Source organism: Salvelinus fontinalis, chromosome 35, assembly GCF_029448725.1.
Source record: "Salvelinus fontinalis isolate EN_2023a chromosome 35, ASM2944872v1, whole genome shotgun sequence".
Classification (NCBI taxonomy): Eukaryota; Metazoa; Chordata; class Actinopteri; order Salmoniformes; family Salmonidae; genus Salvelinus; species Salvelinus fontinalis.
Window position 1 is genome coordinate 20,285,246 of NC_074699.1, and position 144,179 is coordinate 20,429,424.

Genomic DNA, 144,179 nt, shown 5'->3' on the forward strand with positions numbered 1-144,179 from the left:
TGGGTAACCAGTTTCAACAGAACCTCAACTAGCTGTACTGTTCTGCTTCTCGTTACAGGAGGATCTCACAGGATTGAGAGCCATCTCGTGTTTCTGTATTAAATTCTCAAAGATATAAAAGAACAGACATTGTGGAGAGAGACCCCCATGCAGTGAGGCGCCAATCAGTCACGAACCACTCACTGGTCATGGGCTATCGATTCTACATGCGGCTCTCTTCCCATTATCCTCCCATAGTGACATCACCTACTAGGATTAGGGAAGGTACTGTAGTAGCGCTGAGTCACCTCAGTGAGTAGTATAGAGATTCAGACATGGGGGTGAAGCTTACATCACATCCTGGGCCTAGTTAAGGGCTTTCAGTAGGATGGGGTACTGCACATGGGTGAGTATGTGGGTGGGTGGTAGTGGGGAAGTTACTGTTGTGTGACTGTTGTCTTCAGTGCTGTCCTGGGGGATTTGAGACCATCATGTCAATGAGTCGTGAAAGAGACAGAGCCTTAACCCAAGAGGACGGGTGCGGAGGTCCCTGTGTGGAGTGATGCAGAACCACAAGCCCTGGAATAGAATGGAATGCAGAAGGGATAAATGTGTATCATAATGGACAGTGGGAGAGAACTATAGCTGAGCAAGCAGAGAAGCAAGGAGAAGTAAAGTAGAGGCCAGTAAATGCAGTACAGTTCAATGCAGTCACAGTGGGTCTATACTACGTGGGTGGGTGGTTGAGAGGGAGGGGAGCTACAGGTGGAATCAGATCTAACTCACTGACAGGTCTGTGATGGCCCCAGCGTGGGGAATGAAACAGGACTCCTGATGCTTCAGCAGTTGGTGATTTACTATCTGGAGCTGATGATGGCATGAGAATGTTTTTATGGGATGAGAATGTTCACCAGGCTGGGGGTATGACAGAACAACTAACCTTAGCTATACTTCCATGGTAGGGATGGTGTTAGGTGTGTTCTGCTGGGGAGATGAGAACATAACCATTGAATTAGATGATGGCAAGGTGATGGACACTTACTCCCTGCAGAGGGCACACCTTCCCCACTTTCTATGCTCATTCAACAGTACGCTTTTACTCTCAGGATATCTGCCATTTAAGATAACAGAGAAACACATTGGAACACAGACTCATTGTCCATTAGGCTACTGTAATTACCTGGTAATAGAGTTAATTCAACAAAATGTGTGTTCTGCTCAAGTAGGTTATATGTATCCCTGTGTTACATAGTTATTTCCCTAATGAAAGATGGGCCTACATTTCCTCATAAATCATGAGAAGATGCAACCTGTATAAGTTGTGTCTCACATTACCCTGCTTGTCACCTTCCCACAATGCCCACTGCCCAGTGGAGCTTGCATCAATCCATCCAAACTTCCTGCTAAATTAATTTTTCTCTCCAGTTTAGAAATTCTACATCTGAGAGGCTTTCATGAGGGAGGAAATTTGCCATGTGCCTTCCAAAAAAAGGAAAAGAGTTTGAAAAAAAAAATACATGCCTACGCAATGGTTATTTTGTCAAATGTGGTCAACAGGTCTTCTAGTCCCATAACCTGATTGGTTCTCGAAGAGTAAACCCTATATTCCATAAAGTTTTGCTTTGGCATCTTGTCTGACATGTGAAGGAATTAATAGCATTTCTCACAAATACCACTGAGGTGCTTATAAGCGCATTTTACACACTGGAAATTCACTGTACCCGGAAGATACCCAACCCAGCACGCTTCGGGACTGAGTGTATTCGCAGTACAGGATTAACTGAAAATGATTTGCATGCACGCTGTCATTGTGTTCCTGTGTCTTTGTCCAATCCACGCTGCATTTGGGCAGGTGAGTGTTTCCTGAGCTTGTCAGTGTCATGAGGGCACCCTGGGCACTATTAAGAGACAACATATGGTGTTTCTTGGATTTATTTTGCACAGCTGCTTGGTCCAATCAAAAATGTAACTGATTTAAAAGCACGTATCACACCACATATCACAGAGTAATACATAAAATCAAAGTAAATTACTGTATTTGATATGATCATGGGTTACCATTATAATCTCTATGAGTGTGTTACGATTTAATGTAGGCTATTGTGGTTTCTGACGTGTTTAGGTTGTCCATTAACTTAATAAACTCAGAAAACATTTCCAGACCAATTAACTATCACATATAGCCTCAGGTCATAGTTAAAATTCTTGCCATTATCTGTAATGACATGAAAAGACAGTGGATAAATATCACACAAGATTTACAACTGAGAAAATAGACCTGAGAGAAAGGTTGTCTAAATGCCCTTTTCGTGGACAGGCTTTAGTTCAACATCTAACACTGAGGGATGCAGCATTGATGTCTGGGTGTTGTTGAAGGTTCAAACGCATCAAGCTGAAGTGTCAATCTTTTGTCAAAGTCAGGAGCCTGCAAGTCCAGCTATAAGATCATTATCCATGCATCATGACATGGACAGATACCCATTGATAGAACTGGTGTTTGGTCGACCTCATTTCCCAGGCAAGCTGCACAAACAATTACTAAGGCCCCTTGCATGCATGTCCAGACACCGAGAGGCCCATCACTATGAATAGACCCAACACCTCTGACGTGTTTCAACACAAAACTGCGAAACCTCTCTACCTTGTCAAAGGGCAAGGGTCTATATTACAGCAGGCTGGTGTGTGTGTGTGTGTGTGTGTGTGTGTGTGTGTGTGTGTGTGTGTGTGTGTGTGTGTGTGTGTGTGTGTGTGTGTGTGTGTGTGTGTGTGTGTGTGTGTGTGTGTGTGTGTGTGTGTGTGTGTGTGTGTGTGTGTGTGTGTGTGTGTGTGTGTGTGTGTGTGTGTGCGTGTGTGTATATGCTGTACTCTTTCTGTTGTTCAGTTAGAAATTAATGTGGAATGTCAAATTGGGACTCCATTTAGTTTTGTCCACGTTTGGTTAAGATCATGACGTACTGTGTGGTAATGAGCTGTGTGTATGAGGAGTCTGTTCAGGTCTCATTAGTGATCTTCGGCTTGTTCTTGTCATGGCACAACTCACACTGCAGAACTGAAGCCATGCAGGGATTACATAATTGAACAATGTCAGCCAGAGTATTATTAGCTACAGGACACTTTTCATTTTATGCAAAAGCTTTCTGCATCACAGAATTCACTTAGAACAATCTAGAATCCTTGGATTAGATCACCATGCTACTTTGGCCTTCATCATTGCACTGCACACCTCTCGATTCAAAGAGCAGCTCAGAACTTACTGAAGGAGACTATAGGTATGTTACCTAGGCACACCAAGATAATGTTACAGACACATGAAATGCAAACACATGAAATGTTTTGCAGCGGAGGCAGAAAAAGGACATTATCGCTGGGGCACACAAACAGCAGCCTTTCCCTCCCTCCTTCCCTCCCTCCCTCCCTCCGTCCTGACTGATGTCGCTCCAGCAGCCCAGCTCCCTGCTCCAGTTTCAATCAGCCAGGTGTTTTCACAGGATGACCAAATATTTACTTTTCTTACATAACTTCTGCCAGATGAAAACACTAATTGGCTTTCTGAAAACATCCATGAGCGGACAGAGAGGAGGAGGGAGAGAGGTGAAGTTCAGGGAAAATATACTACTAACACTCCCTGATTTTCTCAGCCAATGGGAGGAAAGGCTGTGCCTCATACACAGGTGATGTTTACCCTCTGGGTGTTTATGCCACACCATCTGACCCCAAACAGCCTCTCCAACCTACAGTACACCCACCCCTGCATCAAACAATGAACGCTATGAGCAACCAACAATTTTTTCTGCCTCCAAGGAGATCATTCCACTGACTGTCAGAACTTCCACACACTTCTGGGCTGAAGAGATAGAACAGCAGAGATAGGCTGGGATATGAGAGAAGACAGACTGGGAGGGGCTTTAGTGTGATGGGAATCTGTTGTGAGAATGAGTCCAGATAGGATTGGAGCCACTCTTTCTCTCATGGAGTGTGTCTTCAGTGTTTCACAGCAACCCTCTTAGACCATACAGGAGGCCTACAGGACTTCTCTCTGGCACCATCAAGTAACCCCACCAGGGGCATAAGCACACAACCTCCAGAACATAAAACTACTACCACTAGAGAACAACTCACTTTGCACAAAGGCAAAAGCCTACCAACACTACAGCCACCTCTGACTTCAAGTTCCCCAGCTGGTGGTAGGGGTTGTTGAGATGCCCATGCGTGCCCAGAACTCTTGGTTCACGTGTAGGGCAGACAACCAGGGGGATGATGTCACCGCTCAATTAATTCATTCACCATTAACCATATTGACTAGGCTGCCTACTGTGTACAGTGAGATTAAAAACATGGCCCTCTGAGTGCTGAGGTAGTGTTGAAGCAGGTATGTCTACTCTGATGTCTCTCCTCTGGTCTCCCTAGAAACCCAGACCAGTGACCATATGCCTTTTTAGAAACTTTATGTACTGTACACTACATTCTTTACCTTTCAGTGCTATCTTAGGAAAACCCCTCAAATACTTTCTAAATGCAGTAACAAATCACTTCATGTGGCTCACCAGCTGCTAGTTTATCATTCATAACTCAAGCCAATGTACAGTAGCTGCTGTACTTCTGTCCTGTTATTCCAACATTAACTTGTTGGTGAGGTAATTTCTCTGTTCTGTCCAGTGATTAAGTTGCGAGGACATTTTCCTTGGCAGTGTATGTGTAATGAACACGATGGAAGACAAAGAGCTGGTTTCAAGCGCAGGGCGCAGCAGGTGTTTATTTGTAAAGGACCACAGGGGGAGGCAGGTAGCTGGGTCCAGGGGCAGGCAGGTGGTCATACATAGGGGGTCCAAAAGGCAACAGTACAGGCAGGGAAAAGGCTAGTAACGTCGTCCGGGAGATCAGGCAATATGTTGATAACAGGAAATCCGAGGCTAAAGTACAGGCAGGGAATAGGCGTCCTTAGTGAGGCAGGCAAAAACTATCATACACGGGACAATTACATTTCGGGAAAACCAGAGCTCCGAATAGAAGTGTGTCACAAAAAAAACAAATACCTCACAATGATGGGGTGCAAAGAACTAAATAGTGTGTGATAATGACATACAGGTGTGTGAACAGGTGATCAGAATTTAGGTGATTGGCATCTGGAGCATGAGCTGCATTCAGGGGATCTACGTGTTTGAGAGTGTGAGCTGGAAAGTGAGCTGCGTTCAGGGGATCTATGTGTTTGAGAGTGTGAGCTGGAAAGTGAGCTGCGTTCAGGGGATCTACGTGTTTGAGAGTAGGAGTTGGAAGCAGACGTTACAGAATGTGGTCTGTATAACTGAGTGATGTCAAATTCTAGGAAGCTAATGTAAGCGTTAGTTCTGCCTCCATCCTCTGACCAAGTCACCTGTGTCTCACGGTTCCTGACTTGAGTTTAAATTAGGCAGTCGTCTATCAACTGGAACTGCATTTCATTAGGCTACACAGAGCACATTCATTGCCTATGTCAGTATAGGAAAAATAAGCTTGCATGCTCCTCAATGTTTTAATGGATCTTACAAACCCATGTTTGTAACCTGCCCCTTTGCTAAAATGCAGTTAAGATCTTCCTGTATTATGGCTTTTTAAAATACAGTAACTCTGCAAAAGAATTGCCTTTTGGGATGACTCTCTTGTCAAGTTATCCCTGTATAGAACTTTTTAACTGTTCGACTGCCACTGGCTTCCCCTGTTTTTGTTGGACAAAAAAGTGTTCACCTGCTTACCATGCCCTGTCCCTGTAGGACTGTCCCAGCAGGCAGGACATGCAGAGCTCCCTAAAGTAGGTCCAGAAGCTGCTGTCGACCCACGAGGCTGCATATCTTCAGAGCCTCCGCACCCTGAGGAAGAAACTCAACTTGCTACAGAACACAGCCACCAAACAGACTGGCAAAGTAAACAATGGTAAGTCTGCACACAGCCCAAACATTGGTCAAAGAAGCAACATGCAGCAACATGCAGCCTACCATTTTAGCCATAAGCTTAAATTAGATTTCTTCATGTTCTTTTTAAGTACACTGAAATGCCTAAAATGGCTTTTAGTAGGCCTGCTGCTTTTTATTTTAGAATACAAAAAACATCCGTTGCAAGAATGTGATGGAGGTTTGTATTACTAATGTTTTTGCTATGGTTGTCTAGCTCATGAACGAGAACCAATCGTGATTCAGTAAGTTGTGTAGGCCTACACACAGCATAGCCGGACCGAGTAGTTGCGGTAAAAATGCTATTAGCAGCGTCACACTGCGTTCTAAAAATGTTAACTCTGGTGGATTGTTATTCCTTTGCTACTACTGGTATGTAATTTGGTGGTTAGCGGTAGGTAGAAATGTTAAATTGAACTCCTATGGAGCTATGGCTGGAGAGTTAAGTCTTGGATTATGGCCCCTACCAACCACCCCCCACCGCTTTACAGATACCTGTCTAAAGCTGGACACGCCTGCCAACAGCAGGAAGTTGGGAAAGGCGCAGAACCCAGGTCACGAGGTTCACTTCCTGTGTGATGCGGGTTATGAGTTGGTGGGAGCAGAGAGCAGGATGTGTCAGGAGAGCCTCACCTGGAGCGGCCAGCAGCCCACCTGCCGCAGTGAGTGACCCTACCATCTGCTACAGATCACCCTACCCCTAATCCAAACCTTAACCATTAGGGAGACACACATCTGATGTGAAATCACTATCTTTTGTCAACTGCCACCTACTTCTCTTTTTCTGGCTCCTGTCAGGTGTCTCTCCCCCTTTATCTTCTCCTTTCCTCTTCTCTGTCCCGTCACTCATCTCTTTATCTGCTCTACCATCTCTCTCTCATGTCCTTGTCACCATCCTCTTTGTGCCCATCTTTTTATCTGCTCTAGCATCTCTCTCATGTCCTTGTCACCATCCTCTTTGTGCCCCACTCTTTTCTGTATCTCTCTTTCCCCCATTTTAAACTTCATGCATATTACTAACATTTATCTAGATAAGATGGCTTGCATCCATATGCGTTTCATTATCAAATTTCCTTTTTATGTATTTTCATGGCCATCCAAAATGGGTTATTGAATCCAGTGACTGTGACACATAGTGATAGCAGCCCTCTGTCTTGACAGCTCGCTAACATTTAGATAACACTTCAAAGATGTTCTGTGAGACTAAAAGTCAGGCCATCCCTTTCGCTCCAGTTAGGTTGAGTACTCACACACATGGATGCACACGCACATTCATGCTCATGCACACACACACACACATAGAGAGAGGAGGAGCTTTTCTCTTTTGGTTCGTGCATCAGAGCTATAAGGTTCCACCTGTGCTTGTCAGTGAGTTAGCGAGCCAACATTTACATCAGGGCTAATATTACTTCATTCTCCTCTCTTGACTAATCCCTTACTCCTCCTGTCTTTCCTCAGACATAAATGAGTGTGCCTTGTCTCCCTGTTTGAACGGGGGGACGTGTGTGGACGAGATGAACCAATTCTCCTGCACGTGTACCAAAGGCTGGGCCGGAGCCACCTGCCAGAGCCCTGTGCCAACATGTAGGTAGAGATGCTTAAGCAATAAAGCCCAAAGGGGTGTGGTATATTGGCCAGTATACCATGGTTAAGGGCTGTTCTTATGCACAATGCAAAGTGAAGTGCCTGGACTCAGCCCTTAGCAGTGGTATATTGGCCATATACAACAAAACCCTTGAGGTACCTTATTGCTATTATAAACTGGAACCAGAATTTACAGTCCTATATATCTCTATGCTATGGCTAACTAGTAACAACAACACACAAGGGCCAGACACCGAGGCAGACCCAGGTCCACTCCCTCTCGCTGGTTCTGGGTGGCTGGGCTATCATACACACTCAGGGCTCTAGGCGGAGCCAGCGCCTCAATACGGCCCAATTTGGTTTTGTTTCTGTCTGTTTGTTTCATTTCTCCCCCATGTGTACAGTACACTGCTGTAGGTGAGAGCCACATACAGACTAATGGGGATTTGGATGGACTTTGACCATGACTAACACTGCTTGCACTGTGTGGGAGCCTTCTATAAGTCTATCATCCCACTCACACACAGCCCACTGATAGAGGGCTGCATGGTGCAATGGATGTGAACACTGAGGTCAGGAAATGTTGGGAAACTACAGTGTTGCATGAAGGTTTGATTTAATTTTTTAAACGTTTAAACCAGTGTTGTAGTACTCGAGACCGTCCGCCCACCTCACAGCTTTCATGCCACACAGCCAGGTCAATCAAGGTGTAGATAGAGGATCACCAGATCAAGACCCTGTCATGGCCAGGGCCAATCTCCAGACCTGAACCCCATTGATAACCTCTGAAATGTGATCAAAAGGATGGATGGTCACAAGCCATCAAACAAAGCCGAGCTGCTTGAATTCTTACGCCAGGAATGGCATAAAGTCACCCAACATCAATGTGAAAGACTGGTGGAGAGCATGCCAAGCCGCATGAAAGCTGTGATTTGAAAATCAGGGTTATTCCAAATATATATATATATATATGAAATATTGATTTCTGAACTCTTCCTAAGTTAACACATTAGTATTATGTTGTTTAAAAATGAATATGAACTTACATTCTTTGCATTATTCGAGGTCTGACAACACCACATCTTTTTTGTTATTTTGACCAGTTGTCATTTTCTGCAAATAAACGCTCTAAATGACTATTTTTATTTGGAATTTGGGAGAAATGTTGTAAGTTTATAGAATAAAACAAATGTTACTTTTACACAAACACATACCTATAAATAGTAAAACCAGAGAAACTGATCATTTTGCAGTGGTCTCTTAATTTTTTCCAGAGCTGTATATTCACATGCGCCGCACACACAGCCTAGTTTCAACGGAATGTCATCTGCAGGCAGCAAGAGCGTACAGCTCTCAACTGTTTTTTTTGGCATAGAGCAGCTCACAGAAAAATGACATTGGTAGCCTGTAGGGTAGGTTGGAAATACTTTTCAATGTATGATATCTACCAGTAAATGCTAACTAAGGCAACAATGGGTATGCAAACAAGGTATTGAAAAGGTTTGGTCCAAAGTCATTAAGGAATTCAGTCATCATACCCTGTTTGCATCAGTGGCGTAGGCATAGGTGGGCCTGGGTGGACACAGGCCTACCCACTGGGGAGCCAGAACCACCCAATCAGATTGAGCAAAAACAGAAAAATAATACATTATTATTATTATTATTATTATTACAAAAATACTCTTCTATATTATTTATTTTCAGACCCCTAAAAGGGTCTCCTGGTGTGGTTTAAGCATTGTTGTGGACTTAGAATGTCACCTTTTTGTTTTTCTACTTTAAAAAAAAAAGGTGTGATTTTAGAGTGCAAATCTAAAAAACAGAAAAACATAAGATTTACCTTTGCTGGGCAGACCATTTGAGAATTTTTGGGCAAAATGTGAGTATACCCACTTCTCCAGGCTCAACTGCACCACTGCATAGGGCCAATGGAAAGACAGCAGTCACACACAGCATGATGTTAAAGAATAAGCAATCCAATCACTCTGAGATAGTAAGCCAGTGGGTTCCAATCATAAGAATACTAAAACACAACCATTAGGCTAAGTATTTCTTAATCGAAAATGTACTAATCGAAATGTACTATTACTTTCCATTGATAAAAACATTTCACGTTTAGCACACAAAGTAACCGGTGACCTAAAGTTTAAATGCAACAATGTTTCACACACAAGTTATTTTCAAAGAGATGACTAACAACTGCAAGCGAGCTGAAATAAAATAAACACAGTTCAACTCAATAGATGAGGATAACTTTAAACTTATTCAAGAAGTTATTCTTGAAAAGGGAGAAGATAACAAATTAGCAACAACATCCTCTTCTATAACACCTGCTGCAGCCGCTACAAACTAGATAAAAACAAAAGATAGCTAGCTACACAATAGTAGTTTTCCTGTCTAGCTTCTGATGGCCGAGCCAATGGCTGACTTTGCTAGCTAGATTTATCTCCCCAGAGACCAACAAAGAAAAATCCTGATTGGCTCTTTTTTTCTCTTCAGTATTAACCCTTTCCTTTCCAACAAAAACTGAAGTGATTTAAATCAGAACGCCATTGAAAATAATGTAATTTTAATTATTATTGTTATAATAGTTATTTTTAAATCCATTAGCCCTTCTCTGAAGCTGTATAAGGTCCATTCTTCCCACTGTGTTTGGGTTAGTAATTGTTTGTAGAGTGACTTTGTTTTCCCTCAGCATGCATTTTTTTCACCATTCTGAATGTCTAAAGAATCCATATGTTGTTCTGAAATATGAACACAGAAATACTGGACATTTTGAACTGTTATTATGGTGGCAATTGACAAAATTACAATCAGGGTCTTGAATTGGAATCACATTTTTCTGGACTCGGTCTCGTACCCCTTGTCATAGTGTTTTATAAAGAAATAAGCTGCACTGTACTGATTTGAAGATGGAGATGTTTAGATGGCCATGCCCTCAGACTGCAGTCAGAAACCTCCATATCAATGAGAATCATCCTTAGTATCACTCTTCTCCTCATTCCTCTTTCTTTTTCTCCCTCTTTCTTTTTTCTCCAGTCTTTGTCACCATGACGAACACCTCGTCTGCCACCTCCTCTGCGGCTGCTGCCATCTCTCCCCCGGCTGTGACTGTTGGTCCGTTTTTCCGTTCATCTCACTGTACGCATGTCCAGGGCACCACCCACTGCACCTGTGACGCAGGATACACCATCTCTGGGCGTGACAGCACCACTTGCAAAGGTATACTGCAAACAGCTACCATTGCTATGGTAACATCAAAAGACACATAGTCTGACCGCATAATGTTATATACTGTAACTGACATCAATGGCAATTTTAACTGTGTGTCTTTCAGACATTGATGAGTGTGAGTTGTTCCACATGGGTCAGGCTGGCCGGCTGTGTTTACATGCCTGTGTTAACACCCCTGGAGGCTACCGCTGTACCTGTCCTGCTGGATACAATGTCACCCGTGATGGACGCAACTGCAAAGGTGAAAGGAGACCACACACACTGTACCAAAGTCTCAAATGCTCCCGCAGCGCTGAACACACACACTCACACACACCATCAAATCATCTGGCTCAAAACATGCCAGTTATGCCAGATGAATACTAAACATTTGAATAGTCTACCACAAAGAGAAAGAAGATCATTTGGCTGAAGGATAATGAATGTTTCCTATTATTTCCTATCCGTTGTATCTGTAATTCCATGCAATTCTGTTATCCACTGGCTGAATAATTAAACAAACCATACATCTGGTCTGAATAAATGTTTGTTTTTGTAGGCAATTGCAATAAATCAGTTATTTCTCTGTCTCTTTATCTGTCCCTCCCTCACTTTTACACACATTATTCTCCCTCTCTCTCCCCGGCCTGTAGACATAGATGAGTGTTCCACCAGACTGAATAACTGCACCCGGGACCAGATGTGTATAAACACCTACGGAGGGTTCCAGTGTGTACGTGTGGACTGCCCCCGCATACGAAATGCCACCTACAGCAAAACCTCACCCCTGTGAGTACCTCCTCTTATAGTTAATCAAGAAAAGATTTGATAACTCTTTTTATCAGTCTCTTGCAATAATCCCTCTTAATGCCTATATCCTTCCCCGTTCCCCAGGCGTTGTGAGCGTAACCCCTGCTCTGTGGACAACAAGGTGTGCTCTCAGGCCCCTAACTCCATCTCCCACCACTACCTGTCTGTCGTATCCAACCTGTCGGCACCACGCACCATGTTCCGTGTGTCGGCCCTCCGCCTCATCGGCGACACGCTGCGTTTCTCCCTGCTGGGCCGCGGGCAGGCCCGACGGCACTTCACGGTGCAGCGGTCAGACCGCCAGACAGGCCAGCTGGTGCTGGGGAGCCCGGTGCAAGGACCTGCTACACTGGAGGCAGAGGTGGAGATGACCGAGCTGGAGAAAGGGGTCCAGCTGGGGCGGTACATCACCAAGATCACCATGTTCATCTCCCAGTACGAGTTCTAGAGAGGGAGAGAGGAAAGTAGGGATGTAGAGGGAGGAAAGAAGAGGGAGGCCAGCTGGAGTTGGATGGAGAATGGAGGGGTTGGCAGAGGGTTGCGTGGTAAGAGTTTGAGTGGCTAGGGGTGGCTAGGGGGCTAGGAGGGCGGTAGAGAGGGGCGAGGCACTAAGTCCTAAGGATCAAAGAGGGACTAAAAGGAGGGGAAGAGGGAGTCTAAGTTGAGTCGAGACATACAGGTATGGCAGGAACGGATGCATTTGGTAGAGTTGTATCAATTCTAGTGACAGAAAGGGAAGGGTTAAGGTTTAGGGGCGTGAGAAATTAGGGATGGGAAAAAGGGGTCAAAGACATGAAAATGAGAAAATGTCCACTTGTGGAGGAGATTGAATGTTTCCTCACTGTAGCAGAGAGAGTAAGAGAAAGCTGGGCATGTAAATACAAGCTGAAGTCCTTGACTGGTTTTATTGTTTTACATCCAACATATGACAAAGTGACAATCAATATCTCTAAGATGAGAAGACATGAAGCTACACATTGACAATCCTTTATTTCCTGGTCTTGTGTTAAACTTATTTTGATACACAGTTGAAGTCAGAAGTTTACATACACTTAGGTAGGAGTCATTAAAACTCATTTTTCAACCACTCCACAAATTTCTTGTAAACAAACTATAGTTTTGTCAAGTCGGTTAGGACATCTACTTTGTGCATGACACAAGTAATTTTTCCAACAATTGTTTACAGACAGATTAATTCACTGTATCACAATTCCAGTGGGTCAGAAGTTTACTAAGTTGACTGTGCCATTAAACAGCTTGGAAAATTCCAGAAAATAATGTCATGGCTTTAGAAGCTTCTGATAGGCTAATTGACATCATTTGAGTCAATTAGAGGTGTACCTGTGGATGTATTTCAAGGCCTACCTTCAAACTCAGTGCCTCTTTGCTTGACATCATGGGAAAATTAAAAGAAATCAGCCAAGACCTCCACAAGTCTGGTTCATCCTTGGGAACAATTTCCAAACGCCTGAAGGTACCACCTTCATCTGTACAAACATCATGGGACCACGCAGCCGTTTTACGAATAAGGAAGGAGACGCGTTCTGTCTCCTAGAGAGGAGCGTACTTTGGTGCGAAAAGTGCAAATCAATCCCAGAACAATAGCAAAGGACCTTGAGAAGATGCTGGAGGAAACGGGTACAAAAGTATCTATATCCACAGTAAAACGAGTCCTATATTGACAAGACCTGAAAGGCCGCTCAGCAAGGAAGAAGCCACTGCTCCAAAACAGCCATAAAAAAGACAGGCTACGGTTTGCAACTGCACATGGGGACAAAGATCATTCTTTTTGGAGAAATATCCTCTGGTCTGATGAAACAAAAAATAGAGCTGTTTGGCCATAATGACCATCGTTATGTTTGGAGGAAGAAGGGGGAAGCTTGCAATCCGAAGAACACCATCCCAACCATGAAGGACGGGGGTGGCAGCATCATGTTTTGGGGGGTGCTTTGCTGCAGGAGGGACTGGTGCACTTCACAAAATAGATGGTATCATGAGGCAGGAAAGGTATGTGGATATATTGAAGCAACATCTCAAGACATCAGTCAGGAAGTTAAAGCTTGGTCACAAATGGGTCTTCCAAATGGACAATGACACCAAGCATACTTCCAAAGTTGTGGCAGAATGGTTTAAGGACAACAAAGTAAATGTATTGGAGAAGCCATCACAAAGCCCTGACCTCAATCCTATAGAAAATTTGTCAGCAGAACTGAAAAAGCGTGTGTGAGCAAGGAGGCCTACAAACCTGACTCAGTTACACCATCTCTGTCAGGAAGAATGGGCCAAAATCCACCCAACTTATTGTGGGAAGCTTGTGGAAGGCTACCTAAAACGTTTGACCCAAGTTAAACCATTTAAATGCAATGCTACCAAATACTAATTGTAAACTTCTGACCCACTGGGAATGTGATGAAAGAAATGAAAGCTGAAATAAATCATTCTCTCTACTATTATTCTGACATTTCACATTCTTAAAATAAGCTGGTGATCCTAACTGACCTAAGACAGGGAATTTTTACTGGGATTAAATGTCAGGAATTGTGAAAAACTGAGTTTAAATGTATTTGGCTGAGGTGTATGTTAACTTCCGACTTCAACTGTATTTATTTTGAAGGTGTTGTAAACCCTTTGTGATCTGCTTTTTATTTATCTGAGAAAGCACTATTAAACATTTAATCAAAACACTACTGTATGATTTCTAGAGTTTAATTATTTACTTTCCTATATATGTATATCTCTGCACAGGACTGAATAAGGGGCTTGCCTTGAACTGTGACCTGTAGATGATCTGTCCGTCATAAAGGATTAAACAGGAGTATGATGTACAGTATGAGTAGTGCAGGTCTGGGGAAGACATCAGGCACGGCAGTACAGAGCTACACTGTCCAGCAGACAGACAGCCAAAGACACTCTGCTCAAAGAGCTACTAGATCCTTACAGATATGAATGAGCTAAACCACACACACTGTGTATATTGTTTCATAATGAGATATGACAAATTGAAATGCACTTTTCCACCTTTTTAGCACTGGGTGTTTGGGGGCTTAGGAGTACATGCCTGTGTGTTTGTGTGTGTGTGATTGTGATTGTGAGATGTAGTGTAGATTCGGCTGGTGTTGTTGTGGTTTGGGTTGTAGAGGAGGCTGATGAAATGTTTCACCCCTGTGCCAGGCTGCCCACAAACCTTCCCCACTCTGCACTCTATCATCTGGACGTACGTGAAACCCCTGGTTAACACCACACCACACATAGGGCCAATGCCACGGACACACAAGAACAAGATCCAAGTGAGCAGTGGTGTGAGAACGCATACACACAAACTCTTACACAATAAATGACCAGTAGTGTATAAGATATCTCACATCACAGCTCCCTCAACATGGAGCACCCTGCAACGACCTCAGCACAGTGAGTGTACTCTATATCAAATCAAAGTTTATTTGTCACATGCGCTGAATACAACAGGTGTAGGCCTTACAGTGAAATGCTTACTTACAGGCTCTAACCAATAGTGCAAAAAAATGTATTAAGTGAACAATAGGTAGGTAAAGAAATAAAACAGTAAAAAGACAGGCTATATACAGTAGCGAGGCTATAAAAGTAGCAAGGCTACATACAGACACCGTTTAGTCAGGCTGATTGAGGTAGTATGTACATGTGGTGGGTGGGACACAATGCAGATAGCCCGGTTAGCCACTGTGCGGGAGCACTGGTTGGTCGGCCCAATTGAGGTAGTATGTACATGAATGTATAGTTAAAGTGACTATGCATATCTGATAAACAGAGTGTAGCAGCAGCGTAAAAAGAGGGTTTGGGGGGGGGCACAATGCAAATAGTCCGAGTAGCCATTTGATTACCTGTTCAGGAGTCGTATGGCTTGGGGGTAAAAGCCTTTTTGTCCTAGACTTGGCACTCCGGTACCGCTTGTCATGCGGTAGTAGAGAGAACAGTCTATGACTGGGGTGGCTGGGGTCTTTGACAATTTTTAGGCCCTTCCTCTGACACCGCCTGGTGTAGTGGTCCTGGATGGCAGGCAGCTTAGCCCCAGTGATGTACTGGGCCGTACACATTACCCTCTGTAGTGCCTTGCAATCAGAGGCCGATCAGTTGCCGTACCAGGCAGTGATGCAACCAGTCAGGATGCTCTCGATGTTGTAGCTGTAGAACCTTTTGAGGATCTCAGGACCCATGCCAAATCTTTTTAGTTTCCTGAGGGGGAATAGGCTTTGTCGTGCTCTCTTCACAACTGTCTTGGTGTGTTTGGACCATTCTAGTTTGTTGTTGATGTGGACACCAAGGAACTTGAAGCTCTCAACCTGCTCCACTACAGCCCCGTCGATGAGAATGGGGGTGTGCTCGGTCCTCCTTTTCCTGTAGTCCACAATAATCTCCTCAGTCTTGATTACGTTGAGGGATAGGTTGTTATTCCGGCACCACCCGGCCAGGTCTCTGATTTCCTCCCAATAGGCTGTCTCGTCGTTGTCGGTGATCAGGCCTACCACTGTTGTGTCGTCTGCAAACTTAATGATGGTGTTGGAGTCGTGCCTGGCCATGCAGTCTTGGGTGAACAGGGAGTACAGGAGGGGACTGAGCACGCACCCCTGGGGAGCTCTAGTGTTGAGGATCAGCGTGGCAGATGTGTTGCTACCTACCCTCAACACCTGGGGGCGAGGCGCGTCAGGAAGTCCAGGATCCAGTTGCAGAGGGAGGTGTTCAGTCCCAGGATCCTTAGCTTAGTGATGAGCTTTGAGGGTACTATGGTGTTGAACGCTGAGCTGTAGTCAATGAACAGCATTCTCACGTAAGTGTTCCTTTTGTCCAGGTGGGAAAGGGCAGTGTGGAGTGCAATAGAGATTGCATCATCTGTGGATCTGTTTGGGCGGTATGCAAATTGGAGCGGGTCTAGAGTTTCTGGGATAATGGTGTTGATGTGAGCCACCAACCTTTCAAAGCACTTCATGGCTACAGATGTGGGTGCTACGGGTCTGTAGTCATTTAAGCAGGTTGCCTTTGTGTTCTTGGGCACCGGGACTATGGTGGTCTGCTTGAAACATGTTGGTATTACAGAATTAAATCAAGGACATGTCAAAAATGTCAGTGAAGACTACTGCCAGTTGGTCAGCACATGCCCGGAGCACACGTCCTGGTAATCCGTCTGGCCCCGCAGCCTTGTGTATGTTGACCTGTTTAAAGGTCTTACTTAAGTCGGCTACGGAGAGCGTGATCACACAGTCGCATATATAGACACTGATGTAGGTGTAGAGTGTGAGGGGTTAACCAGCCCAGTGCAGCCACACAGAGCCAGGCAGTGTGCATCAGTGGAGACAAACAGGCACTAACACGCTGAACCCAGCCCCACCTCGGAGTCACCCTGTTGGGCTGAGAGAGAGACGAGGAGGGGCTCCCCTGGCCTAGCTGAGACCAACTAGGGGACCACAAGGGGGGTGAGGATCCCAAAATAAGATTGCACACTGAGGGACGGGGGGAAATGATAAAGAGAGACAGAGGGAGAGAGTGATGGCTGAATAGAGTGGTCTGAATAGCAAACAAATCAAAGCAGATAGTCAGTCATCGGCTGAAGGCTGTTGTGAATTAAGAGACCAGTGTCTCTCTTTCTGCTCTGAAAGAGACAACTCGTTGTTCTTCACTCTGTCTGTATCTCTCTCCCTTTCTGTCTTGATGAAAGTAAGGGACAGAAAGAGAAAGGAAGAAAGGAGATGTATAGTTGAATGGCATCCTGTCCCAATGCTGTCTGTCCCCAGGGGAGGAACAAAGCTGATGTGGTGAAGAGATTTCCATTCAAATGGGCAAAAATTCGAAACTATTTCTCAAGCTAGAATTTAATTAGTCTATTAACCAATTTACCGCATGGTGATGTCACCATGGAAAGCCAAAACTCCCGCGAATACAAACCTGTGTGGAAAACTGTATTTTAATCCAGCAACATTTTTTTAAATGTAACTAGGCAAGTCAGTTAAGAACAAATGACAGCCTACCAGGGAACAGTGGGTTAATTAACTGCCTTGTTCAGGGACAGAACAACAGATTTTTACCTTGTCAGCTCAGGGATTCGATCCAGCAACCTTTCGGTTACTAGTCCAACACTCTAACCACTAGGCTACTTGCAGCCCCAAGAGAGATAATACTGATAAATGTTTTTCACACTTTTACAGTGTTAGTTTCTTCAGCTGCACTGATTAAAACACAAGCATGGACTCACATGCATGAGCACCCAGGCGCATGCACACACACACACACAAACACACCCTGGGTGAAAACAGAATTGGAAACAGTAGCGAGCGTTCCAGTACTCTTTATCTATTAGTAACCTTAGACCACCATTCCATTCCAACAACATCAAAGAGATCCAAGCTCTCTTCCTCTGTATCCCCCTACACACACACACACACACACACACACACACACACACACACACACACACACACACACACACACACACACACACACACACACACACACACACACAGTACAGCCAATAGGGTGCTCTGATGATTTCATCTATCACGGCCTGTCTGTGGGTGCCCATGTGTCAGGTCTAGAGTGTCTCTCCTTCCCTCCATCTCTCTTTGCCTATCTCTCTCTCTCCTCTCTTTCCCTAGATCTTCCATCATTATCTCTCTCTCTCTGTCTGATGTGGTGGATGAGTCACCCTCTGAGCAGATTAACCTCTGAGTGCCAGCGGTGCCAACTCTCTGAAATCAATATCCTCATTCCAGTCCGGCCTCCCCACACAATAAGAGCTTATTCTCCTATAAGCCTTTACCTAGTTCTCATTGAAGCCCCTCTCAGTCAGACATCAGGATTGTATGTGAAAGGGGACACTCCGTCCCTGTCGTGGGTTTAAGGGAAGGAAGGAGAGTTGGGGCCCAGACCCTTGTCTGTTGATTGGGGTTGGTATGCATGGTAGCAGTGCCCAGCTGTTACAATGGGAGGTCTGTGAGAAGTACGGCCAGGGCCAACAAAGCCCTGACTGTGCCCACGTCAGTCCCCCAGTCCTAGTGCCAGGAGCAGGTAACACATGCAGCCATGTATGGCAAACAGGATGTGGGGGTGTAAGGAAGGTGGTTGTGGAGTGGGGGAAGGGGAAGGGGAGGAACTGTTCCGGAAGTTGTCTGATCTGACCTCTAACTGTCCGTTATTCTTCTCCCCGGGACTCTGTTCTGATACTGTGTCATTCTCTATTCCTCTATTTCTCCCTGTCCCACACTCTCTCTCCCCCTTCCTATTTTCTCTATGGAAGGTGTTATGGAGGTGTTATGAATTCCCTGCTGGTGACTGTTATCAGCACCTCACAGCCCTTCCAAGCTGCTCACTCCACTCCCAATCCCCCACGACCGGAGCCTGAGGGTGTAGGGGCACCTTAGACCGTCCTCTCAAACTCTCCCTGAACTGTGTGACCTGGCCCTGATTGATGGTTGCTAAGGGGCACGTTGTTAGGGGCCCGGACACCCGGCAGCACTCCAGACTGTGCAGGCCACTATCTCCTCACTTGTCTGAGTGGACTTGTGGATTGGAGTGCAGAAAACCACATCCTTCCCACAACTATTCCCTGTCTGTTGTATATGTGTACGGCATTAAAGTTCCCTTGTGTGTAACTCTGAGGCTGCCTCATTCAGCAGTGGAGGTGCTACCAGGTTACAGGTCAGCCCAAACGGAGAGTCGCTCTCTTTCAGGCTACAGTACCACTTTAGTCTTTGATGGAAATTCATTCCTCGCTCTGATTAGTAGCATAGATTCCAAAGTATGTGTGTGGTTACTGTGGGGCATTTGGGGAACACTGCAGTTGTGTGTAACAACAACTACAGAGGGTAGTGTGTACGGCCTAGTACATCACTGGGGCCAAACTTCCTGCCATCCAGGATCTCTGTACCAGGCGGTGTCAGAGGAAGCCCCTAACAATTGTCAAAGACTCCAGCCAACCTAGTCATAGACTGTTCTCTCTGTTACCGCACAGCAAGCGGTACCGGAGCCTCAAGTCTAGGTCCAAGAGGCTTCTAAACAGCTTCTACCCCCAAGCCATAAGACTCCTGAACATCTAGTCAAATGGCTACCCAGACTATTTGCATCGCTATTGTTATTTTACTGCTGTTCTTTAACTATTTGTTACTTTTATTTCTTATGTTTTTCAATATTTTCTTAAAACTTTATTGTTGGTTAAGGGCTTGTAAGTAAGCATTTCACTGCATGGTCTACACTGGTTGTATTCGGTGCATGTGACAAATACAATTTGATTTGATTTGATTTGAAGATCGGTTTACCAGTCCGTCACATGGAGCTGCACTGCTCCCTAGTGTCAATAACAAGGCACTTTACCAGCCTCATCATCTTAATGGAACAGCACGATACCGCTCACCAAACATGCCTCCCCTATACCCCCCCCCCCCCCCCCCCACTTTGTTTAATTGATATCAAATGATTAATTACAGGGTGTGTCAGATTGGTCAATAATGGTGTTATACCACAAGGTGGCAGCAGCTAACATTGATTCACTATTATGGTAAAAGGGGAACTGAGCTGCCACTACTTCTCCACAGCTCCTGTTTCCCTTGCTGTCAATTCAATATCACTTTTAAAAGGACTCACATCTCACAATCATCTCATCAAATGAATCAATAAAGTACTCGTAACACAAAATTCTCTCCTGTTATTGATCCTAAATGTTGATATCAGGTTAGTCAATGGTTTCAGAGAGGTTGATGTTGTTTCCTGTGACTGCAGCATTAGAGACTCAGGTTGTTTCCATCTATTAGCTGTTGTTCATCAGCAAATAGAGCTTGCAGTATGTTTCAACTTCTAGTTTGTTATTCTTCCTCATCCCTCTCGTACTACCTCCATCACTTATTAGACAGTCAAGCTCACAAACAGGTGGTCGTTCATATCTTTCTACCTTTACTGTGTGGGAGAGAGCATGTCTGTGTGATTACTGTGGCTCAGTGACAGAAATAACACAAGCTTTCCCAATTACAGGTCCAGAGTGAGGCCACCTGTTTCTTCCTCAACATCATGCTCAGGGTAACTGTACCTGCAGGTATGGTGGCTTTAAATACCTTAACCCATTTGTTCCCACATTTTTCACAGACATGACACTATGCAAATATTTTGCAATTAGTAAGCCTAACATGTAAGCCATATTGACTTTTTTATACATATTAAAAAGTATATACACTACCGTTCAAAAGTTTGGGGTTACTTAGAAATGTCCTTGTTTTTGAAAGAAAAGCAAATTTTTGGTCCATAAAAATAACATAAAATTTATCAGAAATACAGTGTAGACATTGTTAATGTTGTAAATGACTAATGTAGCTGGAAACGGCAGATTTTTTATGGAATATCTACATAGGCGTACAGAAGCCCATTATCAGCAACCATCACTCCTGTGTTCCAATGGCACGTTGTGTTAGCTAATCCAAGTTTATAATTTTAAAAGGCTAACTGATCATTAGAAAACCCTTTTGCAATTATGTTAGCACAGCTGAAAACTGTTGTGCTGATTAAAAACACCAGTCTCAATGTCAACAGTGAAGAGGTGACTCCGGGATGCTGGCCTTCTAGGTGGAGTTCCTCTGTCAAGTGTCTGTGTTCTTTTGCCCATCTTAATCTTTTCTTTTTATTGGCCAATCTGAGATATGGCTTTTTCTTTGCAACTCTGCCTAGAAGGCCAGCATTCCGGAGTCCCCTCTTCAATGTTGATGTTGAGACTGATGTTTTGCGGGTACTATTTAATGAAGCTGCCAGTTTAGGACTTGTGAGGCGTCTGGTTCTCAAACTAGACACTCTAATGTACTTGTCCTCTTGCTCAGTTGTGCCCCGGGGCCTCCCACTCCTCTTTATATTCTGGTTAGAGCCAGTTTGCTCTGTTCTGTGAAGGGAGTAGTACACAGCGTTGTACGAGATCTTCAGTTTCTTGGCAATTTCTCGCATGGAATAGCCTTCATTTCTCAGAACAAGAAGACTGATAGAAGACTTCATAGACTGACGAGTTTCAAAAGAAAGGTCTTTGTTTCTGGCCATTTTGAGCCTGTAATCGAACCCACAAATGCTGAAGTTCCAGATACTCAACTAGTCTAAAGAAGGCCAGTTTTGTTGCTTGTTTAATCAGTACAACAGTTTTCAGCTGTGCTAACATAATTCCAAAATGTTTTTCTAATGATCAATTAGCCTTTTAAAATGATAAACTTGGATTAGCTAACACAATGTGCCATTGGAACACAGGAGTGATGGTTGCTGATAATGGGCCTCTGTACGTCTATGTAGATATTCCATAAAAAAAATCTGACGTTTCCAGTTACAATAGTCATTTACAACATTAACAATGTCTACCCTGTATTTCTGATCAATTTTATGTTATTTTAATGGACAAAAAAACAGCTTTTCTTTCAAAAACAAGTGACCCCAAACTTTTGAATGGTAGTGTATGTATATATTTTTCTTTTTTTATGTTTCATTCTCGATCACAATCTTGACCAATGGGAACATACAGTGCTCTGCCTATAATAAGATGAACAGACATTTACCCATATTCCTCATCCCCAATATCTATATTCCTCAGCCCACTTACCCACACACCTAAACCTAATTATCCACACACCCCAGCCCATGTCCTAACCTTAACACCCACATGTCAATACCCTAATTGTGATACAATCAAGTACCGATACACCCATTTCCTAGCCCTAAATTCCCTATTTGTTACTCAAAGACCCAGTTCCTTTGCCAATACACATACTCCCTGTTACCCACTTTCCTTTGGCCTGTATTACCCAAGTCTCCAACAGTAACCTACTAGCCTTGTGTATCCCTACACCCCATTACTTATATAAACCAGGTCAAGCCATGGGCATACTTATATAAACCAGGTCAACCCATGGGCATACTCATATAAACCAGGTCAACCCATGGGCATACTCATATAAACCAGGTCAACCCATGGGCATACTCATATAAACCAGGTCAACCCATGGGCATACTCATATAAACTAGGCAAATCCATGGGAATACTCATATAGAACAGGTAAATCCATGGGCATACTCATTTAAACCAGGTAAATCCATGTGCATACTCACATAAAACACGTCTACCCCAGTGACCAAGCCTCAACATTCATATTAACCTGGTCTGCACTCATACTTCAGCCCTAATATTCTTGCAGACCAGGTGTACACCTACATGTCTAACCCAGTACTGATTTAAAAAATAAATAAACAGGTCTACTGCTTCATCTTTTCCCCAATTGTCATAATAATAAGTGTACTTCTGCATTTCAGCCCCAATACTCATACAAACCAGGTCTACACCTGTACTTTAGCTCCAATTTACATACCTACAAAGTCTGCACCTGTGCTTGAACCCAATTAGTCAACTAAGCCAGGTCTAAATATGCCGAAGCCTGAATACTCATAAACTGCAAACCCGGTCTACACCTTTGACTTAGTTCCAATACTAATATAAACCGTATCTACATACGAACCAGGTTTACACCTGTGGCTATGTCCCAATACTCTGATAAAGCAGGTTTACCCTTGTAACTATTCAGCAGGTTTTCCAATGCATCACAAAACAGGGCACCTATTGGTAGATTTAAAAAAATGTAAGACATTGAATATCCCGTTGTGCATGGTTATTAATTACATTTTGGAATGTGTATCAATACACCCAATCATGAGAAAGATACTGGCGTCCTTCCTAACTCAGTCGCCAGACAGGAAGGAAATCACTCAGGAATTTCACCATGAGGCCAATGGTGACTTTAAAACGGTTACAGAGTTTAATTGCTGTGGTAAGATAAAAAACTGAAAATGGATCAACAACATTCTAGTTACTCCACAATACTAACCTTAATGACAGAGTGGAAAGAAGGAAGCCTGTACAGAATGAACATATTCCAAAACATGCATCCTCTTTGCAACAAGGCACTAAAGTAATACTGCAAAAACTGTGGCAAAGCAATTAACTATTTGTCCTGAATACAGAGTGGGGTAAATCAAATACAACACATTACATAGTACCACTCTTCATATTTCCAATCATTGTGTTCGCTCAAATCAAATCAAATGTTATTGGTCACATACACATGGTTAGCAGATGTTAATGCGAGTGTAGCGAAATACTTGTGCTTCTAGTTCCAACAGTGCAGTAATATATAACAAGTAATCTAACAATTTCCCAACAACTACCTAATACACACAAATCTAAAGGGGTGAATGAGAATATGTACATATAAGTATATGGATGAGCGATGGCCGAGCGGCATAGGCAAGGTGCAAGAGATGGAATAAAATACAGTATATACATGTGATGTAAGATATGTAAACATTATTAAAGTGGCATTATTTAAAGTGGAATTGTTTAAAGTGACTAGTGATCCATTTATTAAAGTGGCCAGTGATTGGGTCTCAATGTAGGCAGCAGCCTCTCTGAGTTAATGATTGCTCTTTAGCAGTCTGATGGCCTTGAGATAGAAGCTGTTTTTCAGTCTTTCGGTCCCAGATTTGATGCACTTGTACTGATCTCACCTTCTGGATGGTAGCGGTGTGAACAGGCCGTGGCTCGGGTGGTTGTTGCCCTTGATGATCTTTTTGGCCTTCCTGTGACATCGGGTGCTGTAGGTGTCCTGGAGGGCAGGTAGTTTGCCCCCGGTGATGCGTTGTGCAGACCGCACCACCCTCTGGAGAGCCTTGCGGTTGAGGGTGGTGCAGTTGCCGTACCAGCCTGTGATACAGTCCGACAGAATGCTCTCGATTGTGCATCTGTAAAAGTTTGTCAGGGTTTTGGGTGACAAGCCAAATGTCTTCAGCCTCCTGAGGTTGAAGAGGCACTGTTGCACCTTCTTCACCACCCTCTGGGTGGGTTGACCATTTCAGTTTGTCTGTGATGTGTACGCCGAGGAACTTAAAACTGCATTATGTTATGGGTATGCTTGTACTCGTTAAGGACTTGGAAGTATTTCAGGATAAAAAAGAACAGCACAGGCAAAATCCTAGAGGAAAACCTGGTCCAGTCTGCTTTCCACCAGACACTGGGAGATGAATTCAACTTTCAACCAGAGGAGGCTGGTGGGAGTAACTTTAGGAGAACAGGCTCATTTGTAATGGCTGGAATGGAATGATGGAACGGAGTCAAACATGTGGTATCCATATGTTTGATGTGTTTGATACTGTTCCATTAACTCCATTCCAGGCATTACAATGAGCCCATCCTCCTATAGCTCCTCCTACCAGCCCACTGCTTTCAACAGGACAATATCCTAAAACACAAGGCCAAATCTACACTGGAGTTGTGTGGGTGTGTCTTCATTGTACTGGACCATTAGGATGCTGTTGTTGATATGTTGTTTGGACTGTGAATGCTAATTGGAAAACGTATAATCCAGTCAATGATAAGAACTTAAACTCTGCATTCTCAGTGGCCTGCGGCTAACTCCCCCCTGCTCCCCTTCCCTGTACGCATGCTCCCACGGACGGACACACACACACAGACATAGACACACACACCATCCACAAACAGCCAGCTCTGCTGTGGTCTGGTCGGAATGCTTCCCTGGAGCAGAGCAGAGATGAAGACACACTGAGCATGTGATGAGGCAGTGAATGGCTGCGAGCGGCGGGAGCTCTGAGGGCTAGGGGGAGAGGTATGGGGGCTCAGAGGAGCACTGGAGCAGTATGGGGGACTGAAATGAGCTTTATAGGGGGCTGTGGGGGACTGTGAGGAGTGGTGTGGTGGGCTGTGGGGGGACTGTGAGGAGCGGTGTGGTGGGCTGTGGGGGAACTGTGAGGAGCGGTTTGGTGGGCTGTGGGGGACTGTGAGGAGTGGTGTGGTGGGCTGTGGGGGGACTGTGAGGAGCGGTGTGGTGGGCTGTGGGGGAACTGTGAGGAGCGGTGTGGTGGGCTGTGGGGGGACTATGGAGCAGTGTGGTGGGGTGTGGGGGGACTGTGAGGAGCGGTGTGGTGGGCTCTGGGACGACTGTGAGGAGCGGTGTGGTGGGCTGTGGGGGGACTGTGAGGAGCGGTGTGGTGGGCTGTGGGGGGACTGTGAGGAGCGGTGTGGTGGGCTGTGGGGGAACTGTGAGGAGCGGTGTGGTGGGCTGTGGGACGACTGTGAGGAGCGGTGTGGTGGGCTGTGGGGGAACTGTGAGGAGCGGTGTGGTGGGCTGTGGGGGAACTGTGAGGAGCGGTGTGGTGGGCTCTGGGACGACTGTGAGGAGCGGTGTGGTGGGCTGTGGGGGGACTATGGAGCAGTGTGGTGGGGTGTGGGGGGACTGTGAGGAGCGGTGTGGTGGGCTCTGGGACGACTGTGAGGAGCGGTGTGGTGGGCTGTGGGGGACTGTGAGGAGCGGTGTGGTGGGCTGTGAGACGACTGTGAGGAGCGGTGTGGTGGGCTGTGGGACGACTGTGAGGAGCGGTGTGGTGGGCTGTGGGGGAACTGTGAGGAGCGGTGTGGTGGGCTGTGGGGGGACTATGGAGCAGTGTGGTGGGGTGTGGGGGGACTGTGAGGAGCGGTGTGGTGGGCTCTGGGACGACTGTGAGGAGCGGTGTGGTGGGCTGTGGGGGAACTGTGAGGAGCGGTGTGGTGGGCTGTGGGACGACTGTGAGGAGCGGTGTGGTGGGCTGTGGGACGACTGTGAGGAGCGGTGTGGTGGGCTGTGGGACGACTGTGAGGAGTGGTGTGGTGGGCTGTGTGGGGACTGTAAGGAGCGGTGTGGTGGGCTGTGGGGGGACTGTGAGGAGCGGTGTGGTGGGCTGTGGGACGACTATGGAGCGGTGTGGTGGGCTGTGGGACGACTGTGAGGAGCGGTGTGGTGGGCTGTGGGGGGACTGTGAGGAGCGGTGTGGTGGGCTGTGGGGGACTGTGAGGAGCGGTGTGGTGGGCTGTGGGACGACTGTGAGGAGCGGTGTGGTGGGCTGTGGGGGTACTGTGAGGAGCGGTGTAGTGGGCTGGGTGGGGGACTGTGAGGAGCGGTGTGGTGGGCTGTGGGGGGACTGTGAGGAGCGGTGTGGTGGGCTCTGGGACGACTGTGAGGAGCGGTGTGGTGGGCTGTGGGGGGACTGTGAGGAACGGTGGGTGTGGTGGGCTGTGGGGGACTGTGAGGAGCGGTGTGGTGGGCTCTGGGACGACTGTGAGGAGCGGTGTGGTGGGCTGTGGGGGAACTGTGATGAACGGTGGGTGTGGTGGGCTGTGTGGGGACTGTAAGGAGCGGTGTGGTGGGCTGTGGGGGAACTGTGAGGAGCGGTGTGGTGGGCTGTGGGGGGACTGTGAGGAACGGTGGGGGTGGTGGGCTCTGGGACGACTGTGAGGAGCGGTGTGGTGGGCTGTGGGGGGACTGTGTGGAGCAGTGTGGGGTGCTGTCAGAACCTGTGGGAGGCCTTCCACTCCTCACCCAATACATTCACAGCCTGCATCACCAGGCGACAGCACTCAATTTAATATCAGCTGTCAGCAGTCCATGCGTCTTAGTGTTGTAACAGGCCTCTCCTCAGGTGGCGATCACGCTTTCAAAGACAACATCTGTACTGAAATATATAGCTGCTATGAAATAATGAAATACATGTGGTGAGATCAATAGTTGGGGGCAAACTCCTCCTAAGCCTTCATGTTCTAGTCTTGATAATAGGGTGTGAGAGGGTTCAAGGGGACGGTTCTATTGCTGTTTATTTTCCCTCCGCCAATTATTCCTTATACTTTAAGTATTTAGCTATTTACCCCGATGTTCTGCTTTCTCTAACTATGTTTTTCATGCTTCTTTTTTAAAATGTCATTTTAAAAATCAGTGTCTATGTGACAGCGACATCAGAGGAAAGGGAACAGAATCATTGATGATGAATATGTCAGAGCCAAACGCACAAGGAGGGTGTTATGTCCTAGTTTGTAAATAAATGCACTGTATGCACTCCCTGCTGATGTCAAATTATTTCTCTGTGAAGAGAGGACAACATAATCAAAACCGGAAGTATGGTGTGTCAATATAGAAGATTTAAATATGATACGCTCTAGAGGAAAAAACACCAATAACTACAGGGGTCCATGTAGTCGATACACAGTTGGTAGAATAAGTGATTCAATCTTTTATTTCAATTTTGTCATACATTTATCTATAAACATAGATTGTGAACAAGAATGCATTCTCATTTCCAACAACAGCCAGCTGGAGACTTGCAAGAGAGTGTTAAGTTGAATGGGCAAATTAGAAGCTGGGATGATTAGGTTGGTATGATAATACTGTATGAAGGGCCAGATTAGGAAACTAGGAAACCGGATGGATAACCCCTCTCATGACAAGTGCCATAGGATCTTTAGTGACCACACAGAGTCAGAAGCTAAGTATGTAACACAATCACTAAAAACCAGATTTTTCTTGGAGGTATCCGATCCAAGTAGTTATCCTAGGCCTTGCAAATTTGTAACAAATTGAAAATAACAAGTTAAGAGTTGCTGGTCACATACAAGGGTTAAATATAGAAGGACTGGAGGTGTTCGTCATTAACGACAACCTTATTCCTCTCAATGGGTGCTCTCCCATCACACTGTCACTCTGTAGGACCCAGGGGAAGTGAAAATTACATACCTCCTTCTCTACGGGACAGAAGGGACCCTGCCCTCTGGTAAGAAACACTCAATAAAATGCCATCTCTCATTAAACCACCCTTTCTTCCTGTTGGAAGTGACTGGTGAGATAGGGATTTCTGATTAGTGTGGTTCACATAGAGAAATACTGCCCTTATGTCTGGAAGTGTTGTTATCTTAAGACAAGGGTCATGCTACAGTCAGAGATGTGTATTGTCATGGCTTTGGGTCATGCCAAGTCAACCAATCCAGTCTTAGGTGGATGTAGGTCATGTACTGAGGATGTAATCAGACGTCAAAGTCAAGACAGTCCTTTGCTGGACACCACAAAGGAGACGACTCCGGGGCAGGTCAAGGACCCTTGTGGCGTGGGTTTGTTGCAGCCTTATGCAGCCTTATGCAAAGAGGAGGGAGTAAGAAAGTAAAATCTCACAAACTGTACATACACAACATGAACAAATTCTGAATAATGTGTGGTCCATTTTCAAGATTGAGTAGTGTACACAAATCCAACACCAACAGGAGCAGTATATAATGCCAAATGGGGGGGGGGGGGGGGGGGGGTGAATAACTGCATGCTATGTTTGTCAGGCAACTACAGTAAGTGGTTGAAACGTTGCTATTAAACCTGGGAAGTATTGAAAAAGTGACGTTATTCTACTTGTTGCTCATGTAAAAGATTGACAATCAGCATTTGGCCCTAGAGTCACAGAATGTTAGTTTTGATGTTGGGTTATTGATGCAGTTGTTCAAGGCTCTTCTTGTTGATGACAATGTTAAATCAACCACTGACATTGCAGTTAGGCAACCTCTATGGTAACAAGTGATTGCATAAGTAGAGGCACAGCAGGGTTAAATCATATGGACTTGGCAAAATCAACACACTGCCGTTTACCACGAGGCCATAACAAATTGCCATCTTTAAGACAAAACCAGAATAAGACCACTTGTAATTACTGAGACTGTGTGTGAAGAACACAATAAAAAAAATGTTGTTCGTCATCCATCATTTCTTTGGGCCATATTTCATTGGAGGCCTAAATGTATTTTTGTTATCCATATACATACTTTTTTACATTCATTCAAGTACTAATTTAACTACAGCACATCCTCCCGTACCCCGGCTCTTGGAGAAGTGCATGGTATTTTAGGGCTGCACCTAAAAAGGGTTAAGATTCTTGCCCTTTCCCACTATTACATCAGCTGCTTTGTTGCCATGACAACAGCAATTAGCATGAACTCGGTTTCCAGGCAGGCAGTGAATAACTCTGTGCCTTGTCACCATGGCAACCAAGGTCAGGGCAGCCATACACACATCTGTCTGAAGTGAAAAGCAGCCATGATGGTGTGGAGCAAAGCACATGGGCTTCTCTCTGTGAGGACAGATACAATTGATCAAAATACAACTATCTAAGTTAAGCAAAACGTATAGTGCATGAAATAGCAGTTGCATTAAGTATTGGATCAGTTCATTTTATTCCTTTGTGTAGTCATATCACCATCGGCTACTGAAGAGATTTGCTGCCATATTTCTTTGAACCCCTACCATCTCTGCCTACAAAATACTAAAATGTACAAAATTATATTTGATTCATGGAGCATTTAAATATCCAATACTTATTTGTATGACTTATTGAAAATTATCCATGCATGGCTGCAATAATGCATAGCCTCATATAATTTCCAAAGGCAAAAGTAGAAATACTAGATTTAAAATATGTGAATACACTGGAAAAATTGTAAAACACAAGCACAGTAATTACTCTACATTTTAGCCCATTGTTAAGGATAAGAATTATTCTACTGATCAGACTAAATAAAGTAAATAGATAATAAAATATCCTAAAGACAAGATTACATAAATTTGCCCCTATAACCTAAAAAATAATTGTTGGATTCATTGTTTCCCCTATAGAATCAAACGTACACGTATGGAATCACAACTGTTTGACAAAATTATATTTATTCATGGTTACAAATCAGTTCACCCCACCAAACTTCCCTGCTAAAACATACTGTAGCTACTGCTTTTCCGTTGACACAACCTTAATTCCAATCACCAAACGAGAGGACTAATGCAAGTGTGGATTAAACCGACTTTAGTACATGCTGTCAAAAAGCTGCATTCTGCAACAGGGTCGGGAGTAGTGGCAACCACATTTTGTTGTCAACACTGTACATAAAACAGCGCTACCATGCTGCTCTTTTTACAGTTTTAGAAACTCAGCAGAGAACTCTTTCTCTCAATTCAGCGTCACTCTAATCTTGAGGGGCGTTCCTATAAAAATTGCATCCAATCCCCCTGATCCCTTACATAGCTAGACCAATCACATGCTTCAATGTGCCGCGGTTCACAGTGCTGTGGCAAGACAGAACAATGATAGTGATTCCGCCGGTGATGTTAAATTGCAGTCGCAGATGCTCCGACTTCAAAACGATTTGGAGATCAGTTGAAAAGTCAACGCACTGACTATATAATGAACTAATTAGAAAAATAAACGAAGTACTTTTCAATGCGTGAGATATAAGAGGTTTGCCGTGTGAGGGTGAGAATAGGGTAAAATACGTGTGTCTCACAGCCAATGCATATGCGTTGGCAGGTATGATGTTACATGATCTTTTAGTTTATGTGGCATGATATGATGGACGCTCACCGGAAGCGTTCATGGGGATGGTACATGTCTTAGTGTGTGTAATGTAATATGGGAGGTCAAAACTGTTGATCAACGATACTATATTTACTCAAGAGAACCATAATAATAAAGAAGTGTCTACTGTTCATCCTGTTCACATCACAAGGTCAAACATGACCAAAATACACAGCCTGTATCCAAAAGGCCTCAGTGTGCCAAATGCATATGGTAAAGGTAATGGAGCATTAATTAATGGCAACAGGTTTCAGTTTTTTTTTTAAACATATGAGATTACGGTTTCATTGCACAAATGTTATTTAAAGCAGCTTACAGTTAAGCCATATACTGTATAGACATGCATGCAAGCACCATGCCTCAACAACCTGAGCCATCGGGAACCAGATTTTGCAATTTAATAAAAACTGTGAACCTTCAAACTACATATGGACTTAGGAAATACCCCCAACCATGAGGAGAAACTTTTATAAGGTCACTAAGCGATCGTAATATAAAAAAATCCACTTTCATGTAATTTGCTCTTGCATGAAGTACCTGCAATTCTAACTTTTCCCAAATGAGAGAGAGGGTTGAAGTGATTAGACTGAAATAGGGACTCCTGTAGGGTTTTCTGTTTCATATTACAGGTCTGGCATCCAGGTGAAATCAAATGGAAAGCATTCCACATGCGGACGGACACCCTCACACACAAGGAGCCGCTGTAGAATCACACCTCTCAGAGAGAGAGAGGGTAAGTGAGAGAAAGAGAAAGAGAATTGTACACTATCAGTTCACCTCACACACATAACACAATCAAGGCAAATTCAGAAACTAACAAAGAATATTCCAATCAATTATCGACCAGCTCATAGAACATAAATTCAACCCTAAAATGAGTGCGCACCAGCTCCAATCACACTGTCTTGGCATCTCTTGAGCCCACTCGCTCTAAATTGTGTTTTTTTCTTCCAGATGGCCATCCTGTCCTAAAGAATAGTTTAACAGTCCTTCCTCCTAAACGTGTATCTTAGTTCCCCAATGTCCTCCCCCCCCCCTTCCTACCGAAGGATTAGTGTCTGTCCTGTGAATAATCCTTCACTGTAGAACATACTGTATGCTTCTGTATGGAGGGCTTTCAAGAAGGATTCAGGTCAATACAGGACAATATCTCATACTAGGGTTGGGCAGTATACAGATGTTCATACCTTCATACCGTTCCTGTTCCATACCGGGGTAAACCGTAGCACCGGCAGTGCACACAAGGGGCACTATTTCTTTCCAAATGTAAAAAAATACCAATGCTAACAAGCGAACATAAACTAATTGCAAGGGCAGACAACCCAGCTCATAAAATTATACAACTACTGTATCTTAAAAGGCTACTCACAGTTTGGTGCATGAACAAAACAAATTGGGGTGGACATGGAGTTGGCCTCTTTGCTCAGCTCCTGCTTGATGTCTGCATAGCGGAACTGCACATATTGAATGGCATGATATCTGGATGCCCATCACGTGGGGCACAGTCTTTTCAGGGTTGGTTTGGAGAAGTGGGGGGGATTGATTGTCTCTGCTGTAACAAAGAAGCTTGATCTTGCAAGCTAGCCACTTAGTTAGCATGTTAGCAAACCAAATGCATAGCTGGAGCCCTGAGCTGGAGATAACTATCTAAGATTTGCCAAATAAATTAACTTATAGTTATATACACTGAGTTTACAAAACATTAGGAACACCTGCTCTTTGCAGGACGTCATAGACTGACCAGGTAAATCCAGGCGAAAGCTATGATCCCTTACTGATGTCACTTGTTAAATCCACGCAAATCAGTGTAGATGAAGGCGAGGAGACAGGTTAAAGAAGGATTTTTAAACCTTGAGACATGGATTGTGTATGTGTCATTCAGAGGGTGAACGGGAAAGACAAAATATTTAAGTACCTTTGAACAGGGTATGGTAGTAGGTGCCAGGCCCACTGGTTTGAGTGTGTCAAGAACTGCAACGCTGCTGGGTTTTTCACGTTCAACATTTTCCTGTGTGTATCAAGAATGGTCCACCACCCAAAAGACATCCAGCCAACTTGACACAACTGTGGGAAGCATTGGAGTCAACATGGGCCAGCATCCCTGTGGAACGCTTTCAACGCCTTGTAGAGTCCATGCCCTGACAAATTGAGGCTGTTCTGAAGGCAAAAGGGGTGCAACACAATATTAGGAAGGCGTTTCTAATGTTTTGTAAACTGAGTGTGTATAGAGAGTTGGGCCAATGCAGTTTCTGTCTGAACGTTCCGATGGTGCCACTTTTTCCTCCATAATCGTTGCTAAGTTAATTGACACTTCTGCGTTGTGCTGTTTATTTCTGATAGGTTTTGAAAACTATGAATGTGTCCAACCCCCGAATACCATGGGTATTTCAAAATACCCCGGTATTCGGTATATACGGTATACTGCCCACGCCTTTTCCATTCCATTTAATAACCTTGCAATGTTCTAAGGACATACAGTAGGTCACAGCATTGGGTATTTGTTTCAGGATAGGTTTCAATGGAAAGGTAAGACGTCTTGTGAAAAGCCTTAATACAAAGTCCACAATGAAAAGTCTCCTTTATACAGTACGCAGTTTTACCGCTTTCTCATACAATTGATTTGTCCTACAATTTTCATTCATTCCTTTTTTACATTGGATTTACCCAACTATTATAAGCCCATGTTCTTTCAACCCTTACATGTGTCTGTTCATCAAAAATGAACAAGAATGGCATTTTAAACTATTTTGGTATCCATTATTGCATTCTGTTATTGTATTGTATTGTATTATATTATATTTAATATTCCATTTTTTAAGGAATAACATATTGATTTTAGATTTTCTTTATAAGAAAAAGAAAACATAAACAAAAGAAACGGTCTTCTCAGCCCCCTGTTTGATCTTGCTCCGTGATTCTGTGCGCTCTAGCATCGATGGATGTGTGTATATAAAAAAAACACAGAAAAGAGCGAAAAAGGCTTAAAGCAGTGGGAAGGACTGCACACATGGCCTTGAGTGCAGCATAATGGGTCTAACACCAATTATCCCTGTTCCACGCATGGCCACTCTACAACTTATAATTTTCTTTGCTAGCAGCATGTTATAGTACAGGCTAACATTAAAAACAGACTTTAAAAATGAGGGAAAGAACATTAGAGTTTCTTAGTGAACATTGCAGTATGTACCGTGGATTCTCTCTAATAGGGACTATGGGGACAAAAGGTCTTCATCTTTTCATCAGGGTAAAACTCACATCCTGTACGTGGTATGGCTATATTTGTGCCTGTCCAGGGTTGTTCTGAGGACACACACATTTGGCCCAGCGTTTTCCTGAGTACATGACATTATTAGTGTATTTCTAGAAATGCAATTATACTAGTCTTGCTCGCTCAGGCTTTTAGCAGAAGCCTGAGATGTATTATGAAGATTGACCAGACCTGTGAGTGACACAGTGAGAAGGAGAGAGAGAGCAGTACTTGTGCCATCAACGGAGGAAGGCAAGGGGGCCTACTTGAGCTCCATTTGGTGACTCTCACCTGCCTCTCTTCTGTGAAAAGCTCCTTTGTTCTGCAGGGGACCATGCGGGAGGTTGGAGGGAGGATGGAGGATGCAGATGCTCAGGAGGGGGACTGCATTTGTTCCTCTAGCGTTGTCTAGACATGGTGGTGGTGGGCCAAGCCATTTTAGAAAAGGCAAATTATGAAAGGAAATTAAATTCAGGTACGGTCGGGGATCTGTGATGGACGTGACTGAAAAGTTTACCATTGATGCTAAAAAGCTTTATATTATATTATATTAATATATACAGTACCAGTCAAAAGTTTGGACATACCTACTCATTGGACACACCTACTCATTGGACACACCTACTCATTGGACACATCTACTCAAGGGTTTTTCTTTATTTTTACTATTTTCTACATTGTAGAATAAAAGTGAAGACATGAAAACCATGAAATAACACATATGCAATCATGTAGTAATAAAAAAAGTTTAATAAAAATAATTTATATATTTGAAATTCTTCAAAGTAGCCATCCTTTGCCTTGATGACAGCTTTGCACACTCTTGGCATTCTCTCAACCTGCTTCACCTGGAATGTTTTCCAACAGTCTTGAAGGAGTTCCCACATATTCTGAGCACTTGTTGGCTGCTTCACTGTGCGGTCCAACTCATCCCAAACCATCTCAATTGGGTTGAGGTCGGGTGATTGTGGAGGCCAGGTCATCTGATGCAGCACTCCATCACTCTCCTTCTTGGTCAAATAGCCCTTACACAGCCTGGAGGTGTGTTAGGTCATTGTCCTGTTAAAAAAAAAGATAGTTCCACTAAGCGCAAAACAGATGGGATGGTGTATCACTGCAGAATGCTGTGGTAGCCATGTTAGTTAAGTATGCCTTGAATTCAAAATAAATCCCCAACAGTGTCACCAGCAAAGCACCCCCACACCATTACACCTCCTTCTCCATGCTTAACGGTGGGAACCACACATGCAGAGATCATCCGTTCTCACAAAGACTCAGCGGTTGGAACCAAAAATCTCAAATAATATCCATTGCTTGTTTTTCTTGGCCCAAGTCTCTTCATCTTATTGGTGTCCTTTAGTAGTGGTTTCCTTGCAGCAATTCAATCATGAAGGCCTGATTAACACAGTCTCCTCTGAACAGTTGATGTTGAGATGTCTGCTACTTGAACTCTGTGAATCATTTATTTGGGCTGCAATTTCTTAGGCTGGTAACTGTAATGAACTTATACTCTGCAGCAGAGGTAACTCTGGGTCATCCTTTCCTGTGGCGGTCCTCATGAGAGCCAGTTTCATCATTGCGCTCGAGGGTTTTTGTGACCGCACTTGAAGAAACTTTCAAAGTTCTTTAAATGTTCTGGATCGACTGACCTTCATGTCTTAAAGTAATGAGGGACTGTCATTTCTCTTTGCTTATTTGAGCTGTTCTTGCCATAATATGAACTTGGTCTTTTACCAAATAGGGCTATCTATATACCACCCCAACCTTGTCACAACACAACTGTTTGGCTCAAATGCATTAATAAGGAAAGAAATTCCACAAATTAACTTTTAACATTAACTTTTGCCAAGAGTGTGCAAAGCTGTCATCAAGGCAAAGGGTGGCTACTTTGAAGAATATAAAATATATTTTTATTGTTTAACACTTTTTTGGTTACTACGTGATTCCATGTGTGTTATTTCATAGTTTTGATGTCTTCACTATTATTCTACAATGTAGAACATAGTAAAAATAAATAAAAACCCTTGAATGAGTAGGTGTAGCATAACTTTTGACTGGTACTATATATATATATATATATATATATATATATATATATATATATATATATATATATATATATATATATATATATATACACACGTATATATATACTTTTTTTGTGGGGACCGGATAATAAAAAAAAAAAACATGCTTTGTTATCTAAAAAGCAATGCCTGACATTTTGAAGAAAGCCTCATTCAAAAGTTAACTGAATGACTCACTACATCCTCATCAAATTGTGTAGTACATGAGTGAATAAAAATAGTTTCAGCTTGCATAGAATTACATTTTTAGAATGTTCTAGACAAAACGTGTCTGAGTAAATGGTACTGGTTTATTCAGATTTATTGAACAATTATCTCCCCTTGGTAACGCCACGTCATATTACTCTAAAGCTCAGAGAGAAGATACTGTAGTTGTTCGGCTGTGAAAATCACACAAAATAAAGATACAAAAAAAAGAATATATATATATATATATAAAGATATAAAAATGGTGGGTGTTTATATTTGTCCTGTTACACACAAGTGTGTAATACAAATGTGTTTCTTGCATATTTCAACTCCCCCTGAGACACCCGCAGGAAGTGAGGTGGCCAAGGTCACCATTGTCCTACGCCCCTGTTGAACCATATTGACTCAAAGAACCCTTTGAGCCCGTCAATGGTTCTTTGCAGTTCAGAAGTGTTCTTTCCTCTTTCTGTGATAATTAAAATGTAGGGGCGGCAGCTCATTAGAATATTTTGAGGTGTGGTTTGCGCACAGCTTTTTTTGTACAAACGTAAGTGTCATTACAGTTTATCAAATGTGTTGTCTTATACCACTAAATTTTGAACATGACTACAGACAGAAATTATGTTTTGTGAAAGACTCATGTAAGGCCTTGTGTCATGGGAACTGGTGGTTCTCAAACCTCTCCCCGGAGACTCAGAGCAGTTCCATGTAAATGATCAATTCCAGAGCTAGCTCACCAGATGAATCAACTAACACTATAATAACAACAAAGTAATTTTAATTTAAGAGAAAGCAATATAATATGGCTAACCAGAATAAATAACCCTGTATGGTTTTCAAAAGGCTATTGAGATTCTCCATAAAGGTTATATACAGAAAAAAAGGTAATTTATAGTACCAGAAAAGGGTTGTGATGATTTTTTGTGATATATATATATATAAACGATATGGTATGGTTCTTTGTGGAAGCTTAGGAAAGAGTTATTGATAGCACAATAACACTGGGGAGTTGGGGCGACAGGTAACCTAGTGGTTAGAGCGTTGGACCAGTACCTGAAAGGTTGTTGGATTGAGTCCCCGAGCTGACAAGGTAAAAATCTGTCATTTTGAACAAGGCAGTCAACACACTGTTCCCTGGTAGGCCGTCATTGTAAATAAGAATTTGTTGTTAACTTACTTGCCTAGTTAAATTAAAAATAAATGAAGGTTCCATTTAGAAATTTATGAGCATGGTTCTTTATAGAACCTTTAAAAACGAGATCTATATAGCACCTAAAAGGGTTCCGGTATTTTTAAGAGCCAAATAACCCTTATTTGGCTCTATGTAAAAAAATATTAAAAGTGTGTACAACACAAGAGTAACGTGTGATGTGTAAAAGTAGCCGTCTCTGTCTGTTTCCCCACCCAGTCGGAGGGACTAGTCCTACTCCTCACGCCCTGCCTGTGCTGCTTCATCCTGTTCACTCACTGAAAAACAGCTCAGGAAAATATTGGTTGCTTTTTACTCTAATGCTGGTTGCCATGGAAATAGATATGTGCCTAACAAAGGACAGAGGGAAAGGGAGAGAGGAAGAGAGAAACAGGAAGGAGAGGAGATAGCTTAACAACTCACGTGACGCGTGTGTGTGTGGTTTGTCTTGCATCCAGTAAAAGATTTATTCAGGTGTGATGGAGTAATTGTGTATATTTGCTTAAAGGAAGTTCAAAAGCCATCAAGACACCTATAAATATTTGTGAAACGTCTTGGACTTTTGATTGGTTTGATTGATTGGTGTTTAATTGTCTACTTTTATGTGTATGTTCAAGAGGAAGAGAGAGGAGGGGAGAGAAAGAGAGAGAGAGGAGGGGAGAGAAAGAGAGAGAGAGAGACCGACCATGTGTTTGTGTGGGTGTTACGTGGGCGTCCTAACAGATTGGATGACTACGCTCTTGGTGGTGCACGGTTGTTTGCTATTAAACTAGTCTTCTCTCATGTGGTGAGCTATGTACTCTGTCAGTATTCTTTGATATTACTATGAACTATGAATAGGCATAGTATTGAAAAGGGTTTTACTCTGAAACATTGAAGGAGTATATCGCCTACTCCAGTCACGCTGAAGGCTAAATGAATGTTCGTATCGCCTACAGTCATATCACCCACTATATTGAAGTCTGATACTGATATTTTTTTGCGCTGCACTACTACATAAATGGAATTACGTTACATCTTTTTATTTTTCCACACTTTCTTTTCGAGAGATGGTGCTGTTGGAGTGTGGGGTGAACAGTAGGAGAACACTAATGAGAGTTTCAGGGAGAGCAAGGTACTACGTGAAGGAGGAGAAATGGAATAGAGATTGGCCAATCAATTATTCCCTCCATTTTCTAAATGAAGAGCAGAGCACTAAGAGGTCAAGCAGCACTGTGGGTGGGCTGAAGTGAGAACAGACTGACACCTGAACTCAACAGGAGAAACAGTGGGGAGTCGGGGGCTCATATTCACAATGGGGCCATTTGGAGGGAGTAGTCTACTCAACAACAAAAAAATACCAAAATTGGACTACCAGTGGTTTTCCTTTCATTTGCCACATGACATCATGCTGCTGTTATACCCAAGGAGATCAAATCAATCTGAATCTCAGTTAGGTCTTAATCTCAGTTAACCCAGAACAAAAATCTTGCTTAATTTGGTCAGATACGTCTCGTCTGTCCACAAGAGATTAGTTAGGACCTAAATGAAGGTCATGGTTCTGCAGCATGCATTACCAGGCTGGAGAGCATTAGCCTTGTTTGAGGTTTTACACCCTACCAAAGAAAAGGTCATTAGCTGATGAGGGCAGTTACCTGGAAGAGAGGCACCTGGTGGGTGATCCTGCTTTCCTGTTGGCTGGAGAGATTGAAATCGAGAGAGAGAGAGAGAATACATGAGCAGATGCTCGCTCTCACGCAGCACAGTGAATTACCCATACCCTGCCTAAACAAACCCAGCCCATCGCAGACAGGTGTGTGTGTTGTAGCACTGATACCGAGTACAGACATCTGTTCTAGTGACCTTTGAACCCCAGCTCTGTTTTCATGGCAGGTAGCAAAGCCCTTATCATCTCCTGAGAACTCTGAGTGGCTGATTGGAACCATCGGGGAGCATGATGAACCATGGTGTATAAATACAATGTGAGCCATTCCCTCTGATCCAGGTTTTTTATTAATTGTCTCATTAAGCACTCTTTATACACAGGGATTAGAATAGAATCAAATGCAATTGTATTTGTCACATGCGACGAATACAACAGATGTAGACTTTATCATGAAACGTTTACTTACAAGCCCTTAACCAACAATGCAGTTCAAGAATCACACGCTTACAGAGAAAATGATGGTATCAACTGGTATTGTAGAAATACTACACCAATATCATAATAACCAGAATGTTTCAGTAATAATGTTTCATACATGAAAGAATATCTAGATCTGTGATATTCAAATGTGTTTTTATCGACTGCAGTATGTCAAACGCGAACATTTAGCTCCACACAATAAAAAAGCTAGTATATTATATTGAAGTCATTAGTATAACGCTCGACAAACTATATTTTTGTGCGCTCTTCATAAGATATATTTCCATGTCTCATTTATACCCACCAAGACACTTGCATACAAATCAAAGAACATTTCTTTGGACAAAATACAAAATTCAGGTGTTCATTCAATCAGAAAAAAACTATAACTCTACATATTTTGAGTAGATAATACTGTTTAAAGCAGCACATTGACATCTGAAAAGATTACATGGTCTCTTGCTTTGTGAAACATTATGAAACTGCTAAATGCCAGTTACAGGCTCTTTGCTGCTGTCTTGGATAAGAGAGAGGAAATATGCATGTAAAAAGCCCAATTTGAGATGAATACAGAGAACAATTTGCCTCCATGCGTTCTTCCTGAGGGTGGAGACACTGTGTTTAAATACAAGCTGTTTCTTTGAAAGGCTGAGGTGCTGATCTCCAGCGGAGAATGGAGGCGATGTTCTGTATACTGTAGTCCACACACAGTGAGACAAAGCAGGAGCAGATCTGCCAGATGTAGTCAGGCAAGCTTGCTGGTACGCTACTATACAGCTACTTGTTTAACAGGACAGGAATACAGTGACACAGTGGTCAACATGAACAGAATAGTATGTGTCTTATTTGAATAATAAAATGCCTTGTGAATAATACATATAGTGACTTTTATCACATTAAAAAGGAACTACATGATTTGTCCCAATTATTGATACAGTTGCTAATTTCCCTATGATTATAAAGGCATTAAGATTATAGATGCAGTCTTAATGCATTAAGGGGTTCATTGGAGGTGTTTTCAATTGGGTTTTCACAATGCATGCAAAAAATGTGGAAGGGGTTTAACCAGATCTAGTTCCAACAGGCAACAGCTGTGATATCTATCTCTCTAATATGAACAGGCATATAGTATCTTGCATATTCAAATGTATATGTTGAATGGCTCGGTGGAAGATTGGCTGGAGTTGTGGTGTGCCCTTTAAAAAAAAAATCTTCAGGGACTTTCAAATTCAGTCTCCTCGATGGTGACGTCACCGGTGTTCAGAATATTGACAGGCCACCTGTCGGGCGAGCTGCTCTTTAAAGCGGCAGGGCTGTAACAACGCTAGACTTCTCTCTCTACACATGGCAACGAGACGGGCCGTCATCTTTCTTCCTTAACATATAGCAAGAGAGTAAGCGACAAATAAACGGAGGAACAGAGATAGAGCAGGTTGACAGAGGGAGAGAAGGAAGTGCTATAGGTTGGCGCTAATTCATGATGTGCAGTTTATACCATCTGAGCATGATAGTCCTTTTCAGCAAACCAGTGACGCGTGAGGCATCAGCAACCAGGGAGGATTGAAGAAAGAAAAACACGCTGTGTCTAAGTACTCTGAAGGTAAGATACTTGTATTTAGTGTGTGTGTGTGTGTGTGTGTGTGTATTTAGTGTGTGTGTGTGAGAGAGAGAGAGTTTATGTTGGAGTCGGGGTGAAAGGAGAGAGGATGCCGGACTGTGCAACAGGTCGGCTGTAGCAAGCAAAAACCAAGCACACAGACGGCTTTTTCCTCCACCTACACAGTAAGCTACTTGGGCTACATTCGTCGGTCAAAAGCATTGGTAAAGAACCCCCGATTGACATAGATTTCTTGTAGCCTAGGTACCGTTTATATATTCCCATAAACCATGACCTTTGGAACCGTAGACTACATTATATATTTATTCACGATCCCTAGGATTAGGATTGAGCAGCTGTAGTGCGTCGCTATCAAACGGATTTGCAGTTAATTATTTGTAAAAACGTCTGCTACTTTGCTTTCCGATAAGTAGACTATATGTAACCATTGCCATTTCTGACACATCATTTATTATTGCTTTATGCTACTTCCGATAGATAAACCATCCATAACACACAGCACTATCATCTGCGGTTCAGCACCACCGATGTGGACAGCTCATTTCGCTATGTGTTGGTTGTAATTGGCCTGTTAGTTGCCCACTGTATATGATCCACGGTAAGCACAACAAAACTAGTAGATATATTTTCTAGAAATCATATTTTCATAACAATTGCAGGTTAACGAGTATACCTGTTCGTTGTTCCTGTTTAACCAATTGAAGTGGCAGAATAGGGCACCTGTACTTATTGATGCATTATGTTAAACTGGTGGAGAAAAGGAGTAGCATATAATATGAGCAAACATGTTTAACAAACAGGTTGGTTAAATTAATTCAGTGGGTTTGGTGTAGTTATTTGGAACAAAGCAGTATACATACATGTAGAAATGAACCAAACCAATTCATGCTAGGAGTCAATCTTTGATGTCTGATTGTTTGTGGAGACATGATTTATCATATTGATGCCTCTGGCTCCCTCAAGGCTAAACAGATATGTGCAAGCAAGGATGCATCTGCCAGGAGCACATCGCGCGAAATTCAGTCTCAGCTCTAACCTTGAAGAGGGCAATCTGCTTCTGAAAGAGTAGCTCTTTTGAAGCGCCACAGGGTACAGAAAACCCACACATACACAAAAACAGGTCTAAATGTATTTTTTTGTGTTGTGTGGGTGTGGGTCTGAGATGGTGTGCATGTATGTGCATGTGTGCGCGTGTGTATGTCTGAGAGAGTGTGCATGTGTGTGCATGTGTGCACGTGTGTATGTCTGAGAGAGTGTGCATGTGTGTGCACATGTGTGAGAGAGAGAATGTATGCCATTTAAAGAGAGACATATGAAGTGCAGTCCCAGTAGTTAATGCCCGAGTGGCCGGTTTGTATGTGTGTCCCCATGGAGCCCAGGGGAGGAGCCCCAGCATCTGAACTGTCCTTTCATCAGCCTGTCAGGGCAGGGAGCTGGTCACCCACACTGAGAAAGAGCACCCAGACTCCTCATCACCACACGACTCAGATATATAGAGAGAAAGAAGAAATCCACAACAGCCGAGATGAAATGAGACAGGAAAGAACACAGCTGATCAGAGGAAGGGAGAGCAAACATTCCCTCCAAATGCACTAATCTTTCTATGCTCCACTAAAATCAAACCTGTTTAATGTCAGCTTTCAAAGGATAATACAATATGAATAATAGAATAGAAAGTGAATCATGTGTCTAAGCATATCCATCCCTGTTGGTTTGTGACGATAGATTGTTCACACAGCTTTTGGTGTCTTAGAATACATTTCCATGGTTTCGCTGAAGGGGAAAAGTGTGAACGGTATCTATGGAGAAGGAGGTGAGGTGGCGGTGTGGATGCATGGTAGAAGTCTGTTATACAGTCAGTTTGGTGGTTAACATGTAGTCAGAGTTGAAGCTCAGTCCTAATGTAATGCAGAGGAGTGGGGAAGGAACGTGGCAGATCTGACACCAGATGGATGAGTTGAGAGACAGTCAGTGTGGCTGTGTGCCCAGAGAGAGTCACCAAGCCTCTCAGAGGACCATATATTCACTTACTGACACGGACACCATGGCCCTAACCCCCCAGCCGCTGTCTCTAACCAACACACTCATTCCCTGCAGCCACACATCATAATATTACTACTCACATTCCTCTCATATCCCTCTTATGACTGACTACATTGCCTCATATGACTACCCCAACCCTTTCTACACACTTACCATCACCTCCAACCACTCTCCCCCCACACTTTGAATATCTCCAATACCCCAATCTATCACCCTGCATCTACCTATAACCTTCATAACCCATCCATACCCCCTCTTCAACAGCAGCCTCCATTTCAACCCCAGAATCCCACCCCACCGCTACTTTGATATACCTCCAGTGATGTTGTGGTATAAAAATAACTATTCTGATCGCAGTTCTCGGTGAGTAAATTAATGTTCCCTATATTTTCAATTCATTTTTACGCAAAAGCTGGGTTAACGGCCATAACGTGCGTTTACCCTCCACTACACCCCTGTATACCTCCATCCCTGACTCCCCTCCCTCCATCCCCCAGCACCTTACTTTCCCTGCAATTTGTTTTATTACAATAACAAGAGGGCTGCGCTTTAGAAATCAGTAGAGAGTTCCTGAGCTCGTAGTCTTCACACCCGTCGAAGTGTAAAAAATCCACTCTGAATTACATCTGGCACAGAAAGAATCTTACACTAGATGGAGAATCGTACACTATAACGAGGTAAAACAATTGGGAGAGCGTGCAGTGCACACTGAGTCACCATAGAGCACATCTATTGGGGAGGGGGCCAGGGTGGAGGAAAGGGGGCCACTGCCCCCAGTCTTCTCTCCTGCTAAGGCATGGCTGTGGGTGGTCGTCAGGCTCCAGCTGGCCTACTGTCTGTGGCAGCAGCTCTGGTGCAGGAGTGGAGATAGATCACTGCCCTACACATGAACAGGGTCACTGATAGCACAGCACCTGACATGAAATTACACACTAAATGCAATGAAACATGGAGAATACAAAATAAATACAGCGGACAGTCACAGTCACGCTACACCTAATGTGATCTTTTACTGTCATTTGATCAAACACCAGCAAAATGTTATTTCGGTTAGTGTCTCCTGAAAATAGGATCAAACTGCCGATTCTTTGAGGTGACGGAGAATTGTAATCGAATGTGTATTGACCCAAAGGTGTTTTTATTTGATTTGCTGGGTAATTGATAAGGGAAAATACAGTCTGGATAGCCTGGGGAAGTAGTGGATTTGATTTTCCTGCACCGCATGTCAGCAGCTGTAAGATAAGATGTAATATTAGGACTTACAGGATTTCTTCCATTGTGCAAAATTCAGTTTCTAGCCACAGCTTTTTACAAGAAAGAAGCCACATATTTAGAGCTTGTTTCCAAAGGAACCCCATTGGCCCATAAGACTACCGTTTAAGACAAACCAAAATCAATTTACACAATGATAAAAAATCCATTTAGATAATGATCATTCTTAATTCAATACTAGGGAGGCTTTCTAGGTAGGACATGTACAGTGTTGTTGGGAATCACTCCATGTAGATGAGCTACAGTAGGAAATCATTCAATTGCCATTACAGCAACAGTTAGTGTGCACTGCACACTCTCACAAGCAGTGTTCCTCGTTATAGTGTACGATTCCCCGTCTAGTGTAAGATTATTTCTGTGCCAGATGGATTTCAGAGTGGATTTTTTACACTTTGACGGGCGTGAAGAAGATGAGCACAGGGACTCTGGACTGATTTCTAAAGCGCAGCCCTCTCGTTACTGTAATAAAACAAATTGTTCATGTAGCTTGACAGAGACCTCAGGGGAGACATCATGCTTGAGTAGTAAAGAGAAGCTGAGCTGTGCTCCAGTCATAGCAGACACTGGATCGTGTGCTGTTTCTAGAGCTCTGATACCTCCTCAGATCTGCCGACAGGCCACAGGCAGGTATTCTATTATTACATACAATAAGAAACAACAACGCCTGCTGTATTTCATGTTCCCCTGCCACTGTAATGTTAGTCTGTCAGATGGAACAAACTGCATTTCAGATCGAATTGAGCTGTTATTCTGAGCCGTTTGCTGTCACTCGCGTAAAGATGAGGCCCCTGGGATCAGAGTGAGACAGGTATTCCCTCATCAGCTTCTTAATGTGAGATCAAAAGGGAAACCCCCACCAGTGTTTGTGTGTGTACCTGCATGCATGCGAGTGCCTGTCTGTTTGTTCATCTGTTTGTGCGTTTGTGCATGCACATCATACAGTATGTATGTATATGTGTGTGTGTGTGTGTGTGTGTGTGTGTGTGTGTGTGTGTGTGTGTTGTTATCAGAGATAGGGGAGGGTCTGTCGGTCTCCATAAGTCTCTTCACTAATCAGAGCCGCTCCACGCCTGTGGAGAGACAGAACTAATGAAACGAGGGGTGAATAAAAAGCCATTTAAGAAATTCCTGCCATGTTCCCTGCTGACAGGGCTGGGTGATGAGATGTTATAATGGAGTTAAGGTGAGGCCAGAGAGCTGCCCTAAGGGCATGATTATTCTCACTCAGAGTTATTGAATTAAAGTCCCCCTCATCCTCATTTCAGTCTGGTTCTGGAAAACTGGAATGTATTTTTCTTTTTACACCTGATTGTTTGGCCTCAGGGAGTCTGTTTTATCTTTCTCCCCCATGCCAGGTGCATGCTGGTCTAATTTGTCAGTGTTATTTAGAATCAGAATGTTTCCAACTGCACTGTCTAGACATTGTGATTTTAAATGTAACGACATATATACTGTTTCTAGGTGTTCTTCCTCTGTTGTTCACCATTCTACATCTTATGTCGACAGGAGAATGTGAAATGTTCAGAGGTGGTGTGTTTTAGTCATGGGGTCAGGAAGAAACATGCTTTGGTGTTTGTTATTTTCTCCTTTCTGTATTGATGAAAAAAAAGGCAAATTGCCAGCATTTTATGAATCATAGTCTGCCATAATCATAGGCGCTCTAGTTGAACATTAGTTTCCATTCAAAGCGCACAAGGACAGAATTGGCCCTGGCCCCTCTCTGCCCGATGTGTGGGTAATTGTATAGAGGACAGGCCTTCATTTGAGCTGGAGAGCATAATTCAGCCGGCTTTAATAATGCATTACCATTCTATGCTGCACCTATTAGTTCTGCCAGGACTCCAGCAGAAATAAGAGGAACATATTCCAGCCCTTTTTCCTCATGAAGACCCCAAGTAAATATATAAATGGATGCAGAGGCAGGCTCTGCTATTTTGAACAAGTCTCTCATATTCACACTAGCGGATGGCCCTATTATGGTTAATAAATATTTAATTGGGAAAACGTATTTGATCCAAGTCAATTTCCCTCTCACAGTGGGACTCCTAATGTAATACATTACCCATGTCGGTGGCAAGTTACCCTTTCCTTCCCAGCCAAGTCTGCTCCCATTGAGTGGAGCTGACTCCCATTACAATGCTATCCAATTATGACCTCCGCTTTTGTTTGTGATAACCCAAGCAGTTCCTTATGCAAAATAAATGGGACTTGAATATAGGCTAATCAGGCCAGTTAGCACACAGCCAAACCCGTCAGTGGGGGTAATGACAAAAAGCTATTTAGAGGCTAATAATTATATATTCATTGATATAGAATTATGTGTTTGTACTGTAGGTGTATGTCTTGTAGACAAAGAGAAAGCAAGAGGGATGGAGAAGAGTGGAGAGACAGTCTAGGGCTAAGCAGTCACAATACCATTTCAAATGAAGCAGATTAGCCACAGTTCCAGTCAGAGGCGGCCAACACAGCTCTACACTACCTGCTGAGATCAATGGGGAATCATTCATTTACCCAAGTGCCTTATTTCACGTTGACTTGTTTAAAATTCAAGGACCCAACTCCCTTTCAGCACCTTTTCAGCATCCAGACAGGTTGAACTGCCTTTGATGAGCAAGTTGATAACTTGACACTGAAAGACTGTTATACTTCTGCTACTCAGTATGTTCAGACCGTTAAACAGAATGGCTAAATATTCATCAGAGAGGATAGCGGGTGAAGTATCATGTCCTATTTGAACTCTTTATTTCTACTTCAATGCATCCAATCAAGAGATCTGATCGTGATTGAAAGTATCTTAGGAAAATGATGTGCATAAACACGGTCTATTGCACATTAGTTTCTCTGTGTCCCACCGTGTCACTTGGACCATTGGTTGCACTATGCATAAGATGCAGTTTGAGCGTTTACAAGGACAACCCCTCTCCATTGATGGGTTTTATTAGACTCGGAGTGCTGTGGCTGTATTGACTATGTCCTTCCTGAGCACTGAGAGAGGAGGGGGACACAGGTGACAGTCTCCGGAAATGAAGGAGAATATTATGGATTTGGGAGACTCTCTGCCCACTCACTGGAAAGGGCATTGAGATTTTACACCATGACATTATTAATTTCTCCAAAACAGGATTTGTAAGGGCACATGGAGCCATAATATACAATTCCAACAGTTTAGTAGCTATAACTGCAGTCTTTAATTTGTCTTAATTTCCTAGTAATTAATACAGGTGGTAAATTAAATCTTACAATGTATCTGGCTGGCCCTGATCGAGCTTGTCATGTCTTTTTATTTTCCCTAGGGAGATGACACTGCATCGTGACTCAGGGGGCTACCGTCCAAGCTGACCTTACAGAACGCTACAACAGAAACGGAGCCATAGCTCAAGGTGAAGAGTTCTGACTATTGTGGTCCTGGACGCTATGGAAGACTAGTGATTTTGTTGTTGTAAATTCAGCACCCAGACAACAAGTCATAGTCTACCTCAGTGTCCAGAACTCATGCATCAATGACACGTCAAGCTTTTAGTAGAGACATAATCGTAGAACGCTTAGGAAGAGTGGACTCTTATCCCATTGTCATTTTCGATGGCTTATGTGTGCTTTGACGTTTCATCATAAATTCACATAATGTATGTCTATTACCATTAAAAAAAACTCATCTTGATTGAGAGGTGTCTTTTATTCTTCTTTTAAAATATAATGGCTTTTGACAGTTCTGTGTTTAGGCTACATCTGATGTTAAAATGGACACGTTTCGGACAAAGAGGCTTCAATCATCAGATGCTGGGTCCATTGCGAGTGTTGATATGGAATAAATACTCATACTTAATCCTCTTCATTCCTATGTGGAACACAAGTTTTCTATAAGAGAGCACCACTGCTGCTGATCTCCAGTCTTTTTGGGAATGTTATTCCATGACAGGCCACAGTCATTCATCTCCTTCGCCACGGTTCTTCTCCAGGTTTCTTGTCTAAATTAATAGTCACTATGAATACATACTCAAAGATTAATACTAGTGAACTTGGTTAGAGTTGAGCACATCTTATTGAACTTTATATCTGATATTACCAGTCTGAGCCCGAACTACCATCCATGATCAGTAATGGGATTGATATATTATGAACAGAAAATGCAAATGTGTTGAAATATGTTATAAAACAATGGATTATGCGTTGTGATTTCATATTCGATCAAGTCTTATGAAATCTTAGCGTAGGTACTTTAACTTTTTCTTTAGTGTTACCAATCAGAAGGTTATTAACACTGTAATAACACAATGCACACACTGTTTACAGATATCATTCCATAGACCTTGAGTGGCAAATAGTAAGTAGTAACCTTTGAACAGGTAAGCCTTGTCCACGCCAGACGGCCCATAGTGCCAAATGACTATGATGTATAATTTCCCAGCAGTATAGCCTTTACAATTTTGTGAAATTCTAGACCTCTATAGAATTTTAAATTCATTCGACCGCAAGGAAAGAAGAATGTATTGGAGGAAATTAGTTGTATTTATTGCATTTACAGTAGTTACTGGAAAAAGAGATGGACAGATGAAATAGAAGCCTAATGACAGCCATTTGTAATAGCTTTTTTTTAATATGAATATGCATCACAGAGAGTAACAATGAGAGTGGGCGTTACCTTCAACTCTGAGATCAGTGTAGGATGTTTCCATGGTTACTACCATGGCAACCTTTACTAAAAAACAGACATCGGCCTAGAACAAATCAGTATGGAATAGTCTGATTTCCATGGCCTTGAGGGTCATTGTTGGTGAAACTCAACAACCCTTTCACTGTGCTGTAGAAATACATCTCTATGGAAAAGGGGCATGCTGTAGATAGCTGGATAATTGAATGGTGCCTCAACTGAAATGGACAGACAACCAAAATATAAAGATATAAATGCTACAATAATATCAGGCTATACTGCAGGAAGAATAATCTTCAAGGTCTTTTTGCAAAATTGAGTATTAAAATGGCCTGAAGTACAGTGAAAAGATTGTTTTATACAGTGCATTTTGAAATTAATCCATAATAGATGATACCAAGCTGAACTCAATGTTGGAGAAATACCTTTGGGATCATTTTAGCAGTAGACCTCCTCTGTCTACATTTTTCTTAGGTCATTAATTGTGCCATAGGGTTAGGATGAGTGGGTTTGAGACAGGGGCTCAGCAGCAATAGCCTATAGAAATAGCTTTTCAAGCATAGATCCAATAGTCTCAAAATCAATTTCTTAAAGATCCAATGCAGCTGCTTTTATCTCAATATCAAATAATTTATGGGTAACAATTAAGTACCTTACTGTGATTGTTTTCAATTAAAATGGTCCTAAATAAAAAATAAATACTTCTAATAACAAAAAGACATTTCTCAAGCAATAATTTTACAGACAGAAAACTAGCTGTTCACGAGGCCTTTAATGAGCACGGATATGATACTACACCCAAAACATCACATTTACATAAATTGATAGTGTTATTAATGGTTTATTTGTAATTATTTGCTTTCTTTTATTTGGGAAAGGTCATTTTTAACGTGACTCCAGCTGGCTTTCTGCAGAAACATGACAAAACATGATCCATACATACAGTGCATTTGGAAAGTATTCAGACCCCTTGACTTTTTCCACATTTTGTTATGTTACAGCCTTATTCTAAAATTGATTGACGAGGAAAAAAACTATCTGCGCACAATACCCCATAATGACAAGGCTAAAACAGGTTTTTAGAAATACATAAAAAAAATATATATATACATTTACATAAATATTCAGACACTTTACTCAGTACTTTGTTGAAGCACCACTGGCAGCGATTACAGCCTCGAGTCGTCTTGGGTATGACGCTACAATCTTGGCACACCTATATTTGGGGAGTTTCTCCCCTTCTTCTCTGCAGATCCTCTCAAGCTCTGCCAGGTTGGATTGGGAGCGTCGCTGCACAGCGTTTTTCAGGTCTCTCCAGAGATGTTCGATCGGGTTCAAGTCAGGGTTCTGGCTGGGCCATCAAGGACATTCAGAGTCATTGTCCTGTTGGAAGGTGAACCTTCGCCCTAGTCTGAGGCCCTGAGCGCTCCGGAGTAGGTTTTCATCAAGGATCTCTCTGTACTTTGCTCCGTTCAGCTTTCCCTCGATCCTGACTAGTCTCCCAGTCCCTGCCGCTGAAAAACATCCCCACAGCATGATGCTGCCACCACCATGCTTCACAGTAGGGATGGTGCCAGGTTTCCTCCAGACGTGACGCTTAGAGTTCAGGCCAAAGAGTTCAATCTTGGTTTCATCAGACCAGACAATCTTGTTTCTCATGGCATGAGAGTCCTTTAGGTGCAATTTGGCAAACTCCAAGCGGGCTTTCATGTGCCTTTTACTGAGGAATGGCTTCCATCTAGCCACTCTACCATAAAGGCCTAATTGGTAGATTGCTGCAGAGATGGTTGTCCTTGTGGAAGGTTCTCCCATCTCCACAGAGGAACTCTGGAGCTCTGTCAGAGTGACCATCTCTGTCAGAGTGACCATTGGGTTCTTGGTCACCTCCCTGACCAAGGCCCTTCTTCCTCGATTGCTCAGTTTGGCCGGGCCGCAAGCTCAAGGAAGAGTCTTGGTGGTTCCAAACTTCTTTCATTTAGGAATGATGGAGGAACTGTGTTCTTGGGGACCTTCAATGCTGCAGAAAACAGCATGACATCACCAACAAAGCCAGAACAAGTTATAATTTGTCTCATAGAATCTTCAAAACAAAGTATGAATGAAGTCAAAGACTGTGGCGTTTGCTGTGTAGTAGCAATCATTTATGAAACTCAACAGAAAAACTATAGTGCACTATAGTGCCTTTCCAAATCATGTCCAATCAGTTGAATTTACCACAGGTTGACTCCAATTAAGTTGTAGAAACATCTCAAGGATGATCAATGGAAACAGGATGCACTTGAGCAAAAATGTCGAGTCTCATAGCAAAGGGTCTGAATACTTATATTTTTTTTATGAATTTGCAAACATTTCTAATAAGCTGTTTTTGCTTTATCATTATGGGGTATTGTGTGTAGATTGAGGAAAATGTTTTATTTAATCCATTTTAGAATAAGGCTGTAATGTAACAAAATGTGGAAAAATGGAAGGGACTTGAATACTTTACGAATGCACTGTATATTAAATCACATAGATAACATAATATAACCATATGTGGATATTGCAATAATAATAATGAGACTATGATTAACCATGTTTTAATATTGAAGGATAAACTGCCAAATAACCTACTGCATATTTGCTAGAGTAGTCTTATTTCTCCTGTCTTATTCAAATGTAAAACAACCGGAGAAGATTCAGAATCATAGTTTATTTGATTACAGTCATTGGACCAGAGCGGTTTCAATTGAACACGCTCAGCACATTACTTTGGACTGGTTGTGAATAGATACAGTACAGCTACGACCGGAAGTGACTTTTCATTGTACGCTAGTAAAGGATTTTAGTTAACCCTTTTCCTAACCTTAACCTAATTCTCCCAACCTGCTACGAAAAAGTAACTTACGGTCATGGATGTATACCCAAAGATGTGTTCTATCTGTGCTACCACATAGTCAAAACCCCTTGGACGAGCATCTGCTTGTGTCTACTGAATGACATCACTTCATCCAAACATTCCCACACCTTTCCTGCAACTCTCAAGTCTCTCTGCTGGAGGTTTAATGGATTGGAAGCTGAAAAGTTAAAGTTTTCTGTAAGTGAATACATTGCAATATGTTATTTACGTATTCATTTTACACATTTGTTTGTGGATGCTTTATGAATGCATAAGAGGTACGGAATAACTAATTTGTATGTAACAACAACAAAAAACGTAGCTAACGTTAGCTACGTTTAACGTTAGCTAGATAACACTTTTTTTGACATTCTGCTAGCTAACGATGGCGTTTTGTGAAGATGCTCAACCAAACTAGTTATTTTGGCAACTAACGTTACGGTATACGTGTATGTATTTTGTTGTTCTCGTAAAACAATGTTAGCCAGCTAACGTTAGTTAGCAACAAAAAAAAAGTTACTTTCCTCGCTAGTTAGCAAGCTAGCTACCTAGGCTGTCGTTAGATCTGGTCCATCGCGCGATGACAACGAATTGGCTGGTCATTTATTTAACTAGGCAAGTCAGCTAAGAACAAATTCTTACCAAAAGGAAAAATGCCTCCTGCGGGGACAGGGGCCTGGGATTAAAAATAAAAACAATATAAATATAGGACAAAACACATCACAAGAGAGACAACACTACATAGAGACATGAGACAACAACATAGCAAGGTAGCAACACAAAACATGGAACAAACATTACTGGGCACAGACAACAGCACAAAGGGCAAGAAGGTAGAGACAACAATACATCACACAAAGCATCCACAACTGTCATCTGCTAACAACATCTTCAGTCTGAGTGTTATTTTTGGCTGTAAATTACTTTTGTTTAGTGACTGGCATCAATATACCACTGCTGTAACTCACCAAAGTAAAGATGTTGCCAGGGTGATGGATAACGTTTCCTTATGCGCGCACAGGGTGGCATACCTTTAAGCACTTTGGTCCACGCTCATACGACGGATCGCCACTAGTGCAGGCGCACCCGACGCCAGTGGTCGAAAGTATTTTATTTAGGATAAATGGTACCCTGCACACGCAGAGAAGGGTCAGAGAGGAAGATGCGAAGCGTTAGTATGTATGGGATAATATTTTACATTAACACCTTCCCACCTTTGGAACAATGACTCCCGTTATTAGGGCGGAGACATTAACATCTCGTCATTGTATACAGATCTCTGGAAAACTTCTCCAGACAGCACTCTGGCAACATTTATACTTTTGGGTCTACTCTACAAATCATTGATTGGGTTCGTCTATGCAATGGACACGCAATGGACCAGAGCTATGCTATCCTGTGTGTAGCTAAGCTAAAGCTAGCATGCAGGCTGTGCGAGTTCCAAATCAAAGTTTTTGTCTACTTGGCGGTCTAGACGTCAGACCATGCTAATTCCATGCTAATTCCATGCTAATTAAAGTAATTAATGTATAAAAATCCTCAAAACAAATTCAGACTGGACGTGCTGTTTAGCAGATGACTAGCCAGTTACAGAAATCCACATATTGCTTTGCTAGATGCTTATTTTATTATGACCAGATAACAATGCTATCTATTAAGTTCCCATCATAGCATGGACTCATTGGCATTGTCTATATAACTAGATAGAGCTAGGCCTATATTTAAGCAATAAGGCCCGAGGGGGTGTGGTATATGGCCAATATACCATGGCAAAGGGCTGTATCCAGGCACGATGCAGCGCAGAGTGCCTGGATACAGCCCTTACCCGTGGTGTATTGGCCATATACCACAATCCCCAGAGGTGCCTTAGTGCTATTATAAACTGGTTACCAATGTAATTAGAGCAGTAAAAATAAACGTTTTGTCATACCTGTGGTATATGGTCTGATATACCACAGCTTTCAGCCAATCAGCCTTCAGTGCTCGAACCACCCAGTTTATAATATATTATTTACACAAAATATTTGTTTAGTCTCTTTCTACTGGCATTTTCATTCTTTGACACATTTTATTTCTTATTTCTATTGAATGTTAACATATTTTCTGTATGAGGATTATTGATGGGGTTTTTCTCTATGAGTGTATGAGTTGATTGTGGTTATTTTGGCCTGTGTAGGATGTCCTGTCTAAGATGATTGAACTCACAAACCAGAGACCCTGAAGGGAGTACTGGACCCCTGACTACTATCCCAGCCTGCCAGCGATGTCTCCCAAAGTGCCTGGCCATGGCAGGGCGGAGGACACGGCGGTACAGGTCGCTGTTCGAGTGCGCCCCCTGCTGCCCAAGGAGCTGCTGCACAGCCACGAGAGCTGCATGACGGCTGACCCTGAGCAGTGCAGGGTCACTCTGGGTCACGACCGACACTTCCACTGTGACTTCCTGTTTGAGGAGAGCAGCTGCCAGGAAGAGGTGTACGCTGTGTGTGTCCAGCCCCTCATAGAGGCCTTCTTTCAGGGCTTCAACGCCACTGTCTTCGCCTATGGGCAGACAGGCTCTGGGAAGACATACACTATCGGAGAAGCCAACCTTTGTGAGTTTCTGGTTTCTTCCCCGCTACCTGCAATGTTTGGTCATTTAATAATTTTTGTTCTATACCTTTTGAGTTCCATCAGAGAAGATGTACTAGCTTGTAGTGTAGAGGAGCGGAGAATAGATGCACATCTTCTGGTGTGTGATATAGAAATGCTGATATGCAGAGAGTTCACACCCATCCTGGAAGCCAACTGCACTTCCTACAATTCAGCTGCCACAGCCTGCGGGAACAGTCAATACCAGACAGGCTTGCCATCTGAGCTACTGGTGTGTGAGATGGCAAATCTGTGTGGGTGGGTTATGGTTACAACACAGAGCGTGTGTGTTTGTGTGTGATGAAGTATGTGTTATATTAGATCAGTTCTGTGGTGCATGTGTGTGTCAGAGGTACGTGTTCCTTCAATGAAAACAGTGCAAAGCTGCAGGCAATGGTTTTATATACGTACATACTTAATTATCCTCAGAGTGGTTACTAGGCTATACCATACAGGGTATAGGAACCCAGTGTCTGTGTGTAGCTTCCTTTAGGGATGAGGAGCAGGGCATCATCCCCAGGGCTGTGGCTGAGGTCTTCAAGCTGCTGGATGAGAATGACCTCAGTGACTTCTCTGTCCGAGTGTCTTACTTGGAGGTGTACAAGGAGGACTTCAGGGACCTGCTGGAGGTGGAGACAGCCAGCAAGGACATCCACATCAGAGAGGATGACAAGGGCAACATTGGTATGGATATATATATATATTATTTTTTCCCCCAACAAATATTTATCGCAAACAAGCATATCTTTGTGTTGTCAGGGATCTTAAAGTTCAACATGAGGGTAGGGAGTAGTCAAAGTCATGTGTGTTAGTTATTCATGTCTCTTGTCTGTGCTCGTGTGTGCGCTTCCCTGCAGTGCTGTGCGGGGTGAAGGAGTGTGAGGTGGAGGGGCTGGACGAGGTGCTGAGCCTGCTGGAGTCTGGCAACACGGCCAGACACACAGGCGCCACCCAGATGAACCCCCACTCTAGCCGCTCACACACCATCTTCAGCGTGCACATGGACCAGCGCAGCGGCAGCTCCCGGGCCCATGGTAACCCCACCACGGGCACCGGGCCTCACGTCCTCTCCTCTAAGTTTCACTTTGTGGACCTAGCGGGGTCGGAGAGGATCCTCCGCACAGGGAACACAGGAGAGAGGCTGAAGGAGAGCATCCAGATCAACAGTGGCCTGCTAGCCCTGGGGAATGTCATAGGAGCCCTGGGAGACCCCAAGAGGAGAGGCACCCATATACCATACAGGGACTCCAAAATCACCAGGTATGTAGTCATCTAACATTTGGGCAGGATATATTGTTTTCCTCCTTTTTTTGCAAATAATTTAAGTCTGACATTTAAATTCTGTATTCAGGATCTTGAAAGATTCTCTCGGAGGAAACGCCAAGACGCTGATGATTGCATGCATCAGCCCCTCCTCTGCGGACTTTGACGAGAGCCTGAACACACTGAACTACGCCAAGCGAGCCCGCAACATCCAGAACCGGGCCACGGTGAACTGCCGAGGAGAGCCGGACCGTGTGGAGGGGCTGGAGCAGCAGATCCGGGCGCTTCGCAGGGCCCTTGAGAACCGTCAACGCTCAGAGACCCGTATCATCGCCCGCTCGGACCCAGACAGACGGTTGCGCCCCGGAGAGGGAGAGATCATCAGACTGCAAGCCCAGAGTGCCCACTACAGGACCTGCACTGACACTGCATACAGGTGAGATGAAATGTACACTAACTGCTTTAATTTTCTTAATAATCACTGGCATTAAGTTCAGTAGTTGACTAGAAGTAATATTATCAATTTCATAAACAGTTTCATAAAAGGGCACTTCATTGTGAGGATAGATGTGTGTGGGTGTTGTGTTTGGCTAATGGGCTCAGGAGTAGTTGTCTGAATATGTAAGTCTGTGTACCCATCCCCAGGTTGCTGTGTGAGCTGCAGGGTGAGGGGGCGCTGACTGCGGAGCAAGGCCTGAGGGTGAAGGACTGGCTGTGTTCTGTGGAGGAAGAACGCAGCGGCCTGACCACTGCCTCAGGACCTGACAGCGGCATCGAGAGCAGCTCCACCGAGGACACCTCCGCTCTGAGGAGGGGGAGGGCTGCCGTCAAGAACCAGGTCATACACACATTAACAATCACTACATCGCTCACTACATATTCATAAAGCTCCTATTTATTCAAAGAAAAGGCTTAGCAAAATATTTGATCTTATGAACAAGAGGTTCATCCTAGGGCTGGGTAATATATCGGATTTTAAGGTATACCGGTATGGACCCACATACTGCTATGGGTTTTTACAATGCAATACAATTATAGCGATATGTTGATACAGTGCTAAGTAAGTTAACCCTTTCCTAAAAGTGGACTACTTCACGGTCAGTTTTTTCCTAGTTTGATTTGAGTTTAAAGCAGTCAGAATGGCGGAAGCCCAATAAAACCACTTAAAATTAATTTGTTGTTGTAACTCACCAAAGTAGAGTTGTTGCCAGAGTAATGGATAACGTTTTCATATGTATGCACATGGTGGCATACTTTTAAGCACTTTGGTCCATGCTCATCTGTCCGATCTCTAGTGCATGCGCACCCAACGCTAGTGGTTGAAAGTATTTTCTTGTGGATAAATGATACCCGGCACACACAGATAAGGTTTCGAGAGGAAGAGGTGAAGAGAGAGGTTTCACTGCTCATAAAACATATTTAGAATGTTTATTTTTCAGAAACATAGAATACTGTCAAAAATTTGAAAAATATGTGATATTTTGGCCATATCGCCCAGCCCTAGTTCATCCTATCCTAAAAGCATTCAAACAACCTGATGGAGTTATGGTGGTAAGACATCAATTATCTCACCGAACAATCCAGGAAGTGTTGTTGTGCTCTGTGACTCATAATGTATTTGTCATTGAACCCCACAGGAGGCAGAGAGTGGTGGGGAGGAGTTGGGCCGTGAGAGGGAGGAGAGTGTGGCTCAGCTCCAGGGCCAGGTCCAGCAGCTGGAGAGAGAGAACACAGACTTCCTGGCTGCTCTGGAGGATGCCATGGAGCAGTACAAACAGCAGGTCAGAACTACACATCATTTTGACTTCTTACTGGCATTTTGGTGTTCAACATGACAGCACTGTAATCATCAAAGAATAAAAGCAAATACATTTTTCTCATTTCTTAGTCTGTCCTCACTTGCCTCCAATATTTCAGTACTAGTCTCCGTAGATAATAATTTCCGTCTTGAGAGATGATCAACATTGTTCATTGTTTCAAAGTTTCAATTATTCTCTCCCCCTCCCCTAGAGTGATAAGCTGCAGGAGCAGCAGGACGTGATAGTGGAGCTGCAGTGTCTGCTCTCGGGGCCAGGTGTACCGAGGCTGGGATTACACTTGACACCACGCCCCCACACCGCCCCCCAGGGCTCCGCGAGCCACTCCCACAACGGACTCACCAACAGACAGGTAACTGACTGATCAGCACCTCTTAGCAGTGGAATGAAAACTTGCATGAAGTTCCACAGTCTCAACGTTAATCAGTAGTGTGTTCCACAGTGTATGTCGCTGTGTGCTATGAGTGTGACTGTGTTGGCTGTAGGTTAGTCCAGTGGACTGTGTGGAGAGCAGCTCATTTGGTGACCAGATCCAGTGTTGTTATGGTCAATCTTCTCATGACCACGAGGACCTAGGAGAGGGAGAGGTGAAGGACTCTGAGGAGGAGGACACTTACGTCAACATGAGCCACGACAGACGGAAGTATGGAGAGAATATCACATCTTTATTTAAAACTGAGTGAGATCAGGCAGATTATAGAATGCCCAAGCATCATTGACTGTCTAGATTATTGATGGCTACTGTATGTATCTCTTAGACACGTGAATCTGACTTGGACTAAGAGAGATATTGTGGGTGGATCAGCAGCTGGAGGGAGAGGTCTCCTGTCTCAGCTGCCTGGGCTGCCTGCCTCTGAACAATTCTCCACCAGGCGACCATGTGAGTCCCACAGCAGGACGGGGCGTAATCAAATTCTAAATGAACTAATTCAAATTTAAGTTGACTGTGGAAACACTAACATGTGTTTGCGTCCCCTTCTCTCTGTGCAGCCAACTCCAGTGTAGGGGAGAGCTCAGTGGGTCTGGGGTCAGAGTGGGGCCTGCTACAGGCCCAGCAGAAGATCAGAGATCTGTCTGTCACCATCCGCATGAAGGAGGAGCTCATCAGAGAACTGGTCAAGACCGGTACATACCTAAGACCATTCCTTCCTGGCTTTCTATATGATGGCAATCACATGCCTGTTTTCCCCCCATAAAAAATACGTAATGTACCATGGAGTGGTAGGACAGATGTTATCGTGTGTTACTGTAGGTAAGGACGCCCAGGCTCTGAACAGGCAGTACACCCGTAAGATCTCTGCCCTGGAGGGGGAAGCTGAGCATGCCAGGCAGGAGGTCCGGGAGGCCCAGAGACAGCTTCAGGACCTGGAGAAACAGGAGAAGGAGACCAGCGGTGTCACTGACAGAACCAGGGCCCAGGAGTGTCGCAGGAAGATAGCTGCAGCACAGAGCAAAGTACAGGTCTGTCTGTCTGAGTCAGACTCCTACACTAATGCATACTGTACACTCGTAACATAAGTTAGTGTGTCTGCTTATAGTGGATGTTTGTACTAGAGGTCGGCATGGACGATTTAATTAGGGCCGATTTCAAGTTTTCATAGCAATCGGTAATCGGCCTTTTTGGACGCCGATTATGGCCGATTACATTGCAATCCACGTGGAGACTGCGTGGCAGGCTGACCACCTGTTATGCGAGTGCAGCAACAAAAGGACCTTGTGGCTGCAAGGAGCCAAGGTAAGTTGCTAGCTAGCATTAAACTTAACTTGTAAAAAAACTATCAATTTTCACATAATCACTAGTTAACTACACATGGTTGATGATATTACCAGGTTAACTAGCTTGTCCTGCGTTGCATATAATCAAAGCGGTGCCTGTTAAATTTACCATCGAATCACAGCCTACTTCGCCAAACGGGTGATGATTTAACAAAAGCACATTCGCTAAAAAAGCACAATCGTTGCACAAATGTACCTAACCATAAACATCAATGCCTTCCTTAAAATCAATACACAGAAGTATATATTTTTTTAACCTGCATATTTAGTTAAAATAAATGCATGTTAGCAGGCAATATTAACTAGGGAAATAGTGTCACTTCTCTTGCGTTCAGTGCAAGCAGAGTCAGGGTATATGCAGCAGTTTGGGCCGCCTGGCTCGTTGCGAACTGTGTAAAGACCATTTCTTCCTAACAAAGACCCTAATTAATTTGCCAGAATTTTACATAATTATGACATAACATTGAAGGTTGTGCAATGTAACAGTAATATTTAGACTTAGGGTTGCCACCCGTTCGATAAAATACGGAACGGTTCCGTATTTCACTGACAGAATAAACGTTTTGTTTTCAAAATGATAGTTTCCGGATTTTACCATATTAATGACCAAAGGCTCGTATTTCTGTGTGTTTATTATAATTAAGTTTATGATTTGATATTCCATAGAGCAGTCTAACTGACCGGTAGTAGGCAGCAGCAGGCTCGTAAGCATTCATTCAAACAGCACTTTACTGCGTTTGCCAGCAGCTCTTAGCAATGGTTGATGCACAGTTTATGACTTCAAGCCTATCAACTCCTGAGATTAGGCTGGCAATACTATAGTGCCGATAAGAACATCCAATAGTCAAAGGTATATGAAATACAAACGGTATAGAAATAGTCAACGCTCCATAATTCCTATAATAACTACAACCTAAAACTTCTTAACTGGGAATATTGAAGACTCATGTTAAAAGGAACCACCAGCTTTCATATGTTCTCATGTTCTGAGCAAGGAACTTAAACGTTAGCTTTTTTACATGGCACTTATTGCACTTTTACTTTCTTCTCCAACACTGTTTTTGCATTATTTAAACCAAATTGAATATGTTTCATTATTTATTTGAGACTAAATTGATTTTATTCATGTATTATATTAAGTTAAAATAAAAGTGTTCATTGTTCATTCAGTATTGTTGTAATTGTCATTATTACAAATATACATATATAAAAATCGTCCGATTAATCGGTATTGGCTTTTTCTGGTTCTCCAATAATCGGTATCGGCGTTGAAAAATCGCAATCGGTCGACCTCTAGTTTGTACTTGCCTGTGTCGGTTTATTCATTTTTGTATGTGTGGGCGTGTGTGTGTGTGCGCGTTAGGTCCTGAGCCAGCGTCAGAGGGACACGGCGCAGCTGGCCTCACTGTCTGCACAGAGCGAGCGGCGTGTTTCGGAGCTGGAGCGCAGCGTGCAGGGCATGAGGCAGCAGCAGGAGCAGCTGCAGAGACGTCTGCGACACGAGAGCCAACAGAAACGACGCCTGGAGACAGAGATGCAGCGACGCACGCACAGAGTCAAGGTGCGGCCCTGGAGAATGTAGAATACAAAGTGGAGCAGGACAATGCTGTGGTTTTTACAGATTGGCATTTGTCACATCCAAAAGTTTTCAGTGATCACATGACATCAACACATGACTAATTTGCATTCATAGCGTATTACAAACACTCCACTGTGGCCTAAATTCTGTGGCAGAATTCCAACATGTAACTAACACCTGAATTATGCATAGCAGCTATTTCTTAGCAGCTATTTCCCCACATCAGTTTTCTCAAATGAGAGAAGGACTAGGCAGTTGGATGGCAATTATATTGTTGCTATTAGAATATGATGACTGCCTACCTTGGTATCCCTCTGTTTTTACTTAATACTACTTCTTTCCCTCCATCCCTCTTTCCATCCCTTCCTCCCCAGGAGCTGGAGATAAAGAATGAACAGCAGCAGAAGATCCTGAGGATAAAGACGGAGGAGATTGCTGCCTTCCAGAGACAGAGACGCAGCGGCAGCAACGGCTCTGTCATATCAATGGAGGAGCAGCTGGTGGGACATGGGGCTTCTACAATGCTTATGAAGCATTTATATAGCACATATAAACAGTTGATTAAGTATTTATACACCAATTATACAATAGGCATATAATCTCAAAATCATTAATACAGATGTTACATACAACCATGCTCATTCACCTCTATGCAGTAGTTCTACACCATTTATAAAGTAATTCTACGGCCTTTTAAAGTATTTTATGTGGTTTTACTCATAGTTTCCTCTATATATGAGCCAAGGACATAAAACAACTAAAAACTAGCCTGGCCAGGAGATCAGCTGGCTACATATTTATCCAAAAAGCATGTTTCATCATCCAAAGGCTTTATTTCCATTGTTAAGAGTGAAAGATGAAAAATGCCTCGTATCCCCGAGCAACTAAATCCAGCTGAGTTTCCCCTGTGTGTTTCCTTATATCTCACACTCATAGTACACATTGAGTGGAGAGAGTCTCAAGTCATTAACTTATGTGCCTGGACAGGCCCAGAGCTCACACTGACACTCACACTGGACCAGCGTGATACACAGCCACCATACTGAACTCTGTGAGAAAGCCTGTTTTAGTGGGTCTCTTAGCATGGTATTTTTAATGAAGAGAGTAAGAGACCTGGCAGTCTGTGTGATGGAGATAGGTGCGATATAGATCAATACACTGAATGATGGGCAATCAACAACAAAAACTCAGCTGCCTGTAAGTTATAGATTTACAATGTTGTGAGACACAAGTATTTAATTTTTTCTTGTCCGGGCTTCCAATGAGCTAAATGGCTCGTCTTGTTATTGAACGTTCTTCAGATGTGGGATGTGTCTGCATTTGCTGTGTGTGCCCCTTTGTGTGCAATGTGAGTTACGTCTGAAATATTGAGCTCCTTTGTACGGTACTACCGTGTTTCATTGTGGATCCAAATGAAGTGTGTCTGCATGTGTTCCCGTGTGTGCAGAAGATTGAGGAGCAGAAGCGCTGGCTGGATGAGGAGATGGAAAGTGTTCTGGAGCAGAGGAAAGGCCTGGAGGACCTGGAGGGAGAGCTGACCAAGAGGGAACAGATCCTAGCCAAGAAGGAGGCCCTGCTGCAGGAGCGCAGTGGCCTGGAGACCAAGAGACTCCGCTCCAGTCAGGTACACACACATTAAACAGGCCCCACACATTCAGTGGCCCTTCAGGTATAGTGGTTTGCCAAGCTAATTTTACTGTCAATTTAATGATTTACTGTACTCATTGATAAATCATTCATAAATCTAGTACGGCCGAGTAGCGTCTTTCCTTCAACTGTAGTATACCTCTTCTCTCCCCGTAGGCCCTCAGTGAGGACCTGGTGACGCTGTCTGGCCGTATCGAGTCTCTCGAGCGGGAGCTGAGTGAGAGGAACGGCCTGCTCCGCAGCAGCAGTGCCCAGGACTCTCAGCAGATCCGCCAGGAGATCAACAACCTGCGCCAGGAGAAGGACACACTGCTCAAACAGAGAGTGGAGCTGGACGACAAACTACGGCAGGGTAGTCTGCTCTCACCAGAGGTCAGAGACCCTACAGGCTTACAGAAGCTTCTAACACCACCCCAACACTTCTCTGTGGATTCTTTCCATACGTAGTATTTGTATAGTTTCTGTAGTTTGGCGTGTTAGGCTCTGAGTGTCAATGCTGGCGGTGCCCCTGTAGTTTGGTATATTGTGTGTGTGCCTGTATTTCCCCCCATATTTAAACCCCTGTGGCTCTCTTTGTTCTGTCCCCAGGAGGAGCGGTCTGTGTTCCAGCTGGACGAGGCCATCGAGGCTCTGGACGCGGCTATAGAGTATAAGAACGAGGCCATCACCCAGAGACAGAGGCAGCTGAGGGCCTCTGCCAGCATGCTCTCCCAGTGGGAGATGAACCTCATGGCCAAACTCAGCTACCTGTCTGCCTCAGAGACCCGTGCACTGCTCTGCAAGTACTTTGACAAGGTCTGTCTGTGTGGCCCTCTTCCCTGCTGTTGTGGTTTTCACTGTGTCAGCTCAAATACATGGCTGCCTAGCCAATGTGTACACGGCAAGTCTCCATTCTAATTCAAAGCAGCATGGAAATCGAGTGAGAGAGAAAGATAGGGGATGTAAGTTGTTTGTGTGTGTAGGTGGTGTCGCTGCGGGAGGAGGAGCGTAAGCTGCAGCTGGCCCTGGCAGATCTGGAAATGCGTGGTGAGGAGCAGCTGCAGCTGGTGCAGTGGCTGGAGAACGCTCTGGACCGCACGCAGCTCGACACGGACCGCAGGCTGACACAGCAGCAGAAGGAGCACGAGAGGAGTGTACAACTACTGCTGCAGCAGTGCCGAGGTGGGCCTCACACAAATAAGTACACACACCAGTAGGATTTAGGCAGAACATGTCAGAATATAACCACATTTTTGGGTTTTCAACAAAGATCTAGGCACACTTTGTTGCTCCACCTCAAGACAACAAAATGAGACACGGGCACAACTACCCCTTTCTTTTTTTAAAGATATATATTGTTGATATTTTATCTCCATTCAGTTTGCCATGTCTATACCTCCCATTCAATCCTCCCACACCCAGTGTGATAACAGCCACCAGGCCCATTATCTGCAGCGCAGTGTTCCTCAGGTATTGTTGTGGTCCCCCTGATGTTTACTTCCCTACAGAGCAAATGGACGAGGGCCTGGCGGGGAGGCAGAGGCAGTACGAGGGCTGGATCCATAACCTTAGTAAAGAGCTCAACCACTACAAGGCTGCCAACCTGGAACTGAGCAACAGGTTCAGGGAGCTGTGTGGCAACGCCAGCCAACCCACGGAGCAGGGAAAGGGTACTGTATGGCTCATTTTGGATAGGGACATACTATTGTCATTTCTTTTACAAAGCGCCCTTGTCAGTAGGTAAAGTACATTAATGTGGAAATGTCTGCTCTACCCAAAATTACAACCAATTAATTGCAGCATTACCACAAAAATGGAAGAGGCAAGTAGAAGGGGGGAAAAGTAAGGAACTTGTATGTCGGCCCTATATTAAAGAACATAAATGGTTAAAGATAAGTGTGATAAATAAAAACATACCAGTTTCATTTAAGGACCAAAAAACTGACAGCTGTGCCATATAAATTGCAAAATAGTTGGGAAGAGATTTTCGATGTACCCATTCCATGGCACACGGTTTATGAATTGATACGCAAAACAACGCCGGATTCAAAACTTAAAATTTTTCTATTTAAATTACTATACAAAATTCTTGCAACTAATAGAATGTTATATATATATGGGGGATACAATCTTCCCAGCTCTGCAGATACTGCTGTGAGGAGGCAGAGTCATTAGATCATTTATTTTGGTATTGTCCATATGTAGCTCGTTTTTGGTCACAGGTCCAGGAATGGCTGAAGAATTGCAACATTTGCCTAGAACTAACGCTACAGATAGCAACATTGGGGGATTTGAAAAGCCATAGTCAATCAATCAATAATATAATAATTATTTTAGCAAAAAAATATATTTTTAATTTACAATCTGTAGAAGCTATGAGAATAGGAAAGTTCAATTATTTTGTGAAGCATCACAGCACAGTTGAAAAATATATGGCAAATAGAAATCCGAAATGGATGATGTTGAGAGATAGATGGGAGGGGTTGAATGGAGCTGAAGGGTGGGACTAATAACAAGATAACCAATGTAAAGCATACGGGATCTGTAAAATGTATATAGGTTTGGAACTTTTGTGAAATAGCACAGTTACAAATAGAACTGGATGGACATCAGAAATAGAGGAAGGACTAAGAACAAACAAGAGAGAACTATTGTAAAGTAGACTGTGTCTGTAAAATGTGTATAAGATGTATAAATTGAAGGTAAAAGCAGAAGTGTTTATTAGTTTACTCCAATTGTGGGATCGGTGGTAGGGTTTGCGGGGAATAATAATAAATGTATATTCTTTAAAAAAGGATGTATGTCTATATACATAGTTATGTGTATGTATATATGTGTATATGTATGCATACGTGTATGGATATATATATTTCCCAAAAAATATGGGGAATTGGAAATGATGCAGACAATTACATTGGAAGCAACATTCTTTTGCAATATTAAGCTGATCCATCCCTTTAAAAAAATAGTTTTTTTAAATACATAATGTAGGTAAGATAAGATAACAGAAGGCATCAGTATAAAAAACATAATCCAATCTCTGATTTCTGTTGAAATAATCCTCATCTGCTCAAATACTCAGACATCTGCTCTCTCAGATAAAAACAAAAAGTACATATGTAAAATGCACATCTGTCAAGCAATAATAAGTATTCAACATTCAATGTTTGTGAGTATTCTGTCCTAGTCTGTCCTGTTCAGTGCTGGGCTGTCAGGCATGTGAATATTCATTTTTTTATATGTTGGTTTGCAGTTCCGGTCTTTGAGGGCAGAACAGCAGGCAGTGGCAGTGTGGAGAGGCTGAGCCGAGGCCCAGACGACAGCCGTAGGGGAGGGCCAGGGGATCCAGAGAGACCAACCAGGTCCCGGGAGGAAATAAGGGAGCTGGTCAACACCCCTCTCCCTGCCACATGGAGGCGCTCCTCCCTCCCCACCGAGGACCCCTGCGGCATGGAGGAGCTACAGCAGCGGGTGGCCGTGGAGACGCCTGTAAACCGGGTGGTTCAGACAGGCACGGGGCCTTGGAGTGGGACGACATCTCTGTCATTTGCCAAATCACGCAGAGAGTCCCGCCGATCCAGCCTCAACACCGGACCACTGATCTCAAACAATTCCATAATTGATGTGAGGAAAAATCCTGTTTAAAAGCACAAGGACCTCATGGTAGAATCAAGTTGAAATGCAAAAGGACCTTACGGCAGAATTTAGTTTAAATGCCAAAGGACTTAATGGCAGGATCCTGTTTAAAATGAAACAGAATCAAGTTCAATTCAACATGTGTCAAAATTGACTCTTTTTTTCCCCTTGTTTTTGTACTGTTAAAATTATGTATTTGTTTTATAACCTGTATGTATCTTTTGTATTCATCCGTTCTCATTTTTCTATATTTGTGGTTTTATAAATAAATGTTGGAGAATGCTCTTTGTTTTCTATATCAAGCACTTTTCTTTTCCTCCATGTAATTCATCCGCTTGTACAATAATAGACGTCATCATAAACAGGTTATACTGTTCACTGTTGCTATTTTGTCGTCACTACCCATTTCTGTATGTGAAATAAAATATGATTCTTGCTTCTGTAATCTCTGACTGACTAATATATTGTAAAGGCGTAATATAAAGAATATTCAAAGTCGTGGTTTGGTGAATAAATAATTATAAGAATTGCTTTCTTAAATGCATAAAGCCATACATTTGGACATCAATCAATCAAATGGATTTTATTAAGCCCCTTTACATCAGCAGTAGTCACAAAGTGCTATACAGATACCCAGCCTAAAACTCCAAGGGGCAAGCAATGCAGATGTAGAAGCACGGTGGCTAGGAAAAAACTCCCTAGAAGGGCGGAACCAGGCTCAGAGGGGTGGCCAGTCAGAATTAGAATACTAGAACGGGCATGAAACGTAATTATGGGATAAAGAGCAACCATTTTGGTTAGGGAGTTGGTCAACCATGATACGACAGTGCTGTGATAAAATACTGTGTAAACTAATGAATTTGAAGAATGTAACTGCACTGTATGATTGTTAGTGAGCTAGCCAGACAGTTTTAGAGGAATGATTCCATAAATGTTTCCATTAACTGCCAATATGACATTACATTCAAACAATGCAGTCACTCCACAGCCATACACTGGCTGAAATCAGTTGTTGACAAGTTATAAATGCAACAAGTACTGATATTGTATCATATATCACTCACAGCTATAAAATGAAAATGTAGACATTTATGGTCTGTTTACATATACATTATCAATCAAATGTATTTATAATGCCCTTTTTACATCAGTAATACATATGTACAGTGGGGCAAAAAAGTATTTAGTCAGCCACCAATTGTGCAAGTTCTCCCACTTAAAAAGATGAGAGAGGCCTGTAATTTTCATCATAGGCACACTTCAACTATGACAAACAAAATGAGAAAAAAAATCCAGAAAATCACATTGTAGGATTTTTTATGAATTTATTTGCAAATTATGGTGGAAAATAAGTATTTGGTCAATAACAAAAGTTTGTCAATACTTTGTTATATACCCTTTGTTGGCAATGACAGAGGTCAAACGTTTTCTGTAAGTCTTCACAAGGTTTTCACACACTGTTGCTGGTATTTTGGCCCATTCCTCCATGCAGATCTCCTCTAGAGCAGTGATGTTTTGGGGCTGTTGCTGGGCAACACGGACTTTCAACTCCCTCCAAAGATTTTCTATGGGGTTGAGATCTGGAGACTGGCTAGGCCACTCCAGGACCTTGAAATGCTTCTTACGAAGCCACTCCTTCGTTGCCCGGGCGGTGTGTTTGGGATCATTGTCATGCTGAAAGACCCAGCCACGTTTCATCTTCAATGCCCTTGCTGATGGAAGGAGGTTTTCACTCAAAATCTCACGATACATGGCCCCATTCATTCTTTCCTTTACACGGATCAGTCGTCCTGGTCCCTTTGCAGAAAAACAGCCCCAAAGCATGATGTTTCCACCCCCATGCTTCACAGTAGGTATGGTGTTCTTTGGATGCAACTCAGCATTCTTTGTCCTCCAAACACGACGAGTTGAGTTTTTACCAAAAAGTTCTATTTTGGTTTCATCTGACCATATGACATTCTCCCAATCTTCTTCTGGATCATCCAAATGCTCTCTAGCAAACTTCAGACGGGCCTGGACATGTACTGGCTTAAGCAGGGGGACACGTCTGGCACTGCAGGATTTGAGTCCCTGGCGCCGTAGTGTGTTACTAATGGTAGGCTTTGTTACTTTGGTCCCAGCTCTCTGCAGGTCATTCACTAGGTCCCCCCGTGTGGTTCTGGGATTTTTGCTCACCGTTCTTGTGATCATTCTGACCCCACGGGGTGAGATCTTGCGTGGAGCCCCAGATCGAGGGAGATTATCAGTGGTCTTGTATGTCTTCCATTTCCTAATAATTGCTCCCACAGTTGATTTCTTCAAACCAAGCTGCTTACCTATTGCAGATTCAGTCTTCCCAGCCTGGTGCAGGTCTACAATTTTGTTTCTGGTGTCCTTTGACAGCTCTTTGGTCTTGGCCATAGTGGAGTTTGGAGTGTGACTGTTTGAGGTTGTGGACAGGTGTCTTTTATACTGATAACAAGTTTATACAGGTGCCATTAATACAGGTAATGAGTGGAGGACAGAGGAGCCTCTTAAAGAAGAAGTTACAGGTCTGTGAGAGCCAGAAATCTTGCTTGTTTGTAGGTGACCAAATACTTATTTTCCACCATAATTTGCAAATAAATTCATACAAAATCCTACAATGTGATTTTCTGGATTTTTTCCCCTCATTTTGTCTGTCATAGTTGAAGTGTACCTATGATGAAAATTACAGGCCTCTCATCTTTTTAAGTGGGAGAACTTGCACAATTGGTGGCTGACTAAATACTTTTTTACGATTAGGCCTGGCTTTCAGTCAGCGCTACAATTCATCCCAAATGTGTTCGATGGGGTTGAGGTCAGGGTTCTGTGCAGGCCAGTCAAGTTCTTCTACACCAATCTCGACAAACCAATTGTGTATGGACCTTGCTTTGTACACGGGGACATTGTCATGCTGAAACAGGAAAGGGCCTTCCCCAAACTGTTGCCACAAAGTTGGATGCACAGAATCGTCTAGAATGTAATTATATGCTGTAGCGTTAAGATTTCCTTTCACTGGAACTAAGGGGCCTAGCCGGAAAAAAGAAAAACAGCCCCAGACCATTATTTCTCCTCCACCAAACTTCTCAGCTGGCACTATGCATTGGGGCAGGTAGAGTTCTCCTGGCATCTGCCAAATCCAGATTTGTCTGTCGGACTGCCAGATGGTGAAGCATGATTCATCACTCCAGAGAACGAGTCCAATGGCGACGAGCTTTACACCACTCCAGCCGATGCTTGGCATTGCGCACAGTTATCTTAGGCTTGTGTGCGTCTGCTCGGCCATGGAAACCCATGTCATGTAACTCCCGACAAAGTTATTGTGCTGGCGTTGCTTCCAGAGGCAGTTTGGAACTCGGCAGTGCGAGTTGCAACAGAGGACAGATGATTTTTATACACAATGCGCTTCAGCACTCGGCAGTCCTGTTCTGTGAGCTTGTATGGCCTACCACTTCGCGGCTGAGCTGTTGTTGCTCTTAGACGTTTCCACTTCACAATAACAGCACTTACAGTTGACCAAGGCAGCTCGAGCAGCGCAGAAATTTGACGAACTGACTTGTTGGAAAGGTGGCATCCTATGACGGTGCCACGTTGAAAGTCACTGAGCTCTTCAGTAAGGCCATTCTACTGCCAATGTGTGTCTATGGAGATTGCATGGCTGTGTGCTTGATTTTATACACCTGTCAGCAACAGGTAAGGCTGAAATAGCCGAATCCACAAATTTGAAGGAGTGTCCACATACTTTTGTATATATAGTGTATTTTAGAGACTATTTATACAGAAAATTGTAATGTAAACTGCATTAATAATTATGACTATCTTAGGTTGACAATAATTATATTATTTCTGATGTATCACATGCCTTTTATTTTCCTGCATAAGTCAAATCAGGATTATGCCTCTACTGCTACTCATTCCAATTAGACTGGTTTCACCACATTCTAGAACTAGTTATTAAATAATCTCTCTATGTGGTCAGTTCTCTCATGGCTGTGACGGGTGTAGATTATAAGAAGAATACATGGCCATCAAGGCCAGCTCATTCCCATAGGGCGGTGCACAATTGGCCCAGCGTCGTCCGGGTTAGGGGAGGGTTTGGCCGGGGTAGGCTGTCATTGTAAAATAAGAATTTGTTCTTAACTCACTTACCTAGTTAAATAAAGGTTAAATAAAATTCTTCCAAGACATTCAAATGTTCATAGATGAAAAGCAGGGTCAAATAATAACAACAGTGGTTATAGAGGGTGCACCTTAGAAATAAATGTTAGTCAGGTTTTCATAGTAGAGGATTCAAAGGTAGAGAGAGAGAGGGTTGAATCAGCAGGTCCAGGAGAGGGTAGCACGTCTGGTGAAAATGGTCAGGGTTCCATAGTCACAGGCAGAACAGCAGAACTAGATGCCAGCACGACCGGGTGGACTGTGGTATTGTCTTAGGGCGCAGGTCCTCCTGAAGGGGAGACATAGAGAGATAAGAGGAGAATTTGAGGGAACATGCATATGATCACACAGTACACCAGATAGGACAGAATAATTTGACATCACAGTTCACAAATAGTACAGACTGACCCTATGCCCCCGCACATAGTCTATAAATTGGTTCTGCTGCTACAGAGGGCAAATATAGCACACAATGATTTATAATACTGATCTAACGATATTGGATAAGACATGGATCAATTTAAGTGGCAAAAAATGTACGAGCATTCCAGAAGGCGAACATAGAATCTTCTGTTCCGTAGCCAGACGCGTTATCCATTGCGCCACAAGCCCACAGTTGTCATGACTTGCCAAAATAGCTATTTTTTAATTCTTCAATTCTTGGTACATTATTGGTAGTGATACTGTACAATATGTTTTGAATATGCAAAACGTATATGTTACAAATTCTAGCTAGCTGGCTAACGTTAGCTAGGTTAGGGGTTAGGGTTAAGGTTATAGCGTTAAATTCAGGAGTTAGGTTAAAGGGTTAACCCTTTAACCCTTTAAGCTCTGCTCCACGAAGTATGAAATCCCTGATTTCTGCAGAGGCTGCATCTCAGTAAACACTGTATGGCTATTGTAGACGCTGGATTGACCATGCTGCTAGCTTTATGCTAACCAATCACATACAATTTCACTACAAATATTTTACCTGGAATTGACCAATACAAGAATTACTGTTATGCCCGCTTTTAGCATAAGCGGGCTTGTGGCGCAATGGATAACGCGTCTGACTACGGATCAGAAGATTCTAGGTTCGACTCCTGGCAAGCTCGTACATTTTATTTTTGCTCCAACCAACCAAATCACAAAACGAGATTCTCACGTGATGTCTATTCAGTTCATCCAAATAAAAAGGCTCTGCGGAAACTATGCATTATCACCAAGAGAGGCATATGTAATGCTAAGTAGCGTCAGCTTGCTAACGTTAGCATTATTCGACAAGCTAACGTTAGCATTATTCACCAAGCTAACGTTAGCATTATTCGACAGTTTTTGTTATCATCACGCGGGCTATTCATAACACAGTTGCCAACCCAAAATCGGGGCCTGGGCTGCTTTACTGAGTGAGATTTAACGTTCAGAACATTGTCCATATTTCAGTAGGAGGGGGTGAATTGTTATGGGGGTGCCCGGTTATCAGCACAGACTCTAATTTAACCTCAAGCGTTAAGGTTAGCTAAACGGGTTAAATTTAGGGTTAGGGGGAGGATTAGCTAACATGCTAAGTAGTTACAAAATAGCTAAAAAAATATGTAATTAGTTGAAAAGTTTCCATTATGAGATTTACATTTACATACATTTAAGTCATTTAGCAGACGCTCTTATCCAGAGCGACTTACAAATTGGTGCATTCACCTAATGACATCCAGTGGAACAGCCACTTTACAATAGTGCATCTAAATCTTTTAAGGGGGGGGGGGGGGGCAGAAGGATTGCTTTATCCTATCCTAGGTATTCCTTGAAGAGGTGGGGTTTCAGGTGTCTCCGGAAGGTGGTGATTGACTCCGCTGTCCTGGCGTCGTGAGGGAGTTTGTTCCACCATTGGGGTGCCAGAGCAGCGAACAGTTTTGACTGGGCTGAGCGGGAACTGTACTTCCTCAGTGGTAGGGAGGCGAGCAGGCCAGAGGTGGATGAACGCAGTGCCCTTGTTTGGGTGTAGGGCCTGATCAGAGCCTGAAGGTACTGAGGTGCCGTTCCCCTCACAGCTCCGTAGGCAAGCACCATGGTCTTGTAGCGGATGCGAGCTTCAACTGGAAGCCAGTGGAGAGAGCGGAGGAGCGGGGTGACGTGAGAGAACTTGGGAAGGTTGAACACCAGACGGGCTGCGGCGTTCTGGATGAGTTGTAGGGGTTTGATGGCACAGGCAGGGAGCCCAGCCAACAGCGAGTTGCAGTAATCCAGACGGGAGATGACAAGTGCCTGGATTAGGACCTGCGCCGCTTCCTGTGTGAGGCAGGGTCGTACTCTGCGGATGTTGTAGAGCATGAACCTACAGGAACGGGCCACCGCCTTGATGTTAGTTGAGAACGACAGGGTGTTGTCCAGGATCACGCCAAGGTTCTTAGCGCTCTGGGAGGAGGACACAATGGAGTTGTCAACCGTGATGGCGAGATCATGGAACGGGCAGTCCTTCCCCGGGAGGAAGAGCAGCTCCGTCTTGCCGAGGTTCAGCTTGAGGTGGTGATCCGTCATCCACACTGATATGTCTGCCAGACATGCAGAGATGCGATTCGCCACCTGGTCATCAGAAGGGGGAAAGGAGAAGATTAATTGTGTGTCGTCTGCATAGCAATGATAGGAGAGACCATGTGAGGTTATGACAGAGCCAAGTGACTTGGTGTATAGCGAGAATAGGAGAGGGCCTAGAACAGAGCCCTGGGGGACACCAGTGGTGAGAGCGCGTGGTGGTAGGAGCGACCTGTCAGGTAGGACGCAATCCAAGCGTGGGCCGCGCCGGAGATGCCCAACTCGGAGAGGGTGGAGAGGAGGATCTGATGGTTCACAGTATCGAAGGCAGCCGATAGGTCTAGAAGGATGAGAGCAGAGGAGAGAGAGTTAGCTTTAGCAGTGCGGAGCGCCTCCGTGATACAGAGAAGAGCAGTCTCAGTTGAGTGACTAGTCTTGAAACCTGACTGATTTGGATCAAGAAGGTCATTCTGAGAGAGATAGCAGGAGAGCTGGCCAAGGACGGCACGTTCAAGAGTTTTGGAGAGAAAAGAAAGAAGGGATACTGGTCTGTAGTTGTTGACATCGGAGGGATCGAGTGTAGGTTTTTTCAGAAAGGGTGCAACTCTCGCTCTCTTGAAGACGGAAGGGACGTAGCCAGCGGTCAGGGATGAGTTGATGAGCGAGGTGAGGTAAGGGAGAAGGTCTCCGGAAATGGTCTGGAGAAGAGAGGAGGGGATAGGGTCAAGCGGGCAGGTTGTTGGGCGGCCGGCCGTCACAAGACGCGAGATTTCATCTGGAGAGAGAGGGGAGAAAGAGGTCAAAGCACAGGGTAGGGCAGTGTGAGCAGAACCAGCGGTGTCGTTTGACTTAGCAAACGAGGATCGGATGTCGTCGACCTTCTTTTCAAAATGGTTGACGAAGTCGTCTGCAGAGAGGGAGGAGGGGGGGGGGGAGGGGGAGGAGGATTCAGGAGGGAGGAGAAGGTGGCAAAGAGCTTCCTAGGGTTAGAGGCAGATGCTTGGAATTTAGAGTGGTAGAAAGTGGCTTTAGCAGCAGAGACAGAAGAGGAAAATGTAGAGAGGAGGGAGTGAAAGGATGCCAGGTCCGCAGGGAGGCGAGTTTTCCTCCATTTCCGCTCGGCTGCCCGGAGCCCTGTTCTGTGAGCTCGCAATGAGTCGTCGAGCCACGGAGCGGGAGGGGAGGACCGAGCCGGCCTGGAGGATAGGGGACATAGAGAGTCAAAGGATGCAGAAAGGGAGGAGAGGAGGGTTGAGGAGGCAGAATCAGGAGATAGGTTGGAGAAGGTTTGGGCAGAGGGAAGAGATGATAGGATGGAAGAGGAGAGAGTAGCGGGGGAGAGAGAGCGAAGGTTGGGACGGCGCGATACCATCCGAGTAGGGGCAGTGTGGGAAGTGTTGGATGAGAGCGAGAGGGAAAAGGATACAAGGTAGTGGTCGGAGACTTGGAGGGGAGTTGCAATGAGGTTAGTGGAAGAACAGCATCTAGTAAAGATGAGGTCAAGCGTATTGCCTGCCTTGTGAGTAGGGGGGGAAGGTGAGAGGGTGAGGTCAAAAGAGGAGAGGAGTGGAAAGAAGGAGGCAGAGAGGAATGAGTCAAAGGTAGACATGGGGAGGTTAAAGTCACCCAGAACTGTGAGAGGTGAGCCGTCCTCAGGAAAGGAGCTTATCAAGGCATCAAGCTCATTGATGAACTCTCCAAGGGAACCTGGAGGGCGATAAATGATAAGGATGTTAAGCTTGAAAGGGCTGGTAACTGTGACAGCATGGAATTCAAAGGAGGCGATAGACAGATGGGTAAGGGGAGAAAGAGAGAATGACCACTTGGGAGAGATGAGGATCCCGGTGCCACCACCCCGCTGACCAGAAGCTCTCGGAGTGTGCGAGAACACGTGGGCAGACGAAGAGAGAGCAGTAGGAGTAGCAGTGTTATCTGTGGTGAGCCATGTTTCCGTCAGTGCCAAGAAGTCGAGGGACTGGAGGGACGCATAGGCTGAGATGAGCTCTGCCTTGTTGGCCGCGGATCGGCAGTTCCAGAGGCTACCGGAGACCTGGAACTCCACGTGGGTCGTGCGGGCTGGGACCACCAGGTTAGGGTGGGCGCGGCCACGCGGTGTGAAGCGTTTGTATGGTCTGTGCAGAGAGGAGAGAACAGGGATAGACAGACACATAGTTGACAGGCTACAGAAGAGGCTACGCTAAAGCAAAGGAGATTAGAATGACAAGTGGGCTACACGTCTCGAATGTTCAGAAAGTTAAGCTTACGTTGCAAAAAATAAATAAAATAAAAGATCTTATTGACTAAAATGATATAGTACTGCTGGCTGGTGAAGTAGCCTGGCTAGCAGTAGCTGCGTTGTTGAAGTGAAGCTGGCTAGGTGACCTCGACAATTTCTCTAAATTTCTCTAAACTACACAATTATCATGGATACAAGGACAGCAAAGACAACTAGCTAACACTACGCTAATCAAGTCGTTCCGTTGTAATGTAAGTTTCTACAGTGCTGCTATTCGGTAGAAGTTGGCTAGCTAGCAGTGTTAGCTAGCAGTGTTGGCTAGGTAGGAGGACGGCAGCGCGGCAGGCGAAAATAGCTGGCTAGCTAACCGATAATTACTCAAAGCTACACAATTATCTTAGATACAAAGCTAGCAAAGAAAACTATGTAGCTAGCTAACACTACACAAATCAAGTCGTTCCGTTGTAATGTAATCGTTTCTACAGTGCTGCTAATCGGTGGCTAGCTGGCTAGCTAGCAGGGTTGACTACCTTACGTTACGTTAGGACGAGAATACCTGGCTAGCGAACCTCAGCGAACCTCGATAACTACACAATTATCTTTGATACAAAGACGGCTATGTAGCCAGCTAAGTAGCTAGCTAAGATCAAACAAATCAAAGATAGCAAAGACAACTGTGTAGCCAGCTAACACTACACTAATCAAGTCGTTCCGTTGTAATGCACTCGTTTCTACAATGCTGCTATTCGGTGGCAAGCTGGCTAGCTAGCAGTGTTGGCTACGTTGCGTTACGTTAGGACGAAAATAGCTGGCTAGCGAACCTCAATAACTACGCAATTATGTTTGATACAAAGACGGCTATGTAGCTAGCTAAGATCAAACAAATCAAACCGTTGTACTGTAATGAAAATGAAAATCAGACCGTTGTACTATAATGAAATGTAATGAAAAGTTATACTACTATTCGGTAGACGGTGGACGTTTGCTAGCTGCTGGGCAGATAGCAGTGTGGACTACGATAGACGACGAAATACGATAATTACGCAATTATCTTTGATACACAGACGGCTATGTAGCTAGTTAAGAAGAAATTGCTAAGGTTGGACAAATTAAACCGTTGTACTATAATGAAATGTAATGAAAAGTTATACTACCTGCAGAGCGAATGCAAATGCGACCGCTCGCTCCAAACCGGATGTCAACCTTTATTTGAGATTTGAACGTCGACATTTGCATTATGTGACCAAAGATCCTCGTTTCGTTTTTGCCTGGGCCTCTGCAGAAGTTGCTAGATGTTCTTTACCATTCTACCATCAGATTTGCCACCAATGCTCCTTATAGGACACATCACTGCACTCTATACTCCTCTGTAAACTGGTAATCTCTGTATACCCGTCACAAGACCCACTGGTTGATGCTTATTTATAAAACCCTCTTAGGCCTCACTCCCCCCTATCTGAGATACCTACTGCAGCCCTCATCCTCCACACCAATGCCTGTCACATTCTGTTAAAGGTCCCCAAAGCACACACATCCCTGGGTCGCTCGTCTTTTTTGTTCGCTGCAGCTAGCAACTGGAACGAGCTGCAACAAACACTCAAACTGGACAGTTTTTTCTCAATCTCTTCATTCAAAGACTCAATCATTGACACTCTTACTGACAGTTGTGGCTGCTTTGTGTGATGTATTGTTGTCTCTACCTTCTTGCGCTTTTGTCTGTGCCCAATAATGTGTGTACCATGTTTTGTGCTGCTACCTACCATGTTGTGTTGCTACCATGCTGTGTTGTCATGTGTTGCTGGCTTGCTATGTTGTTGTCTTGGGTCTCACTTTATGTAGTGTTGTGTTGTCTCTCTTGTTGTGATGTGTGTTTTGTCCTATAATTTATATTTTATTTTTAATTCCAGCCCCCATCCCCGCAGGAGGCCTTTTTCCTTTTGGTAGGCCATCATTGTAAATAATAATTTGTTCTCAACTGACTTGCCTATTTAATTAAATAAAGGTTAAATAAAATAAAAAGAAGTCAGGCCATTCCTACTTTTTGTGCTTCATGGAGCAGACCTGTTACGAAGAATTTGTCAAAGTGAGTTTGTATTCCAACAGGACCTCCCGTCCCCACCTACTGTCAACCAATCATGTAAATACAGAGCAATATGGAGCCCTCCATTTGGGGTCGGCATCTGTGTTGAGTAGTTAAATGTTGTGAATATCCTGCGTAATGATAACAAAGAGCTAACTTAGCTAACGTTACTTAGCCTAACATGTGCCTCTCTGGCGATAACAATGGATATTTTCTGCAGATACTTTTTATTTGAATGTACTGAATAGACATAACATCATGTGGATGTCATAAGGTGAATGCACCAATTTGTAAGTCGCTCTGGATAAGAGCGTCTGCTAAATGACTTAAATGTAATGTAAATGTAATGTGAGAATCTCGTTTTGTGATTTGGATGCATGGTGCAAAAAGGGAATGAACGAGCTTGCCAGGAGTCGAACCTAGAATCTTCTGATCCGTAGTCAGACGCGTTATCCATTGCGCCACAAGCCCGCTTCTCAATTATCTGCCCGCCATTGCTTCTTTATCATTGGTTAATTCCTGGTAACGTCGTGCAATGAAATTGTCTGTGATTGGCTTGTGCGTAATATATTCGGAGACGGACAACTATATGATTGGGGCTCACCCTGCTGTTAATTTTCGGGGACGTCAAAGATTTTCCTCGATGCATTTTTTTTGTGGTTTTTCTGATTTAACTACACGTCGAGCATTTTGTCCAGTAGACCTATTGTTGACACTGTATGTATTCATTATAACATACATATAGTTATATTATTGTGTATTGTATTTTATTACTCTTGTGTTACTATTTTATTTTCAAACTCTGCATTGTTGAGGGCTCGTAAGCAAACATATCACGGTAAAGTCTAAACCAGTTGTATTCGTCGAATGTGACAAATGGATTTGATTTGCATGTATTTTTTACCCGTAAATATAATAGAAATATAACTAAATGCCTCGAGCTTAACTGTCGATACTCCAATGTTGGTCACCACTGTAAATGTAAGTACATGTACACACTATGTAGCTTCAAAACAAGATTAAAACTATAATGTTGATATCATGGATGGTCAGTCCTCTGTTTGAATTTAAGAGTGGTTACATTTCTCCGGCCCCATCCCTCAGCTTTTTTACCAAAACAGTGGTTGTTGCAACTGTGGCCGCCAGCCATTTTAGGCCTAAGTTTCAATGGCATAAAAGTAGGCTATGACTATTGGATCCAAACAGTAAAACTACTCATAACTCGACCATGCTATGCAACTTGATAAAGTATATTTCTACAACAGATTATCTAACTAAATTACCCCAAATACCAGTTGGATAACAGTTGAATAGTTAGTAAGCAGGTAATAAGTGTTTGTTACATAGAATACAACAGGTGCATAAACTAATACATAAAAACACTCTGGCTCCACTAAGTCTACTTACTTTGGGCAGTGAAATGAAACACACACACTAAAGGAGTCCAGATGAAAGGTGTCAGGAGGTGGTAATAATTTAATGTAGAAGTCTAGAGGTGAAATGAACAGCCCAGAGATACAGGAGCATCCACTCTCTCAGTGCAGTTGGAGACTGACATAAGAATCAGCCTAAACTGGTCAAAACCAGGTAAGTGCCTGCAGCTGATTGGCTAGATAAGTCTGGCACTCAGAATTACAGTTGCCGTGCTACATGGCAACCAATCAGATGTCAGGTGGCCAAGGTCAAGGAGGTGAGAGAGTTCAACAGCCAGACACATCTGGCATCATAATAATGAGCAGTGTCAGAGGGGAAAGGGTTTAGGCTATGGACGTCACACGGATCCCATATAGCACTAACCAAAAGGCTATACGGACACCGCTGACCTGCAAATTAGGTTCACATTAGGTTATGGTTGGGGCTAAGGGTCTAGGATAGGAGGATAGGGTGAACTTTAATGTCTCAAGGGGAAAATTGTCTTAGACACTACATTACACACTCAACATAATACATACATTGCACATTAACCTTATCATCATACACTTCTCAAATAGCCACATACATAATACTTTGAATATTCATTTTTTCTGTCAGCAGCGTACTAACACAGTTCAGCCATACTTATTGCTGTTTAGGTATTAGATGGATATGGGAATGAAGCAGTGCTTATACCTGTTCAGCTTACATGTGGGTACCCTACAGCAGAGGTACTGAAGTACTATTTGAGAAGCTCCGGTCACGCAAATGTCCTAGGTGGCAAATGTCCGGATGGATAATGTAATTTATCGGCGTAGTAACAAACCCCTACCTCACAACCCATGCGACCCCAAACTGTTCACACCCTTCTTGATGTTGGAGAGAAAATGTTGCAGTTTTAAAGCTAATTTCCCGTAATTCTACACATTTTGCATGTGACAGATAATTTTCTGCAATTCTATGCGCTATTCAATGTCTTATGTGTGTTTTTATGATACCAGGGGTCGAAGACCGATCAAGGAAGCCTGGTTTGTATTGACCCCATTCTTGGGTCCGGATCCGGTCCGCGGTCCGCCAGTTGAGTATGTGTAACTGGTGTAAAATAGCTAGCTAGTTAGCGGGGTACACCCTAATCGCATTTCAATCTGTGATGTCACTCACTCTGAGACCTTGAAGTAGTTGTTTCCCTTGCTCTGCAAGTGCCGTGAGTTTTGTGGAGCGATAGGTAACGATGCTTTGAGGGTGACTGTTGTCGAAGTGTGCAGAGGGTCCCTGGTTCGAGGCGAGGAGAGGGATGGAAGCAACACTGTTACATATGGATGCACTAGTGTCTGCCTGAGGGGAACTACTGATACTCAGAGTAAAGTTCATGGGAGGGATCTGAAACACCTTTCTGTGCTTGTCTGATAAAGGTCTGTTCAAATATAATCTACAGGGAGGGATGTTGCCTCACACCCATGACCATGGCAATTTGTATCAGGCAGGCAATTTGGGATTTCAGTTGGACTGATAAATTGCCAAACCAGACTGTGATGCCATATGTCAGGATACTCTCAATGACCACATTGTAGAACATGAGCATTATTTTCTGGTCAACTCCAAAAACCCTGAGTCTCTGTAGGACATAGAGGAGTTGTTGGACTCTGCAGCAGACACTCTCTACTTGGACCTCCCAGCTCAGCACATTGCCCATTTATACACCCAGGTACTTATACGAACTAACCTGTGCTATGTTGACATTGTGGACAACCACAGGCATGTGATCGTCGACAGATTTGGGGTCAAACACCGTCTCCTCCGTTTTCTTTACATCAAGGATGAGATGAGATGGTGCTCATCACACTACTTGACAAACCTTTGAATCTCTGACCTGCATCTTTATACATCAGACCAAGAATAGCGGTATCATTAGAAAACTAGTCTATTTCAAGGAAAGAGCAATGTTTCCGAATGTTTTGTACACTCGGTGTAGACTAAACTAAGCTTCATAAACTAGGTTTTTACACATTTGTGCACCTGCAAAATTCATATTGTTGTCTTGTAGGCTTACCGACTGATATGCTGTCTTTTAGCATTCTCCAGACAAGCCTAATGAGCACCTCTTCCTGTTAGCTGAGCTGTAATTACAGGTTGACAGGCGGGTCATCTCCATGGCCCTTTGCTAGGTTCTGAGACAGGAGTGAATAGGTAGATTCTAAGCTTTTCAGTAGATCTGAGTTTTAATAATATCCATCACACTACTTTGAAATATCTGTAAGAAAATAATTTCATATAAAAACTGATCAGTGCAGACAGCCATCGTGCAATCTGATGTAAGACAATGGTGCTCGACCCACATTGTTGCATGTAGCCGAGCAGTTCTCTGAGAGTCGCAGTGTGGAAAGTGTTGTAATTCAGACGAAGCGACAAAAGGACATGGATTTGTTAACCATGTCTGCTATAGGAGCCATGTTGACCTACTTATATAGTTGTTGTGTTTTGCTGTCTATAGTTTGTCTGTCTTTGTATATTCCAATTAATTTCTAGGCTAGGCCTACAGTTGGGTCACGGGTCATGGTCACATGTAGGCCTATATAGACACACAGGTGACCAGTAATTAGGGATGCATAGGTAAGGAGCGCATGCTATTCTTGCTCAATGTTAACCCTTTGGAACTATGATATGGCAGATGGTAATTACATCTGCCAGTATCTAAATCTTGTTATTTTAATATTTGCTGCTAATAAATGGACAAAAGACCCAACTAAAAGGTTCAGGTCTGGAAAGCAGATATGTTTTGCAAGCATTTACGAACATTTGCAATCCAGCCTGTGCTGGCTAGGCTACATCTGTCCTTTTCCTAATTTGATGATGGTCATCAAATGTTGTATGCATATTATGGAACATACGTTTGTAGAAACCATTTGTTGATAAATTGTTTCCCCCCCCCCATTTGTTTAATCGAAGTGTGTTTGTTATTCATTGTTGACTGTTATTGTCAAGTAGCCTACCATTTTAATTGTTTGACTTTATGGATTCATACACTAGATGGCGGCAAATGACTGGAACATTTTTACTCATATCCTTCCAGGAGGAAGGAGCGACTTCACCTAAATTCCAAACGGAGAAGTTTGTAGCCTTTCTTTCCCTGCCCTTGATGACGAGTCCTAGCGGAACTAAAGGACTCGAGGACTCGTGGAGGGTAAGTAAATGGTGATCGTTTCGTTTAACTTTCTAATAGGGTTTCCGTCGTATTTCCATCATATACCCACCCACTGCAGTCATTTCAGATGTGCAATGAATGGCCCATAGCCTCCTCCCAACAGTATTCCATACGGAGGCTCAACTAATAAAATATGTTTTTTATTTTTTGACACATAATAATGGTGTTATGCATTTTGTACTCTACTTATGGAAATTAAGCTTGATCGGTCATATACTGTGTCATATAGGCCTAATCAATACTAATTTTAAAGAACAACTTTGCTCTATAGAATTCAAATGGGGATCTGCCCGCAGGCGGCCAGTTGCTCATCCCTTGCTTAGGCTATGTGTTTGACACCCGTCCAAGACACCTTATTTCGGACATTTGGGGAGCGCGTCAACTTACTGAAAATTGCAACGAAATCAATTGTAAGATAATATTTTATTTTTGCTTTAAACTGATGAGCCATTTTTTTCTATAGAAATCTCTCTTACACACAGACACGCACACACACGCACGCACGCACATGTTGCCAGGTTACCTTGTTGTTGTTGGCCTAACTTACCAACGTAGAACAACTGACTCACACACATGCATCGAAATGGCGTGTCTCAATGATATGTTAACATGTTATTGTTTATTATAAGGAGGCATGTAATAATGAAAACAAATGTAAACATATGAAACATGTTATTATCGTTTAATAATCATGTTAAAAATCTCTATAATTCTAGATCTCTGAAACTGTGCACTGACATTTGTTAGAACACAACTTTAGTTCTAAAGATACATATTGAACACTTTCATTCATTTGTTAACCAACTGCAATAACAAAGCTAATTTAGGACTATACAAATCATTTTACAGTCTTGTCTGCACCAAACATGGTAAAGATTGCATTTGACTTCTTAAAACAAAACAAGGACTCTTTGTGCAGTGAATCTAATTCCTAGGTTTAGTGTGTATTATATTCGCATATTAGAAAAAATATCTTATAGAATATTGATTTTAGTTTGTAAACTTTTGTAGAAGATGAGAGTATGTATTGGGGGAGAAATATAAAATATTAACTATCTATTGTAGAGTAGGATGTTTGTGTCTCGACTATAAACTTTGGGGATTTACTACCATAATTTCTGATATATTACAAAACATCTGACACAAACAATTAGCAATCCTATATTACAATGTTGAAACAAATTGAAATAGACCTAATGTTTACGAAATTCTCTTAATTGCCCAATTAAGATGATATATTGCATTTTCGATTACAAACGTTATAGAGGTTATGACTAGAGAACATTCCATTGACTTTACAGTATGATAACACGAGGAATGAAAATACATTAATCGAGCACTAGATGTCGGTGTAACCCAAGTCAGTTGGACCATTATTCAAGTCTATTCATCGATTTCTTATAGGCCCTACCCTCTCTTTTCAGATGACGGTCAATCCACGGGTCAGTGACATAAAATTAAGATTAAAAAGTCAATACGCACTTCAGCATTATTCGATGTAATCGATTTACGGATTGAAAAACCAAATGTTTGGGCTATATTTCAACAATTTGATCTGGAGATTCAGCAGGTTAATATGTGTGAATAAAGGCTATGGAAAGAGATTATTTTTAGGCTGACCTATGTAACATCACTGCATGCATTTTATTTTGATAAACGATTTTACAATACATTATCTGACAATGGCTCGCACAATTGGTTAACAAGCTAGTAATCCGTCCGTCTATAGAGACACAAGCACTTAATCTAACCTTAAATGACCCTCTCTACATGGAGAGACCGGACTCAGTGAAAGCACCACTTTGTTATAACAAAACCCAGGGTTTAGAGGTCAAGAACTCTTCCGCTCTCTCCGCGACGTGTTCTGTCCCTGCCTGAGCCATCAACCCCACAAAGTCCCTCGTGACATTAGTCCATGACATGAGTCTATGATCGATTAATTAATATGATACACACATGGCCTAATATCCATGCATTTTTATCCATTCGAAATTCCATATGTGTGTGAGATAAAGATTGTGTGTGTGTGTATTTAAAGTTTATTTTTCACATGTACAAGTACAGTGAAATACTTCACTTGAAAGCCCTACCCAACAGTTCAGTATTCAATATAAAAAAGTATAACTAATAAGAAAAATTTAAAATAAGAAAAACACGAGAAATAGGAAATAATAGAGGAAGATATATAGTGTGTGTGCGTGCGTCTGTGCGTGCGTGCGTTCGTGTGTGTGTGTGTGATTTAACTGAGTAAATAGCCAAGTAAAGACAATCTGCTTCACACAGGTATAACCATATGATTTTACCAAAAAATAAAAATTAGAATGCCTTCAGTACCAATTTTGTTGTTGTTGTTGCATTAGACAAAATGCACAGTCAAGCCTGTCCAGTTATTATACCTACTCCAAAAAGCCTTTAAAAAATAACGTACCATTCATTGTCTGTTTATGCCTTTTTGTCGTTGTCTCGCAAATAAATGTATTTCTATTCAAAACATATTAAGCTCAGTTTTATTACAAGGTGCTCCATCACTGAGAGCTCGTATAATCATCCATTACCTTTGTTTGGTCCACCATCCAAAATGGTACCTAAATGGTGCATAAATGGTACATAAAAAAGTACACTTTTTACAGTATCTCTGCATATTATTTTCTCTACTTCCCTGTCCGACTGGGGCCAAACGGAGAAAGGAGATCAGAGATAAGTTCAAGAACTTCGTCTTTCAAGCCTGGGGAAAATTGTATATCCACAAAACATAGTCCAAATAGCTTTTTGAGTTACTTTAAGATTGATTTGTTGGCTGTGATACTGCAAACTTAATTGAAACTTCAGTCGGTTTGATAGTTTAGAGAAATTAGATCACGACATTTTATGAACCATAAAAATCGTTTACCCTCCATAAAGTATTTGCATTTTCTCTATTCTCATTGCCTATTGGCTACATACACTGCTGGACCGGAACGTTATGGTGTAGAATATCTGCTTTCAATCATGAAACATGGAGAGTGCCAAGCATTGAAGGTAAAAAGGGGGATTAGTGAGAAGAAAATGCTCATGCTAAAAGTGTAAACTGCAGGTCTAAATAGCTCAGCTGATAAATGAAGATATAGCAAGCTGCATTGATTACGTCTCATCACATAGCACGCACTAACCCATAGCCCACCTGGACAGTTTGCCAAAACGGTTGGAGAAAAAAAATGCAATACTAAAAAACTAGGATAATATAGCCTAATAAATATGATAAAGACATAGAAATTACATTAACAGATGTATAGTTAATGTATTATGAATAGCTACACAGCATCTTTACTGAGCACATCTACCACAGAGCAGAGCTTAGACTGAGCACGTATAGTATCAAAGCACAGAACTACAAGGCAAAATCCAGTTCAATAGATTCCCTCTCTCTCCTTCGATGATAGGCCTATTCTAGCACCCTATTTCATCCGAATTAGCTTAATTTAAATCTGCCACACCAAAACCCAAAGGTGGATTGTGCAATACTAGGCCTAGCTCAGTACGTCGTCATCCAATAACATTCATACAGAGTTAATGGGGGGGGGGGGGGGGGGGGGTACATCTAATAAACACAAATACTACTGTAGTAATAACATTGTCATAATGCTTGCCTCTACAAGGTGCTTTTAAGGGCTACATTGGGTATTAAAGAGGTGTTTAGCTATTTCTATTTCACACACACACACACACACACACAGGTATAAACCTGCGTAAAAGTCACCAAACGTGCGTAAAACCCGTGCAATCAAATTGTAGCCTACCCCTTGCACTAAGAAACCAAGTTTGGGGTAATCTTTCGATATTTTTCTTATATAGTGTAATAAACAGGCGGTAATATTATCTCAAGTAGCCTATAGCCTAAAAAGGAATAGAAAAAGCGCTCTCTCATAAAATGGCATACGCGCAAAGCATGATTAACTCACACGTGTATGCTCACTCTTGTACCTGACACACACGCACATGCACGCACGCACACGCACACGCACACACACACACACACACACACACACACACACACACACACACACACACACCCTTTCCCTCTATGGAGCCTGTCTGTGATTGGTCACTTGGCCGTTTGCTGCTGGAGTGACGTCACTGCAGGAGAGAACTGTCAGAGGAAGAAGCATTTAGAGAAAAAACTCTATGCTCTCAGGGTAGTGAGAGCAACGGAGGCACCGAGGAGAGCCACAATGGATAAACTAACGGGCCACGGGAGGACCGCGTTGATTTATAATCCGTAGAGATACCATCTCGTATGCCATCCACGAGAGACAAGTGAAATAACGGTTAAGGGATCTCACAACCTCGGAAATAAACCACCAATTCGACATGGATCGGTTTGAGCATCGACAGCGCCTTTTAGAAACCGGCTGCCTCCGCCTGCTTCGAAGGCGGATTTGGGATGAGAAGCGTTTATCGTTTTCTGTACTGTCAGGTAAATAATAGGTAAATAATCTGATTTCATTTCCTCGGTAAAAACCTATTCTATAGGCTAGCCATATGCTTCTCATCCTATGCCGGAACCCTTACTGCTGTCTTCCACGCGGGTGCGCAGCCCTCCATTGGATGGCAAAAGAACCAGGACAAATTTCCTCGCATTGAAAAGTAAGCATTCCTTATTCAATAGACGTCGATATGAGTTTATTTTAGGCTATATAGCCTACCGCTAGCTGCAGACACTCATCTTTGTTTACCATATCGCAGCCATCAATTCTGACCATCAATTATATATTTATATACAGTGTTAAAGAGTCTGAATTGATCTAGTCTACATAAAGTTGGCTAATTATGGGACAAATTAACCTGTGTCGGATCTGATCAACTGTAGCCTAGGCCTATATAGTCGAAAGCGCGGATAGATCTACATCGCCCTGTATAGCCTCTATGACATGTATAGGCCTATTTGTGAAATAAACGCAGTCCTTTTGGTCATGTAGATACTGCTAAGGGTTTTATCTCTATGGTCTATTGGTTATATTATTTTTTACATTCATTTAGTAAGATAGTCGGTGTGATGAAATTGGGCAGTTTCAAATGTAGCCTATAGCCTGGTAACCTAACTGCTTTGTAGGAATATCCTCATCCATAGATTAGGATGTGTAATGTCACCCACATACAAAGACATGTACATCAAATATGCAATTATTTAGGCTATTCTGTAACATAGCAATAAAGTTGTCTCAATTTCTGTAAATCTTTTAATTGTTGCATTATATTAATAACAAACAACATTGCGTTGTGTTAAATTATTGATGTGTTAAATCGAAATTATTTGGAAATTGCTTACAAGATCACTATTATTCGTGACTTTTTCAATTAAAAGCTATGACGTAAGACGCACTGATAAAGGGAAACGTGGGTTCATCACAAGGTTAGTCTTTATTAAAACATGTGCAGAAGGCTCATTATAGATAGACTAGCTGCAATACTAAACCCGGTAAAATAATGATGGTCTACAGGCCTACACGCTTTCTTCTTGATGACATGATTTAGCTTGTGTTTTTTACACTCTCTTGTGAGAAATGAATGAATTAGTGAATGAATAGCCCAATTGTGTGTTAGTGTGGGTGTCCTCTATAATCTTTTGAAATAGATCCATTTTTCCAGGAGGGGTAAGAAACTAAATGATATCGAGATATATAAATAGCCTATAGACTAAGGATTCCAATAATAATACGACAGTAATAATAATAATAATAATCATCATATAATTTCATTGTAATGATCATAGGTGACGTATAGTGCCATGCAGTCCTTACCATAATAGACACAGGCTATTTTTCTGGAAAAGTCACTAGGCCTATAATAACGTACCTACTGCGCGCAAATACGATGCCAATTGATGCAATTAAATCGCCTGTGATATGTTTTTACATGATTTGATCCTCATTATTGTCATAATATATGTAGTGGGAGTGGAATGCTAAGTGGTGAAGATGGTGATGGTGTATGGGAGCAGAACTATAGGCCTATAAATAGAACATTTCAATGTTAGCCAAGTCCTCCACTGCTTGAGAGTCTATGACTCGCGATTTAATATGGCGGTGATTTAAGTTATGCAGAATTTATAAATCTTTCACAAAATGCGGGAAGCTGGTTGCACGTCCAGGCCAGGCTTGTAGGCCTATAGGCCTACATGCTAGTGATGTCACCATGCATGGGTCTATATCAGTGAGAGTAGTTAGAGATGGAGACAGATTAAAACCTTTCCCAGGGTCTTATTCATCGACCCCATGGCCTGCACATCAACTAATAATCGGAGACATTTCTATTGATGTCTATTGATGTAAGCCTATTTATTATTATTATCTTTTGGGGGGGAAGGGGGCACATTTATGGATACCAATTGGTGGTAGCAATATCATTTTTATGCTAATTATTGCATTAACAAAATGTTTATTTTTCATGTTAGGTGGAACCCATACGATACTCTGGCAGTATGTACAAGAAGGAGTCGGTTGCTATCTTTGGTTATCTAGCTGTATGAGTGTTAATCGGCCGTCATAAAGCTAGCTAACCGAAAGTAGGAATGTCCTCCAAACCTGCGACTCGGACAGGAATAAATGGTGTCTGGGAGTAAAGACACAAAATAACATAATTGTTATGCAATTACCGGCCAATACCTCAGTGCCTTTCCGGTAAGTTATAACAATTTTCCCTAGTCACTTATTATAAACATATGTTGAAACACTTCTGAATTCCTCAAAACCTGCTACAATCCGAAATTATTTTTAATACGTTTTCTTATTTAATTTAGAGAAGATATTCTCAAAATATAAGTAGGATAATCTTTATAGCATGCCTTTAAATGAAAAGTCAACATTTTCTACAATCATGCTGTGAATTGAAATGTATATTTGTCCCACTTTTGTTAAGTATGCTTGGAGCAAGAATACTCTTTATATATTTATTTATTCCATCACGCAAAGCATCTGGAGTGTTTTTGCCTAAAACATCTTCTAAAACGAAAAATACTTCAGAAAAAGCCTTTATTCCGTTCAGAGGAATACATAACTTTATCCAGTCAAATGAGTGAACTGTAACAATTGGTATTCAGGCCTGAATATGAATAAAGCTTTGTCGCATCAAAGTATCCACAGTTGCGGCTGTATTCCTTATAGTTCTCACTGCATAAATCAGGTTTACGTACACGCAAACACATAATGAATTAAGGTTTAATGAAATGGATTAAGATTTGTAACTCATATTGATATCATTCTTAAAAAGGTGGAAACGTTGTGATTTTCCAGAAAATGGCCGATATTAGCCCTTATGACGTATTTGGGCCTACTGTAGTCCAACGCCTATGAAAAAGGCTGTCCTGATTAAGATGAGCTATGTAGACTTTTCCCACCCCTTGCACTGATATTCTGAATAAACGTAGGCTAAGGATATCTTTCAGTCGATATCAAGTCAAGAGATCCATGTCATTACATAAACGCATAATTTCAGAAATAAAAACATGTAGTTGTGTTCTCACATTGAGTTGTGTTACCTAGAAAGGAAGAACACTTAAGATATTCATGGTTTTTGTAGATTTGAAATGCATTATACCTCCCATGTGAGTCACACAATACCTTTACGCATTGTGTGCACACCTAATCGCCCAAATGATTCAAGTGTCTCAATTTGGACTTTCTGCCTGGCCCTTCACGGTGCTATAGCTGTCCCTCAAAAGGCAACTTCTATAGCTTCTCTTGGAGAACCAAATCCGGGGATGCATTTTCATTCAACCAACAACTCCTCTCAGAGCCTACAGTGGCGCTCAATGGCTGGAGCGCGCTCCTGGCTAATTGGTTTGATTCAGTAAAGGAGGCTATACGCTGGATTTGTGAAACGTCCAAGCGAGCTTTTCCCACGACCGGACGGATCTCTCCATTCAAGTGTGTCACCAGACAATTTAGAATATCCACTGGTCAACCCAGTGACGTAGGATCCACCAGTCGCTATTCTGAATATCTCCTCCTTAACCAAAACCGCATCCTCTTGATGTTTATTGTGAGCTTTACATTACCCAAGTGTTGGCCGATATCTAAATTCCTCCTCATGTCTTTTAATACTGAGAGTAGGCTAGTTGTTGATGATGGAAATGAACAACTACTATTAACTCAATTGATTTGAACACATCGTATTCTGATCAATCTCAATTTATGTTTAAAATATCCATCTATTATTATTTATTGTACCTTCACCTTTATTCATTAACTGCATTCTGATTGCACCTCTACTATACTCAAAACAAAAGCCTTGTGTCCACCACCTCCAGCCTGCCTATCTGAATCTCCTCATCAATATCTGTAATGCAGGCTCTGGTCCATACAAGTCCCAACAAAGAAGAATGGAGACATTATCTAAATCAACCACACCTATATCACCACTCTATTCTTCTCTAGGCCTAAGCCATATAAACGTGTCCTTTGAATGTTGTAGAAGAACCCTTGGCATGACTATTCTATAACCCGACAATTATCAAATTAATTGAGGCTGAATGTTAGTGATGAGAATTCAAGCGTATTGTTTTAATGGATGTGATTAGCTTTTTTTTCACTATTGCATTGTATTTGGAAATGTCTTTGTTATTGTCAAAGGTTGATCCAGTGCCCTTGTCACTGCAGTGGCTGCCTGAGATGCACACTGAAACTCTGCAGTGTGAACAGCACACGCTGTCTACTATATGGTAAGTAAGGTATACAGTACATGTGCATATTATATGGTAGAGCAACAGCTAATGGCAGATATAGAGAGGCATGATGAGAGATGAGAGAATATGAGAGAGAGGTTGAAAACAGAACATGAACATGAACCAATGTGGGTGTGAATGACAGGTGCTAGGATGCAGCTCCGTGCCTCTTGGCTTCAGGTTTCTCTATGCCTCCATGGGAGCCTTGGTGGAGATGGAGATGTGTAAAAGCTCCAGTATGTTCCTGGTTTGTGCTGGTGGCAGTGTGACCCAGATCTGAGCTGGCTCCCTGTAGTCGTCAGGTTCTGACGCTGCTGCCTTCAGCTTTGTACTACAGAAAGGAAGAAAGAGCAGAGGAGTAAAGGAGGAAAAACGCTGAAACTTCAGCATCTGCTTCATCCACTTCTTTCCTCTGAATCCATTCTGTTTACAGAGGCTGTCTGCCTGTTTCATCTCATCTGGGTTTTGTTTTCCGACCCGCCACCCACCCACCACCCACGTTCCTCACTGATCTTCAAAAATGCATTCTCCCTGAAGATGGAGGAACTATAGTCTCCATCTCCCACTCCCTCTCTCATTCTCTGCTTTTATAGGCTAATAATAGAATAACCTCCTTTACGGACGCTAAATTCATTTGACTTGACACAGTACCAAGCAGATTGCTATTCTGAGTACATACATCTTACAGCCTGAAACTATATTTCCTCCTTTTATTCATGAAGGCATATATTAGAACGCTAAAATAGAAATTAGTATTACGAGTGTCTTTTACATCAATTTAATCATTCATCTTTTTTTGTGAAATAAATAACTACTGATGAACAAGTGCGCTCTTTGCATTAGACCATCTGCTAAACGGGACAACGCACCACAACAAAGCATTTTTTGCTGGCAAGATGTAGGGTGGCTGGCAGGTAATGTTTTTTCTCCCCGGCATCTAACCACTCTGACGAGCTGGCAACCCCTTTAATTAATTAACGATGTTGAGAGTGGCTCGTTCTCTATTGTCTCTAATACACTGACCCCCTCCCACGGTCTGAAACGACAGCAGGCTCACATACACACTAAAGCAACATTGCAGCCACTATGGGTAGCACAAAGCCAGTACAATATATGCCATACAGCCTACTTACTGTACACCATTGCTTGAGTCAAATAACCAGACTGCACTCTATTAAGATTACTATCAAAAGCTTCACCCAGAGTCTAGTACCTTGTAGTGGTGTGACTGTGTCGGATACAAAGGAATTACAGTTATTCTGTCCTTTTATTTTCCTAAAGACAGATTATGTGGTAGTTGCCATGGCAGTGATAAAAGGGGGTCTGTTTTGTGCTTTATTTCCTCCACAGTGACTGCCAGCCATTCACACCAGGTCTGGATTGAGCGAGGGAAAAGTGGCACAGTCGTCACAAAAAAACAGAAAGCAGGAGGGGAAGAAAAAGGCCAACCCCCTTGTCCCTCTTCCCTTAAATCTCCATCACCGGAAGCCTTTGGTGCCATCTGTGCCCCCGGAGAAAAGGACGGGCGAGATGCCTCCACCCTGTGCCAATGGGGACAAAGGAGCTGCCAGTTAGAGCGGCCCCCCTCGCAGGCAGCCAGAGGACTCTGTGTGAATGACTGGGGCTGAGCTACGGAAGCCATCTTGATGGAGAGTCTTGCTGCTGCTCCTAAAATGGCTGTGTTGGCATGAGGTAGGGCTGGCTGCACCATTGGTTCTATCAGGCTTTTATCCATCACTCCCCTCGTCAGTAGGTTAGCCTCTATCAGCCCTCTCATCTTCCCCTCCAGTCTGAACTGGCTAACGAGTGTGGCAGGGCTTAGGAGATATTAGATAAATTAACGCTTGTAGGCTAGAGAAAAAGCAGACCCATCCATTACTGTTTTAATGTTAACGAGGCATTGCATTAACGAACTGACAATAGCCTTGTTTGATTTTTTGATTGTAATGTGCGCTCAGCACACATTGCAACAGACAAGCAGTTATCATTTTCTTTACAATACACCACATTAAATACACGTATTTCCATATGAATAAATATTTATCTCTTAAATAATCCTAATTTTGAACATATATCTTTCTCTCTCACACACACACACACATACACACACACACACACACACACACACACACACACACACACACACACACACACACACACACACACACACACACACACTCTCCTTGCACTCTCAGGTTACATAAATCTGGTCATATGAGATGATGATGATGTCCTTGTGGCCTTCAGCCACAGAGCAGAGCTAGCTCACTCTTTAGTCATTACACCTTCAATCTGTCTCAAACCTACAATCAACCCTCACATCTCAAACCGCTGTTTGTCTCATACATACATCTTACATATGTGTCTCACATCTAAACACACTGTTTTCTCATACTTAGCTTACAACTTCTGTCTCACTCGCGATATGTCTATTGTGTAGGCATTCATACCTCATACTATAATGTGTCTAATACCTACGTACATCTTCTATGTTTCACGACTATTGTACATAATTTCAACATTCATATGCACCTTACCAGATGTCTTCGAGCTACAATTGTTGCTGTATATTCTGTAATTTCAAAGATCTGGATATTGCTTACGTTGCACATGGAATTACAAAATACAAAGTGATAGACATTTTAATTTTCCATCAGTGTACCTCATTGTTTACTTCCACTCTTGGTCACTTCGGCTACTTGATATTAAGCTATAAAACTATTAAAAAAAGGACAAATGTGCACCGGGGGTGACTCATTTCGCCCAAAGTAGTTTCAGTCATTTCAGATGTTGTCTTTATGTATAACAGAGATGAACTACAGTTTATATATCCTTATTATCAGCACTTTTTTATCTATTTACATCTGTCATGAAAAATGTGCATATTCACAAAATAAGACAACAGCAACTATGGTTGTATCTGTGTGTTTATCATAGAGAGGGAAACAGGATGTACAGTACTGTAGGCTAGGCCTACCAGTCATGTTGGATGGTGTACTGTACAACATGTTCTGTTGATATTATCATCTGGGTTATGGTGAAGAGTATAATTGGAGTATGATTTTTCATAGCTTTAAATTATCAGTCAATATAACATGGCAAATGTATTTCTATAGAATATATTTCTATACACTATAGATGTTTCTATAATAGTTTGAGAGGACATAGGTATTGAAGTTTACCTTATAGGCACCTCAACTTGAACTGAAAATATGTCTCTTGGTCACAGTACAGGATGAACTTATTATAATGATCAGAGCAGGTCATTGCTTTCATTGCACAGACTGCTGTTGCTATGCAACTTAGAAATGACACGTTGAGACAATTAGCTGGACAATTATATTAACAAGCTAGGCATATGAATATGGCATGATAAATGAAAAAAAGGTAGGCTACCTAATGTAGGTTATGTGGTTGATATAACGTTAAACTGAATTTCACAAAGTCTAATATTACAGAGACTGCAAGGCAATATTACATGTATGTAATCTGACAATGTACTGAAAATATTTTATATCGAAAATAAATAATCATATTCTTCTGAACAAGAAATTATTTGCATACTCACTGAAGGTAGGACCTTGTCTGCCTATTTAGAAACCGATGTCCAACACAAACCGATGCAAAGCACGACCTTGAGATAGGATAATTTGCAATAGAAAACCACAAATAAACGCTAATATTTATAAAAATACTTTACATATGGCCTACTTAATCCATCACTATTAAAGACCACATATCTGTAAGGAAAAAAACACCAAAATATAGATTGTTACTGAATCATTGGCTTTACAGAGATAACAAATAAAGGAAACAATGATGCAACTGCAGCCGTTAATGAAGAGCACCAGACAAGCTCTGTATATTAACATAATTGCATAGAAACGAGGAGAGAATGCAGAGCCCTCTTTAAAGGCACAGCAGCACATTAGAGGCGCGGGCTGCAGCCTTGTATGCGCGTGAGGTTTAGCTGCACGAGACACGCGACAGCAAAGTGGAAAATGTGTGATTAATTTTTGCCAAATGTAAAAATATCCAGTTTAACCGAATATCCCCTAAATCCTGAAGTCCCTTTACTGTAACTAATGAAATGTAAAAGCCAGTGTAGATCATCCCTTACAGTAGTGTATCTTTCTATGAAGCCTTTATGGCAGCCAAACAAAACCACACCAGATACAAAGAGAGAGTGACTTATAATACATATAACCTAATGCCTCCTATATGTTAAATATAATGTCAATTGTTAAATTATGATTTCATATAATTACAAAAAAATTGGTTTATAGACACGTTCCACTTGACATCATATGGTATATTGTTTCTATGATATTTTGATTTAGGGATAATAGCCCACTAAATCATGTAGTGGGCATAGCATTCATTTGGAGCAAAATTAATTTGTATCCCAAAAAATGTATGCTTAATTGTTTGTACACACAAGAATAAGATCACAATGCTTGTTGAGTGATTATACATCTTACATGCATTGGATGAAAGATCTACAGTAGCCTAGCCTACCCATACGTGCATGTATTCATCATCATGTACAGTACATGGGATGATAAATGATTAACCACTATATATTTTAGTACAATCAAAGATTACTGTAGCTTTAACATAACAAAGAAAAAATGTGCCTTTATTATGATGAAGGAAATCCACTATGCCTTTAATACAACAAAGGACAACTGTGCCTTTAATGCCCAAGCAAGCTTTAATTAGACTAGCAGTCTCTCCATGGGGGGGAGGGGCCTCCTCATACCTGATTTACATATTCTCAAGGCCTCCATCGCAGATGTGTCACTGCGTAGAATACAGGGATGGGCAGCAGATATAAAGAAGCTTACTGGAAGAAGCAAAGGACTAGCTCTACACACAATGTGTAAATTAAACCTACAATCAGTTGTAGGGAATCTCATAATTAATATCATTTGATGTAAATATGATGATGATGTGTGTGTGTGTGTGTGTGTGTGTGTGTGTGTGTGTGTGTGTGTGTGTGTGTGTGTGTGTGTGTGTGTGTGTGTGTGTGTGCACGCGCCCAAGGTAAAGCCTATGACATTGAATATGCTTTGTTAAGTCTATTCCTGTGTTCGAATACTATCACATCTGGCTTGTATCAATTAATTAATAATTTCCACTATGTGGATGAGGTGCCAAAGCAACTATTCTCACAGAGCACGGATGTGAGTCATTTTGCATTCATGTGAGAGAACGTTCTTACAGTGATCATTTTCCACCATATATCTGTCATAAACTTCTCATATCCTGTATATTCTACCTTCAACACATGAACGCAGATAAAAAGACTGTTCCGTTTCAGACTGACTGTGGGACTAAAATAGACGTATTTTGATCCTGATGCTTCATGTCCCATTTACTCAGAGACAGTGGGCTTGTATTTGGATGATTCTTACTACTATTTGGGGGGTGATATAGAGAATGCTTTGTCTATAATCCTCCTGGTTGACAGGTTTAAAGGTTATGAAATCTGTAAACATGACTGATCTCTTTGTTTTCATTGGGAGGATTGATTTCATATGGCCTAGTTCCCAGTTAATGAAGAAGACTATTGCTGTTACAGTAGTCTACATGCATATCTCCCCATTGTCTTCAACCCTGATTGTTAACGCTGGACACAGTGAATTATTTGGTGGTGATGTGGTGGGAGCCAGTGGTACAGTATGTAATCAGTGGTTTGTCAGTGAATGCAGTAGCATTGTAATCTAATTCAGCACCTAGGACAGCACCAGGTTAAGGCAGATGTTTTTACTGTAATGACTGGTGATGTTGCGTTCTGCATGCACATGTGCCGAGTAGATGTACGTTTTAATTAGACATTGGCTGTACGAACCAAAACACGTTGATTTGAACAACAAGCTCTCACAGTCTCACGTCAGAATTAGACGTTCATCCATGTTTCTCAAATGTCACATTTCAAAGTTATTCCAAATGTCAAATTTCAAAGTGTTTAAGGTTAAGGTTAGGCGTTAGCTCCACATTTTTAAGGTTAGGGTTAAGTTTAGGCACTACTGTAACTCCAAGGTCTTAAGGTTAGGTGTTAACTCTGAATGGTCAATTATTAAGGTAAGGTTTGGGATAGGTTTAAAACAAAAATCTCAAAAACAACTTTCTATCGCTGAATTAGAACATGCAACGTTAAGCCCATCCTCCATCTTGTCCACAACACCCTAGCAAAACCCAAACCTATTTGACTGTAAAAGCACTCACTGTTGCCTCAGGTGGCCGGTTTCCACATCATCTCCCGATGTCCTCAGACATTGATGGACGTCTAATATTGACTTGTATCACGAGTGACCTGGCTGGATTTAAATGTGTTCTATAAGAGCATGGGACAATGCTATCTTTCCGCAATGTGACTAATACCACATTGTAGGGTGCCCATAGAAACGGAAGTCTGAAATGCACACGTGAACAGAAAGACACACATGCATGCACACACATCCACACACACACACACACACACACACACACACACACACACACACACACACACACACACACACACACACACACACACACACACACACACACACACACACACACACACACACACACACACACACACACACCCACGTACAAAACAACCATACAGATTCCTGTTAAATGTTTCTTTTAGCCCCTGGCACTGGGGAACAGAGCAGAGAGCAACAGTGAGTTGTGATCTTTGAGCCTGAGCTGCAGGGCTGCAGGTCGGTGTAGTGCACTGTGTACTGCAGCTGTCTGTCTGTAGCTAGTCTGCCTGTTGGTAAACAGTAGATGGAGTCCACATTATCATTCTGCTCCTGGCTCCCCTCCACAATGACTGCTTTGTGAGGAGAGCTCTTGACGGAGGTCCACCACCCCTCTTTCCCACCATTGTGTGTGTGGGTGCTGCAGGAGACACAGGGGGTAATGGGGTGGGAAAGACGCTCCAGACCAGACACTGCCAGATGCCTGCATTAGCGCCAAAACCATGAGAGTGCCCCCTGGAAAAGCAGCCCCTCTCCCCGCGTTTTTCTATGTATGTTAGTAAATGTGTCTCAGTGTGTGTGTGTGTGTGTGTGTGGGTGTGTGTATGTATGTATGTATGTTTGTATGTATGTATGTATGTATGTATGTATGTATGTATGTGTGTGTGTGTGTGTGTGTGTGTGTGTGTGTGTGTGTGTGTGTGTGTGTGTGTGTGTGTGTGTGCGTGCGTGCGTGCGTGCGTGCGTGCGTGCGTGCGTGTGTGTGTTTGTTTGCACAAATTATCAAATTAGTTTAAATTAGCTATTTAAATTAGCTATTTTTTAAATGATGTTGCACTGTTAAAATAATAACTTAAAGGATAATCAGAGGCATGTGTTTAAAATTCACTGAGTACGCTGGGGGGTTACTGCCCCTCATAAAAGCTTCAACTACCTTGTGTCTATAACAGCCAGCATATTAATGGTTGTTTATGGGAGAACAATTTTCAATAATTCACAGATGTAAAATCTTTACAGAATCTTAGGATTTAAAAAAGCATAATTTGTTAGTATGGATTAACAATTTGGCATTGAGAATGTCGTGTTACATTTGAGCTGGGTGTCAGACTGTATTCCTGATCCCCCTTCTGCCACAGACAGGCTATTAATTAAATGACTCACAATATATTACCCTGTAAAAGGAGGCGGCCAGAGGGAAAATGAGAGAGAAAGGAGGGAGAGAAGTTGTTTTTTTTTACCAAGGGGCAGACAACAATATTTCACAGCAAGGCATTCAGACAATGATAATAGGTAATAATGTATGAAGGAACAAAGGAATGAGAGGTAAACAAAAGTAATGACAGAGAATGTGAGAGGGATAGCACAGAAGACCTCACTTAAATATCTTGTTTGAAACAGTTGTAATGAGAGAGAAAATATGTTTTGAGCGTTAACAGGTTTATCCATTCAGAATGTAACGTGGTGGGGAGTATGTGCGTGCTGGGAAAGTGTACGTGTGTGTGCTTGTGTGTGTGTGTGTGTGTGTGTGTATGTGTGTATTTATGCATAGTATCATAGTGTGTTTTTATGCACTTATTAACACTTATGTGTGTTTATATGTGTGTGTGGACAGTCAGTGTGTGTGTTGGGGGAGGGGCTGTACTGTCTGCCTCTGTGTGTCTGTCTGTGTTTCCATGTGGCAGAGGCTGCAGCTGGCATATTAATAGACTGGGTGAACAGGGGTCTGGGAGCTGTCTGGAACCACCTTGTATTATCCCACTAAGGAGCTCAATCTGAATCAAATGCAAGATACCAATCATACTTGGGTTATGACTATAAAATGAGTTCTTTCTTTTCAGAGTGTTACCGTAGCTCTATTCTGCCATTTCTCATGAGGTCAAGTGGGCTGTTAGAGAATGAGCTAACAATAAGAATAGAATGATGACTGTGAACGCTTCTGTAACACCTCCACTGAACACCTAAAGCTGTGGTTCCCAAATCCCACATTGTACTGTGACTGACTGTAGCTGAAGCCTTGTGGATTTTATCAAGACCCGCCTGCTAAACACAACCAATGAATCAATACCGTGTTTTCACCATGATCCAGGCAGAATTAACAACTGACTGGTGGGTTCAGACCCATGTAGACAAACACATTTAAGTAATCTTCCATCACATTCAATGTTATAACCTGTCCATAAAAGGGACTAAATCACACACCCTGCTCTGAGCTTTGTCTAAAGATTGTATGTTTTACACTCCCTGTCCTCCTGTGAGGATACCTCAGCTGCGATCTTGTCTTAATCTGCGGATAAACGCGATTATCCCGCCAAGGGTTGTTCTCAGCTTTGTAACGGCAACAGGGGACCTTTCACATCTCTTTTCTTCCCATGGCCCAGTGGCCATAAACAGCCTGGACCCCCAGACATGGGCCTGCCTCAGCTTACAGGCATTAGTATGGAGACAGCGGCCATAACAGCCCTAGCTAAAGGCTATGGTGTTTTCACCAAATGTGGGCAACCAATTGGTCAACCAAACAAGTTTTAATGACCACTTCATCATAAATAAAGGCATTTTGTATCCATTTATTGTGGGATCATTTCGAAAAAGGTTAAGGAAATGAATCACTAGATAGTCGTCACCTCCATTGTGCTGCTTGTATCTCTCTATCTGCCCATCACTCACACGGCCTGTGAACATTTCAGGCTGTCTGTCAAGTTCAAGTTCACAGCGGTGGGAATGTCTAGACTCTGATTCACATTCAGTACTTCTTCATCTACTTTTGTCAACCCCCCTCCCATCCTCCCCCCTGATGGTCGTGTCCAAGGCAGGCTGGAGGAGCCCAGTGTTCTGTGGCGTTTCCGTGGCGTTGCTATGACAGAGGGGCTGCAGCGTTGTTATGGTAGCAGGCCTGGCAGGCCCAGCTATGTGCTGGTGAAAGGGACAGCCTGTCAGAAAGTGTGTGAGAAGTCCCTTAGGTCCCCCTTACAGCTGGGCAAAGGCACCCTGTCCCCCCACTCTGGTACCCTCTTGTCCCCCTCCCATCCCCCTCCTGTCCCCTAGCACACAGGCCAGAGCCTGGGAACACAGCAACACAGAGAACATTTTATATTCATCAGACTCCCCTCTCTCCCTCCCTCCATCACTCACTCCTTACCTCCCTGTCTCCTTCACTCTCTCTCCATATTTCTCCCATCCCATCTTTCTCTCCTATGCATCCCTCCCTGTCTGGGACAGTAGAAGCAGGACCCTCTCATCTGTCTGCCTCTGCCTACCCTACTAACTTGGAGCTCATCCAGTCAGGTTGGGGCTTTCAAATACAAAATGGACTGGAATGGCGCTAAAGACTTTGAGTGAGAACACTGGGGGCTATGTGTATTTGGACATTTTAAATGAACCTGAGTGTGTGTGTGTGTGTGTTTTGTTGAGGTCTCATTCAGGACTGAAGACGAGTATTGAGCATAAAAGGTTGATGATTTGCATAAGCTGCATGCTGTCTGAGGGTTTGGGGGGGGGGGGGGGGGCGCAGAGAAAAAAATATATGAGAAAACATAAAAAAGAAAGAGGGAGAGATCCCGCATTGTGGAGGAAGAGAAAAAAGAGGGGGCTTGAATAAGGGAGAGGGTCTGGCCAAGTCCCCCGGTGGGATTAAATTGTCCAGAAACCTCTCTATATATAATTTGGTGAAATTGGTAATGGTGCAGGTAGACTGCCCCGTGTATATTCAAAACTTGATGGGAGGCAGCTAGATTTATCTTAGTTGTTAAGTTGACAGTTAAGGATGATGCAATAAACACAGTTATCAGAAAACTTCAATATCTCACATGAATTCACAATGATTCTTTGTATTGGTAAAATCTGTCCTTTTCTGTTTCTGTCCACTCTGGAATTGCTTTGCATATACTGTAATACAATTGTCCTTATTATTCATAACATTTCTATTGGCGTACTCCAAGTACCGAAACTGGTGTTAATGTGTTTTGAATAACCCAATGTAGAAATAGATGGAAGACTGTACATCCACATTTATTTTTTAACCAATCATTCACTGACTGACACATTCCCTGCTCCCAAACTAGATTCCATCAAGCATCACGGCCAAGATCATTGTCATCCCTCCATCTTACTGTGACCTAAAACAATACTGGTCACTGTTTACAGTTAGCCAATAAGCTGTGTTCTGGGTTCCTGTGTTAAGCAATGTGACATGGGTGACTTACATGTTATTTTTAATCTCTGTGTCTCCAGGTCCTGCTGGTGTTGACAACCTCCAGAGGAAGCCTCTTCCATCAGCCCTGGGCCCTAGGCCCTGAGCCCTGAGCCCTGGGTCCTGAGCCCTGAGCCCTGAGCCCTCAGCCCTAGAAGCACCAGTGGGAATAGCATGTCAGATCCCAGGATGTCACGCAAGGCCTTCCTCATTGGCATCCTCTCCAGTCAAACACTGAGAAATGAGAGCACTGAAGAATCCCCCCTAAAGTTAATGCTTGGAGAGATTTACTGTAAGGACAATGTTTGGAGTTATTTGAAGACATTGTTTGCAGAAGTTGCACATGGATTATCTGCAGATATATTTCACTTGGGTAATCAATGTTCCCCGGCTGAGAGTGTATAGTTTCAACATAACTTTTAACATTACAGACAAATGTAAAACAATGTGTGTATGATGCTAAATAAAAGGGATGTGATCAACATGTAAATATGTTAATGTATGATGATACCTTAATGTAAATATGATGATGTGTGTGTGTGTGCGTGTGCGTGTGCGTGTGCGTGTGCGTGTGTGTGTGTGTGTGTGTGTGTGTGTGTGTGTGTGTGTGTGTGTGTGTGTGTGTGTGTGTGTGTGTGTGTGTGTGTGTGTGGTTTGGTCCCTATTGTACTCTTTAGAGTACTCTGGAGTGTACTGGGCTTCAGAGAAGCACTACAGTGCCCTAATGTGTGGGCTGCTTACAAGAGAAGCTCTCTGGATGTCTATCCTCTGTCATGTGCAATTAGTTACTTTATGAATAGAACTGACTACTCTATGCAAATAAATGTGAATGACTCACCCTCTGCCTGTATTGCAAATGTTGTTTAATGTTTGACTGTCACAGTGAAAAGAAAGACATTGTTTGGTGAAGATTCCTTCCATTTACTGTATATCCATCAAATGCTGCATTTTTCCTATTACAAATATTATCTGCATGTGTTCATAGTGATCAGGGAATGTTCTACATGAAATGTGTTGGATACAGTATTGAAGCAGTCCGATTAATAGCTGTCTCATTGCCTGATTATTATTATTATCCTTATTCAGAGAGATAGACAGTTTTGAACGTACCTGCTATAAAGAAAGGGACACATACTTGTACACTAACGTCATACAAAACATGTTGTTGTAATTGAGTTCTGACTTGTCATGACTTCTGTGCTGTTTGAATTGAATGTGTATACAGAATAAATAATTCAACAGATGTCTAAAAGATTCTAGTGTTTTTTTATTGGAAATACAGAAATTATTGATATTGAAGTTTATATGTCTGCATTTAGACAGAAAGCCCAATTCTGATTATTTTTTTAACCAATCACATCGGATCTTTTCACATCTGATTGGTCAAAAGACTAATACGTGAAAAACAGATCAGAATTGGGCTGCCTGTCTAAATGCAGCCTGGAGATACAGACTCTGAGAACAACAGTATGTTGCTCTTAAAGACAGTATGTGTATCAGCACCTTGGAAAGCACACCACAATAGAAAGCTGTTGGTAGATTGGTCTGGATCTTCTATTTACCAGATGAGTGTGAATATTATGCAACCAATCACCTTATTTTGAAATGTGAATACAGGCCTACAACCGTTTGGACATAAACAGACCATCCTCATGAAGTCTTCTGAAGTACCCTAAAATAAATAAAAAGTAGCCTACCAAGGATTCTAAGCTCTCAGGTTTGCTGGTCTTTGATCGGTAACTGCTTTCATATAAAATTTTTTGCATATGCATTTTGAGTGACAGATGACACGTAATTGCTGAGAAACATTGAAAATAACCTAAAATTATTCTGCAAAAACCTAATAAGGCATGCGCTGAGAGAAATTAAGTCATGCTAATGGATGGACGAAATCTAAAGTGCAAAGGCATAATAACATGCAAAGAAAATAGAGGTGAATCAAAAAAGAGAGAAACAGTGAAAGTCTAGAAGTTGAGAGAGCGGATTGAGACACAGTTGTGCAGAAGTAGCGGTACAGACATGCCCCTGCAGAAGTTTCTCTCCTTGAGCTAACTCCCTCTCCCTCAGAAGGCGTTGTTGTTTTGAACATTTAATTGCTCTTTATTTGATTCGATAGAGTATCGCCAATCACTCGCCATTTGACTTCAGACTGGATAGCACAGACTCGTCGACCCAAAACAAGCAACTCGTCTTTCCCCTCAAAGATGCTTCATCGTGAATTGACCGCAGAAAAAAATAATCCGAAAATCAAATACATTTTACCCGAATTAATAGGCTAGGCCTACATCTGATTTTTAGATTTTAAAAACATCACGAATCGTTGCTTTCATAAAGCCTGTGATTAAGGTAAGCAGATCATTATTTAATGTTGTGCAGTGCTTAACCAGTCTGTTAAGCAGATCATGTATCTGACAACTAATTTACGGCTATGTCTTCTCTGCATTATTAGTCGGGTCCACGTTGGGAATCATTTGCATAGGTCACTGACATTTGGTCATAGATTGACCCGAAACACACTCCAATCGAACGTTTAGTTGATGCCAAAATACCTCAAGGGATTTCTTATTCAAAATAGATCCAAAACGTTTATCAAAAGTTATATTTTCTTTTCGACCATTCCAACTGAAGTCGCTTTAGTTTGCCCATAGATAGGCTGGCTACTTAGTTTGATGTCTTGGGCCACCTATCTCTGACACCTTTTTAATGAAACATTCAAATCTAGCCTATACAAATTAACGGTATAAGAATAGAATGTCGATACATCTTCATTAATCGTTTATTAGCTTAGATTTCTAGAGTTCTAGAACATCTCAAAAGAATACGTACTTGTAACATTTTGCCTCCATGTATTAGTGCTTCAGATACCCTATACGTGAACACTATACTAGCTTTACATTCTAGGCAGTTGAGTTAACTTCTTTAATTGCAGATACAATAGCCTACAATAAAAAAGCTTATGGATTGCTTTACATAAGGTCAAATAAAGTTTAGGGTTCAAATAGAATATTGTTTATTGCACGTTCTTTTGTCGGTAAGTTTGTATTACTTCTCCCAAAATGCAAACATTTTGTTATCCCAAAAAGCCACAGCATTCAGAAGACACTCTGAATGTAATTTGGTGAAACGTAAACACAATGACAGAAATTATCATAAAAGTGATAAAACACTTTATTGTGTTTTAGTATCAGGAGGGGATCAAGCAGTAAGCTGAGTGTGAGTCTATATTGCTGACAATCCCATCTCCAAGTCCAGTGCCAAACAGGGCTGGATGGACGCGCCAGCCAGAGAGGGTTATGACCTGTCCTTGTAAAGGGACAGCTTGACCCGGCAAAGACCAATAAAGTGACACGTGCTTATCAACATGTTATTGTCCTGTTCACAACAAACCTGGGGTGTTTTAAGACATTGTAATTCCCTAAACTTGGAATAGACAATAGGCAAGTAAGAAAACAAATAACTATTTTACAAGGTTTATAAATACTTTTATATTTATGAAGTGTTTACGTAGTTTAGACAAGGAAGTAGTTTGCAGATAGTTTATCAAATTAACATTGTTATTCATTGTACTTCTCTATTTCTTCCCATACAATTTATCCAGTGAATCTATAACTACCCATCTATTATAAATCAATTTAACCTTTCAGAATATGTATATTTATGTAAAGAGTTTTATCCTAAATTCTACATTCTACAGTTCACGGGGCACTGTTATGTTGAAATGCAGGTACTTAAAAAAATGGCTGCACTTCATATTCAGGAATGATGTCAAACGTAGCTTTCGTCAATGCAATACAACAATATAGTGTATAGAAAATAGGAGTTTGATGATGGGATGATGGGGTGATGGGGTTTCAATGCTTGGAATGTGACTCAGAGAGGGACCTGTTAGAATCCTAGATGTCAGTGCTATTAAGTGTCTCCCCAGGGCTCTCTAGAGCAGCCAGGGGTCAGAGGGGATGACCGCAGTTTAAGTGGCTTGTCCATCTATTCCCCAATGGCCAATGGAATGAACTCCATTGACAGGAGCTGACATGAATTTCTGTCACAGTGACACTGAAAGTTTGATCGCTTGATTACAGACACTGAAATATACTTATAACCATATCCCCTATTAGGTAATAAAGGATTACATACACGTTTTTGTATTACAGTATATTCAAAACCATACTCGGTAACCTTGACCTTCAGTTTTTCAAAGGACAATAGACTTAAAATTCCTATAATATACATAATTTTCCTTGCATTTTAAGGGTTTTTAACGATCAAAAGAAACCATTTATCCCTGACTAAAAGTACAATTCATTTCACAGGACTTTAGATATCCCATCTCTTACAGAATCCTCACTACTCTTGCTTGGGGTGAAACGTGTATGATAATGTAAATACATTCTGTATGTGTACAGTGTAAACTGAAGCCACTCCCATGATGCTCCCAGCCCAGCCTAAACTAGACTAGTTGTGTGAATGTGAAAAATGCTTGTGAAACAGCCCAGGCTCCCAGGCGAGCCGACTAGACTCTGTCTCAGCCACAGGAACTTGACTGCAGGTGTTCTGTCACATGGCACTCCACGATCATTTGTATTCATTCATTTATTCTTCTCAGATTTTCTGCTTGTCATAAAGAGATATAGGGCCTATTGTAGCGGGAGGCATTGAGAGTCCTCATACTTACCATCACTGAGAAATGAATCTTCAGGCTTGCCGTAGGAGAACAAAACAACCTTTTATGTGCCGTGTAACAATATGTAAATAAACAAAATACTCGTCATCATAATTTCATCTATTTACATTGCTGCACTCTAAGAGGCGTTCTTGGATGGAGGAACAACTAAACCGTCCTGGGGAGTAGGGAGGTGACTAAACAAGGCACCTACAGTCTAACAGCTAAAAATCTATTATCCTTAAAACGCTTTACGGGATTGTAAAATAGACACATTTTCTGTGGCTATCAATATGAGATGTGGAGGGAAAAACATCTAGCCAACTTCAGAATGGACTGTAAGCAGTCATTGTCGACAGAACACAGCATCTCACTGTATGCAGCCATACACTCAATTCAACCAAGAGCCTCCTGTACAAGACTAGCACTCAGAAACGCCCGAGCCCCCGTGCACTGATATCAAAACACAATCGTGTACCTCTCTAACTGTAAGTGGGAAAAGAGGAGAGCAGAGAAAACGGCCAGTCTTTCAGAGACATCATTATGGCCGTATCCTGAATGGAGAGCAGGCAGAGCGCAATTAGCTATAGACCAGCTCCCCCTGCAACGGAGGGCCGTGGATTATTGCCCAATCATTTATATCTTCCAAGCCAGTGAGCATTAGGGCCTGTATTCTGTGTTAGCATAAGAATAGAAACAGGTCCTGTGAACTTCACCGACCTATTGACCCTGCTCCCCAGACATGAATAGCACCACTTTCAGGCTCCCCAGCCTCTCAAACAGGCTTGAACCATGCCTAAAGTCCTAATCATGGTAATTTAATATATCTTAAGCCCCTGGCTGCTTTAGTGGAACTCCTCTATAGTTTGTTTTAGGCATTCACTCCTTCTCACCTCATCATTACCGCTCCTTATTTGGCAAATTTAAGGGGCTGCTATGACACTACAAGTCCCTTTTCATCACCTAAATAAGCTGTGCTTCCATATAATTAGAACGGTTTTCTCAACTATTCAGTCTTTTCAGATCAAGGCAACAATAAGAGGAAACCTCACTGAGGCAAGATACTGTACTCTGGCATGAAGAACCATGCCAGAGAATGACCCTGTCTTGGATATAATTCTACACTATTTACATATGTTGCAAATTATGGCCCACCGTAACCACTGGCACACAAACACTCATGTCTATCTCTCTCCAAAAGCACACACACACACACATGTACACACACACACACACACCTCATTGAGTTGTGCACTGAGGATGCATGATAATACGATGTGAGAGGAAGAGGAAGAGGAAGAGAAAGAGGAGGAAGGGCAGGGTCATTTAACGCTGGAGATAAGCCTAATAGACAGTAGATGAAGAGACATTTAAATGTCTTTCTCAATGATGATCCTCCTCGTTGTCAGTATTATTGGTTACTAAACCTGCTGAACAGTCCCAAACCGTACACATGTAATTGAATAACGGAGAGATTGTATAACTAGGCTTTTACACATAGGATTGTTTTATATCAGTGTTCATGTTAATGCAAAAAGATGACAAAATGTCTGAAAATCTCAAGCATAATGAACAACTGGGGAGTGACTGAGCAATACACGTCTCTCCCTCTCTCCCTCCCTTCCTCCGTTCTTGTGTGTGTGTGTGTGTGTGTGTGTGTGTGTGCGTGTGTGTGTGTGTGTGTGTGTGTGTGTGTGTGTGTGTGTGTGTGTGTGTGTGTGTGTGTGTGTGTGTGTGTGTGTGTGTGTGTGTGTGTGTGTGTGTGTGAGAGAGAGAGAGAGAGAGAGAGAAAGAGAGAGAGAGAGAGAGTGTGTGTGTTCGTGCGTGTGTGTGTACGTGCGTGAGAGAGAGACATTTTTGACAATTTCATCCATATTTTTATTCACTCTTTGAAAACAATATTACAATCGCATTCGATAGGAACAATATCTATGTCTCAACATGAAAGTGCAAACAGCATATTTATGACAGAAGTAACGACGCAAGCATCCTAAACACACTTGCGCATTTCAGTGGAGAGGAGCAAAAGCGACCTCCTCAGGAGAGAGGATGCATTTCTACAGACTGCAGCAGTTTGTAGTCCAATTAAACACATGGTTTTGTGTTAGTGGACCGAGAACCTGAACGAAGGCACGCATCTCAGCAATGACTTTTGATGCATGTAGCTCTGTGTAGTATAGAGCTGAAAGGACAGCGCCCTGTTTAAAGTTGCTGAAGGACTGGCCCTATTTGAACTTTGGCAATGACCTTTGGCAAAGTAGCAAATGATGCACATGTAGCTTATAAAATACTTTTAAAAGATAACCTTTTTAATTTTCTATTAAATCATATTCTCGAGAAATATCTCACAAAATCATTATTGATAGGGTGCTCGTGCGTATTATATCCAATAGTGTCAGTCAGTCATATATCAGTCATGAACATGAAGTGCTCATGTGAAGGATAGCAAAAATGTGCCCCATATCAGAATGTCTTAAAACAATAAACTAAATAAGCCTAAATAGAGTTGGACATGTGTTCATACTTAACTGGAAATTGAGTTCAACTTTGGCCACATCCAGTAGGTTAAAGTTATGACAGAGTATGTGTCGCTGAGATGGAATAGGCCTACATTAGATATGAAACATTATTTAATCCGGATATGACACTGCCCCTGTATCCGCGTAAAGCATTGTGCCCAACATCAATTCATCTTTAAATAGCTTTATTAAAATACAAGTTATTTTATGTAATTTCATTTTATAAATGCTCTCACTGCCGCTGCTACAGCGTTAACGACATAGTGTTAAACGTAATTAAACATAATTACTCCTTCACCACTGTCAGCTATACTGTTAATGCACCCTGGGCAGGCGGGAAGGTGTGACGTTTGGCAAGTGTCCAGGTTTAAAAGCCTTCTCTTTGTCAAGAGGGATAGACACATGGCCATTACGCTCCCAACTAGCATTTTGATCAGTACAACAGCATAAAGTATTTTATAAAATGTCAGCCTATTTGCAAATAGTAGTCTATAACACCTCCACAAAGTATTTTATTCTGTTGTTTTATGACGCATGATCGTCCTTTTAGTATACAATTCTTATTACTAGTATAGGCCACTGTTTCTGTTTTCAAGATGCTGAGAAAAATACAACTGTATTTTTATCAGCAATGAAATCTCACTTGTCTAACTAGATAATTTGCTACATATTGTACTTGCATGATATATGTGTGATAAGCTATATGAAATAACGCTCAATATAATTTTGAACAGAGAGAGCGAGAGAGAGACCTGCTATGCAGAGCAAATCTAGTTGGTCGCTGTCCAGGGTACAAGGTGCTGAACAATGTGACTACACGCATGTATGAGCATGTCGTGGCGTGTCGTGGCTAAGTAATTACCACTGTTTTCTAACAACCACAATTTCTCCAACTATAGACCTAGTTACAGCGAAGGCAGAAACATATTTAACTCCTTAAAGCACGATGGTAGCCCGATTAGACTCAAGACATGAAACCCTTTTCAACAAAAACTAAAAAGGTGAAAGACCAAGGAGAGCGACCCATATATTGCACGCGAGAAACAACGACGAATTCGATCACTCCATTGATGATACATAGCTTGTAAGTGTTTTCTGAATGTGCCCTTCGTCGTGGTAGTTGTAACATGCGTATCGGCCTCATACATGGTGCCAAGTAGGCCTACTCTGACAAACGAGCGTAGAGTGGCACTAATGTAGTGTCGACCTAAAGTAGAAGAGCAGTCAGTACTCGTGCTCTCTAATTTCAAGATGTTTGAAAGATGTTTGAAAGATGTTTGAATGATGTTTTAATTCTTCGTGGGCATAGCCCTGTTAACAATAGGTGTTATCGTGTTGTAAAATAAGTGCTCCTCATTATGTAGCTAAATCGATTTTTTGAGTCCAAGTATGGGATGAATAACGTCCCATACCCTTAACTTATCCCCAAGTGCTCCAGTAGGCCTACTGAAGGCTACATTCGATAAGATATCTAATGTATTTGGAACTGTTTTGTTGGGCAATTAATAACCAGCACTTTAATGCACACTGCTGTATTAGGTCTATAGCTTTATGCATTTATTAGAAAACCTTGGTATGCTCGATAATAAATAGCCTACAGATCAGGTAAAAATATATCCGCTTATAGAGGCCATATATTGTAGGCTTATTGAATAGTGTTTAGAGAACAGAGCAAATCGGTAGGCTAGGCAGGGCATGTTGAGTGAGCTAATACTCTAATCTCCAAATGAAATGAACTGAACTGTGTAAATATGATAAACTCAACTGTTTCCAATACAATGCTATGAAGACCAACGATATCTGATAAAGAGCTTTAAAGTTTGAGCTATTATAGAAAATCATGATTTAAATGTCTGAATAGATGGCGTCGAAATGGTGTCTCTATTCTTGGCTCGTTTTAATTAGGCTCCGGTCCAAATCAAATCAAATCAAATCAAATCAAATTTTATTTGTCACATACACATGGTTAGCAGATGTTAATGCGAGTGTAGCGAAATGCTTGTGCTTCTAGTTCCGACAATGCAGTAATAACCAACAAGTAATCTAACCTAACAGTCCAGAGGCCTGCTTATTGTTTCAGCATTGATACATTTCGATACGTTTCAGAGCTTCATAGTTTCAGCGTTTCTAGTTGTGGGATCAGAAATGTCATGGAATAAACTCTATCTTATTTATCATTTTATGCATGTGTTATTGTAGCAGTTGTGGTTGCAGAACTTCTTAAAACACTACAATAAAGTTACTAAAATGATGATGCATTTGACATGCTACTACGATGCTTATAGCTTTTCAATGGTATAGTTTCAAGTCCTCTTGTACAAAGCCCTCGGCAAACGAACTGGCAATAAAACATTTTGATCAAGCACATTTCTTGCAAATTATGCTGCGGATAAAAGTGACTTCAACTGTTCATGTCAGTCCCTTTGAAACAAAAGGGATTGACATAGTATCGTAGAAGGAAATATGATTTTATAGTTCAATCATTATGTATTTCTCTATTATATCTCAGTTACAGTTTTGATCTCATCAGAACGTAATTTCTAATATTTTATAGGCCATTTTTATATTTGAGATTTATAGGGATAGTTCTTCGAAAATATTTTAAATTATATTTTAGAGGAGTGGAAATGATATTCAACTTTCCTCTTCAGAGTTGTATAATTATTTTTAATCGTTTAATTGTCATCCAGGCGTGCCTCTTAGGAGAGACAGGGTTATAAACCACACTATCATAATATCATAATTACTGTAACAATTGTTTCTCTATTTCTCAAAATGTTCTATGAATGGATTTTTTTTCTAAACATATTTGCATGCCACTGTAGCCTAATAGGCTATATTACAATTTATATGGTGTTTGTAAGCATTTATAAATGTGTGCTGATTGCCTTGGTTTTAATAGTTGCCTATACGTTTTAAAGGCTATATTGTACTTATGGTAAATAATATTTGACTTCTCCTCTTGATCCTTTCAGATGTTTTCATTAAATAATCTATTGAGATTATTTTCATAATGTGTTTGTATTAAATATATCTAGTTCAACTAAATCTCCACTATTATTTCGATCTATTAAGTGACATATATCCATTTCTAGAAAACGTGTGGTGCTTATAAATGCAACAATTTATGTATTTTATTTATACAATATTTTTTTCTCAAAGGGTATTTTTTAAGACACTGAAATACATCCAAATAAATGTAGCTTTTCTTCTATACCATTTTCTAAAACAACAGGGACTATGTTTTAGGCTATTTTATCACAATGACTGTCCTAAGTGGAATTACAGTACTACATCCCATAAGGGAAAAGGAGCTGCTAAGAGTGTGGCATCTAGTGGCATCCTGTAATCAATGCTCATTAGTAAGTAGGCCCGGAAGCGGATGGGAATTCCGTTTGAACCTCAGTTGAGGTTTTGTCCTGTGTTTTGACTTCTCCATGAAAGCATAGAACCCGTGTATTTAGATGATCGACTTATGTGTATTATGTCATCTGAACGCGAGACTCTGCTCTAGAATGGACATTGAACACATCACATTCATTAAGCCCAATAAATGATCAAAAATAACAAAGAGGCCTATATTTAATCATGGCCACTCACTGTAGGATTAGTTAACAGTGGGGTCCATTCATGGCGGTGGTGCAGTGTGTATATTTGTAGGGGGGAGTTTGAATATATAGAGAGTAGGAAGTCACACAGCAGAGTTGTTGTCCTAGCTGTTTCCTAGTCAGAGAGAGAGAGTCTAAGCGCTCTCTTTCGGAGCCTGGTGCTCCAAGTGGCACAGCCTCAGAATGTTAATGGAGACAGAACAGACCATGGGGGAAGTAGCCAAGACCAACACCACCATTACTGCCGGCCCTACTAGAGCCCTGGATCTGCACACTGGTTCTGGTTCTATCCCCCTTTTGTTTATTGTGAAAAGCAGAAAAGAAAGAGAGAGAAATGTGCTAAGCTCTTCCGTTTGTGTCTCTCTGAGTGATTGATACAGTTCCTGTGTAGTGGGAAGGACTCAATAATGTTGCCCGCTCACTGCCATCTTGGTGACTGGCCAGTTAAGCCTATGTGTGGGTTATGTCCAAGTGAAGTGATGCGTTTTTTTTATTCATCACATTTCAGTCAAACATACATGATTCCACATGTCAACCACAACTCAAACAAGACATTGCCATTTCTCTTGAGAAAAAACATATTCTGTATGTTACCTATTTATGTCATGTCTTTCACTCTGTTGTAATGGCATTGTTATGTTCAAATCTCTCTGGAGCTCCAATGTGGTATCAATTTTCTGTAAACTCTTGACCTTTTCAAATGATTGCAACAATGTATAAACATATTCATAATTGCAGCTTGTATCACCTCAGCATCAACTCGTGCAAAGTGCCATTCCAAATCCATTTCATGTCTGCCGCTCAAAACAACTTAGAAATATTGTGATCATTTTCAAATGCACATGAATTCATATGAATCTATATGTGCCTGCACACTGTTAACCATATGGGCCATTAAACTCTAGAACGTGTTACAAACCTGATTTTTCCAGGCCTACCCCCCACATACACACCCGTGCTTGCAGAAAGTCCATGTAAGTGTAATATAGATGACTATATAAGTTATTGTGTTTCCCACAGAGAACAGAGGCTGCATGGTAAACCCAGTGGGTGAAGATCAGATGCCCCTATTGCCGCCAGTCTATACTGTGCCAGTCTATGCCACGTTGGCACCATCTGCTGGTAACGCGGGCCTCTGTCTCAGCCTTGCACTGTGGAACTCAGCATGTCACCTGTACTGTAACTATACCTCTCGTATGGAGAACTATCACATATCCAGTTTATTCTAGGTTAAAAAAGGCTCCATAACAACCCCCCCCCCCCCCCCCCCCTGTATATAGCCTCATTATTGTTCTTTTTAAAATGTTATTTAGTAAATACTTTCTTAAAACTTTCTTAAAACTGCATTGTTGGTTAAGGGCTTGTAAGTAAGCATTTCACGGTAAGTATTTGTATTTGGCGCATGTGACAAATAAAATGTGATTTGATTTGATATTAAATCTATTCATATATCTCAGTTGGACTATGAGGTAGCAACATGCTATGTTTCCCTTTGAACTGTACAACACCACCATGTCATTATTGTAAATAATAATTTTACTGTCAGTGACCTACAGTACCTTGCTAAATGAAGATTGAATAAATACTACACACTGTTCATATTTCCCCAACAAATTCTGTTGCTCATTTGTTTTAACCAAATCAAATCTCTCACAGTGATATCACTAGTGTGCTAGAGAAAAGTTGCTTTGCTGACAAAACAAACAAAGTATATACAGTAAGTAATCATAATTCAAATATGATAGTTTTGTATAGCTACTGTATAAAGTACGAAATATATAAATGATATAAATATAAATATATAAATATAGTACCATTAAAAAATTTGGACACACTAACTCATTCAAGGGCTTTTCTTTATTTTTACTATTGTCTACATTGCAGAATAATAGTGAAGACACCAAAACTATGAAATAACACATATGGAATCAAGTAGTAACCGAAAAAGTGTAAAATAAATAGAATGTTTCTTCTTCTAAGTGGCCACCTTTTGCCTTGATGACAGATTTTGCACACTCTTGGCATTCTCTCAACCAGCTTCATGAGGTAGTCACCTGGAATGCATTTCAATTAACAGGTGTGCCTTGTTAAATTTCCTTTCCTTCTTAATTCTTATGGCTGCAATCCCGGTTAACGGGATTGATATGACAACAGCCAGTGAAAGTGCAGGACGCCAAATTCAAAACAACAGAAATCTCGTAATTAAAATTCCTCAGACATACATGTTTCTTATACCATTTTAAAGCTAATCTTGTTGTTAATCCCACCAAAGTATCCGATTTCAAATAAGCTTTTCAGCGAAAGCACTACAAACGATTATGTTAGGTCACACCAAACCACAATAAGCACAGTCATTTTTCCAGCGAAAGATAGCAGTCACAAAAAGCAGAAATATAGCTAAAATTAATCACTAACCTTTGATGATCTTCATCAGATGACACTCATAGGACTTCATGTTACGAAATACATGCATGTTTTGTTTGATAAAGTTCATATTTATATTAAAAAAATCTGAGTTTACATTGGCGTGTTACATTCACTAGTTCCAAAAACATCCAGTGATAGTGCTTAGCCACATCGTTTCAACAGAAATACTCATCATAAATGTAGATGATAATACAAGTTATACACATGGAATTACATATATACCTCTCCTTAATGCAACCACTGTGTCAGATTTCAAAAAAACTTTACGGAATAAGCAAACCATGCAATAATCTGAGACGGAGCTCAGAACAATAGTCAAATTAGCCTCCATGTTGGAGTCAACAGAAACCAGAAATGACATGATAAATATTCCCTTACCTTTGATAAACTTCAGCAGAATGCACTCCCAGGAATCCCAGGTCCACAATAAATGCTTGATTTGTTCGATAATGTCCGTTATTTATGTCCAATTAGCTACTTTGGTTAGCCCGTTTGGTAAACAATTCCAAAGTCACAAAGTGCGTTCACTAAAACATGACGAAATGTCCAAAAGTTCCGTAACAGTCAGTAGAAACATGTCAAACGATGTATTGAATCAATCTTTAAAATGTTGTTAACATACATCTTGAATAACGTTCCAACCGGAGAATTACATTGACTTCAGATGAGCGATGGAACGGAGCTGCCTCTCACGTGAACGCGCGTGGTCAAAGCATGGTCACCTCATGGCAGTGGTTACGCATTCCTGTCTCATTCGGCCCCCCTTCACAGTAGAGTCATCAGACAAAGTTCTATTGACCGTTGACATCTAGTGGAAGCCGTAGGAAGTGAAAACTCATCCATATCTCGCTGTAATTTCAATGGGAGCTTGGTTGAAAATCTACCAGCCTCAGACATAATTCAAATAGTTTTAGAAACTTCAGAGTGTTTTCTATCCAATACTAATAATAATATGCATATATTAGCAACTATGACTGAGGAGCAGGCCATTTACTCTGGGCACCTCTGTGCACCTTTCATCCAAGCTACTCAATAGTGCCCCTGCAGCCATAAGAAGTTAAAGCGTTTGAGCCAATCAGTTTTCACAAGGTAGGGGTGGTTTACAGAAAAAGCCCTATTTGGTAAAAGACTGTCCATATTACGGCAAGAACAGCTCAAATAAGCAAAGAGAAATGACAGTCCATCATTACTTTAAGACATGAAGGTCTATCAATCTGGAAATTTTCAAGAACTGTGAAAGTTTCTTCAAGTGCAGTCCCAAAAACCGTCAAGCGCTATGATGAAACTGGCTCTCATGAGGACCGCCACAGGAAAGGAATAAGAGGATAAGCTCATTAGAGTTACCAGCCTCAGAAATTGCAACCCAAATAAATGCTTCACAGAGTTCAAGTAACAGACACATCTCAACATCAACTGATCAGAGGAGTCTGTGTATATCAGGCTTTCATGGTCGAATTGCTGCAAAGAAACCCCTACTAAAGGATACCAATAAGAAGAAGATACTTGCTTGGGCCAAGAAAGATGAGCAATAGACATTTGATTGGTGGAAATTTTTCCTTTGGTCTGACGAGTCCAAATTAGAAATGGTGGTTCCAACCGTTATGTCTTATTGAGACGCAGAGTAGGTGAACGGATGATCTCTGCATGTGTGGTTCCCACTGTGAAGCATGGAGGAGGAGGTGTGATGGTGTGGAGGTGCTTTGCTAGTGACACTGTCAGTGATTTATTTATAATTCAAGCCACACTTAACCAGCATGGCTACCACAGCATTCTGCAGTGATCAACCATCCCATCTGGTTTGCGCATAGTGGGACTACCATTTGTTTTTCAACAGGACAATGATCTAACACACCTCCAGGCTGTGTAAGGGTTATTTGACCAAGGAGAGTGGCATGCTGCATCAGATGACCTGGCCTCCACAATCACCCAACCTCAATCCAATTGAGATGGTTTGGGAGGAGTTGGCCCGCAGAGTGAAGGAAAAGCAGCCAACATGTGCTCAGCATACGTGGGACTCCTTCAAGTTGGAAAAGCATTCCAGGTAAAGCTGGTTGAGAGAATGCCAAGAGTGTGCAAATCTGTCATCATGGCAAATGGTGGCTACTTTGAAGAATCTCAAATTTAAAATATATTTTGATTTGTTTAACACTTTTTGTTACTACATGATTCCATATGTGGTATTTCATAGTTTTGATGTCTTCACTATTATTGTTATGCTGATGAAGGAGGACCCAAAAGCGACGTAATAGAAACAGAGTCTTTATTCCAGTCTTAGACAAAAAATGATACTCCTGATATATCTAAGGTAAAAAACAAAACAGGAAAACTGAAATCCTCTCGTCAGTAGAGATGAACGACTGGAGACGCGACCACTAGACACCTGCTCACACGCAGCATCTGATGAAGGCAAAAACACGACAGGGCGGAACAAGGACACAGAACAGCAAACATCAAACAAGAATCCAACAAGGACTGAAGCGGAAAACAGAGGAAGAAATAGGAACTCTAATGAGGGCAAAAATAGGGGACAGGTGTGAAAGAGTAAATGAGGTCGTTAGGAGAATGAGAAACAGCTGGGAGCAGGAACGGAACGATAGAGAGAGAGCGGGAGAGGGAGAAAGGGAGGAGGAGAGAGAAGGATAGAAAGAGGGAAAGAACCTAATAAGACCAGCAGAGGGAAGCACAGGGACAAGACATGATGATCAAAAACATGACAGTACCCCCCCACTCACCGAGCGCCTCCTGGCGCACTCGAGGAGGAACCCTGGCGGCAACGAAGGAAATCATCAATCAACGAACGGTCCAGCACATCCCGAGATGGAACCCAACTCCTCTCCTCAGGACCGTAACCCTCCCAATCCACTAAATACTGGTGACCACGTCCCCGAGAACGCATGTCCATGATCTTCCGTACCTTGTAAATAGGTGCGCCCTCGACAAGGACGGGAGGGGGGGAGGGAAGACGAACGGGAGCGCGAAGAAAAGGCTTGACACAAGAGACATGGAAGACAGGGTGGACGCGACGAAGATGTCGCGGAAGAAGCAGTCGCACAGCGACAGGATTGACGACCTGAGAGACACGGAACGGACCAATGAACCGCGGAGTCAACTTGCGAGAAGCTGTCGTAAGGGGAAGGTTACGAGTGGAAAGCCACACTCTCTGACCGCGACAATACCTAGGACTCTTAATCCTACGTTTATTGGCGGCTCTCACAGTCTGCGCCCTGTAACGGCAAAGTGCAGACCTGACCCTCCTCCAAGTGCGCTCACAACGTTGGACAAAAGCCTGAGCGGAGGGAACGCTGGACTCGGCGAGCTGGGACGAGAACAGAGGAGGCTGGTAACCAAGACTACTCTGAAACGGAGATAGCCCGGTAGCAGACGAAGGAAGCGAGTTGTGAGCGTACTCAGCCCAGGGGAGCTGTTCTGCCCAAGACGCAGGGTTTCGAAACGAAAGGCTGCGTAAAATGCGACCAATCGACTGATTGGCCCTTTCTGCTTGACCGTTAGACTGGGGATGAAACCCGGAAGAGAGACTGACGGAAGCACCAATCAAACGACAGAACTCCCTCCAAAACTGTGACGTGAATTGCGGACCTCTGTCTGAAACGGCGTCTAACGGAAGGCCATGAATTCTGAACACATTCTCAATGATGATTTGTGCCGTCTCCTTAGCGGAAGGAAGCTTAGCGAGGGGAATGAAATGTGCCGCCTTAGAGAACCTATCGATAACTGTAAGAATCACAGTCTTCCCCGCAGACGAAGGCAGACCGGTAATAAAGTCTAAGGCGATGTGAGACCATGGTCGAGAAGGAATGGGAAGCGGTCTGAGACGACCGGCAGGAGGAGAGTTACCTGACTTAGTCTGCGCGCAGTCCGAACAAGCAGCCACGAAACGGCGCGTGTCCCGCTCCTGAGTAGGCCACCAAAACCGCTGGCGAATAGAAGCAAGCGTACCCCGAACGCCGGGGTGGCCAGCTAACTTGGCAGAATGAGCCCACTGAAGAACAGAAAGACGAGTAGAGACAGGAACAAACAGAAGGTTACTAGGACAAGCGCGCGGCGACGCAGTGTGAGTGAGTGCTTGCTTTACCTGTCTCTCAATTCCCCAGACAGTCAAACCGACAACACGCCCTTCAGGGAGAATCCCCTCGGGGTCGGTAGAAACCACAGAAGTACTAAAAAGACGGGATAATGCATCAGGCTTGGTGTTCTTATTTCCCGGGCGATAGGAAATCACGAACTCGAAACGAGCGAAAAACAACGCCCAACGAGCTTGACGTGCATTAAGTCGTTTGGCAGAACGGATGTACTCAAGGTTCTTATGGTCAGTCCAAACGACAAAAGGAACAGTCGCCCCCTCTAACCACTGTCGCCATTCGCCTATGGCTAAGCGGATAGCGAGCAGTTCGCGGTTACCCACATCATAGTTGCGTTCCGATGGCGACAGGCGATGAGAAAAGTAAGCGCAAGGATGAACCTTATCGTCAGACTGGAAGCGCTGGGACAGAATGGCTCCCACGCCCACCTCTGAAGCGTCAACCTCGACAATGAATTGTTTAGTGACGTCAGGAGTAACAAGGATAGGGGCGGATGTAAAACGCTTCTTGAGGAGATCAAAAGCTCCCTGGGCGGAACCGGACCACTTAAAGCAAGTCTTGACAGAAGTCAGAGCTGTGAGAGGGGCAGCCACTTGACCGAAATTACGAATGAAACGCCGATAGAAATTAGCAAAACCGAGAAAGCGCTGCAACTCGACACGTGACTTAGGAACGGGCCAATCGCTGACAGCCTGGACCTTAGCGGGATCCATCTGAATGCCTTCAGCGGAAATAACAGAACCGAGAAAAGTGACAGAGGAGACATGAAAGGCGCACTTCTCAGCCTTCACGTAGAGACAATTCTCTAAAAGGCGCTGGAGTACACGTCGAACGTGCTGAACATGAATCTCGAGTGACGGTGAAAAAATCAGGATATCGTCAAGGTAAACGAAAACAAAGATGTTCAGCATGTCTCTCAGTACATCATTAACTAATGCCTGAAAGACAGCTGGAGCATTAGAGAGACCGAACGGCAGAACCCGGTATTCAAAATGCCCTAACGGAGTGTTAAACGCCGTTTTCCACTCGTCCCCCTCTCTGATGCGTACGAGATGGTAAGCGTTACGAAGGTCCAACTTAGTAAAGAACCTGGCTCCCTGCAGCATCTCGAAGGCTGACGACATAAGGGGAAGCGGATAACGATTCTTAACCGTTATGTCATTCAGCCCTCGATAATCCACGCAGGGGCGCAGAGTACCGTCCTTCTTCTTAACAAAGAAAAACCCCGCTCCGGCGGGAGAGGAAGAAGGCACCACAGTACCGGCGTCGAGAGAAACAGACAGATAATCCTCGAGAGCCTTACGTTCGGGAGCCGACAGAGAGAATAGTCTACCCCGAGGGGGAGTGGTCCCCGGAAGGAGATCAATACAACAATCATACGACCGGTGAGGAGGAAGAGAGCTGGCTCTGGACCGACTGAAGACCGTGCGTAGATCATGATATTCCTCCGGCACTCCTGTCAAATCACCAGGTTCCTCCTGAGTAGAGGGGACAGAAGAAACAGGAGGTATAGCAGACATTAAACACTTCACATGACAAGAAACATTCCAGGATAGGATAGAATTACTAGACCAATTAATAGAAGGATTATGACATACTAGCCAGGGATGACCCAAAACAACAGGTGTAAAAGGTGAACGAAAAATCAAAAAGGAAATGGTCTCACTGTGGTTACCAGATACTGTGAGGGTTAAAGGTAGTGTCTCACATCTGATACTGGGGAGAGAACTACCATCTAAGGCGAACATGGGCGTGGGCCTCCCTAACTGTCTGAGAGGAATGTCATGTTTCCGAGCCCATGCTTCGTCCATAAAACAACCCTCAGCCCCAGAGTCTATCAAGGCACTGCAGGAAGCAGCCGAACCGGTCCAGCGTAGATGGACCGACAAGGTAGTACAGGATCTTGATGGAGAGACCTGAGTAGTAGCGCTCACCAGTAGCCCTCCGCTTACTGATGAGCTCTGGCTTTTACTGGACATGACATGACAAAATGTCCAGCAGAACCGCAATAGAGACAAAGGCGGTTGGTGATTCTCCGTTCCCTCTCCTTAGTCGAGATGCGAATACCTCCCAGCTGCATGGGCTCAGTCTCTGAGCTGATGGGAGAAGATGGTTGAGAGGCGGAGAGAGGAAACACCGTTAACGCGAGCTCTCTTCCACGAGCTCGGTGACGAAGATCTACCCGTCGTTCTATGCGGATGGCGAGTGCAATCAAAGAGTCCACGCTGGAAGGCACCTCCCGGGAGAGAATCTCATCCTTAACCTCAGCGTGAAGTCCCTCCAGAAACCGAGCGAGCAACGCCGGCTCGTTCCAGTCACTGGATGCAGCAAGAGTGCGAAACTCTATAGAGTAATCCGTTATGGATCGATCACCTTGACATAAAGAAGCCAGGACCCTGGAAGCCTCCTTCCCAAAAACAGAACGATCAAAAACGCGTATCATCTCCTCCTTAAAGTTCTGATAAACGTTAGAACACTCAGCCCTTGCCTCCCAGATAGCTGTGCCCCACTCCCGAGCCCGACCAGTCAGGAGCGATATGACGTAAGCGATCCGAGCTCTCTCTCCTGAGTATGTGTTGGGCTGGAGAGAGAACACAATATCACACTGGGTGAGAAAGGAGCGACACTCAGTGGGCTGCCCAGAGTAACAAGGTGGGTTATTAACCCTAGGTTCCGGAGACTTGGAAGACCAGGAAGTAGCTGGTGGCACGAGACGAAGACTCTGAAACTGTCCTGAGAGATCGGAGACATGTGCGGCCAGGGTCTCAACGGCATGACGAGCAGCAGACAATTCCTGCTCGTGTCTACCGAGCATTTCTCCCTGGATCTCGATGGCAGTCTTGCGAGAATCCGTAGTCGCTGGGTCCATTCTTGGTCGGATTCTTCTGTTATGCTGATGAAGGAGGACCCAAAAGCGACGTAATAGAAACAGAGTCTTTATTCCAGTCTTAGACAAAAAACGATACTCCTGATATATCTAAGGTAAAAAACAAAACAGGAAAACTGAAATCCTCTCGTCAGTAGAGATGAACGACTGGAGACGCGACCACTAGACACCTGCTCACACGCAGCATCTGATGAAGGCAAAAACACGACAGGGCGGAACAAGGACACAGAACAGCAAACATCAAACAAGAATCCAACAAGGACTGAAGCGGAAAACAGAGGAAGAAATAGGAACTCTAATGAGGGCAAAAATAGGGGACAGGTGTGAAAGAGTAAATGAGGTCGTTAGGAGAATGAGAAACAGCTGGGAGCAGGAACGGAACGATAGAGAGAGAGCGGGAGAGGGAGAAAGGGAGGAGGAGAGAGAAGGATAGAAAGAGGGAAAGAACCTAATAAGACCAGCAGAGGGAAGCACAGGGACAAGACATGATGATCAAAAACATGACAATTATTCTACAATGTAGAAATTAGTAAAAATGAAGAAAAACCCTGAAATTAGTAGGTGTGTCCAAACTTTTGACTGGTACTGTATATATATATCAATTAAATGTTTCAAAGACAATAAGCTGTCAAGAAGACATGCTATCCATTACAACTGTAAACGCAAGAGGTTTAACATTAGTTGAAACAGTGCCTTGAGATTTATTTTCACACTATGAAAAGTAAGATCTGGGTCCATATCTACAAAGCGTCTTAGAGTATAAGTGCTGATCTAGTATCTGTCCATATAATATAATTAATTTTGTTCTAAAAAGCAAAACCGACTCCAGATCAGCACTCCTACTCTGAGATGCTTTGTGGATACGGGCCCTGGTGTAGGAAAGAGAATTCAACTCAGAATTCTGATCTCCATGTTCTGAATAATTGGCAAAACCTCGATTTTCTAAGTGGTAAAATTTTCCACAAATTGGATGCTTTTCCATTGACTCAGTCCCATGCCAATACATTACGTATGTACTGTATCTTGAACTTAAAAGTGATATTAAAGTGATATTAATGTTAGATTGTTTTGTTGTGTTGATTATTACACATACTTTAATGCAAGACGGCATGCACATACACATGCTAATTTATGCTCCTTCTCTGTGGTGCACGCACACACACACACACACACACACACACACACACACACACACACACACACACACACACACACACACACACACACACACACACACACACACACACACACACACACACACACACACACACACACACACACACACACACACACACACACACAAGCACACACGCAAGCACACACCACAGTCACCAGCACGCACACACAAGCAGACACGCACAAACAAGCACACGTGCACATACACACACACACAAAACACATTAAACCCAATTAAAATATCCGGCTTCCCATCCAAAGGATCCAAAGGTAGCATGCCTGGCTGCCATGATGAGTTTAACAACAAGGGGTCTGTGAAGATGTTTCCTGTGGCCCCAACACTAGCAATCAGAGGAAAGGGCCTTCATTTGTCCATCTCTTCCCCTCAATGCAGCTAATTGTTTCAGCTCATTGGGATGCCTTGATGAGCTTGGAGGATGAGGGGCAGATGAGCAGCATTCTCCCAGAGACAGAGACGGGCCTGGTCCTGGAAACAAGGAGCCACTCAGGATCTAGGACCTCCATCCACCTCGGCCCAGCAGAGCAGGGTAAACCCAGAGAAGAGAGCTTTGTGCTGGACAACAAAGCACAAACATTCCCCTCATTTCTCGCCTCATTCTGCCCCAATCAGAGCTCCTAATTAACACTGAATGTCCTTAGAGGGAGTGGAGATCAAATGGTAGCAATTATCTGTGTGGACTTTGATGAGGTGGACTCCCATGCACTCATGTGGCTGCAAATTTGATCAACAATAATCTGGTTCCCCTGCTCATGGCACAAAGAGGGAGGGTAGCCTGCTTAGAGTGGCCTCCTCGGCTAAACAATACAACGTGACTAAAAGAACTCGAAAAGGTTTGGGTTACGTGACGTCGCACACATTCTAGAACACTGCAGCATTTAAGCCACCAGAGATGTCCAATATAGGTTACGTTTTTCTGAAGGAGTGGAAACAGGACATACACTCCATCCATTTTCACAAAGCATATGGTAATGAGTAGAGATCATAGCACAGAGAAAGAGGCTAATGGCCAGGCAGCTGTGTTATTACTGTATGTTCAGACCGTGTTCATACACCTGCCAATACACATATTGTGAAGAAACAAATGCATAGAAGCACACACACAAATACTGTGTCTCTGTCTCTGTCACACACACACACACTCACACGCACAAACACACACACACACGGCCGTTCATTAAAAAAAAGATCCCTCCCTCTTTCGAGACATTGGAGGGAAAACTCTGAGTTACATCAGGAGTACACACACAGTCTCTCACAGTCACGGAGCACAGTGTCTCTCAGTGGTCAGGCAGGGCAGTGTGTTGAGATCAGGTTTTGTGAGGCTCTGACATGATGTGACAGGCCAGCTCTCACTCACAGAACTCTGTATTTTGGTCCATTTTTCTGCCTTGCTTGTTAACAATGGTTCAGTGGAGATTTCTTTATTTGAGCAAACAATGGTCTCCTTTTTTTGTGTCATTCCCTCCACCCCCCCCCCCCCACACGCACACACGCACACACGCACGCACGCGCACGCACACACACACACACACACACACACACACACACACACACACACACACACACACACACACACACACACACACACACACACACACACACACACACACACACACACACACTGGCAGACGCATGCACACTCGCTTGCTGTCACACTCATTTTGATGTTAATTAATGACATCACCTCAGAGTGCGAGGGTTGGACAGGGGGAAGATGGGGAAGGGGGTGGGATGCGTTTGTTTGCCGAGCGGACCGTGGGAACAGGGGGCTCTCCAGGGTGGCGAGTCAGGGGCTCCAACAATACACACGCTGTCGCCTTTCACCCAAACACACAGCCGTCCCCAGAGAATACACCCCTCCCTCCCTGTCCCATACTCGCTCACTCCCTCCCTCCCTCTCTGTGAGTCTGTCCTTCCTTCCCTCTCTCCGACTCTATCTCTTCCTCCACTGCACTTGTCCTGTGCTGTATGAGTCGGCTGCCCCCTGTCTGCCTGTCTGTGCATCAGTAGCAGCAGCCTCCTCTCACCACAGCCACACAGGACAGTGTGATGCATCAAAATGCATCAAAGTAGAAAGGGTAAAGTGTACCCAGCATTGGTTTCATGTTATAAAAGTTATGTGATGGACCTGACTCCCAATGGGCAAGATTTACTATAGGTTTTCTCCTGAAGTTTGTTTCTATTATATTCTACTTTGAAAACATATACAGTATGGGTCAAAAGTTTGGACACACTAACTCATTCAAGGGTTTTTCTTTATTTTGTCTATTTTCTACATTGTAGAATAATAGTGAAGACATCAAAACAATGAGATAACACATATAGAATCATGTAGTAACCAAAAAAGTGTTAAACAAATATTATACACTGCTCAAAAAAATAAAGGGAACACTTAAACAACACAATGTAACTCCAAGTCAATCACACTTCTGTGAAATCAAACTGTCCACTTAGGAAGCAACACTGATTGACAATACATTTCACATGCTGTTGTGCAAATGGAATAGACAAAAGGTGGAAATTATAGGCAATTAGCAAGACAACCCCAATAAAGGAGTGATTCTGCAGGTGGTGACCACAGACCACTTCTCGGTTCCTATGCTTCCTGGCTGATGTTTTGGTCACTTTTGAATGTTGGCGGTGCTCTCACTCTAGTGGTAGCATGAGACGGAGTCTACAACCCACACAAGTGGCTCAGGTAGTGCAGCTCATCCAGGATGGCACATCAATGCGAGCTGTGGCAAGAAGGTTTGCTGTGTCTGTCAGCGTAGTGTCCAGAGCATGGAGGCGCTACCAGGAGACAGGCCAGTACATCAGGAGACGTGGAGGAGGCCGTAGAAGGGCAACAACCCAGCAGCAGGACCGCTACCTCTGCATTTGAGCAGGAGGAGCACTGCCAGAACCCTGCAAAATGAACCCCAGCAGGCCACAAATGTGCATGTGTCTGCTCAAACGGTCAGAAACAGACTCCATGAGGGTGGTATGAGGGCCCGACGTCCACAGGTGGGGGTTGTGCTTACAGCCCAACACCGTGCAGGACGTTTGGCATTTGCCAGAGAACACCAATATTGGCAAATTCGCCATTAGCGCCCTGTGCTCTTCACAGATGAAAGCAGGTTCACACTGAGCACATGAGCACATGTGACAGACGTGACAGAGTCTGGAGACGCCGTGGAGAACGTTCTGCTGCCTGCAACATCCTCCAGCATGACCGGTTTGGCGGTGGGTCAGTCATGGTGTGGGGTGGGGTGGCATTTCACATTTGTGGCCTGCTGGAGGTCATTTTGCAGGGCTCTGGCAGTGCTCCTCCTGCTCAAAGGCAGAGGTAGCGGTCCTGCTGCTGGGTTGTTGCCCTCCTACGGCCTCCTCCACGTCTCCTGATGTACTGGCCTGTCTCCTGGTAGCGCCTCAATGCTCTGGACACTACGCTGACAGACACAGCAAACCTTCTTGCCACAGCTCGCATTGATGTGCCATCCTGGATGAGCTGCACTACCTGAGCCACTTGTGTTGGTTGTAGACTCCGTCTCATGCTACCACTAGAGTGAGAGCACCGCCAGCATTCAAAAGTGACCAAAACATCAGCCAGGAAGCATAGGAACCGAGAAGTGGTCTGTGGTCACCACCTGCAGAATCACTCCTTTATTGGGGGTGTCTTGCTAATTGCCTATAATTTCCACCTTTTGTCTATTCCATTTGCACAACAGCATGTGAAATGTATTGTCAATCAGTGTTGCTTCCTAAGTGGACAGTTTGATTTCACAGAAGTGTGATTGACTTGGAGTTACATTGTGTTGTTTAAGTGTTCCCTTTATTTTTTTGAGCAGTGTATTTGAGATTTTTCTGCCTTGATGACAGCTTTAGCACACTCTTGGAATTATCTCAACCAGCTTCATGAGGTAGTCACCTGGAATGCATTTCAATTAAAAGGTGTGCCTTCTTAAAAGTTAATTTGCGTAATTTCTTTCCTTCTTAATGCGTTTCAGCCAATCAATTGTGTTGTGACAAGGTAGGGTAGGTATACAGAAGATAGCCCTATTTGGTAAAAGACCAAGTCCATATAATGGCAAGAACAGATCAAATAAACAAAGAGAAATGACGGTCCATCATTACTTTAAGACAAGAAGGTCAGTGAATACCGAACATTTCTCAAACTTTGAAAGTTTCTTAAAGTGCAGGCGCAAAAAACATCAAGCACTATGATGAAACTGGCTCTCATGAGGACTGCCGCAGGAAAGGAAGACCCAGAGTTACCTCTGCTCAGTTCATTAGAGTTACCAGCCTCAGAAATTGCAGCCCAAGTAAATGCTTCACAGAGTTCAAGTAACAGACACATCTCAACATCAACTGTTTAGAGGAGACTGTGTGAATCAGGCCTTCATGGTCGAATTGCTGCAAGGAAACCACTACTAAAGGACACCAGTAAGAAGAAAAGGCTTGATTTGGCCAAGAAACACGAGCAGTGGACTTTAGACTGGTGTAAATCTTTCCTTTGGTCTGATGAGTCCAAATTTTTGGTTCCAACCACCGTGTCTTTGTGAGACGCAGAGTAGGTGAACAGATGATCTCCGCATGTGTGGTTCCCACCGTGAAGCATGGAGGTGGAGGTGTGATAGTGTGGGGGTGCTTTTCTGGTGACACTGTCTGTGATTTGTTTACAATTCAAGGCACACTTAACCAGCATGGCTACCACAGCATTCTGCAGCGATACACCATCCCATCTGCTTTGCTCTTAGTGGGACTATCATTTGTTTTTCAACAGGACAATGATCCAACACACCTCCAGGCTGTGTAAGGGTTATTTGACCAAGAAGGAGAATGATGGAGTGCTGCATCAGATGACCTGGCCTCCACAATCACCCAACCTCAATCCAATTGAGATGGTTTGGGATGAGTTGGCCCGCAGAGTGAAAGAAAAGCAGCCAACATGTGCTCAGCATATGTTGGAACTCCTTCAAGACATGTTGAAAAAGCATTCCAGGTGTAGCTGGTTGAGAGAATGCCAAGAGTATGCAAAGCTGTCATCAAAGCAAAGGGTGGCTACTTTGAAGAATCTCAAATATAAAATAGATTTAGATTTGTTTAACACTTTTTTGGTTGCCATTTGATTCCATACGTGTTAGTTAATAGTTTTGATGTCTTCACTACTATTCTACAATGTAGAAAATAGTAAAAATAAGGAAAAACCCTGAATGAGTAGGTGTGTCCAAACTTTTGACTGGTACTATAAGTACAACAGGAATGTAAAATATTAATACAATTTCAGTTGGTTTACAGCATTTCCATCGACAGTCTGACAGTATGCATGGTGACACCTTCGAAGAAGCTCTGTCGTTCACCTAAGCTCAAAACAACACTGCAAGAGGCCATAGTGGAAGGGCTTAGTGAAAGACAATACACACAGAAGGTCCTAAACTAATCAGAATTGGACAATAAAACAACAACTCAGGATTTCCCAAAACAAGAGGAAAAGAGCTCATGTGACCTAACTTGGAGGTGTTGATTTGTACATTTCCCCATATTTAACACCAAGACCAACACCCAAACAGGAGCTATGTTTACATTCCATTTGTGTCTCTTCTCACCTTACATGTATTGTACTTTAACCCTTTTCAAATCAGAATACAAATACAATCAAGGAGAGTGTGGGGGAATGTTCTTCCCAGCAATGAAAATTCCTGAGTTTATTCCCATGCATGCATTCTATCATAATAAAATATGCATAATCAATGGAGGCCACGCAACAGCAGCACCTGCAGCCTATGGTGACATTTGATCCCAGCGTCTAGATTCCTATTGAAGCTGTGGTCTCCCAGCCCGCCCCACCTCTCACGGTGGGCATAGTAGTTAGCCTATACTGTAGAGTGCACCATGGAAGGGGATCCAGACCCAGACCCAGACCAGACAATGCCTCTTGGGGCTGGGTGAGGGGAACAATGTTGCCTTCACCTCCCCTGTCTGATTCCCAACCCTGTATGGCTGTGTGGCTGCTGTGATGCGCTGTGCTCTGTAGCTGGGGCTTAGGCTGGGGCAATGCCTGGGGTGGTCTCACCCAGACAGGGCTAGAGAGAGGGGTATTCAGCCCCCCATCCTCAGTTGAAGCCCTGTGACAGCAAGGTCAGTCCCCTGCTTTCTCCCTTGTCTCTCTCACTGCAGAGTCAGACACAGACACATCTACAGCCTCCCACAGCCTTCAATCTGCATACATCTGCATGTGGGCATAAATATGCATGTGCAGCAAATGGGGCCACTTGGGGCCACTTCTGGGCTGCCAAACCCTACAGGGACACAATGGGCAGCTACTCGGCCTCTCTGTTTCATCTCCCCACCAGTCACCATGGGACAGTCTGACCACACATAGACATGTCACTCTCAGCTCCTTGATTTACATGCATGGGAATGTCTGTGTGAGGGCATACCAGCGCTGTTTTGGACAATGTGTGTTCTGAGAACTAGGATAATAGTTTTGGAAATAGGATTGGAAATAGCAGTGACTGCAATCCATTTACTTCAATTTAGTTATATCACACATCCCTCATAGAAAACCAAACAAAAAGATGACTCAAATTCAACTGCAGTTTCGAAACAAAGTTTAGTAGTGGCTGAGTCCAGAGCCTGAATGGATGACCATCGGTGCCAGTGACAATTACTGTGTCCCTCCCCTGGGTGTGGAGGAATGTGTGGAGTGCTTCCACTGCCGTGAGGAGTCAGACCTGCCTTCAATCAGACCGACTCATTCACAAGACTATATGAGTGTGTGTGTGATTATGTGTGTGTGTGTGTGTGTGCGTGTGCCACCCAGCAGGCTCAGGGTCCCTCAGAGGGACCAGGTCAACGTGAGGCAGGCAGGGACGTGTCAATCACGGCTCCCGTTAGACAGAGATGTCTTGCCAGGTAGAACAATACCGCCAGACTGGGCCGCGTGCACTCTCCAGCTCTCTGCCTTGCCTAGCAACCAGCCTCAAGTGAGAGAGAGGCGCCATCCCTAGCAACAGGAGCTGAGCAATGAAAATGCCTTGCACCTTAGCAACGGGGCCCTGCAGTAGAGCTAAGGGCCTTCTCTGTGACTGACTGAAAAGGCCTCTTTATTTATCCAGTGTGAAGTTCATCTGATGGTTCAGAGAGGAGACCCCTCCCTCTCTCCGTCACTTGCCACACAGAGAATAGAGAGACGCAGAAACTTGGAAAGGAAGAAAAGAAAGGGGCAGATACTTGGAGGATAAGATCATGACTAATGGTTGGTCTTTGCGGTGGAGGTTTGACAGAGACTCTAAAACAACTGCAGTGAGCGGCAGGCCACTGGTACAGAATGATGATGACGGGCTGGGGTGTTGGAGCACAGGCTCTCCTTTGCATATGAAGGAAACGAGCGGGAACGTAGAACGAGGAAGGAATAGGAATATGGGAAAAGTTACTCGAGAGCAACTTGCTCGAATACTAAAGGGACAGATTTGTGCTACCGGAGAGAGATTCATTTGAGAGCTCACCGATGTGACTGGCGTTTAGGCAAATTAACCAAAAAGTCAATCCCTTCTCAAACTGTTGGCTTAAAAAACATCCTAACAACACCTCCAGATGGTGGAACAGAAGGGCCGTGGAGAGGTGTAGATGGTGGAACAGAAGGGCCGTGGAGAGGTGTAGATGGTGGAACAGAAGGGCCGTGGAGAGGTGTAGATGGTGGAACAGAAGGGCCGTGGAGAGGTGTAGATGGTGGAACAGAAGGGCCGTGGAGAGGTGTAGATGGTGGAACAGAAGGGCCGTGGAGAGGTGTAGATGGTGGAACAGTGGGGCCGTGGAGAGGTGTAGATGGTGGAACAGAAGGGCCGTGGAGAGGTGTAGATGGAGGAACAGAAGGGCCGTGGAGAGGTGTAGATGGTGGAACAGTAGGGCCGTAGAGAGGTGTAGATGGTGGAACAGTAGGGCCGTAGAGAGGTGTAGATGGTGGAACAGAAGGGCCGTGGAGAGGTGTAGATGGTGGAATTTAAGTTCTCCTGTCATTTAAGTTCTCCTGTCTGTTAACAGAGGGATTGATTAAAGGTCCAATGTAGCTGTTTTAATCTCAATATCAAATAATTTATGGGTAGCAATTAAGTACTTTAGTGTGACTGTTTTCAATTAAAATTGTCAAAAAGAAACAAAAATAGTTTCTTGGCAAAGAGCAATTTCTCAAGCAAGAATTTTGCTTGGACTCTCTGGGAGAGATCTGAGTGAAGGGCTTATTTGGATGAGCCTAATGGGAGGGATATTTAACCTGAAAACTTGCTGTTATTGGCAGAGAGGTTTGAAACTCTCTTTGTTATTGGTCCATTAACTTATATCGCCTGGTGATGTTGCCTGGCAGGCCAAAACTCCATCCCACCAAAACAGGTGGAAATTTCATGTGGTCTTTTAAAACAGCTCTTACACTAAAAGGGCATTAAAATAATTTTCGCAATTTCACAGTATAATTCCAACCTCATAGTGAGTAAATATATATACAACACAGGGAAATAACGTTTTCGGCTGCACTGGGCCTTTATAGAAGGCTGTCAATAAGTTTATTCCGATCCATTAGTCCCTATCATGGCTGGGGCAGGTCAGTAGGCCTATATTCAGGGCCTAAACCCTGTCATTATCACTAACTCTATTCTTCCAGCAGCACCCTGACGCAAGAAAGGACATGGTCCCCAGTCAGAGACCGCTCTGGGCGAGGTGATGAGCTCCCAGGCTGCTCCAACAACTGCTTTACGGAAGTTTTATTTTCATCTGTTTTAGAATACCATCTTGCAATCACTATCACATCTTAACTTATTCTCAGGACCAGAAATATAATAACTTTATATTATAGTCAAAGTATCGGTATAATGTCTAACAATATTTAAAATAAAATTGTCTGTCTGTTTTACCCGTTGACTTTATGTCCTCCAGCTATTTCTCCACCTACAATTCCAGAAAATGATTAGCAACTAAGAAAACGAAACAAACAAAGAAATGTCTGTAATGTTCTACTTGCATTTTCAATGAACCTTTAAGTCCTGAATGGTCACATTTCTAGTTTATGCTCCGAGGGCATTGGTGTGCAATAAAACAACTGAGTGACAGTTAGAAAATGCAGCCTAGCGGGGTGAGTCATCCTACCGACGTGACAACATGTCAACTAATGAGTGAACCCAACTACAAAACGTTGTTTACACTGTCTAGACCAGGGGTGTTCCTGGAGAGACAGGTACTGCAGGATTTTGTCCCAACTAGGCACCACACCAGACCAACAGAGCTAATTGATCAGTTCAGTGATTGACCAAATTCAACACACCTCGTCTTCCAGGTTGATAAAATCAAAAACAGGACCAGGGTTGCCTACCCCTGGTCGAGACTTACAGTCCTGACTTGTAGTTAATTGGCCGGCAGCATTGCCAAGGGAGGGATTTCAGATACCAGAGATGCTGCCAGCAATAACCACAACATATAATATGCATTTCAATTTACTGTTGGGTTCATGATGAGCACCATCATGAGCATTGTAGCAGCTACACAGAACTTTTACTCACATTATACCCTTTCCATCTCCTATTCGCTCTCTGATTCTACCTGCCAATCAAACCAAGCTATTGATTTATAAAAGGCTAATGATCACCTCTCGATTAGACAGCACTATGAGACGTTTCCCACCAGCCTACTCTCACTCTAATTGGTGGCCTGATGCAGGTGGAGCAACTAATTGGATCCTTTTAATCCAGCCCCGCTCACCACCCCTTTCACACCATCACTGATCCTGCTGCTTTTGTGTCCTGATCAAAGCCCAGTCCATTTATGAATGGATGTTTCTTTGGTTCTCCCTCCTCAGTGACTCCTCTACAGAGTCATCCCCTCCCAAGAACATCCCCTTTGACCCCAACAGATGGACTAATGTCAGATGGCAAAACAAATGTTTTACAAGGAACAGTGTTCTATCTGTGAGGAGGTGACGATTGGTGATGGAAACGTGGAGGTATTGTAGGGCACTTCTCCATCGACATAAGCATCCACCTCTGTCAAAAAAAACATGGTCTCTAGAATCTACCTCTCTCACAGAGTGGAAAAGAACCAATCTACGACTACAACAGTCTCAGGTAGCAGTATCCTTTTCTCAGTGACCTGAAAGAACTTGATAGATAAAATCAACACCCATCCAGTTATGTCACCTGACATGAAAGAATGTGGGTCAGGAAAGAGTAGTGATATATGACTATATTACCTGACACTCCCTCTCCCTCTCCAAGGCACTCCTTCTCCAGGTTCTCCTTCTCGTCTTTCTCTGACTTAGAGCCCTGAAAGCGAGAGGGCATAGAGCCCTGAAAGCAATTGATGTCAACAAATCCCCTGGCCCTGATGATCTAGACCCCCACCTACTACAATTAGCTGCAGGCATAATTGCTCCTCTTTTAACATACATCTTTAGTCTCACCCTAGAATGTAATGAAATCCGCAAGTTGTGGAAATCAGCATTTGTCCTACCTCTTTAGAAAGGAGGTGATCCCACTCTGCTGAATAAGTATCGGCCCATATCTAAATTGTCTGTTCTGGCAAATGTATTGGAATCCCTAGTCATTTAGCAGTTTAAGGCCTACCTCCAGGAAAACAATATTTCCAGTGGTGTGCAATCAGGTTTCAGGTCGAGCCACAACACTGTCACAGCAACTTTGAAGGTTCTGAAGGAGGTTCACTGTGCCCTGGATAAGAAGCTGCATTGTGTATCTGCATTCATAGACTTGTCAAAGGAATTTGACACTGTGGACCATACTGTCTTGGTGCAGAGCTTAACGTGTATTGGGATTACTCATGCTCTGGAGTCATTTGTGAACTACCTGTCAAATAGAACCCATTATTTTAAGGCAGATGGTTGTAAGTCGGACACCGTAGAGTTGTGATGAAGTATGCCTCAAGGATCAATTTTAGGTCCCCTGTTGTTTATTATCTAGATCAACAACATTTGGAGACATATTGAGACAGCTGATGTATATTTTTATGCAGATGACACTGTTCTCTATTCAAATGGCAGACATTTGACTTTGGCTTTTGAAAAAGCTCAAACAGCTTTTAACATAATTCAATTCAAATAAAATAAAATGTTATTTGTCACATACACATGGTTAGCAGATGTTAATGCGAGTGTAGCGAAATGCTTGTGCTTCTAGTTCCGACCAGGCGTAATATCTAACAAGTAATCTAACCTAACAATTTCTCAACTACCTTCTACACACAAGTGTAAAGGAATGAATAAGAATATGTATACAAAAATATATGAATGAGCGATGGCCGAACGGCATAGGCAAGATGCAGTAGATGGTATAGAGTACAGTATATACATATGGGATGAGTAATGTAGGGTATGTAAACATTATATAAAGTAGCATTGTTTAAAGTGGCTAGTGATACATTTATGACATAAATTTTTTCATTATTAAATTGGCTAGAGATGAGTCAGTATGTTGGCAGCAGCCACTCAATGTTAGTGATGGCTGTTTAACAGTCTGATGGCCTTGAGATAGAAGCTGTTTTTCAGTCTCTCGGTCCCCGCTTTGATGCACCTGTACTGACCTCGCCTTCTGGATGGTAGAGGGGTGATCAGGCAGTGGCTCAGGTGGTTGTTGTCCTTGATGATATTTTTGGCCTTCCTGTGACATCGGGTGGTGTAGGTGTCCTGGAGGGCAGGTAGTTTGCCCCCGGTGATGCGTTGTGCAGACCTCACTACCCTCTGAAGAGCCTTACGGTTGTGGGCGGAGCAGTTGCCGTACCAGTCAGTGATACAGCCCGACAGGATGCTCTAGATTGTGCATCTGTGAAAGTTTGTGAGTGTTTTTGGTGACAAGCCAAATTTCTTCAGCCTCCTGAGGTTGAAGAGGCGCTGGTGCGCCTTCTTCACCACGCTGTCTGTGTGGGTGGACCATTTCAGTTGGTCCGTGATGTGTACGCAGAGGAACTTAAAACTTTCCACCTTCTCCACTACTGTCCCGTCGATGTGGATAGGGGGCTGCTCCCTCTGCTCTTTCCTGAAGTCCACAATCATCTCCTTTGTTTTGTTGACATAGAGTGTGAGGTTATTTTCCTAGCACCACACTCCGATGGCCCTCACCTCCTCGCTGTAGGCCGTCTCGTCGTTGTTGGTAATCAAGCCTACCATTGTAGTGTCGTCTGCAAACTTGATGATTGAGTTGGAGGCGTGCATGGCCACGCAGTCATGGGTGAACAGGGAGTACAGGAGAGGGCTGAGAACGCACCCTTGTGGAGCCCCAGTGTTGAGGATCAGCGGGGTGGAGATGTTGTGACCTACCCTCACCACCTGGGGGCGACCCGTCAGGAAGTCCAGGACCCAGTTGCACAGGGCGGGGTCGAGACCCAGGGTCTCGAGCTTAATGACGAGTTTGGAGGGTACTATGGTGTTAAATGCTGAGCTGTAGTCGATGAACAGCATTCTTACATAGGTATTCCTCTTGTCCAGACGGGTTAGGGCAGTGTGCAGTGTGATTGTGATTGCGTCGTCTGTGGACCTATTGGGGCGGTAAGCAAATTGGAGTGGGATTAGGGTGTCAGGTAGGGTGGAGGTGATATGGTCTTTGACTAGTCTCTCAAAGCACTTCATGATGACGGAAGTGAGTGCTACAGGGCAATAGTCATTTAGCTCAGTTACCTTCGCTTTCTTGGGAACAGGAACAATGGTGGCCCTATTGAAGCATGTAGGAACAGCAGACTGGGATAAGGATTGATTGAATATGTCCGTAAACACACCAGTCAGCTGGTCTGCGCATGCTCTGAGGATGCGGCTGGGGATGCCGTCTGGGCCGGTAGCCTTGCGAGGGTGAACACGTTTAAATGTTTTACTCACGTTGGCTGCAGTGAAGGAGAGCCCACAGGTTTTATGTAGCGGGCCGTGTCAGTGGCACTGTATTGTCCTCAAAGCGAGCAAAAAAGTTGTTTAGTTTGTCTGGGAGCAAGACATTGTGGTCCGCGACAGGGCTGGTTTTCCTTTTATAGTCCGTGATTAACTGTAGACCCTGCCACATACCTCTCGTGTCTGAGCCGTTGAATTGCGACTCTACTTTGTCTCTATAGTGACGCTTAGCTTGTTTGATTGCCTTGCAGAGGGAATACTACACTGTTTGTATTCGGTCATGTTTCCGGTCACCTTGCCCTGATTATAAGCAGTGGTTCGCGCTTTCAGATTTGTGCGAATGCTGCCATCAATCCACGGTTTCTGGTTGGGGAATGTTTTAATAGACGCTCTGGGTACAACATCACCGATGCACTTGCTAATAAACTCGCTCACCGAATCAGCGTATTCATCAATGTTATTGTCCGACGCTATGCGGAACATATCCCAGTCCACGTGATCGAAGCAATCTTGAGCGTGGAATCCGATTGGTCGGACCAGCGCTGAACAGACCTGAGCACGGGCTCTTCCTGTTTTAGTTTCTGTCTATAGGTTGGGAACAACAAAATGGAGTCGTGGTCAGATTTTCCGAAAGGAGGGCGGGGGAGGGCTTTATATGCGTTGCGGGAGTTAGAATAACAATGATCCTGGGATTTTGCCACCGCGGGTCGCGCATTTGATATTCTGATAAAATTTAGGGAGCCTTGTTTTCAGATTAGCCTTGTTAAAATCCCCAGCTACAATAAATGCAGCCTCAGGATATGTGGTTTCCAGTTTACATAGAGTCAAATGAAGTTCTTTCTGGGCCATCGATGTGTCTGCTTGGGGATGGGGATATACATGACTGTGATTATGATCGAAGAGAATTCTCTTGGTAGATAATGCGGTCGGCATTTGATTGTAAAGAATTCTAGGTCAGGTGAACAAAAGGACTTGAGTTACTGTATGTTGTTATGATCACACCACGTCTCGTTAGTCATAATCAATCAATCAATCAAGTTTATTTTATATAGCCCTTCGTACATAAGCTAATATCTCGAAGTGCTGTACAGAAACCCAGCCTAAAACCCAAAACAGCAAGCAATGCAGGTGTAGAAGCACGGTGGCTGGGAAAAACTCCCTATAAAGGCCAAAACCTAGGAAGAAACCTAGAGAGGAACCAGGCTATGAGGGGTGGCCAGTCCTCTTCTGGCTGTGCCGGGTGGAGATTATAACAGAACATGGCCAAGATGTTCAAAATGTTCATAAATGACCAGCATGGTCAAATAATAATCAGCAATAAATGTCAGTTGGCTTTTCATAGCCGATCATTAAGAGTTGAAAACAGCAGGTCTGGGACAGGTTGCACGTCCGGTGGACAGGTCAGGGTTCCATAACCGCAGGCAGAACAGTTGAAACTGGAACAGCAGCAAGGCCCGGTGGACTGGGGACTGCAAGGAGTCATCATGCCCGGTCGTCCTGACGCATGGTCGTAGGGCTCAGGTCCTCCGAGAGAGAGAAAGAAAGAGAGAAGGAGAGAATTAGAGAGACCATACTTAAATTCACACAGGACACTGGATAGGACAGGAGAAGTACTCCAGATATAACCAACTGACCCTAGCCCCCCGACACAAACTACTGCAGCATAAATACTGGAGGCTGAGACAGGAGGGGTCAGGAGACACTGTGGCCCCATCCGATGATACCCCCGGACAGGGCCAAACAGGAAGGATATAACCCCACCCACTTTGCCAAAGCATAAGGCATACACCCCCGCCCTTCTTCTTACCAGAGAGACGTTTGTTTCTGTCGGCGCGATGCGTGAAGAAGCCAGGTGGCTGTACCGACTCCTATGACGTATCCCGAGTGAGCCATGTTTCCGTGAAAAGAAAGAGCGTTACAATCTCTGATGTCTCTCTGGAAGGCAACCCTTGCTCAGATTTCGTCTACCTTGTTGTCAAGACACTGGACATTGGCGAGTAGTATGCTCGGGAGCGGTGCGCGATGTACCCGTCTACGGAGCCTGACCAGAAGACCGCTCCGTCTGCCCCTTCTGCTGCGCTGTTGTTTTGGGTCGCCGGCTGGGATCCGATCCATTGTCCTGGGGGGTGGACCAAACAGAGGATCACTTCGGGAAAGTCGTATTCCTGGTCATAATGTTGGTGAGTTGACGTTGCTCTTATATCCAATAGTTCCTCCCGACTGTATGTAATAAAACCTAAGATTTCCTGGGGTAACAATGTAATAAAAAAAAGCATAAAAAAACAAAATACTGCTTTGTCCTTTGTCGCCAGAAAATAGTTGATTTGTTGTACTTTTAATCTGTGTTGGACTAAGGTGATCCTATATATGTGTAAACCTCAAGCTCTACACTGAAGGCTCTTGACTCTGTATACCCTGCTGCCCCACATGAAAAAAATACTATATTATATATATACTATTATAAGGGCACAGGCCATGACCCAGATGCAGACACGGGAGACAGATGGTTCGCGTCTCTGATATTTATTACAATCCAAGGGACAGGCAAAAAATCATAAAAAGGTCCGAGTCCAGGAGGTACAGAGTGGCAGGCAGGCTCGAGGTCAGGGCGGGCAGTATGGTCAGGCAGGTGGGTTCAGAGTCAAGGCAGGCAAGGGTCAAAACTGGGAGGACTAGCAATAGAGAGATAAGAAAAGGCAGGAGCACGGCAAAACACCCTTGTTGACTTGACAAGACAAGACGAACTGGCAACAGACAAACAGGGAACACCGGAATAAGTACCCAGGGACTAATGGGGAAAACGGGTGACACCTGGAGGTGGGTGGAGACAATCACAAAGACAGGTGAAACAGATCAGGGCGTGACAAGATACTATAGTATTCACTGTAGTGTTTTTGCAGACTTTATTGAAAAATTTGCTGTAGTGTTGCGGACATGACTGTAGTATATTGTACTATTCACAGTTTACTATAGTATAAATACTGTAGCAAAAAAAACTGTAATATACTATAGTAATTACTGTAGTGTTTTGCGTACTGTAGTATACTGTAATATTTACTATAGTTTTTTATCTTTGTGATAGAAGTGGGGGCTTTGTCCTTGAGGAAATCTGTGGTACAAAATCCTCAAAGAGCAAATTTTCCATGACATGTAGTGTTGGTTGGTTGGTTGGTCAGAGGTCTGAACAGATAATTCAGAGCTTCTGCTCTTTTCTTTAATTAAAACCTCTTAAGGATCCGCTCCTTTCTTTCAATTTTCGCCTAAAATGACATATTCAAATGTATGTAGCTCAGGACCTGAAGCAAGGATATGCATATTCTTGATACCATTTGAAAGGAAACACTTTGAAGTTTGTGGAAATGTGAAATGAATATAACACATTAGATCTGGTAAAAGTTAATACAAAGTAAAAATGTTTTGTGCCGTCATCTTTGAAATGAAAGAGAAAGGCCATAATTAATTATTTTAGCCCAGGCGCAATTTAGACTTTAGCCACTAGATGACAGCAGAGTATGTGAAAACTTTTAGACTAATCCAATGAACTATTGCATATCTATTCAAAATGTTGTATTAAGACTGCCCAAATGTTCCTAATTGGTTTATTCATACATTTTCATGTTCATAACTGTGCACTCTCCTCAAACAATGGCATGGTATTCTTTCACTGTAATAGGTACTGTAAATTGGAAGTGCAGTTAGATGAACAAGAATTTAAGCTTTCTGCCCATGTCAGATAAATCTATGTCCTTGGAAATGTTTTTGTTTCTTTCAACCTCATGCTAATCACATTAGCCTACTTTAGCTCAACCGTCCAGAGGTCAGGACATCAATCCTGTAGTGGATAACCTCTAGGGAGCACAATATATGGTCTATACTTGGCATGTAGTTTTCTCACATATGGGTGGCACAAATTGGGATATGGGGAGGGGAATGGGCAGGGAATTAAGGTCACAGTTATGAAAACTTAGGACACTAAAGATGCCTTTCTACTGACTCTGAAAAACACCAAAAGAAAGATGCACATAGTCCCTGTTCATAAGCGTGAACGTGCCTTAGGCATGCTGCAAGGAGGCATGAGGACTGCAGATGTGGCCAGGACAATAAATTGCATGTCCGTACTGTGTGATGCCTAAAACAGCGCTACATGGAGACAAAACAGACAGCTGATTGTCCTCGCAATGGCAGACCACGTGCAACAACACCTGCACAAGTTCGGTACATCCGAACATCACACATGACAGGTACAGGATGTCAACAACAACTGCCCGAGTTACACCAGGAACGCCAGGAACGCGCAAAGAGCATGAGTGCTCAGACTGTCCGCAATAGGCAGAGAGAGGCTGGACTGAGGGCTTGTAGGCCTGTTGTAAGGCAAGTCCTCACCAGACATCACCGGCAACAACGTCGCAACAACTTTTGATTTTGATCCCTCCCCCTTTGTTCAGGGACACATTATTCCATTTCTGTTAGTCACATGTCTGTGGAACTTGTTCAGTTTATGTCTCAGTTGTTGAATCTTGTTATGTTCATACAAATATTTACACATGTTAAGTTTGCTGAAAGTAAACGTAGTTGACAGTGACGTTTCTTTTTTTGCTGAGTTTACTATAGTAATTACTGTTGTGTTTTTGCGGACTGTAGTGTTTTCGCAGACATTACTGTATAATTTAATGTAGTGCTTTTGTGGTCTGTTGTATAATGCAGTATTTACTATTATACTATTTATTCTACAGTATACTCCAACATTCTATAGTAAGTATACACATGATTGAGGTATACAACATTGCGTAGTATAGTATTCTACAGTATACTGCAGTTTACTACAGAATTCTATGGTAAGTACTGTAGTATTCTATAGTAAACTGTATTATTTTCTTATGTGGGGCCCTTCGTTTTGTCACCAATCATGTGATCTCTACTGTGTTGTGGGGTGGACATCACTAGCAACACTCAGGCTCAAACACTGGTACATTCTTATTTAGAAGGCCATTTAGGAAAACTTCTATTTTATCTATCCTCTCTCCTAGCTTGAATGAAAAGAAGCTCAAATCTCAATGTTGTTTTATGCTAACAGTCCTGAAAACTAGAACCGAGTATGGAAAAAGTCCTTTAAATTACTCCCCTGGTCTTGGAATTCCCTCCAAGCCAACCTAAAGCTCCAGGATCTGGTAGGAGTTGTTTCTAATTGTCACCTGATGTCACTAGTTTGCGTTTCCTTACGTAAGGAAGCATGTTGTTTTACTTAACAAACACCACACACACATCCACTGTTTGTTTGCTGGTGTATTTGTGCTGTTGCCAGTGTCTTCTGTCTGTGTTGTCCGTTTTGTCTTACTTTGTTTTTTTTATCCCCTGTCCCCACAGGAGGCCTTTGCCTCTTGCCAGGCCATCATTGTAAATAAGAATTTGTTCTTAATTTTCTTACCTGGTTAAATAAAGGTTAAATAAAAAAATATGGCAATAGGCGTAGTTCTGTGTGTGAAAATGAGAATGAGATGAGAAGTTTCCTTTATGTAATATTACACCCCTGATGCTTCTCACTTTCCAGAATGTTTCAAGAGGGTGTCCTTCCCAACCAGAAACCTCTTTCACATTCATTCCTTCCACATCACATCCATTCAAGCACCTAAGCACAAAAGACCATCCACAGCCTCAGTGTTCAAATGAAATGGTGCAACTAGTTGAAGTTCTTTCTCCATTAATGCTCCACCTGGGACGTGGAGGGAAGCAGAGCCTATTGTCTGTCATTCGTGAGCTGTGGTGTTGTGTGATGGCTGACAGACAGGGACAAACCTCTCAGGAAGCCTGATGATGATGAGTCCTGTTAAGAGCAGAGGAGCCACTGATAGTTCATTGAGTGGTGGGTTGGTGAGACGAGTGTGAGTCTGAGAATAGAGATCTATCAGCCCAGATGGACCCTGCAGCCTGCTCCAATCAGCTCACAAAAGTGATATAATTACCAGGGCGGGAGGGGAGAGGGCCACCACCTTTTGAGTTCTCCCGGTCCCCCCTTTCCCACCCACCCATTCTACCACACTCCAAGCTTACTGATTGTGCCACTCCTCCCAGCCCAGCCGTTATCCCCCCTCCAACAACAGGCCAATTTGTCCCCGCGGCCCAGTACCCCACGCCCACCCGCTGCGTTATTTAGCCCCTCTCCTGCACTTCAATGGCAGGTATTGATTAGAGAGCGACCACCCCCCTTCACGTTCCCCGAAAATCTGGCCCCCCTCTTCCTAGCAACCTTTAATCTGATTACAGGCTTTCTGCAGCCTTTCACATGGGGTTGGCCTTAGGGGGGACAATGGTGGGCAGAGTGGTTTCACACACACTCCCAGGGTCATGTGATCCAGGAGAGGAGCTCCCTCCAATCTCCTCCAGCACCCCGGGTCCTTTCAGGGGGGACTATAGGAGGGTCTGCCCACCTGCTTGTCCGCCTGCACTCTTCAAACACAGGATTAACAGGGACATCTCTGTTACAGCCCCACTGCCTCCTCCTGCCTTCTGGATCCCGCCTCCATCCCCCTCTGTCGGCCTCTCAAACCCACAGCCTTGTTTGATTAGCCAGAAGAAGATATTTGATGCCATTTCCCTCTCACTTTCTCCCCCTCCTTCTCATTCTTTACCTCTTCTATCTAGCGTTCTCTCTCCCTCAGTTTGAAGCTCCAATTCCTCCTCCCACCTCCTCATGGGAAAGCTATGTGAATCCGGGAAATCTCTGCTCCACCCTCCCTGCTCTCCCCTGCTGTACATCTAATTTATCCCATGTAATCCCCTAAACCTGGGCTGGAGTTGCTGCACACTGCCTTAGTGTCAGGGTTCCCCTGGTTGACTTTCCTCCCATCAGGATTAGAAGTGAGGAATTCCTCATAAAGCCACTTCAGGACTCAGGGGCCAAATCTAGGGACATGCGCTCACTGAACTTACTCCAGAGTAGATTCATTATGAGGAAGCTGTCCAATTCTTTCCAAATACAGATATATACAGTATATTTTGCCACTCATTACTGTAGAAGACCATTTCTATTGTGAATAAAAGTGTCCCTTGTAAAATATTCAGAAAACTATTGTGTTCAAACTGATAGTTAAGAGAAGTAACCTCATAATTAAGCTTAAATATATAAATCATAATTTATTGTGACCTCTTCACTCATGAAATCACCTGGTTTGTCAGGCAGGCACAAAGCTAGGGTCCACACTGAGTGTTTAGAGTTCATTAAACGCCATGGTGATGGATCAGGAAATAACCCTATTGACTGGTCTGTCCAGCGATCGGGATCTCTGTTAGGCCTCATTACCATGAGAATACTGGGATTGGAGAGGTTGGCCCTGAGGGTGACCAGTCTGGTAAGACCAAAATGGACAGGCAACAGACCTCTATCAGGCCAGCTCAGACCCTCTCCTTAACCCACCACGCCCTCACATATGCTCAGCGAGCAATGACATGGTTTGCTTTCTGTCTGTGTTAATGGTCATACTAATAACCCCCCTCTTTGACCTGATGCAGATACTCTTGAAATATAAATGCGTATGGGTATGTGAGAGTGAAAGTAAGAGTTATTCAGGGGTACTTGGTACAATGATGGTGATAATCATGTCTGTCAGACCTATAATGAACATACCATAGAGAGTCTCAGACAGAAGACACAGGACATATTTAACCTTTATTTTGACAGGGAGTCAATGCTGAGACCAACGTCTCTTTTCCAGATGTGCCCTGTTTAGCACAACAATACACATCAAAATACAATATACACATTAAACTACACATCCGTATACACATTAAAATATACAACAATACATTCAAATAATACCTGTTCACAGAAAACACGGTGAGAGATGAGGGGAGGGACTTGGCTGAGAGTAACAGATGGTGGGGCCAACACCAGGCCTCAGTTAGTCAGAGGGGTGCTCTTCACTTCACAGAGTGTGACAGAGATTGATCTAACCTTTCACCTCTAACATGTTGCCCTATAAGGCTAAACAAGTGTCTTTGGTTATGTAATACAGCCCCTTAGGCCTCTGGATTGACCTCTCTAAGCCCTCCAACTCCCAACTTTGACTGGAGGAAGTGGCCAGGCTAGGTCACAATGACATTGGGTTGTGCTTCGTGAGACAGGATAGAGAACCCTGCTTACATACCTCTGATTGGCTGTGGCTCAAGGCACAAGAGCAGGATCTTTTTTTTTACTAGCTCAGATTTGAACACATGGTGGGGTCAAAGGTGCTGGTCTAAGATCTCACTTACTGTAGACAGGACAGAGGACCCTACATACATTGCAAAAGCTTTATGATAACTATGGGAACAATAGCATCACACAATAAAGGTCCAAAGCTGATTCCTGGTAGGTATGCTCTGTCACACCAGCCTTCGCTTTGGCTCCCCCTCCTGTCCAGCTCAGGCGATCGGCGTCGCCAGCCTTCTAGCTGCTGCTGAACCTGCTGATTGCAAACGCCCTTCACTCATCAACCCCGGACTTGTCTCGTCATCATTGCACACACCCGGTTCCAATCCCCACTCTGTCACTGTATATATACTCCCTCTGTCATTTGTCTTTGTTGGTCATAGTAAATGTTGCTTGTTTTCCTGAGAGGAATCTCTCCTACTATCTCCTGAGTACT

The 144,179-nt window shown here is 43.1% G+C and overlaps 1 protein-coding gene, 2 long non-coding RNA genes, 2 other non-coding genes and 1 pseudogene across 7 annotated transcripts; 4 read left to right on the forward strand and 2 right to left on the reverse strand.

The window, feature by feature from the left end:
* Positions 1-1,765: 1,765 nt before the first annotated feature.
* On the forward strand, positions 1,766-11,987 carry LOC129834983 (fibulin-7-like; annotated as a pseudogene).
* Positions 11,988-51,934: 39,947 nt separating this feature from the next.
* LOC129834486 (kinesin-like protein kif7) lies at positions 51,935-66,800 on the forward strand. The gene is made up of 20 exons (XM_055899525.1): positions 51,935-52,228; positions 54,207-54,621; positions 55,142-55,342; positions 55,516-55,918; positions 56,010-56,357; positions 56,567-56,759; positions 57,559-57,702; positions 57,932-58,090; positions 58,224-58,381; positions 58,497-58,618; positions 58,729-58,863; positions 58,991-59,199; positions 60,878-61,075; positions 61,468-61,593; positions 62,541-62,717; positions 62,897-63,112; positions 63,329-63,535; positions 63,703-63,901; positions 64,228-64,389; positions 65,973-66,800. The coding sequence occupies exons 2-20, from the start codon at positions 54,294-54,296 to the stop codon at positions 66,362-66,364; spliced, it is 4,077 nt and encodes a 1,358-aa protein (XP_055755500.1). The 5' UTR covers positions 51,935-52,228; positions 54,207-54,293; the 3' UTR covers positions 66,365-66,800.
* Positions 66,801-71,537: 4,737 nt separating this feature from the next.
* Positions 71,538-71,610, forward strand: trnar-acg (transfer RNA arginine (anticodon ACG)). The gene has a single exon. It is a non-coding gene; the product is annotated as a tRNA-Arg (tRNA).
* A 6,128-nt stretch (positions 71,611-77,738) lies between these two features.
* trnar-acg (transfer RNA arginine (anticodon ACG)) lies at positions 77,739-77,811 on the reverse strand. The gene has a single exon. It is a non-coding gene; the product is annotated as a tRNA-Arg (tRNA).
* Positions 77,812-86,118: 8,307 nt separating this feature from the next.
* On the forward strand, positions 86,119-102,564 carry LOC129834487 (uncharacterized). 3 transcript variants are annotated; one of them, XR_008756265.1, is made up of 5 exons: positions 86,119-86,419; positions 88,386-88,611; positions 90,562-90,650; positions 92,004-92,345; positions 101,354-102,564. It is a non-coding gene; the product is annotated as an uncharacterized LOC129834487 (long non-coding RNA). The 3 variants fall into 3 exon arrangements; XR_008756264.1 differs by having other exon boundaries at positions 86,120-86,578; XR_008756266.1 differs by lacking the exon at positions 86,119-86,419 and adding an exon at positions 88,245-88,259.
* On the reverse strand, positions 90,472-94,541 carry LOC129834488 (uncharacterized). Its single transcript, XR_008756267.1, has 2 exons — positions 94,222-94,541; positions 90,472-90,984 (listed from the first exon to the last, which is right to left on the reverse strand). It is a non-coding gene; the product is annotated as an uncharacterized LOC129834488 (long non-coding RNA).
* Positions 102,565-144,179: the final 41,615 nt, after the last annotated feature.

What these genes read in the sequence shown, in the direction of transcription:
- LOC129834486 (XM_055899525.1), top strand. Translation starts at nt 54,294, where the DNA reads ATGTCTCCCAAAGTGCCTGGCCATGGCAGGGCGGAGGACACGGCGGTA. An exon ending in AGGGACTCCAAAATCACCAG is followed by an intron (nt 55,919 to 56,009) that starts GTATGTAGTCAT and finishes TTCTGTATTCAG; the next exon opens with GATCTTGAAAGATTCTCTCG. An exon ending in ACTGCTGCAGCAGTGCCGAG is followed by an intron (nt 63,902 to 64,227) that starts GTGGGCCTCACA and finishes ACTTCCCTACAG; the next exon opens with AGCAAATGGACGAGGGCCTG.